At 41.1% G+C, this 136,616-nt stretch overlaps 3 protein-coding genes and 2 long non-coding RNA genes across 15 annotated transcripts; 3 read left to right on the forward strand and 2 right to left on the reverse strand.

Moving 5' to 3' along the window:
• Positions 1-6,451: 6,451 nt before the first annotated feature.
• Positions 6,452-24,621, reverse strand: TRMT1L (tRNA methyltransferase 1L). Its single transcript, XM_031615914.2, has 16 exons — positions 24,345-24,621; positions 22,543-22,695; positions 21,419-21,481; positions 19,396-19,509; positions 18,683-18,747; positions 18,051-18,180; positions 16,178-16,301; positions 15,616-15,695; positions 14,415-14,661; positions 13,248-13,460; positions 11,365-11,555; positions 9,951-10,029; positions 9,048-9,214; positions 8,058-8,117; positions 7,581-7,707; positions 6,452-7,474 (listed from the first exon to the last, which is right to left on the reverse strand). Exons 1-16 carry the CDS (start codon positions 24,460-24,462, stop codon positions 7,159-7,161), a joined length of 2,247 nt encoding a protein of 748 aa, XP_031471774.1. The 5' UTR covers positions 24,463-24,621; the 3' UTR covers positions 6,452-7,158.
• SWT1 (SWT1 RNA endoribonuclease homolog) lies at positions 24,526-63,962 on the forward strand. 7 transcript variants are annotated; one of them, XM_090145881.1, is made up of 18 exons: positions 24,526-24,628; positions 25,533-25,601; positions 28,103-28,161; positions 29,367-30,099; positions 31,092-31,166; positions 31,786-31,915; positions 32,041-32,139; positions 37,365-37,553; positions 38,113-38,206; positions 39,787-39,923; positions 40,744-40,931; positions 42,156-42,294; positions 48,832-48,977; positions 50,897-51,105; positions 52,624-52,746; positions 60,504-60,570; positions 61,446-61,510; positions 63,616-63,962. In XM_090145881.1, exons 2-18 carry the CDS (start codon positions 25,542-25,544, stop codon positions 63,719-63,721), a joined length of 2,619 nt encoding a protein of 872 aa, XP_090002007.1. In that variant the 5' UTR covers positions 24,526-24,628; positions 25,533-25,541; the 3' UTR covers positions 63,722-63,962. The 7 variants fall into 7 exon arrangements, with proteins under 7 accessions (XP_090002007.1, XP_090002008.1, XP_090002006.1 ...); XM_090145882.1 differs by lacking the exon at positions 24,526-24,628 and adding an exon at positions 24,696-24,814; XM_090145880.1 differs by lacking the exon at positions 24,526-24,628 and having other exon boundaries at positions 24,702-25,601.
• Positions 63,963-65,812: 1,850 nt separating this feature from the next.
• On the reverse strand, positions 65,813-81,039 carry IVNS1ABP (influenza virus NS1A binding protein). 3 transcript variants are annotated; one of them, XM_031608488.2, is made up of 15 exons: positions 80,833-81,038; positions 76,826-77,067; positions 75,448-75,570; positions 74,485-74,654; positions 74,332-74,407; positions 73,434-73,607; positions 72,892-73,017; positions 71,415-71,522; positions 69,632-69,758; positions 68,899-69,123; positions 68,660-68,781; positions 68,356-68,482; positions 68,138-68,269; positions 67,644-67,817; positions 65,813-67,237 (listed from the first exon to the last, which is right to left on the reverse strand). In XM_031608488.2, the coding sequence occupies exons 3-15, from the start codon at positions 75,556-75,558 to the stop codon at positions 66,984-66,986; spliced, it is 1,926 nt and encodes a 641-aa protein (XP_031464348.2). In that variant the 5' UTR covers positions 75,559-75,570; positions 76,826-77,067; positions 80,833-81,038; the 3' UTR covers positions 65,813-66,983. The 3 variants fall into 3 exon arrangements, with proteins under 3 accessions (XP_031464348.2, XP_031464349.2, XP_090002013.1); XM_031608489.2 differs by having other exon boundaries at positions 75,448-75,574; XM_090145887.1 differs by lacking the exon at positions 76,826-77,067 and having other exon boundaries at positions 80,833-81,039.
• Positions 81,040-81,133: 94 nt separating this feature from the next.
• Positions 81,134-87,185, forward strand: LOC116238678 (uncharacterized). 2 transcript variants are annotated; one of them, XR_004168977.2, is made up of 4 exons: positions 81,134-81,286; positions 83,780-83,874; positions 85,043-85,156; positions 85,340-87,185. It is a non-coding gene; the product is annotated as an uncharacterized LOC116238678 (long non-coding RNA). The 2 variants fall into 2 exon arrangements; XR_004168976.2 differs by having other exon boundaries at positions 81,134-83,874.
• Positions 87,186-107,094: 19,909 nt separating this feature from the next.
• Positions 107,095-121,432, forward strand: LOC149916718 (uncharacterized). 2 transcript variants are annotated; one of them, XR_016468931.1, is made up of 3 exons: positions 107,095-107,159; positions 108,977-109,056; positions 119,651-121,432. It is a non-coding gene; the product is annotated as an uncharacterized LOC149916718 (long non-coding RNA). The 2 variants fall into 2 exon arrangements; XR_016468932.1 differs by lacking the exon at positions 108,977-109,056 and adding an exon at positions 116,234-116,288 and having other exon boundaries at positions 107,122-107,159.
• The last annotated feature ends 15,184 nt before the right edge of the window (positions 121,433-136,616 follow it).

Here is a 136,616-nt window from a genome sequence, read left to right on the forward strand (position 1 = left end):
TATCAGAACATACAAAAATCGAAGACCTATTTCTAACCAGTTAGAGTTTAACACAGAACAGGACCCTCAGGGATTTATTTCCAGGTTGCAGGCCAAACGTGTTGTTTTTTTTTAGTAGGTTGATAGCATTTCTTGTCATTATGCTACATTTGCCTCGTCTTCTTTCTCACATTTAGAGTATTGTCAATCGAGGCCTTGGTTGAATTATAATGATTATGTTATTAATATAATTAGTGTTTTTATAGTATGGTAGTAGTTTGAGAATAAACAAAAAAGGGGGAATTGTGGGAATACAAGAAAAACTTCTCAGAGTAGCTGCTGTGCAGCAACGTAAACAGCATGAGAACCAAGGACACCTTTAGAAGAAGAAAGAATGTCTGATGGCTCTGGTTGGATAAGTGCCCGCATGAACGGCTAAAGAGTGTTTGTAGAATGCTCTGCTGGCATGGAAGAGTGGGTGGGAAAAAGAAAACTTGTGAAGGAATATACATGATGTGAGCATTTGTAATAAATGATTTGGATCATTAACATCTGAGTCCGTGCATCAGACGCTGCACGCTGTGTCCCCAGCATGTGTTGGGAAGTTAAAGTCCCCCATGAGGACAAGGGCTGGCGATCGCACAGCTGGCACACAGCTCCTGCCAGCTGCTCAAAGAACTCCTCATCTCTCTTCATCCTGGTTCAGCGGTCTGTAACAGACACCCACCAGGATGTCTGCTCTGTCAGCCCTTCCCCTTTACCCATAGGGATTCCACCTCATCATCCCCAGCCACAAGCTCAACCACCCCTCCTTCCTTGCCTATCCTTCCTAAGAGTTTGTAGCCATCCATTGCAGCACTCCAGCATCTGCAATGGTGGCTCGTTCACAGTTAGCCTGCCGCACAATGGCTTCCAACTCTTCTTTTTGTTGCCCATGCTGCGTGCATTGGTGTAGATGCACTTCAGCTGAGCCCCTCGCCTCACCCCTAATCCCATTACTGCTCCCCCAGGCTCATTTCTGACAGGCCTGGTTTTATCCCTTTCCCCCTTCATATTTACTTTAAAGCCATCTCTACAAATCAACTCCTGGGCAAGGATCCATTTCCTTTTTGGGATAGGTGATACCATCAGCAGCCCGCACACCATCGGCAGCCCTCCTGCCAGGTGCCGAGCAGACCGCCATGATCAAAGAACCCAAAATTCCTGTGTTCGCACCAGCCTCTCAGCCATGTGTTTATAAGCTTGGTTTTCCTGCTTCTCTCAGTGTCCTTCCCCGCCCCGCAGGAATACAGGCAAACACTACCTGTATGCCTGCTCCATCAACTAACCTCCCCAGTCCCCTAAAATCATTTTTTACAGTCCTCAGGCTTCTGTCGGTGACCTCATCACTGCTGGCCTGGACTATCAGTGGATAATAATGAGAGGGGTGGATCAGACTAGGCAGTTTTCCAGATATATCCCTGATCCGAGCCCCAGGGAAGCAGCACAGCAGGCAATCTTCAAGCATGGAGCCAGCCGTCTGTCCTCAGACATGCTTGGAGGCAGTCCTCCCTCCTCATCCTCAGTGCCACGAGTGAGTGACATTGCTGCAGTGTGCTGTAACTGCAGGGTATCTCCGTGTGCCACCAGTGCAGTGAGAATGTCCAGTTGCACTCCAGAGGGAAAACCTGCACTGGATCACGAGAGCATCACAAAGGCAGGGATTAAAGCTTTCCATTTTGTGACAGTTCACTTTCACACAGATGCCGTGTTTAAAGCAGGGCTGTCTGGCTCAGGGCTGTAGGTGGGTTTACTAGACTCAAAGTAGCTGACGATTGGGAATATCTTCCATAGCAAGGCTGAAGGTATGCCACTTTAAGCAACATTCAAATGGATATCTTGAAGACAAGTGTAAGGAGTTACTCTGGATAGACTTGCTATCAGTGCAGTAGGTTATGCTCAGCAGCACTCCCCATCAAGGGGCTTATTGCCTGTTTCAGAAGTATGCCATACTTGCTGGTATGCCAGCGGTATGCATTGAAAATAATTTAATGTGTGTCAGAAAAGATCAGCTTTGCTGTAATCCAGATACTTTTCTGGAATTCATAAGACACATAATAGCCAAGTAATTTACTTTTCAGAACATCAAAATATAGTGGCTTTGAGACTTGTAGACAAAAATAAGTGGGAAGGAGAAAACCACGGGGTATTAACTACTCAGAAAAGTAATGTGTGCATAAATGGGAATTGCAGCAGAGTCCACATTACTCAAATAAAGATGAACAAATTAGGCATTCTGTCAAAAAAAAAAAAAAAAAACCCAACAAACGCATGAGGAATTTCAGGATCCGCAGGGAGAGTTGCAGCCTTCTATTGATGGTGATAACCCAGCACAACAGCCAGGCTGACAGGGCACCACAACCTTTCTGGGCTGATGTGTGCTCCCAGAGCCAGGTGTCCCAAGGAGTGACAGAGCTGCCCAGATCTTCAGTTGTAGGGGCCAGAAAATGGAAGGCAAGCCAGGGCATGAGAACAGAGGGACATGTCGCAAATACAGGTGTGCCCAGTTCAAGCAACTAGATGTGTTTGGAGAGGAAATTACCAGGCAGAGAAGTGTCCAGGAATCTGAGAGAAAAACTGATGTCATATCATGATGATGTCATGCAGTGACATGGGCAGAATAGCTCTGCCTCAAGTCCCTGCAAAGAAAAGGTAAGCGAGCTTCCAACCTTGAGGAGACAGATGGCAAGATGGCAGATGGGAACACTCAGGATGACGAGACCAAACCCTGGACTTTGGTTGGAACCAAAGGAGCCTCCCCACAGACCCTGAAATAACCCAACAACAAATAGGAGTCTGGGAACAAAGAGGAGACGGCGTGGGTTGGAGTGCAGACAGAGGAAGGCACACTGAACTGGTCTGACCAACTAACTTCATTAGATCCAGTGTCACCAAAAAAAGGCAAAGGGTGTTAATAATTGGGGACTCCTCGCTCAGAGACACTGAGCACACATTTGCCACCTGGACAATCTCTCCAGATACGTTCACTGTCTGCCAGAGACCTGCATTCATGATAGCAAGAGGAAGCTCCCAGGGCTGATAAAGCCAGAGGATATTAACCATTGCTGCTCTTTCAAGCTGGGTAACATGAGGCTGCAATGAGAACTACAAAATATCAAGAAACTTTATTTCCCTCAGATGGATGTTGAAGGGATTAGGTGTGCAGGTTGTGTTTTCCGTTTTCATCCCAGCTGGAGTCTGGGACCCAGGAAAAAGGAGACGCACAGGTGAGGTGCACGATTGCTATGTGGATGCTGTCGCACTTGGCGTTTCATTATCTTGGATATACCACCAGATGCTGGGTATGTAGATGTAGGATGGGGCACAACTGACAAAGAGGGGCAAGAATATTCTGGACAGAAAGCTGGCTGGGCTGACAACCAGAACTTTAAACTACATTTGATAGAGAAAAAGGATGTACTTCTCAGTGATAGAGAAGGGCCAGGGAACACCATCTATGGAGTATCAGAGGAAAGGCTCTGAACTGTTGTGAAGGAACTATGCTGCTCTGAGAAGGTAACAAGGCTGATTGACAACCCAACTGAAGTGCCTCCACAGCAACACACAGAGTGGGGAATAAACAGGAGGAGCTGGAAGCCATGGTGCAATTAAAAAGCTATAACCTAATTGCTGTCATGGAGATGTGGTAGGATGAAATGCACTAGTGAGACGCTATAACCAAGGGCTATGAATATTTTGGAAGAGATGGGCAGGGAAGGAGGGGTGTGGAACCATGTTAAGGAAACAGCCACAGTCAGGTTAAGAACTGGTGGGTAGAAATGAAGAATCAGACCAATGAAAAACCTCTGGTTATCAGATCTATTACAGACCACCAGCTGAGGGCAGCCTGCAGATCAGACCTTCTTGCTTCAATTACAAGAAGCATCATGCTCACAGGCTCTCATCCTGATAGCAGACTTTAACCACATGGATGCCTGCTTGGAAAGCAACACAAGGGGCTGTAAGCAATCCAGGGGACTAGAATCCATTGAGGATAACTTCCTGGTCCAGGTATTGGGCAGTCCAAGCAGACTGGAAGCATTTCTGGACCTCATGCTCACCAATGCAAAGGAGTTCATTAAAGAGGTTTAAATTGGAGGCAGTTTGAGCCACAGGGATCGTGCTTGCCTGATTTCATGTTCTCAGGAACATGGGCCTAGCAAGGAGAGAAGCTGGGATCCTGATCTTCTGGAGAGCAAATTTCTGACTGTTAAAGGAATTATTGGATGAGATTTCCTGGGAAGCAATCTATAGAGACAAAGGAATGGAGAAGAGCTGGACACCTTTCTGAGAGCACAAGACCTCTCCATCTCTCAGCACAACAAATCAAGCAGGGATGGCAGGGGCCTGGAATGGTGACCTCGTGGTCAAGCTCAGGGATAGAAAGGAACCACAGGCAGGGGAAGCAGGGACATGTGGCCTGGGTAGAATCTAGGGGTGCCATCTGAATGCGCAGATGGGATTAGGAAAGCCAAGTCATAGATGGAATAAAAGTTGGTGAGGGACATGAAAAAATTATGAGATTATACATGTATGCTGGTCAGAAGAGACAGGCAAAGGAAAGCATACCCCTCTGAGATGCACTCTCCTTGACAACGAGAAGGAACTGGCTACAGCAGACACGGACAAGGCTGAGGTACGCAGAAAGTTCTTTGCCTCGGTCTTCACTGGTGGTCAGGCTTCCCATGTTTCTCACGTCCTTAAACATGTAGCTTGGAGCTGAGGGAGCCAAATCCCTCCCACTGGAAAAAACAAGTCCAATGCTGTCTCATAAGAGTGAACATTACAAATCTATGCAGCTAGATAACATATATCCCAGGTCTGGAAGAAACAGTTGATGTGATTGCCAAATCACTCTCCATCACATCTGAAAATTCATGGCTGTCAAGCAAAGTCTCTGGTGATTAGAAAAATGAATCATCACTCTCATTTTTAAGGGAGAAAGGAAAACCAGGTAAGGCTCATCAGCGTGTAGTTAACTCTGTGCCTAGGAAGACTGTGGAACAGAATGCCCCGAGAACTATGATAAGGCATGTGCAAGGCAAGGAGCTGATCTGAGACAGCCAACCAAGGACACGCTGTGCCTGACAAATCTGGCGGCCTTCTGCGATGGAAGAATGTCATCAGTGGACAAAGGATGAGCAACTGATGTCATCTACCCTCTGCAAGGCCTCAGACATGGTACCACATCAAATCCTTGCCTTTAAATCAAAAAGAGACTAAGTGCGGACTATTTGGTAGATAAGGAATGGGTTGGATGATCACATCCAGAAGGTTTTGGTCAATGGCATTATGGACATCAGGACAGGGGGGAGGACATCCTTCAGGACTCCATTCTAGGATCAGTGCTCTTTTATCAATGAACTAGAGAGCAAAGTCAAGTACACCTGCAGCAAGTTTTCAGATGACACCATGCAAAGTGCTTCAGCTGACATGACAAAAGGAAGGGGTGCCATCCAGAGACCTGGATAAGCTCTGAAAAATGGATGTATAAAACCTAATGAGTTTCAGGAAGGCAAAGTGCAAGATGCCGCACCTGGATCAGGACAATCCCAGACATTTATTCAGAGCAGACCTGTGGAGGACTTAGGGGTCCTGGTGGATGAAAAGCTGGACAGTTTGTACTTACAGCCCACAAGGCTGATTGTGTCCTGGGCTGCATCAGGAGTGACCAGCAGGGAGAAAGAAGCAATTGTCCACCTCAAGCCCACCCTTGTGAGACCTCATCTGGAACACTGCACCATAACAAAGATGTGGAGCTGTTGGAACAGGTGCAGAGGACCACTAAGATAATCAGAGAGCTGGAGCACCATTCCCATGAAGAAAAGCTGCAGGAGCTAAGGTCGTTCAGCTTGGAGAAGGGAGATCTGGAGAGATCTTGTGACCTTCCAATCCTTAAAGGGAGAGTAAGGGAGACCGACTTCTTATGCAGGCAAATAAAGACAGAACAGGGAACAGTTCTAACCTAAATCTCCCCTATTTTAGTTTAAATGTTAGGAGGGGATTCTTTACTCAGAGGGTAGAGATGCCTGTCACAGGCCACTGAGAGAAGCTGTGGGATTCCCGATCCCTGGGGGGCACTGAGGCCAGCCTAGATAGAGCCCTGGGCAACTTGATCTGGTAGGTGGCAACCAGCCACTCCAGGGTGCTGGAAACAGACAATCTTTATGGTCCCTTCCAACCCAAGCCATTTTGTGAGTCAAAGAATCCAAGTAAAACAATTTTTTTTTCCAAGTAAAATGATTTTTTTGGGAAAAAAAACAAAAATGAAGGCAAGTTTGTTTGATTGGAATGTTGCCATGTATTTAAAGAAACCCAAAATGACTACCAACAAATAGGATCTCTGCTCAGTCACTGAAGAGATCTTTTAACAGCAAACTGTTCCAGAAGAATTTGTTAATAGTACTTCAGATTGTGATGTCTGGTCACTATACCTTTTTTTTTTTTCTTTTTCTTTTTTTTTTTTTTTTTTTAGTGTACAACCAAACTAAATCTCATAGCAAGCAAACTACCCAGAGTGAGTACAGACAAATCACTAAAGCTTAGTTAGGAACTGAAGTTTATGTCACAGCTCTGTACGGGTTCCTTTCTGCTCTCACTTGTTAGGATTTTGCCCATAGGTAGATCTACAGAAACAAAATTAAAGGCCAAACTACATGAGCAATATGGAGTTACAAGTGCACCAAGTTGCATCTTCTGGCTTCACATCACGTTTTGTCCTGTATTTTATCACCCTAATGTCACTTCCCTTTGAGTTCTAACAGGCCAGGTTTTAGGAACGATCATCTGATTCAAACTACATTTACGTTCAGAAATGCTTCCGACTTTTGGCCCCATCCACTCTCCTGGATTCTGTTCCAGTAGCTTGAATAAGGCTGTACAAAGACTTGGTGCTGGCTACAATGCTCAGTGTGAAAGTGGATGTGTGAAAGAACCAACTGTCTAGAAATTTTCCCACAGGAAAAGCATCTTGACCATACACACTGCTGCGTTCAGTGCTAAGTTTTAGAATTCTAAGATGTCCTCTCCAATTGAAATTGCAGGGTTTTCAAACTGTCAAATTCCAGGTCTGCAAGGAGTACCGGTGTACTTGAAACAGAGTGTAGGTGCAAGTTCTCATCTAAACCCAAAAGGATTGGACTAATCAGCTGCACAGTGAGTAGGGCAGTCTTCTGTGAAGATAGTGGCAGTGTCTCCAGATTTATTCTCTTCCAGAAACTCATCATCTTTTGCCTTGCTGTCTGCAGCAGCTTGAAGCTGGTCTCCCATCTGGACATCTTCTGTCAGATGGAGAGGGCCTTCTGTTTGCCCCCCAGCATACGTAGGAGTACTGTGCTTCATGAGAACAGTCTTGAACTGTGCCAAGGGAGCATTGGTGCGAACGCCCATAGGATCAAAGTGGGTTCTGCTGACTCTGTATCCAGCTTCAGAGAGGTAGTTTAAGAACTTATTTAACCTGAAAAAGCCATATAAGAAGGCATTAACAAGAGCGAGGCTGGTTCAGTACAAATTATATATTAATCGTCAGCACTGTAAGACAGGAATGTAAACGTAAGCCTTACTTGGGCATGTTCATTCCTTTAATACTGTGTCTGTGAATATTGTAGTAAAATGCAGGGTGCTCAGCACTGTTGTCAGTTTTTTGTCGCTTGGTCGCATTTCGCATCATTTCATTATTTTTTCTTTTTCCTGAATCACAAAACAGGCCAGTGAAACCTATGAATATTCACTAAGTCCACAAAAAAAAAAAAAAAAAAAAGCCAGCAGAGCCAAAGATAGTACATACAGAAAGCCACACATCGACCATGCCTTTATGGATGTATTTATACTTAAGTAATTAGCATTGTGCTTTTACCAGGAAATATGACAAATATCACTCTAGATCAAGTAAAATAATTATGCAATGGGAAAATAATTCTTACTCACATATGATTAAATACAGAGAAGATAGCATTCACCTATAGTTTGGCTTCGCCATCACTTCAAGTATAAAATCATACTCTGAAATTGCTGAGGTTGCACAAAAACAATCAACTTACCAGGCACCACATCAGACTCCGCCAGCATATCTGGTGTTTTAATATATACGCCACATTCTTCTAGAATATAATTAAGGGTCAAAATTAAGTCTACTGTACAACAGTGGAATGGCAAAATGCCTGAGTTCATCAGAAAAACCCACCACCACCTCCCAGCCTGAAGATAGAAGTACAGTGAGAGGCATGCATAGCTCATCTGCTTACCAGCTCAGAAATTTAATTTAGAGGAAATACTAAAAATGTAACTTTGCTTAACTGTAAAAGAGCATGTAGGTGCAGAAAGTTGTTCCTTCTGGTGGAATAATGTAGACAGTGAGCATAGAACTTTCGAGTAGTTGCTCGTAGTAACTAGATAAGAAGTAGTGATGTAAGTGCTTACGCACGATAAGAGGGGCGTAGACGAAGGTGTACAAGGCTATATAAACTGTTGTCACGAGTTAATAAACGCCATTTTACCACCCACCACATTGGTGTGCACCGAGGTAGATGGACAGACCGAGATGTCCCTAACGATTGCGAACACCTGTATGAAGCTGAAGCGGGCTTCCGGCTTCATATGGTGACCCCGACGTGATGTTAGGGAAAGGTGGTCTGCTATTCCAGCAGAGAATGCAGAGCAGAACAACCGCAGTCCTCAGTAGTGAGGAGCAGAGTACAAGAGAGAACTGAGAGACGCACCATGTCCAGCTCTCCTTCAGGGAACACACTGAATTTCACAGTGGTCAGCCCACCCATATTATGCTTATCTGTTTCAGGATCTCCCATAGCGGTTACATAGGTACATAGGTATAAATCCAGCACTCTGCCTTCAACAGATCCTACTGTTTTTTACAGCACTACCAAGCCTCACGCTGGACTCAAAACAAAAGTTATTTCCTTGACCTTGTGGCATGTACTCTGCTGTTAGCATAATGTTACCAAAGAGTAATCTCTATCTGAAACCACCACCAAGCCAGCCTCTTCGTGAAGAGGTTGCTGTTTTTTTCTTACCTTGTTTGTTTTCATCAGAAGGATTATGGATAGAAAAATTCTTTGAAGTTGTACACTCAGCTTCACAAACCACTGTCTTCAAAAGTGGCTGGACTTCATCTAAGCCATACTGGACAGCTTCAAACAGCATCCTTCTGAGGAATCCAGTATTAAAGAGAGCTCCTGACCTAAGAAACACAGGAGAAGTGAGAAGACTTTACTAATGAAAGCAAAAGAAGTTCCCTTGAAAAAAAATCACTCACAGTGATTTGCAGTTAAATTACACCAAAGAGCTGCACTGTACTGCTGCCTAACACAACAGTATAGAGTGGCTTGGTTTCCAAGGACAGCAGCATTGTTCTTGCACTACAAACAAAGATCTCAGGACTATTATTCCTACCACTGACTTTCTGTCCTACTTTTATCAGGAAGAAAGCTACTGCTTTTAATGCTCCTTTGAAACCATTAGAACTTAAAGAATTTAGTTTTGTTTCTCATAAGAGGCAATTTAAAAATCATCAAGTAGCGTACTTCCATCAGCATGTTAGGATTTATTATGTACACTCTGTAAGTATCCAGTAATAAACAACTTCACTACATTTAGCAACCACAGAAACACAGAGCCAGGTTCTTTAGTGCAGGACATACTAGAACAGTTGCACTAAATGTGAAGTTTCAAGTGAATTTGTTACTTACTTACTGGTTTGAGTGCTATGAACAAAACAAAAACCTGAACACCTTCCTAAACTAAGAGAACAGAATCAGTTAACTGTTTCCTGAATTACTCCTGACTGCCACGCTTTCCTTTTACAGTGATGGATGATCCAGCAGTCCTGCATTTCTATGATGTGACCAAGTAGTTGACCTCTGGAGGTCCTCCCAGCCCCAGTTACCCTGCAATTCCATGCTGTTCTCTGAACTTACCAGAGAGGACCAAGAACTACCGCTGTCCTCCCAGGCATACTGCCATGACAATCACAAGGCAGCTGCTGATAAGGATTTTCTGCAACAGGAAAACAGGGTTTCAGTGAATTTGGAATAGTCAGTGTTTACTGAGATGATACAGACATGAAGTTGAGTTCACTGAAGTAATTAGAAGGGTAAGCAACAGCACAAGGAGCAACACCACTCTCACTTCTGTCAAACATGCAGCAGTCCTTAAGAAAGTTCAGTGAGTAACGGTTTTGAGCTGTAATCATTGTTAAAATGATGCTGTAAAAACGGCCACCTAACCTGCTCCATTTCTTGGCAGATTTCAAATGATGAGAAAATTACTAATCTTCCTACAAATTACATATGCAGCTGCCCAGGCTAGCAGTAAACATCAACAACAAAAACTTGAACATCTGTCAGTCACATACATAAAATACAGCTCGCCTACAAGATTTCTAGGCTGTAAGTGAGACTGCTTGCAGGTAGAGTATCAAATAAACCATTAATTTATTCATTAAGCTCTCCACCATAACACTGCACTTATCAGTTACTCACTTATGTCTATAAAAACAGGACTGAATCTCTTTAATGAAAAAGTCAGGTGCAAGAGTGTGCAGTGACGTGGAGCAAGGCATTCAAAACACACCACAAGCTGAATAGCAAAATATCCAGGAACCTGCAACTTTGAAATAAATGAGAGATTTTTCTTTTTACATCCATTCCAACTATTACCTGGCTAGTCCACCCTCCAGCTTCAATTTTGTACAGAGACAGCTTGCAACCTCGAGCTCAGCTTTCGACAGAAAGGCTGCCTCCATTTATTCCCAAGTGTTAGATGAACTGCAGGGATGCTGTGAACTTTTCTTACCACACCTACTAAAATTATTTCCATCTGGCATTTACAGATAAGGCCCAAGCAGGCAAAACATACCCTCATCTGAGGGAAAGCGATACTGTTGATTTCATTGTACTTTCAGGTAACTGAACATGACGCTCTGCAGAAAGCAATCTGATACTAAATCCATCAAGCCACCCCTGCATGGAGGGGAGAGAATGGCAGCCAGCTGCCCCACTCCTCAAGCCCCTCACTAGAAGGCTGGACTGAACAGCATATCAGGCATCCCTCAGCAGCTACAGTGAGCCAGAGGGTGTTGTCTAGCAGTAAATCCAAGACATTTACAGCAAAATCCATGAACATAGCCAATCTAAGCAACTACCATAAAACAGACAGCTTGTATCAGAAATAGCTTCTCTGCTTCATACACTGTATACATCTGCACATTGAATAGAAATAATATTTTCTTAAGGAGATGTAAATATAAACAAGACCTTAACAAGCAAAAGAAGAAACAAACCCACAAAGGAAATCATACATTCAAGAAAGTGACAAGAAATACTCACTGACCTTCAACCATATTGCCTTCTTTCTGAAAAATTCTCTCCTCACACCACTGACAGTGGATGAGATATCTTATTTTCTTCGCTGAATCATCTGCAGGAGATGGTCCCCTTAAAACTCTGACGACTACAAGAACAAAGTGTTCTAGGGCTACTGCAAGCAAGACTTCAATGCCTTTGTTACAGCGAGCTGCAGATCTACAGAGGAAAAACAAACACACACCAAATGATTCTGAATGATGCTGTATGTAATAGAGTAACATTTCTACAGACACCCGAAGCTGCTGAAAGACTTCTGAGCTCACCTGCTTTCTAGAAACTGATGCTGAAAGTCTAGGAAAGCAATTGCTTCTTAAAACGCTTAAGTCGCTTCTTAAGTCGCTTCTTAAATGGCTTACTTATATCTTACCCATAACGCTAAGAACGTGACACTCCAGTTTTCATTAACAAATACTGGTCTGTTCTTACATCATCTTTCTATCCCAATACCCACCTACTGCCAGGATAATGTAACAAAGAATCTAAACAAACTAGACGAAAAGCAAGAAAGCTGAGATTTAGAATGACACACATGATAGTAAACTATCAAACGTTAATTAAGGACTGCAGGAAGACAAGGGAGCAGTTCCTGAGCACGTAAGCGCTGAAAAGAAGAAAGTTTTCAGAGAGTTGGAACGCATAAACCAGAGGAGATCAGACTTCATCTTAACAGCTAAAAAGTTCAACCTCATCCCCCTCTCCAAATCTCAGTTCATAATATAGTTTCAAAGTTAATCTGATGCAGTGTAACTGTATCTAAGAACGTTCTGCAACCTACCACAGGAAAGGAGATGAAAAAATTAAAATCTAAATGCGTTCCCATCAGTTTTTTAGCTCTGCCATTCTGAAGAACTCTGCATATATTTTCTCCCCTTTTTCTTCCCAAGCAGTTTGGCCAGTCCTTTTTTTCCTTAATTAGAGACTAGATTTTCAGACTTCATTTGTTTAACAGGCCAAAGTTATTACAAATATCTAGAGCAGGCAGGACCAACCCAGGCTCCAGGCGGAGCAGGTGGCCTGGCCCAGCCCTGTGCCAACACGGAAGCAGCTTAGCAGGGCTCTGGGCGTGCACACAATGCTCAGCAGCATCCAAACCAAGAGCTCAACACAATTCCTCTTCACAAACACAGCACAGGCAAGCACAAAAGTTGTGGATGCTGATGATCCAGACAAGTGCCCGAGGGTGGGCTGGGTCACTCAGCAAGGAAGAACGGCTGCAACGATGGCAGGTCACCATGTGAGCAGTGCTGTGCTGCACATGCCTGCAGGTTGGGAATGCCTGATCTAGATGCAAAGAATTGATTTCAAAAGGTAATAATTACAAATATCTTTTTAAACTCAAGCATGAGATTCCAAAGTGGACATCAGTTTCCCTTAACACTAGTTTCCATTAAAAAAAACCTGTAATTCTTAGCTAGAAGCCACTGAAGTATTTTAGTTAATATTCACAAAGCTGTATGCAGTACTGAAATGGCAACAAAGTTGAGAAAAGAACCAACAAACTCACGTATCTGCAAGCCCAGCTAGCAGTTCACAGTATAACACCCCCCACCAAAACCAAAATCCACCACCCCTTCAACACCCCAAATCCCTACCCTATTTATATACTTTCATCTTTCCTGAGCCTTTAGTTTAAAATTTACTACATAAAGTTTACTAACGTAAAGTACATTAGTTAAGTTTACATAGTAGCATAGATAAAATATGAAGCATAGGTTCTGTATCAAGAAGTCTGGCTTTTAGAGTCCAAGAATCCTGGAAACTCAGCATGCATAACCTACAGCAAGAGTCTGAAATGCTGCATCAAAATAATTTGCTCCCACAGTCTGAGCTGATCTGTTCTAACAATACCTTGCCACAGCAGAAATGACTGTCCTGGCTGCCAGCTCCTTGTAGTACTCTGTTCGCACAATGTTACATCCGTAGTGACGCAGGGCGACATGCTGAGCCTTTGCATACAGAGAACTAATGTCTGTGGATGTCAGCGACACAATTCCAAGATTCCTCACATTTCTGAAGGCAGAATCCAGGTAATTTACAGAAGTTCCAAATGGATCCAAATGTCTAAAAAGAAAGCAAGTTGCACTCTGCATTAACCATTTATCCTTCTTTTTAAAAACAAAAATAAACTCCCTTGAATTACTCCACAACACTGGAAGATTCAGTGCAAAAATTATAAGAGCCAGCACTTGAATGTGCTGGAAAATACACAGCACTAGAAGGCCTGCATCCTGATTCCTTGACTAGCTTAAGTGATAAGAATACTGGCCTTTGTCCTTAAAACAAACAAGCTGCTAAAAACATTTTATATAATTTTTTTTTTTTTTAAGCATGCGCACCAGTTTATATACTAAGTAGTTAACCATCAGCCTAAATACCTGCCTCAGAGCTGGAGGCTGAACAGTACAAAAACATCCAAGCGCTTATTTTGATGTCTGTAGGGTTTTCAATCTCATCTGTAAGCCCACCCTAAAAGGAGCAGCACACCTCCACTGAAAATGAACGTGCTGTAAAATGCATTACAGGAAATCGAGTCATGCAATAAGAACTCAGGCCTGTCCAGCAGCATGGAAATGCATGCATTTGAAGTTATTTAGATGCTCTAAGGAAAAAAACAAGAACAAAAAAATCTGACAAATTTGAGGAGAGAGACTCCTAATCAAGGAATATACTGGACTCAATGATCTCTGGAGGTCCCTTCCAATCTGTGAGATATGAGGTATTGACCACGATTCTGTGACGTGGGATAACTAAAAAAGCATTTTATCACATATGCAATGATATTATACCAAAAATTGTTTGGCTTAAAATGTTCATGCACATTCATATTTCATTCTGGATGTCAAAAGGCTTTAATATTTTTCCATCAATTTCAAAAATATTAAAAATGATTTTTAATTTTCTGTTTTCATGTGTTTTGCGGAAAAATACATCAACTGCATGTTGGTTGCTTCTTTAATTCCAACTTGTATCACAATCAAAACAGAGAACTTATTAAGAGAAGTATCTAATACTTACATAAAATCAAATGATCTCAAATGCATTATAACATTGGCGTCCATTTTTGTCACCTCAATGGTATCAGCATTTTCTTCTCCATCTCCTATACCTTCGTAATTGTCTTCTTTCTTAGTGTTCACTTTCACCTTCATTTTGTTTAAATGGCAGTTTTCCTGAATCATTGTCACAGAATTCTCATTACAATCATTAATTGTAACTTTGACAGAACTTCGGAGATGCTTTGCCCACTGTAATCCCATTATACCTATGGAAAGACAGAAACATAACTCCATGATGGAACAAGGGAGCTAGCTTCTGGTTCACCTAACTTAAAACAAACCAACCCACATCCCTTTAAATGCTTATAACACAACAGCATGCTGCAAGCTTTGGTGTACTCCTGCAGTAATTATCTTGGTGACTTTCTGCACCACTACAGTCACACTGAAGTTTGTGAGAGGATGGAAAGCAGTCTGTCACCTTCTTATACAAGAATTGGGAATTACAGACCAAAGATGAGTGATGGAGTTAAAATCTGTAGTGAAGACGCTTGGCTTGCTCAGTGCTCCAATAAAGCAAAATGCAACCTGCAAATACTCTTGCTGACTTTCAGCCAACTCCAGGATTATCCTGTAGAAACGCAGGACGGCCTGCAGCTCTGAAATCTCACCTGGTTCAGAACAGCAACAAAGTTTACACAAAATGCTGAGGTGGCTACTGTTGTTCTCAACTATAAATTTAGGTTTACAATAGCAGACTGATCATAGTGCAGCAGCTCAGATTTCTTCAGATTTTTGTTCCAGAACAGTAGTGGACTCCAGCAGAAAAACTTTACAGTTAGTTCAAGTTCAGAATTTTTGTTATCAGAGAGGATTTGGTAAAGAAACCTGGATACACTACCACTGTTTAACCAGAGGTTGCTTTTCCAACCACCAAGTCTCAAAAAGACTCAAGATCTTGACTGCACACCTCTGAAGATAGAATTTCATGAACATTAAGACAACTGTTTTCAAGCACACCACTCAACTTCAATTTAGTATTATTTGCAATCTTTTTCAAAGGACCTAATCTAAGCTCTTGAAGATTGTATGGAAGCCAATGATTGTCTGCCTAAGCAAGAAAACGACATACTCAAAAACAACATGACAAGTCTGTTACTACTCATTTCTGCAGTTTCGTACTATCGGATGTTAGCTGAAGATAAAGAGCTTGATTTTACCAGTAGCACCAAATGCATCCAAACATTCTATTGGTTTACGTTCCTCAGCTAGAACAGCCAGAGCACAGAATATCAGTTGCCTGGAAAAACGTAAAAAGCCATTAGAAGGTGATAAAATTTTTTCTTCCTCTTATCTGTTTCCCTTGAGTACCTTCCCAGAACAATTAAAGCAGATCACCTTCTGAACAAAAGGTTTCTGATTTACAATCCTTAACTAACACTGAAAGTTTAATTCCAGTAGTTAGGTTTACTTTTAACCTCCACACATTCAATTTAGTGACTCAGCACAGCAGAAAATTCCTAAGGTAAAATCCCGAGCCATTTTCCAGGTATCTGAAGTAGTTACTCATGGAAAACTTTCCAAGATTAACAGAAATTATCCTACCAGACAAGTTAAAAGCACATCTAAACGGAATTCTTATTCCAGAAACCTTTTTACTCACAAAAGCTATTCCTCCTCCGAATAAAGCACCGACAGAGTATGTTTTTCATAACACATTGATATTTCACACTGCAAAGTCGCCTACCTTCGTTCCTATCTTCCCACTCCCAGTTCTCTCACCTGTTGAGCTTCATTTTGGGATTAAAATAGGAGTCTGTCTTTTGAGGTGTGAAATAGTTGGGAAGAACCTGCACATCTGTGTCTGCCTCTTTCAGCACTTCACAAGATGACTTGGGAGCGGGAGCTGAAAAGAAAGTAATTGCAGAGCAAGGAGAAAGTGAGAACTGAAATTTAGATTAGGACATTTGATACATGATAACTGAATTTTTGCTCCCAGGTAACAAACAGTGCCGTCATCCAGCTGGCACACACGGAAGGAAGGGAGGAAAAAATAATGTATCTTACAGTCTGGAAAGCAGCAGACAAGGTTCAAGCTCTACCATGATTTTCTTGCCATGAAAGAAAGGATTTGTTTCTTACTTCAGTTCTTCTATATCCACCTAGATTTTAGAAAGTAAGCCCAGAGCCTGAGGCTTATCACATTTGTTCTGTATGTTCAAAAAGTATTTGCTAGGTAACCAGAACACTTTTAATACGGTCACGAATGTGAACCATTTAATTCTTGATCCACTCTCTTTTAAAGAGTTTTCAAAAAACTTCATGAAACTGATTAACAATTTCAGTGTTTAAGCTTTGTACAGACTGTGGCAAAACAAGTGTTCTTGATTTGACAGCTGTAACACTGTCACTCCTCTGAACAGTTATTCCCCAGTCTAACAGCAGCAAAATTTACCCAGAGATAACCAGGAAAAATGTGGAAGCTTTCTGCCAGAGACCCCTCTCAGTGCACAGCCTGCCCACCTCACAGTGCTTCAAGCACACAGGCAGCACATCTGAACCACTCTGCCATGCTGCTTCATGTTCACAGCCCTCAGCATTTGCTGGTGCCTCCTAGGCACCAAACATCATCCATGAGCTTCTCATCTACCCAGCAGGAAAACTATCCACATGCATTTTAAATAAAAAGTACATTTTTACTAACTGCTCTGAATGGAATCACAAAGAGATACAATGCAACAGAGAAGCCTGAAGTTTCTCATGTCATGGAAACATGTCCTAGTTCTGCTGCACAGACATAAAAACTGACCCCAGGCATTAAGCTGCTATTCCTAAACTGCAGACTGACAACAAAACTAAGTGTGATCCTCATGTCCTGTTCTTACTAAAACCAGGTAAAATCTATACATCTGCACACAGACAGAATAGACAAACAAAAAGAACAAGTTTCAATAGTGAGCTGTCTGGGCCATAATGAAAAAGTCTTAGTTTTTACACAAAAGCAGAACAATGTACTTTTTGCAAAAAACAAACAAACAAAACTGTGAAAATAAAGGAAATTAAAAACATCTGGTGTTCCAATTATCTAGAATGCTTTCAGTCTCATTTTTACACAAGCTTAGAAAGAAAAAGTCTAATTCTTGAGAAAGTCAGACAAAATTAAAATCCAAAGAACTTGTAACACCACCATCACAACTCTCCAGGACTGAATAACAGCCAGCTTGATTTGTGAACTCCTGCTGATGCCATTTAATAAAAAACAACCACTATACATGTATGCTGTAGCGAGATTTACTGAAGACTGATTTAATAATAAACACAGCCAAGGGGAAGAATGAAATTCTCAGTGCAGGTTTTGTTTTTAATGGACACTAGGTTCTCCATTGTATTGGAAAGGCAGAAACCTACATTTACAGCACTGATCTGTTTGTGAAGAGCATGTTATTCATCTCTATGAACAGAGTAACTGATTAACACAGAGACAAAAATCACAGCATTCCCAGATCTTTCAGGAAAAAAAAACATTCTGAAAAATTAAGAGCAGAATTCTCATTAGTATATCCAAGTAATTCTGTTTATGAATTTTTCTCATGTCTGTCATCATAGATAACTTGCGCTGCAAAGTATCAAATGTTTTTCAGAAGTGAGAACTTACCTGTAATAAATCTTGATTCAGTTTCTCCTTTATTGACATGGCGATTAATATGTCCTATCATATCAGTTCTTCGTGTGATAGTTGCTGAGCAGATGATACAGTGGTAATGTGCTCCCATCTTTGAAAATGTCTGTGACATGAAATGTACTTTCAGAATACATAAATGTGGTTCAAGTAGGACCGCCGCTAAACACATGCTGATGAAGAAGTCATCTGTCTTAACTCTACTACACATAAAACATTGTGAATCTGCAGCCTGGAGACTGCAAATAACCAGACCCACACAGCACACAGTCTTATTGCAGCAACACAGCCCGTCCAGCTGCACGACCCAGCACACGGACAGAGCTGAGAAGCACCCACTGCTCGCTGCCATGACTCTTCATCTCTCCCACAGAGAGCTGCTACTTAGAAGATGTAGGCAGCTGTCCATCAAAATGCCAGAGATGTGACATTCAACTCCCCACAGGGTTCTATCAAGACATTATTCTGAACTGATGCACACTTGGTATAGTGCAATGGAAAGAAGTCATACTTTTCAGACTAAGGACAGACTGTAGCAGTTGCTCAAAATCACCCATCTCCCCCCATTGCATAGGCTAAGAAACATTTCTATGATTCAGCACTTTTACCTGATCTGCAACGAAGTTTGGTTTTGCTATACGACAAGGCAAGTGGCAGATACACATTCTGTATCCTATAAAACAAAAGCACACTACAGTCTGAAAATTGTTTCATTTAATTTAACTTCAGTTTTGCCATACTCTGGATGGTTATTTTATTTCCTGCAAACTCATACATCTTGTTCATTAAAAAACATGATGCTCACTCTTTTTCTTAAAACTCCTTGTAAGGATTCTAATGTATCTGTAAACAGATCACAGAGTTTGGTAGTGTGAAAGATAAGGCTACAAAATACCTATACTGAATCAATACTTGGAGTAGTTACCTGAACCCAAAGAAACGTTATGACGAGGCAAAAAAGACAGCAGGGTGAGGTGGGAGCAATGATGGAAATTGCTCTAATACAACCAAAACATTTATTAAAGTACTTCGCATCAAATAAATGTATTTTATTATCATGACATGCCAAGCACTTTTTTTTTTAAACAAGAAAATGCACAATTTGAACTATTTTGGCATGTAGAAAAATGGAGGGCTATTTTACATTTCTATTTTATATCCCATGGCAAAGTTCACTGTCAAGATATGGTTCTGGTTTAGAGCTGATAAGGTGCATGAAACTTATACTTAAGTCAAGAGGAGCTAAAAAAGACCACAGACGAATGTCCTCCACATCAAAGCTCTCTTTGGCTATTTACTGTTGAAAGATGACTTATTTTACCTTCAAATTCCACAGAAATTTTCCAGTGCAAATTCTGGAGGTGACGATGAAGTTTATGGCCATAGCAGGCTTTAAATTTCTCTTCAGGACACAAGGGACAAGGCTTCTTTTCAGCTGAAAATACCAACAAGGAGTATGAGGAGAGATGTGTAAAACGCAGTTACGATGCCTTTTAAGAGAGATGCACATTAAAGAAAACAGAAAGCAAGTCCTACCAACGGAACTGAAGATTAGTTTCTCAGGGTATGTTCTAATTTAGGGGTAGACAAACTTGCAATATATGGATTGTCTTTGCTTTCTACTTAAAGGAATACAAACAAAAAACATGATTTCTTTCAAGATCATTATCTTCTACAATGTCAGTTCCACATTTTTGACTTTTTTTTTTTTAATTTCAGAACCCTTTGATCGTAATCTAACTTCTGAACAGCGTTGCAGAATGAAGGAATTTTACAGACATCCAGAGGCTTGCAACATTTCAAGAAAAGCCAACCAGTGAGAAAACAAGAACCTGTCTTTCATGCTCCTGAACCTCTGAACATGGCTTTAGGTAAAGCAAGCACCTGGTATCTTTTTAAAGCTGCAAAAATACTGCACGCAGTGCTAATAACAATCTTCAGAAAATCTTGTTTTTAGAACACAAAAGCAAGTGCAAAGTTATCTGGCAATAAAGGTGCTGAAGCAATCCAAGTACATCCTGAGCAAAAGCTCCTGGGACACACAGGCTGTGCACCTGTCTGTGGGAATTACAGATGAGGGCACGCATACAGCTGCCTCTGGGTCTCCCACAACTGAAAATCAAATAACTTCTCAGGTAGATTTTAGCAGAAAGGTTTGTAGCACCACAGTACAGGATGAATACTGGAACTTGCTACACAGTGTGAGTGTTGATATAATAATTCCTTAGTCTCACAAACAACAGAATTCCTCTGATAAGGCGTTCTTACAAGCAGACTACCACACTCCTACAGAATCCCACGCCTCTGAAGCCAGGAGAAGCGGCCAACAGTTCAAATAAAGCATTGCTTCTCCCTAATGATGATCAGGCTCTGCTACTGTCACACATTACTGAATCTCAAACGAGGCAATGACAATAAACACAAGTCAGTTCATTCACAGGAAAAGAATGGTAAATCCATGGTAGAAAGAAAAAACTCACTTGAGAACAGGCAAGGAAATAGAATTGCTTTTGTTGTTTTTTAATCAGCACCATGGATTAACACAGAATTCGGTTTGATAACAGTTAAAACCCATGCACATTGGACCTAAGAAGAATCTATTACCCATCTCTTCATTAAACATAGAAGGACTTAATTTTCTATAAACTTTTTGCTTGGTATATTTGTTGGTCAAGCTAAACAGCTACAGAAGCAGGCTATCATTTCCATCAGTGAACACCCTAGAAGATTACTAAAGTGCAAGAGTTGTATGATGTAGTTTACACACTGATGTTTTTCTTGATCTATAAATAAAAACCAGTTTCAGGTGCAAGGACTGGCACTATTTGTATTGAAGAGAGACATGTGATCTGAGAAAAAACAGGAGTTGCTAGAAGTTGTAATAAAAAATGCTTAACACTCCTAAGCAGTCCTCTACTAGAAAAATGGATCAGAAAAGATGATAAAGTAAGGAAACAACTGAAACAGAAGATTAAATGCTGTAAAGACAATAATTAGCTTCCCTGCTGTTGTGGCTACACTGAGACTAACGAGCATAAGTGAGACTGAGCTGCTGATGTAAGTATGGCTAGAGTAAACATTCTGCTAATCCATTCATGCTACCAATATTAAAAAAATGCAGAAAAAAATGCTCAATAAGGGTATCGATTTACTGAAAGAAGTACAGCATTTGATAAAAAAAAGGAATATTATAAAGTTATTTTGTAATGAATCACATAGTCTCTGAGCAACACAAACAAATGAAGAACAAAACAGATGCAGTGTTTGAAAAATAGCTACTGAGGAAGAATGTAAATACCTGAAACGTGAAGATCTATTCTGGGGTACTGCCAAGGTAAACTCACCTTCATTCAGGTCAGCCAGTTTCTCTAGATCAGCAAGTTGTCTTTGAATGGAAAGATGTTTCTCTAAAATAGAAGAGATACAAAAAGTAAGCATACTCTTAAAAATGCATTTCTACCTCAGTACTATTTTATTACTCAATCCATCATTTCAAGCCTACTACAGGAAAAGGTTAATAACACCAAATAGAGTACTTGTTTTCATCCTTTAGTTTCCAGTAGAAAGAATAACTCGCAAAATTAATCCCCGAACTGGTTCTTTATTAGGATGAAGATATTCTACTTGCTTTTCAATGCTGACACACGTCAGAATTCTCCACTTGAAGTGACCTTTATTTGAAAAACTAAAGCTGAAAAGAACAAGTCCCATACTATTTGTCTTTGACTTTACTACATGCCACTGTTGCTGAACGTGAGCCATACACAAAGCAGTATCATCCTATGAGCAGCCTGGCAAAACTGAAATGCCAGCCAGAGGTGGATAGATTTTAAGTAGTTGTTATTTAATATAAAACCAGGACACATTCAATTCTACCTTTTTTTTTTTTTTCTTAGAATGTTTGAGAACATCTAAAACTACCTTCCCAGTTTTCAAATTATCAATGGAAATAGCGTAGAATTTGTAAGCCCACTAGGATCAGCTTATCCAGCAAGTTCTGTTGGTTGCAACACACAGAACATCTCAGTCTATAAGACCAGTTCTGCAAGGACTTTAAAACTTTTTGATGCTTGTACAACATTAGTCTTTCAGATTTTCTTACATGAAATGAAAAGAGCAACTGACCGATATGCAAAGATATGACAGTGAGTATTAAAGCTAAGGTTAAAATCAACTCCTGCTTCCCCATTTGTGTGGATATTCTCTTGTGCTGCTGTCACATGCACTAATTTTGGAAGCGGCTTCCAGAAATTGTAGAGAGGAGGAAATGGCATTTCACTTGAAAGAAATTTTCAACACTGCAGGAAAACATTTCATACAGGCACATGGGAAAAAGTATCACTACCCACCAGATGCATAGTAACTCAGTTGCACACATTCCACTTGCCTTTCTTATCCAACATTTCTACCTTTTCCTTCTCCCTTGCTCAAACACACTACAGAAATACTCTTATATTTATGAGCAAACCTCTTGGATAATCAGATGAACCATCCAAAATGTTACTATCAGGTTCCTTTATGGATTCATGCTCTCTTCTTTCTTCTTTGGTTTCTACTTCTGATTCACCAACTTTCACAGACAGGTTGTTGCTTTCCACTTTTGTACAGTCAACTTCACCATCTTAGGAAAATCAAATAGAAATTAAAGTAAAAATGTTATTGATATATTGGAATTGTAATGCTATGTTCATTCGCTTTCAGTCATATTTGCTACTGTAAAAGAGAAAAGTTGTAAAATCTGAGTATTGAAGAAGAATATTTGAAAGATTATTGCTCACCCTTGGAAACCAGGGTGAGGACACCATCCCGGACAGAAGAAACCACTCACCCATCTGTACTATCAGATGTTTGAAGCTAACAGGACAACGTTGGCATGTAATTGTCTTGCAAAACGCAATGTGAGCAAGACAAAGCAGGCAAGCAGGAGGTCCAAATACACTTAACTATCATATACAATACTGATAAAAAATAGTTCGAAAACATTAGTTAACTGTGGCCAGTTAAACAACCTGGAAAAAGCAGGCCTAGCAATCGAGGAATTAAACAAAAAGCAGTAAAGTGCTGAGCCTCAGGGTGTAATCTTGACTTCCCATATGAATGGAATGAATGGGTGGGCTGTCACCACAGTAACACCAGTCGAGATTACTATCTTCAGGTTTTAAAACACAGTTTTGACTAAAGGAACAGGTATAAAACCTCCTCCAAAAAAAAGACCTTAGGAGCTGAAAGGAAAAAGTGTGGAGAGCCTGCATATGGAGCAGTACTGGCCCATATCCCTTCACTAAAACGTGCTTAGTCCTAGGAAAGTTCTAGAAGGGAGCGACAAGAAACAAAAAATTAAGGCACAGCCTTCTAGCCACTGAGAACCAACAGGACAGGCTAGATGGCTTCTCATCCCATATGAGACACCTGTAGAGAAAGTGCAGCAGCTCTCTGTCACTCCCAACGTAACCTGGGATGGGTCAAATCGGCTGGAAAAATCACACCAGAAGATTTCTGCATAAGCTAGTGTTACGCTGCAGAGCTCCCTGCCACCACCTTCTTCAAGTCTGCAGGTGCCAAAGCAAAAATGTTATGGGAGAGAAATGGCCAGTGAGCTTTTAAACCTAAGGCCACCAGCTCAAGGAAACGATGAGCTGCCAGCTGTTTTGTGCTGGAAGGCATTTCTGGAGGGTTCATTCAGCCTGTTCATCCTCAACTATTCCCAGTCACCACTAGAGGCAGAACGAGGGTTGGATAAATCTCGTAGTAGTTCCTAAGGTAGTTTTGCTTTTAAAAGCTACAGATTCGTAGCAATATTCCCATCACAAAGAACTAGAAAGAAGAAACTGCAGGAACACCTAACGACGCAGGTCAGGTAAGTTGATCAGAAAAGAAGAAACGCAAGACGGTTGGAGCGGACGCACGTGGGTACGAGCGCGCTCCACACGCGGCTACGAGTGAGCGTGCTCCGCGCGTCCACCCGCGTGAGAACGAGCGCGCTCGCTGCTTCCAGCCAGCTCACCGATAAACGCGCGCGTTACCGATTCCGGGACCGTAAACGCTGCTGGCAGGCCCAAGCCGCCGGCCCGCGGCCGAAATCGAGCTATGTAGCGGGCAGGAGCGCTGGCGCACGGCCCACCCGAGGCCGCGCAGCCCCGGCCCCGCGCGCGCGGACACGCCGCGCCGCAACGGGTCGCAGGCCGCCGGTTCCGCCTCACGGCCGCCGCGGCTCCCCCCCACCTCAGCGCAGCTCCCCTCCCCTCAGCCCGGCGCCTCAACGGCCCTTACTGAGCGCCGCGGCCTCGCCACCTCCCGCGGGGCTCGCCCCGTTCCTCGCCGCCTCCTCCTCGGCCTCCTGCAGCCGCTCCGCGGACAGCCCGGCCTCCGCAGCCTCCCGCGCTGCCATCTTCTGCGCTGAGAACGGGGCGCCGGGACGACCGCCTTACCCACACGCCTTTCTTTCCCCGGCCGGGAGGCGGGGCGCACCGCCTACATTTCCCAGAGCACCGTGGTGGAAGGAGGGGAGAAGGAAGAAGGGCGTTCCGGGTTGGAGCGGCGGGGTGCTGTTGGAGGTCTGCCTCGGAGCGGCTAGTTTCGGCCCGGCGGGTGGGGCTGCTCTGCTCTGCTCTGTCCTGCTCTGCAGAGAAGGGGCGGCGGGCCGTGCCGTGCCGTGCCTGGCGGGCTGCGCTCTGAGGGCCCGGTGCTTCCCTCAAATAAGAACGGGGCTCGTCGTCCTGGAACGGGCTGCGTTCCGGGAGGTGGCGTGTTGAGTTCTCAGGGCCTGAAGTAACCGGGTGACGCAACTCGCAGCGGGCGGAAAGGCTTTGCGGCCCCGCGTGCCGTCCGCGCGGTTTGAGCGGGCGCGGACCGCCATCACCGGCGGCCGGGCCGAGGGGCGCCTGGCGCACGGCGCGTCGTGGTGGGAGGGAGCGAGCGGGCCGGGCCGGGCCGTCTGGGCGCCGCGCATCGCAACGGCCCGAGCCTGGCAGCTGACTGCCTCAGCTTTTCCTTCCGTCCCCTTCTGTTCTTTGCTTATCGCTAGCAAAAAACCGTCCTTTAGTTCTGCGGCAGCACGCCTGGAAGCTGCTTCGGTGCTTCGCATCCGAGAAACGCTCTGTCTTACAACGTGGGATAATGTGTGGAGGTGTTAACTTCAAATAGTTGGAACAGCTGTAGAAGTCCAGGGCCGCGTTGAAGGCACGGCACGGTGTTTGCCTGTGTTAGCTTGCTGTGTCTGCTGTGGTGGCAACTCTCAAGCGGGTGGCAGAGCAAGGAGTGGCCGGCCTTTCTTCTGGGGAGTTCTCGAGTGAGATGTGGATCCCTGGTGCTGCTCAGACAGGCTGTGGCTACGTAATGTGAAGAGGAAACTAAAGAGAATTTGTTTCTCAAGGCAGTTGCGGTATTTTTTTATTACCAGCAGGAAATAAAAATGTGAAGTAATAACAGGGATGCTGTTTCTGTTTCTTTTCTTCATAGGTTTGAAAGATGTCCAAACAAAAACTGAAGAAAATAAACGGAGACAGTTTGAATGGCCAGGATGACAAAGTAGGATTATCTGCATCTTTAATCGCATCCCCACGTGAAAGAAAAGAGAGTGAATTATTTAGCAGTTTTGTGATGGAAGAATGAATCAATGTTAAAATGAAACGCTCTTCACCAAAAGCAGCAGGGAGGGTTGGATGTTCAGATAGCTGCAAGTTCCAGCCGGGTAACTGGTCTCTTTTCATCCAGAGCCCACGGGTAGGATAGGTATAAGAAATTAAGGGATTTTTTTTTTTAATTATACTATATTTGTCTGGTGGGGGCTGTTGAGCATGAAACTTAACAAACCTATTCTCTTTGGTTGTTCTTTATCTTGGACCAATATATATTGATTTTCTGATTATTTACAAATTGCACTTTTCAGCATCTTAAAAAGTGACTTTCAGAAATTTCTTATTAACAGTTGAGATACAAATCAATTACTAAACTTAAATCTAGATTATTAGTACATGATCTATATCTGTATAAAATGCATCAGCTACTGGTCTGATGCTTTCCTGTAGCTTTGTTGCTTTTTTTTTTTTATTGCTCATATATGCTTCTGGAAAGTTGTTTTCTGCAAGTAATACATAGCCAGTAAATCAGTAATTTAATAAGTCCAGTTTGCTAATTTTTTCTGTCCAATTTTGCAAAGTATATATGAAATGAGAGAGCTTTTAATTATCTTAATATGAGTGTTTCAAAAAAATGTTTGCAGGCATTTGTAGATGAATGTGATATGGTGGACTTAATAACCTGAGTTACACACATTAGAAGCTTTTTGCTCATGTAGAAAATACAGCCAAGTGTTCGTACCTCCTCTTCTTCCTCCTGAATTCCTCATTATTATTTACAGAATCACAGAATGGCCAGGCTTGGAAGAGGCAAGAAGGATGATGAATCTCCAACCCCCCTGCCACAGGCAGGGCCACCAACCTTTCCATTTAATACCACACCAGGCTGCCCAGGGCCTCATCCAACCTGGCCTTGAACACCTCCAGGGGTGGACAGGGCATCCACAGCCTCTCTGGGCAGCTGTTCCAGCACCTCACCACTCATAGTAAAGAACTTTCCCCTGACATCCAACCTCAATCTTCCCTGCCTCAACTTCAAACCATTTCCCCTTGTCCTGCTGTTATCTACCCTTTCCAAGAGTTGACTCCCCTCCTGTTTGTAGGCTCCCTTTAGGTACTGAAAGGCTGCAATGAGGTCACCCTGCAGCCTTCTTTTCTCCAGGCTGAACAAGCCCAGCTCCCTCAGCCTGTCTTCGTAGGGGAGGTGCTCCAGACCCCTGATCATCTTTGTGGCCCTCCTCTGAACACTCTCCAACAGTTCCCTGTCTGTCTTGTACTGGGGGCTCCAGACTTGGACACAGTACTCCAGGTGGGGCCTTGCCAGAGCAGAGAGGGACAGTCACCTCCCTGTCCCTGCTGGCCACCCCTCTTCTGATGGAGCCCAGGATCCCATTTGCTTTCCGGTCTCACCCCATAAAAAGGGGACAGCCCAGAGCCCCTTCACCTCTCCCACATGGCAGTGAGCGCCACACCAGGATTTCCCCTTGAGAAGGGACACCTCTCAAAGTGGTGATTACTTAATCCTGGAGATTAAAAAAAAAAAAAATCCTTACCCACAACAAATAGTTGGTGAGTGACTAGTGGCTGGCTTATGGTGTAGTCTCAGCTAAGTAATAAAAAGGATTGATGGTGCATATAATCCTTTACAGATAACTGTTGACTAAGTCTTGGATTGAGGTTGGATCCAGCTGCTCCCATACCCCTCTGGGAAGGAGTCTGGAAGCCAAGGAGTTTGACTCTGAATCTTGTGACTCATAGGAAGGTCTTCCTGATTATTTTCATCTGACTCAATCCTCTGCGCAATAATCAAGCATACCATGCCATTGAACCTTGATAAAGCACTGCCATATTTACTATTGAGCTCTGTTAAGTCACTGTCTCGTGTCAATAAAGCACATTACTATTCCTTCTTATGAGTGAAGGGCACAGAATGATAGAATGGCTTAGGTTGGAGGGAGCCTTAAAAATCATCTAGTTCCAACCCTCTGCCATGGGTGGAGTTGCCAGCTGCTAGATAAGGCTGCCCAGAATCTCATCCAGACTGGCCCTGAATGTCTGCAGGGTTGGAGTACCCACAGCTTCTCTAGGCAGCCTGTACCAGTATACCGCTCATCTGTAGTAGGTGCTGACACCATATGTGCAGATTGTTCATGTACAGTATATTCCAGGGCTGATTCCTAAAGACTACTCAGTGGTTCCCGTACTGGGCAAGCTGAAGGGTGGAAAATTAAAAACAGGAGTTTTGGGAAAAAGGTTATGGGAAAAACTGCATTTAGTAATGCTTCTCCCCTTTGGATCTTGAGGTATGTAACTGCCCTTTTCAAGGTCAGCTTATTCAAAATCACTGTGATTCTAATGTAAAATAATAGCTTGTTCCATCTTGTGAAGAGTTTGTTACAGCAGTTTTCTCTAAAAGCACTTGGGCTTTCTTTCTTTCTTTCTTTCTTTCAGAACTCTGAAGTCACAAGGTTTTATAGTCAAACTGTGGACAGACAGACAGAATTTCAAAGGTAAATTCTCTGGCATTAAATATTACTACCATTGGATTGTTTTGAATACTGAATTTAAGATTTGTTTTCTACTTTTGTTTTCAGTAAATAAAATATGGCAATTTAACTGAAGTGTTGGCGTTGCATTTATGAGTAGGTTTATGGGTGGATTCTGTCTGAACTAGTCGTTTTGAGGTTGTTGAGAAAACAAGATTCAAACAGTTTTAAACTATAAAGTATACCATTGCACTTCAAATAAAGTAGGAATAGTATCCTTCCAACACTACTGTTATAAAAAGCCTTCTTTTTCCTGTCTTGAGCAGTACCTTGTTGGCCTGTACCACATATTTCATGTTGTTAGCAAAATATAGGCTACTTGAGGCAAATAAAGCAACCATTCACCTTAAGCATAGCAAGTGTAAAAAGTATTTGAAAACTAATATAGAGTAAGAATGTTCTTATGAATCCTAAGATGTAAAGCTTTGGATTGTTTCTTAATCATGGCAAAATCTTGTTGCATATTTGTCAGGACATTCAGGTTATCTGTTCTACAGGCATTTCTTAAATGGCCTTTACCACCTCAGCACTTTCATAGTACTGTTATAGGACACGGGAGTAAATGTCAGGGGTATTTTAAACCTAGTGTCTGATAAATTTAATGAATATTTTCTCTGCTTTTATAAGAAATAATTCCTTATTCAGTCTTTATATCATGATTCCTGTAGAACGTTTATATATTTCCCTCAGTTGTTCCTTTTCCAAGTTACTCAGTCTGTTTATTCTGTCCTATTTGAGGGCCGTTAAGTGCTTGGCAATGTGTGACCAAGCCTAACTGCTGCATACTTGATCTTTAGGGTGATACATCTTACATATAATTAAAATGCTGTTAAAATTCATCTCTGTGGTAAGATGGGAATAAACTGTAATAGAACATCTCTAGAGGTAGTAAAATACAGAAAAAGCTTTTTATTATTTCGGTACTTTGAAATGGCTCTACAGCCAAAGATGTAAATAATGATAGCCCTACAGCAAGCTTCATAGAGGACAGATGTTGCAAGTTCATGATTAAATATACATCAAAGTGGTACCCATAAGTACGCAGTTGTAACTGCCTATATCGAAGGCAGTGTTTCCTGTTTTTTTTCTTGTACTGTGTTAACTGAGCTAGATTACATGACTTTTTTTTTTTTTTTTTTTTTTTTTTTTTTTTTGTATAATTTCTGTAGATTCAAAACAGAGAAAGGCAGACACGAGAAGAAACAATATCAAAGTTCTAATACTGGTGCTGATGGAAAATCCCAAGGAGAATCTCCAAATGGAAACAAAACCACAGCTAATTCTTTAATCAAATCTGAAAAGCGAAATAGAATAGTTATACAATTTAAATCCAAAGAAGCTAAACATGGAAAAAATACAGGCACTGCTGATGTAGTGACAACTAGCGGGGAAGATCATAACAAAGGTCCTTTTGACGTTAAAGAAAGAAAAAGACACTGTCATAGCTTTGTGGTTCAGAGAGACAAGGTGGTGAAGAAAAAGAAAGTTGAACTCTGTAAACCAAAGGTAAAAGTTGAACAAACTGTGTTGGGACAACTGAAGTCATCTGCGTATAATTTATATGTACCTCATAAAAAGGCAGACAGATCTAGAAAAACGAGTGAGGATGTCAGAATTCAAAAAAAGCCACCTAGCACATCTATAGAGACTGTGTGTCATGATAGACCTGTCACTAAGAAGTCAAATGTGTTATCTAGGACTTGTGAAGAAAAGTATAAAGAAGAATATAAGGAATTTTCTAAGAAAAATCAACATGCTAACAAGCATACATCACACTGCTCAACTGAAACACTGCAGCAATGGGACTGTTGTAAATGGAAAAAACAGGATGCTGATCGAGTTAGTTGTAATTCAGGGACTGAAAAAGGGGACTTCGAAGCCACAGAATTTTGTTTTAAGCAGGTAATGAGAACTCAGTTATTTCTATGTTATGCAAATGTCTGTTCTAGGCTGGTTTCTGAATGGCAGGTAGTTTGTATGTAAGTAGACTTGCCTTCTTGCAAGGCTCAGGATCCCATGGCCTGCTAGATGGATTTTTCTGGTCAGACTGTCAGTCATGTTAAAATACTTATCTGCTCTACTAAATGCTTTGTCAAACAAGGACTGTGTCTGTATGTAGGCTTTTGTAGCTTTATCTTTCTGCCAGGGGTGTGGGATACTTCAATTCAAGGATAACTCAACAGTGTTTCTTTGAGCTGATGTGGTTGTGTGTAGAAATTGAGCCAATGAAAGCCCCTGCCAAACAGGTGCTTGTTGCCAGCTAAGTGATGCCAGAAAAACTTGCTGGCTGTGATCAGATTCAGTCTTGAGTTCTGATTTGCATTCATCTTTGCATCTCTAATTTACATATCACTTTTATCTTGATTGTCCTTTTTTTTGTTTGTTTGTTGTTTAACATGCCTAGCATTAATTATTAGAGATTTCTTTTTATGTTGTTGTGGTCATTTTGGATATATGCAACATAGTAATTACGTACAGAATCACAGAATTGTTGAGGTTGGGAGGTACCCTGAGATCAGCTTGTCCTGCTCCCTGCTTAAGCAGAGTCATTTAGAGGAGGTTGTCCAAACTGCATCCAGTGCACGCCTGTAAGGACAGCGGTTCCGTACCCCCTCTGGACAACCAGAGTATTTTCTAAAAACAGCTTTTGTAAAAAGACTGTTCTATGTTCTGTTTCTGTTATTATTTGTTTCTTTTGAGTTCTCACTTGCATCTGACTCCTACCAAGTAAGAGAGAATATAAAATTTACCCAAAAGTTAAGTAAATGTACTTATATAATATTAAAGAGCTATATTCTGACTCTTGACAGGAGTTAAAAAACTTGATGCTTTTTTCTCAGTCTTAATTGATATTCTGTGTGTTGGTATGTTGTTGTTTTTAATTCTTCCTGCAGGGCTTTCCATCCCCTCAAAGCAGTGCAATCTTTCCATTGCCTCAAGGTTGTGAATACTTAGAAGGTGACCAAGAGGTTAGTAATGCTTTCACTTAACACTTGTTAGTTGGTGTTAATAATTCGTGGCATTGAGGTTGTGCAGTTAGTAGTTCCATGGCTTTTCCTAGTATTTTGCATTGCTGGTCTAAGATCTGTATGATCTAAATACTTGGAACCTTTTTTTCAAATACTAAACAAACTTGCTGAAGTAGTAATCAGCTTTGAGATAGGAAGATTGCCTTCTTTTTACTCTCTGCAACACCAGGGGCCTTCATGCTTGCTTGCATACTCATATTTCAACCTCTTATGTTCCAGTAGGAGGAGAGACATTTTTTTTGAGAAACATCTGGCAGGTTACTTGCAGACTATTTAGCGAAAAATGGAAGAAAAGTTTCAGATACTAGGCAGAAAGGTTTCTCAGAACAAAGATTTCTTGGCTGCGTTTTGGATGTCTCTTTGTGGACCTCTTATACAGGAGATTAGGCAAAAGATACTCATAGCTTTACACTTTCTGTACCAACTTAATTTTTTTTTTGTCTTTCAGTTTTAGTCAGCTAAACAAAGTAATTAATGCAAAAGTAAATTTTTTGAAACAATTCAAAAGTAATTTCTTACCCATAATTGATTTCAGAAGTGCAAATATTTTTTATTGTAGATGCAGATAGTTGAGGATTTGCATGTTGCTCGTATTGAAAAGAGGATGGCCCAATCTGTAGTACAGACCTGTGGAGAACTGACAAGTATGGAAATAGATCTTCCAGAACAGGATTTAAATATTTCTGCTGGTATGTCATGATCTTGTGTTTTTTGGTGGTACAAGCATCTGGTTATTAAAATCAGTTAATGCCCTGTGTAGAGAGCAGACAACTGATTTTCTAAGAATAATAACTGCTATTATTCTTTTTGCCAGAGACTTCTTCCGGTCTGAACATACTAGTGGTGATTGACACAAATATAATGATTAGTCATCTTGAGTTTGTCAAGTCCCTGAAATCTGAGGATATACCAGGTATGTGAATACATGGTGATCAACAAGAATTTTTGGGAAAAACAGATATAAGAATTTCAGGCTGCATGAAACAAACAGCAACAACAAAAAAAACATCTAAGCTTAAAAAGATAGTAGGTTTCATATGAGCCAGGAGGCTCTCACTTACAATGCTCGTTCTCTGAACTCAAATAGGCTTCTTAAGAAAAGTTCAGTTATTAAGTAAAGCCTACTATGCTTATACCTATGCACTTAAATTCTTGGTAAATATGTCTTCAAAGAATCATAGAGTGACTTGGAAAAAACATTAAAGCCCATCCAGTTCCACTCCCCCTGCTGTGGGCTTGTTGCCATCTACCAGATCAGGCTGCTGAGGGACCCTTCCAACCTCTTGAATGCCTCCAGGTAGGGGGCACCCACAGCTTCTCTGGGCATCCTGTGACAAGCCTCACTGCCCTCTGAGTAAAGAATTTCCCTTTTACATCTAACCTAAATCTCCTCGCACTTAGTTTTAAATCATTCCCCTTTGTCCTGATGCTGTCTGCCCACATAAAAAGTTGATCTCCCTCCTGTAACTCCCCTCAAGTATTGGATGGTCAAGGTTGAGGGGTCATAGAGTCACAGAATGGCCTGGGTTGAAAAGGACCACAATGATCATCTAGTTCCAACTCCCCTGCTATGTGCAGGGTCGCCAACCAGCAGACCAGGCTGCCCAGAGCCACATCCAGTCTGGCCTTGAATGCCTCCAGGGATGGGGCATCCACAGCCTCCTTGGGCAACCTGCTCCAGAGTGTCTGTATGAAAAACTTCCTCCTATCTACTTCCTCCTAATATCTAACCTAAACCTCTCCTGTCTTAGTTTAAAACCATTCCCCCTTGTCCTATCACTATACACCCTCATAAACGGCCATTCCCCCTCCTGTTTATACGCTCCCTTCAAGTACTGGAAGGCCATAATGAGGTCTCCCTGGAGCCTTCTTTTCTCCAAGCTAAACAAGCCCGGTTCCCTCGACCTTTCTTCATAGGAAAGGTGCTTCAGCCCTCTGATCATCTTAGTGCCCTCCTCTGGACCTGCTCCAAGAGCTCCACGTCCTTCCTCTGTTGGGGGCCCCAGGCCTGGACACAGGACTGCAGATGGGGCCTTCACAAGAGCCGAGTAGAGGGGGACAATCACCTCCCTCTCCATACTGGCCACCCCTCTTTAATGCTGCCCAGAACACAGTTGACCTTCCAAGCTGCAAGCACACTGCTGGCTCATGTCCAGTTTCTTGTCCACCAGGACCACCAAGTCCTTCTCCACAGGGCTGCTCTCAAGGAGATATTCCCCCAGTTTGTATAAATTCTCGGGATTGCCCCGACCCAGTGCAGCACCGTGCACTTGGCCTTATTGAACCTCATTAGGTTTTCATTTCTCTAGCCTGTCCAGGTCCCTCTGGATGGCTTCCCTTCCTTCCAACGTATTAACTGCACCACTCAGCTTGGTGTCATCTGTAAATATGCTGAGGGTGCACTCGATGCCATCGTCTGTTATTGATGAAGATGTTGAAGAGCACCGGTCCCAAGACAAACCCCTGAGGGACACCGCTTGTGACCAGTCTGCACCGTCACAGAACCATTGATCACAGCCCTTTGGCTGTGTCCAGCCAGCCAATTCCTAATCCATTGAGCAGTCCATCCTTCAAATCCACACCTCTCCAATTTAGAGAGAAGGATGTGGTGACTGACCATATCAAAGGCCTTGCAGAAGTCCAGGTAGATGACATCCACCGCCATTCCCCATTGACCAGTGCCATCACTCCATCATAGAAGGCCACCAGATTGGTCAGGTATGATCTGCCCTTGGTGCAGCCATGCTGGCTTCTCCAATCACCTCTTTATCTCATATGTGCCTTTAGATAGCTTCTAGGAGGATCTGCTCCATGATCTTCACAGGCATAGAAGTGAGATTCACTGACCTGTAGTTCCCCTGATCTTCCTTCTCCTTTTGTTAAAGATGGGAGTAATGTTTCCCTTTTTCGAGACACCGGGGACTTCACCAGACAGCCATGATTTTTAAATATGATAGAGAGCATCTCAGCAACCACATCAGCCATCTCTCTCAAAACCCTAGGCTGGATATCATCCGGCCCCGTGGACTTATACACATTCAGTTTCATGAGGAGAACTCAGACCGTTACAGTGGGACAGAACCCACACCCTCCCCTAGAGCTCAGGATCCTGGCGGATGTGGGAAGCCTGATCACCCGTGAAGATTGAGGCAAAGCACTCATTGAATACCTCGCTTTTTCTATGTCTGAGGAAGCCAGCTCCCATTAACTTTCATCACAGGGGGAACACTCTCCTTGGCCTGTTTCCTTCTGCCCAGGTACCTGTAGAACCCCTTCTTGTTATCTTTCACATCCCTCGCCAAGTTCAGCTCCACCTGTGCCTTGGCTTTCCTAACTCTATCTCTACACACATGGACAACAGCCCTGTATTCCTCCCAGACTACACAACCCTGCTTCCACTTTCTGTACATTTCCCTCTTTTCTCTCAGTTTAAGCTGCAGGTCCTTGCACAGCCACCGTGGTTGCCTGCCTCCCCTGCTTGATTTCTTCTGTTGAGGATGGAGAGCCGTTGTGCTCTCAGAAGGGTGTCCTTAAAGAGCTGCCAGCTCTGCTCTGTGCCCATGCCCTTAAGGACAGTTTCCCAGGGGATCCCACTCAGCAGTTCCTCGAGCAGCTGGAAGTTTGCTATCCTCACGCACAGGGTCCTAGCTCTGCTTTTTGCCAGGCCTGTATTCTTCAAGATCACAAACTCCACCAAGGCATGGTTGCTGCAGCCCAGGCTGCCTCCAGTCTTAACCTCTCTGATGCTCTCCTCTGCGTTAGTGAGCACCAGGTCCAGTAAGGCTTCACCTTGGTTTGGTCGATCTATTTCCTGGACCAGGAAGTTGTCCTTGACAGACTGCAGGAATCTTCTGGATTGTCTGCCACTCGCTGTGCTGCTATCCCAACATATATCCGGGTGGTTCAAATCCCCCATCAGGACAAGAGTCCATGAGCGTGACACCTTCTGCAGTTGAAGCAAGAGGGTCTTGTCAACAGGCTTCTTCTGATCAGGTGGGCTTGCAGCAGACCCCAACCACTAGATGCCCCTTACTAGATCGATCCTTGATTTTTACCCACAAGCTCTCGACCTGATCATGGCTGTTCGTCAGACACAGCTCTTGGCAATCGATCCACTTCCTAACAGAGAGGGCAACTCTGCCACCCCTCCTACCCTGTCTGTCCCTTCTGAAAAGCCTGTAGTCCTCAATCAGGGTATTCCAATCACGGGATTCATCCTACCATGTTTCTGTGATAGCAATTAGGTCATATTTTCCCAACTGTGCCATGGTTTCTAGCTCCTCCTGTTTATTTCCCATGCTGTGCACAGAGCCTTGTAGCTGTTCTGTAAGGGCACCTGGGAAGATGGGACAGGCTGAGGGGCAGTCTGTTTGTTGCTCCCGACAGAGACGTGTTTGCATCCCTTGCTGTCTTTGAGTTGCCCCTTCCCACCTGGTCCCTGGAGTCTCTTCTCCAGGCTGAACAAGCCCAGCAGCTCCCTAGTCCTATCATAGGAGAGGTACTCCATCCTCCCAAACATCTCTCTGCTCTTCTGGTCTCACACCAACAGCCCTGTGTCTTTCCTGAGCCGGGGGCCCTGGACCTGTATGCAGTACTCCTGTCGGGCCTCTGAAGAGTGGGGTAGGGGGTTTCAATCACTTTATGTTGCCCTCCTGGCCACCCCTCTTTTGATACAGCCCAGGAAATGGTTGTATGATGTAACAATAATTAATGATGATGTAATTCACCATGCGAGCTTCGTGCCTTGCATTCATGTCAAACTTTTTGTCTACCAGAATCCACAAGTCCTCTGCAAGGCTGCTCTCAGTGAATTCTTCTCCCTGTCTGTACACACATCTGGGATTCCTTGGACTTGGACTTATGAAGGTTCACATGAGCTTGTCTGGATCTCTTTAAATGGCATCCTTTTCTTCTGTCTTAGCACTCAGTTCAGTCTGTGAATTTGCTGAGGATGCATTCCATCCCACTTTCAAGGTTATTGATATTCTGAGAGAAACATTGAAACATTTAATCCATTACTAGTGGTCACGATGATTTACTGTTAGCAGAATTAGGATTGTGCTTATTAGTTCTTGTTAGACATATTTGGAAACTGTAAGAATAATTGTGGTGGTTTGATTCATTTAGATAATGAATGCAGGTATTCCAGCCGTGTGGAAAATAATATTAGTAAGAGACCAAGTAATTTCCAAGAGTGTCAGACTGTCTATCTGTCAAGATAGGAACTGTGTTTTGTAAACTGGTTTTGTAAACTGGCTGACTTAAATGCATTGTTTTTAAATTTTGCAATTAAACACTGGACCAATTGTGCAAAATGTTTAGAAGATTGCAGACTACTACCTATTTGCTACAAAGCAGGTGGATGCTAGTGCATATCTTAAAAATTGCATTCTTACTACGTGAATGAGAAGGCAGATAATTAAGTATTTGTGGTAGGTGGACCAAGAAAGCAGTTATGAAATCTCTGAATTACCGTTATTCCATTTATAATATTTATAATGTATTCCATTTATAATGCATTTGTAATAGTTTTGAAGTTGAAGCCATACTTAGATACAAATAAAAGTACAGTCCAGCAGCCATTCTTCCTGTTCCTTGCTTATGAATGTTGGTTGACATTTAGCACAACCCACTGCTCCTTTTATTTACTGATTGGTTTTGCACAGTGACTGCTGTGGGTCCTCCAGTGTTTTTAGCCTGTTCTTTTCAGCTGCTGTTACCTTGCTCTAAAGTATTACAGTGAGTATGTGACAGACATTGTAAGTGTTTTATAATATTGCTACCCACTGCTGTCAGTATACTTTCTTGATTAAATTTTTTTATTCTTTTTGTTTGTCTGGTAGTTTTTGTTTGTTTGTTTGTTTGTTTTTTGTTTTTTACATGTAACCCACGTACTTTTAGTTTGAGGTTTAATGAAAGAGGGAGCTTGGTTGATTTCACTGGTTAGTTTTTAATGCTAGGTATTTCTTGAGCACTAAATATGAAAACTATTAGTTAAAAACAAATAAAACATACAAACAAAAAAACAACAACAAAAAGCATGAGCTTATATAAACAAAGTGTTTGAAATAAAATTTAATTGTGGGACTTCAGTTGGCCTTACAAAATGTCTTTTTTTTGGCCTTTTTTTCGTTGTAGGGGTTGGCAAACTTTCCTTGATTATTCCTTGGGTTGTTTTACAAGAGTTGGACAACTTGAAGAAGGGGAAGATGTTAGTGCATGTTCGACAGAAGGCTGTTCCTGCAGTCCAGTTCATCTGTGCGTGTCTCAAAAATCAGGATCCAAAACTGTGGGGGCAATCCATGCAACTTGCTTCACAAAAAATATGTAAGACATGCAGTCAGTTTGGTTTGAAGTACTTAATCCTAATGTGAACTTCTGCACTAAATTTGTAATTTAATATGGTTTTCACTCTGACTTTGCAGTTTGCTAATTAAAACTTGCTAAGTGTTTACAGGAGTCTTCAGAGCATATCCTATAGCTATAGTATGCAAATGTTCACTGTTTTATCAATTATTTCTCACTTTAAACTGCATCTATTAAGTTGCTATGTGGATAATTACTTAATGAAAATTCATCTTTACTTTTTTTTTTTAATCTACAAGCTAAGGATCTGTTTTATGCTTTTGTTTTTGAGTCCATTGTCATAGAATCTAACATGCTTAGAAGTTCGTGCAGGGCTCACTGGATGTTTTCTGTCTCAGTGGTGGTGTTCTTTGAAAGGAGCAGAACCTGGGAATTCAAAGCTCAGATCTGGCTTTGAGTACATCACTCTGTCCTTGCCTATGGAGTGCTGCATTTAAAAATAGTATCGTGACTGCAATGAAGTATTTCTTCTGCTTAGTTGTTTCTATACATGTCAGCACTGCTTTAACTAAATTTGCAGATGGCCTGAGTGATGAGAACAATGATGATCGTGTTTTACAGTGTTGTCTGCAGTACCAGAGCCTCTTTCCTCAAGCTGTTGTTATACTGTGCACGTGAGTTTCTGGGTGTTTCTCAAGCTCTTAAGAGATTTAAGGTAGTCTTATGCCAGATACAGCATTTTCAAATCATATCTTAAAATGAAGAGCTGCTTCTGGAATAAGCTTCTGAGAAGCACTTGCTCCCTTAGAAGCTGCTGTAGAAGGGTACAGTAAAACATGAAGATTGTAGCTGTAATTGCCTTCAAGAGCACAAGGCCTGAAGTAAAGTTTATTCAATTTTAAAGCTTTTGAAAGATTAACTCAAATTTTCAAAGTCTTACTCAAATTTGTAACAAATATATTGGAATTATGAGATTAAAAAATCTATTTTTATTAATGAGTGAGATCCAGTTAGCTGCCGAGGTGGGTTTGCCTCTGGGTTGGGGAGGGTGATAAACACCATTGCAATTTATCTTAGAAAGAGAGAAGAGGGAGACAGATCCACTTCTGTGCTTCTTCTATGATGGTGAGTTTCTAGAATTGATTTGTGGTTTGGATACAAATGATGTGAAGCTAATTTTTTAAAAGAGTAGTATTCCTAGACCATAAACAGTTTGGTTTGTTTCAGGAAATAAAGTTGATTACCTACATGTCAGTTGGTTTGTGTAAGTTGATGTGTTAGACTGGGCTGTTGCTGAAAACACTGTTTCATAGAATGATAGAATGGTTTGTGTTGGAAGGGACCTTTAAGACCATCTTGTTCCAGCCCCCTGCTATAAACAGGGATGCCTCCCATAGCCCAGGTTGCTCACAGCCCCATCCAGCCTGGCCTTGAATGCCTCCAGGGAGATGGCATCCACAAGCTCTCTGGGCAACCTGTTCCAGTGTCTCACCACCCTCACAGTAAAGACTTTCTTCCTAATATCTAGTCTAAATCTATTTCCAGTTTAAAGGTTTTTCCCCTCATTTTGTTGCTACATGCGCTTGTAAAAAGTCCCTCCCCAGCTTTCCTGCAGGCCCCTTCAGGTACTGGAAGGCCACTATAATGTCCCCTCAGAGCCTTCTCTTCTCTAGACTGAACAGCAGCCCCAGCTCTCTCAACCTTTAGAATTCTCTGAGTAAAGAACAGAAGGTGTTGCTGATGACCTTAAAAGTGCTTTTCATCTGAAAATGCCTTTATCAGTATAAGCAATGGGAATTTGTAAGAGAGTAACAGAGCCGAAGTTTGTAGCAGTTGTGCTAGGGTATATGTGCCTCAAGGTGGTATCTATGAATATAACTCAGCCAGCAGTTTATGGAAAATGGGCCTGTATTATATCAGTGTAATAAGGTATGAGTGTCTTCAAATCATAGCCTTATCTGCATTCTAAGATCATAGCAGCTAAGCATCACTACTGCAGTACTTGTGGTTTTGCTTTTCTTAAAGGAAGCTCAGAGCCTGACAAATACTCTTTCAGAGTAGCTAGTTCAGTTCTTTTTCTGATATTTTTTTTTTCTGAACTGATTCTAACCTTGTAAAAAGGTATACTTTCTTATATACAGAAGATCACAAAATAAGCTTATAGGATTCAAATCTTTCAGTGCTTTATTCATAACTTATTACTTAATACAAAGTATTGTCAGTTTTATGTCAAAAATTAATTCTCTTTTCCTAGAGATGACAAAAATTTATGCAATAAAGCTATTGTGTGTGAGGTCAAGGCACTCTGTAAAGTGGATTTGGTTACTGCTCTACTGAATCTGAATGTAAACAAGCATCTGAACTGCCTGGAACTACAGCAGTCAAAATGTGGTAAGTTTGTTTAACATGTGCATAAACATACACTGGCTTTTGAGACCTACTGATCAGCGTAGGAGAGGGAAAACAGTTATATAGCCTCAATTTTTATAATTTGAATCCTCGGTGTTTGTTTTGGATAGGTTTTCTGTTTTCAAAGGTAAGCAGTTTCCTGAAAGTTTGAGACCTTTATTAAAAAATGTGTCTCTTACAATGTGAGGAAATTCACATGGCATCTTTTCATTTTACAGAAAAACAAAACAAAACACAGCATGAATTACCTTTGTTTACAGTCCTTTAAACTGTGTCCTACGTTAGAGGATTCAAAACCGATGTTTCCAGTTGAAGCAGTTTGGGTCCTATTCTTGCTTAGTTGTAAAGCCTTTATACTGAGCTCATCCTTTTCATTTTCTAGCAATAACTTTACATGCATCCCAACCAGTAGGGCTAGATTCTTAGGTTACTTGTTAATGTTTCAAAAGATGCAAATACAGCTTGCAATGGTAAGCAGTGATCTTCTCATACTTGCTGATAGCTCCACTGCCTGTATTTAATCTGAGGTATTTAAGAAAAAATAAGTGATAACACAAATGAATAATACTCTGGGGAAATTAGATTGTCTTGTTTAGTTGCTCATAAATAAAAATATCCACAGTACAAGTGAGTATAACTAGAAATGCATGAAATCTGATTAAATGTACCTTATCTGCTTTGTACACAGTGTAAAGTGCAGTCTGTCTTTTATTTACAGGAACAAGTCATTTGTATACTATCAACCTATATCAGCTATAGAAGCTGTTGCAATTAGTATCTTTTATTGCTGTTGGCTTTACAGATAGAGAATTCCAGAAAACAAAAGAAAGCGATGCTCATCTTACTTTCCAGAAAACAGAAAGAAGTGATACTCATCTTACTTCTCAATTTCCGAATATAATTCCAGATCTTGAAAAGAATTTAGGAGAAGCTTTGTCTTGTATTTTGGAGACTGAAATGAAAATTGTATTTGGAAACCTATGGATGGAGGTAGTTTCATATGTCGTCTTTCTTGGTATTTCAAGTATTAAGAGATTTAATACTTCAGTGATTTCAGTACCTATGCTAAACTAAACAGCTAAGTCTTCTAATTTATAAAGGTAACAGTCTGCTTAACATGAGTGTTTAATTTTACAATTTCATTTTATGACAAGATGACTCTATTTGACCAGTAATTCCTGCAGTAATAATAATATGGTAATAGAAATTCTGGCTATGTGGCTGTGCAGTGTGAATTTTCCAAACTCTTTGTATTAATTTCATTGCACTTAGACTTTTCTAAGTGTGGTTAAATCACTGAATTGTAAATATATCCTTCAATAAAATATTCCATCACATTTTATATAATTTATATAATATATATAATATTTTATACAACGTTACACTTGTTGAAAGCATTTGTCTCCCATCAGAGTGCTTTTATATACCATGTGAGTATAATTATTTACACATTACTTTGCAGATACAGAATTACAGGGATGTTAACCTCCAAGCACTCGCTTTTTCAAAAGTACTGTTAGTATAAAATAAGTACTCAGGTACAATACATTTTTAAATTACACACTGCTTTGGTACAGACTTCATTTTATAGCTGGTGAGGGTTAGTCAGACGTTTAAATTTATTGTGCATATGCCTCTGTGATCTTAAAAAAATTGTTTGCATGGGATGATTACTGGATGGAGTTTTGATTAGTTGCTAAGTAATTAGGCATTTACAATTAGCTTGACTGATTCCTGTCAACATCTTTCCAAATTCTGGTTTCACTTCATAATAATAAATTACAATTTAATTGTAGTATGCACATAATAGACACAGCTATGAAAAGTGTGCTTATTCTTACTAAAAAAAATTGGAAGGATAATTGTAGATAATCAGAGGCATATTTACTGTTGTTCTGGCTTTTGTACATAGGTAATGCATTAAGAGATTACTCAGGGGTGTTTTGAATATTTGAGAAGAGAAGAATGAGAAATCATGCAAATGTTGGAGGGTTATTATTGTACACTGGATGCTTCTTCATGGACATCTTTGCCTATCCAGTGATATTGCTGAATCAAAATTTTTAAATAGATAACTTTGTTTGGTTTGTTAAATCTGAATATAACTTTATTTTTGAGGAATCATTGGAATTCTGCTTCAGCAAGTACAAATAACATTATTGAAGAACAGAACTGGACATGTCTGTTTGACTTTTGAATTGTGTTGTCTTTCAGATACTATATTTGAAGCCACCATGGACGTTAGCAAACTTACTGCAGTGCTACAAAAAGCACTGGGTGGCTGTTTTTGGTTATGTTGTGCCAAGGAGCTTACTTGCAACTATTGAATTTCTCTATAAACACTTCTGTACAGGTAAGAATCTCTAAGAAATTTAATTTTCAGTTACAGAAGTAGTCTTAGCTGGTGTATGGGAACTGCTGAGTCACGGCCTGAACCTCTGATTGATCACCTGAGGCGAGCAATGAGTCAGCCACGGGAGCACAGGTGAAGGCAGTTCACCTGTGCTGCTGGAAGGGATGGAGTCTGGCTGCACCTCTCCTATACCCATTTAAGAACTGACTACCAGTGGGGAAGATCTCTTCTGGAGATCCACTCTGCTGCAGTTTCATAAGTGAGCCCAGGATATGGGTAAGCATCCTATCTATTCTCTTTTTGGTATTATAACCTGCTTTGCCTAACTCTCTTGTTTATTTCATAATTATAACATCTTAATATTCATTGATTATATACTTGGTGAGCCAGGCAGGCCAAGCATACTAAAATTTACATCGTGTCCTTTCTTTGGAATTTCTGTAAATGGGTCAGAGGGGAGAACGCTACCCCCCCTAGATAAAATGATTCTAGAGCAGATCCCAGGATTTGTGGGATCTCCCTATTATGAAATAGCAGTTATCATTGAAAAACGGGGTCTCCTATGTGTTTTGGGAAACATCTTCCCATATCGCATGGCAGATTGCTTTCAGGGACTTGGCAAAGATATATTGATCATGAAAGAAAGACAATTAGCTGCCTCCACAGTGGCATGGCTACTATTAAATGCTTTAAATCATGCTGTAATGAGGAATAATACTTCAGAGAATGAAAATGAACTTTTGAAAGACTGTATTGAAAAGTTGGAGCAAGAACTTGGCAAATTAACTGGGAAGAAACCAATTCTGCGTCTTCCAATAGTTTGAGTTCATAACATTTCAATAGACAATAACCAGATTCCTGAATCAACAGACTTTGTTGATCAGGAAAATAAAAAAAAACAAAGTAGATCTCAAATCTCTGATTTTGACAGATCCGCTAGAAGTCCGTCCTGTTATAACTCAGAAAACAAAAGAAGTACAGGACAGACTGGCAGAGGGGTGCCGCCTGATCAGTAGCCCCCTGCCCAGATTCACTTGCATGTAACAGCCTGACTGTACATGGCAACAGAGTTGATGGATTTAGTACAGCGATTTAGGCAGGAACCTAGAGAAAGTGTGCCAGCTTGGTTATCAAGACTGTGGGATTCTGGGGCAGAAAGTGTTTTGGTGGACAGCCCGGAAATAGCCAACTTGGCCACCATGACTGTCCTCCTGCTCTCAGGCAGAGGTTATATGCGGGTCATCAATATCTTGATGAAAACCATTCTATAATAGAATGGTTAATGGCGGCCTGCCGTATGGTATGGCCCAATAAATCCGATATACCTCTACATACAGGAATGTGGTCCTCCATGGAGGACCTTCAAAATTATATCCGTGAACTGTGTGTAAGGGAAGCAATTTGTGAAGACACATTTGATGGCCCTGATATGGTCAAATTCTCAGCAGGGATGAGAGACCTAATTCTACAACAAGCTCCCTCCCATCTGTATGGTACTTTGGTCTCTATATTATGTCCCCTGGTGGCCTCAGAAGCAGTAGTCCAGCAGGCTGCCCAGTTAGTGGCTGACCTAGGTGAAACAGAACGCCTGTGGACAAGGCACAATAATTGGACATGAGAAGAAGCCGAGGTCCTGCTGGTGACTAAAACCAAAATGCTGGCTACTCAGGCTCCTCAATCGGGACTCATAAGGGTCTCCCAAAAACAAATGTTTAATGATTTAATTCGGGCTGTGGTCCAGTTTGCTAAGATTGACTGCCGGCCCAACCATATCCTTCTCCAGCTTTGGAGACAACTAAAGGACAACCAAAAATTTCAGACCTACCCTAAGAAACCAAAGGTAAGGGTTATAGAGAGAATACCAACAATGACATGGAACCTAGAAGATTTCATTGTTCCTAATAAGAAAAAAAAAAAGCCACCTCAGGTGTCTTGGGCCAGAATGCCTGAGTCACTGGAAGCAAAAGAATTGGCCATAGCTCAATTCATGGTGTGATGAGGGATGCTAGTCTCCCTAGGGCCTCCAGATGGGACCAGAGAACCTTTGTAGAATTGTCGATTTATTGGTCCAAAAAATATATTCAGTGAGTTATGGCATTAGTGGACACTGGAGCAGAAACATCAATTACCTACGGAGATCCAACCAAATTTGATGGAGACAGAGTGGTGATTGGTAGTTTTGGGGGACAGACTATTCCTGTCACCCAGGCATGGTTGAAATTGGGGATTGGATGTCTCCCACACCGGGAGTATAAGGTGTCTATTGTCCCAGTCCAAGAATAAATCTTGGGCATAGATATTCTATGGGGTCTGGGTCTCCAGACAACTGTGGGAGAGTTCAGACTTCAATAGAGATGTATCAGTATCCGGGGAGTGCAGGCAATATTAAGAGGCCATGCGAAACGTGGGCCTATTTGCCTGCCGAAACTGTGCCGGATTAGTAACGTAAGGCAGTATAGACTCCCGGGTGGGTAAGATGTAATATCGAGAACGGTGCAGGAATTGGAAAAGTGGGCATTATAAGACCTGCACACAGCCCATATAATTCCCCCATATGGCCAGTGCAGAAGTCGGATGGCGTGTGGAGAATGACAGTAGATTACAGGGAATCAAATAAGGTCACGCTGCCTATTCATGCAACTGTACCCAATATTGCCTCCCTAATGGACACATTGAGTAGGGAGATAAAAACCTATAATTGTGTCCTAGATTCAGCAAATGCGTTCTTCAGTATTTCAATTGCTGAGGAATCGCAAGATCAGTTTGTGTTTACATGAGGAGGCAGACAGTGGCCTTCCAGGTCCTGCCACAGGGGTACGTGCATTCACCAACGTATTGTCACAATCTAGTGGTGCGTCACCTGGCTGATTGGAAAGAATCTGATATGTTAACCTGTATCATTATACTGATGATCTCCTGCTGACATCCGACTCACTGGAGGCAGTAGGGCAGGCTGCAGATTCATTAACTGCTTATTTACAACAGGGGGGATGGGCTATAAATCCCCAAAAGGTGCAAGGTCTGGGGCTGTCTGTAAAATTCCTGGGGGTGGTTTGTTCAGGACCAAGTACTACCCAGTGCTGTCATAGATAAGGTTCAGGTGTGCCCAGTCCCTACAGCATCGAAGCAGCTGCAAGAGTTTCTAGGTATATTGGGTTATTGGTGTTTCTTTATATCTCACCTAGTGCAGCTGCTGAGGCCACTGTACAGACTCACATAAAAGGGGCAGCTATGGGACTGGGGGAAAACAGAACAGGATGCTTTTCAACAGGCAAAACTGGCAGTTAAACAAGCCCAGGCATTGGGTATATTTGATCCTAGCCTTCCAGCCGAGTTAGATGTTCATGTTACTCAAGATGGCTTTGGTTGGGGCCTGTGGCAACACCAGAGTTCTGTTCAGACCCCCATTGGTTTTTGGTCTCAGGTCTGGCATGGAGCAGAAGAAAAATACAGTATGATTGAAAAACAATTATTGGCTGCCTATTTGGCATTACGGGAAGTAGAGCCAGTAACTCAAACAGCTGAAGTTATAGTGAAGACCACTCTGCCAATTCAGGGGTGGGTGGAAGATCTGACCCACCTTCCTAAGACAGGGGTGGCCCAAGCACAAACAGTGGCACGATGGGTCGCCTACCTCAGCCAAAGGAGCAGTCTGTCTTCATCATCCTTGAAAGAAGAACTTCAGAAGATCTTAGGCCCAGTGACGTATCACAGTGATGCCCTAAAAGAAACACTAGTTGCTCCACCAGGGAAGAGTCCCGTTCAGGAGGGGAAATATCCTATCCCTGAAGATGCCTGGTACACAGATGGGTCCAGCAAGGGCAACCTGAGCAAGTGGAGAGCAATAGCATAGCATCCTTCGACTGAGACAATCTGGTTTGATGAGGGGGATGGTCAGAGCAGCCAATGGGCAGAACTGTGAGCCGTGTGGATGGTTATAACCAAGGAACCTGGTGATGGTATTCTGAATATCTGTACATATAGTTGGGCTGTGTACCGGGGGCTCACTCTTTGGATTGCACAGTGGGCCACCCAGGAATGGACTATCCATGCCCGACCAATCTGGGGCAAAGACTTGTGGTTAGACACATGGAATACAGTCAAACACAGGGCTGTATGTGTCTACCATGTTTCTGGTCATCAGCCCCTACAGTCACCAGGAAATGATGAAGCCGACATGCTGGCCCGAGTTAGATGGATTGAGAATTCACCACCTGAGAACATTGCCTGTTGGCTGCATCAGAAGCTACAGCATGCAGGACAAAAGACAATGTGGGCAGTTGCTAAAGCATGGGGACTGCCCATACAGCTACCTGACATCGTCCAGGCATGCCAGGATGGCGACGCTTGCTCTAAGATGAGACCGAGATCATTGCCCGAAACAACAGCCCATCTTGCCAGAGGACACAATCCTCTCCAGCGATGGCAGGTCGATTACATTGGGCCCCTTCCTTGGTCTGAGGGGACAAGATATGCCCTGACCTGCGTCGACACTGCAAGTGGGCTACTGCAGGCCTATCCAGTGCCGAAAGCAAAGCAGGCATATACCATCGAGGCACTGACTAAACTGATGTCTGCCTACGGGACACCTCAAGTCATCGAGAGCGACCAAGGGACTCATTTTACTGGTGCAATGATACAGCACTGGGCAGAAGAAAATAACATTGAATGGCAATTCCACCTGCCATATAATCCAATGGGGGCAGGCCTCATTGAATGTTATAATGGTATTCTTCAGGCTGCCCTGAAGACAGACTCCCAGTCCCTGCAGGGGTGGATAGAAAGACTGTATGAAATCTTGCGGGACCTGAATGAAAGACCCTGAGATGGCAGTCCCAGTGCCCTGAGAATGTTGGAGACGACATGGGCCACCCCGCTTAGGCTCCAAATTACGGGCACTGATCATCAGGTAAGACCCCAGACTGGTAATGAAGATAATCTTCTGCTCCCTGCCCCTGAGAAGGTACATGGCCTACTGATATTGTGGTCAACACTCCGATCTTCATGGCTAAAGGGACCCCCATCATGTCCCTATGGCAGATCAGGACACTTCCTCTGGTGCCTGACATAGTTATGCAGCCACAGATATCTGGCCAGAAGGTGTGGTACAGGCAGCTGGGACGTGCCCCAGTACAAGTGGAAGTGTTGACCTAAGATAGAAATACGGCCTGTATCTTGCCCTGGAGAGCAGACCTTCCCTTCCCGTGAGTCTTTGAGCCTTCAGGATCACCGGAAGGAACGAAATGCCATCAAAGCGTTCCAGTGTTACAGTCAGATCATGTGCGACACCTGGTGATGGCCTACATGGGACTGATGGAACATAGGATGGACCTGCACCTGACGACCGCATGCCTCCAGTAACATCATCAAGCACTGGCCCATACAAGAATATCAGTGTTCACCAATCGTCACTTGTCTTGAATTGTACCAACATGTGTCGTGATGGAACTTGTATAAGTGTTCTGATATAGCAGGTCTCTGTATTAGGAAAAGCTTACCCTTTAGTCAACCTGGTCATTAGTTCATGCTGTGAAGGGGTGGAGTGCATGGGAACTGCTGAGCCATGGCCTGAACCTCTGATTGATCACCTGAGGCAAGTAATGAGTCAGTCAGGGGAGCACAGGTGAAGGCAGTTCACCTGTGCTGCAGGAAGGGGTGGAGCCTGGCTGCACCTCTCCTAGACCCATTTAAGAGCTGACTACCAGTGGGGGAGGATCTCTCTTCTGAAGATCCACTCTGCTGCAGTTTCATAAGTGAGCCCAGGATATGGGTAAGCATTCTATCTATTTTCTTTGTATTATTATAACCTGCTTTGCCGAACTCTCTTGTTTATTTCATAATTACATCTTAATGTTCATTGATTATACAGCTGGGCATGTACTCTATATGATTAAATCACAGAATTACAGAGTCCCCAAGGTTAGAAAAGACCCACAAGATCACCCAGTTCAACCATCTAGTAATGTCGAACCAAAATCAGTGTAAAAACATTTTAATGTTTACAGTAATGGTCACTGAAGTCTCTCAACTATTTTTAGGAAGGAAGTAATCTTCCCTTCAGTTCTCTGTGTTTTATGTTGCCAAATAATCTGCACTTGATAAATAATCTGTAGAGGAGTGAAGTGGACTTAATGTGGTAAATGAGGACAGGGTAGCTTGGTGTTTTTTTTTTAAAGTAAAAAATAAAAGAACCCTTCCACTTATTTAGTGTGATCTTTATGAACTGGATTTTAACAGATACAGCTCCTCTGGGATATTGCTGTTACATCTCTATTATGTTAGATATGCCACTTGAGTCTCTTGCCAGGTTGTGGGTAAGTTTGGAGGACTTGGTTAAGATGGAGAAATGTAAGCTCTATGCCCTGTTGTTAATATTTCTCTTGAGGCTTCTTTATCTGAACCATTTTTCAAGGCCTTATATCCACCTTAGTTAATTCAGATATTTGAGTATTAAAATTGCCTCCTGACAATGCAATGCTAACAATGCTTAACATCTAATTATTATGTTTATTTCCCATGTTAATATTTAAATGTCAGGTAAAACACTGGACACCTCAACAGCTGTTGACTTGCTCCAGGAAACCAAGAAATTACTGCATGCTTTCAGTTTGAGGTCTGACTATGATGGAGTGCTGCCCCGGGCTTATGAGAAAGTGAATAAGCTATACCAAATGTGTACTGAGGTGAGAGGTGTTTCAATATTCGTTCACTTAATTGGTTCTTGAAGTTGCTCTGTTTTTGTATTGTAAACCTGGCTTCGATTTTTAAATTATTAACAGAATTTTAAAAAATTATGGCAGAAAACATTGCAATACGTTGGTTGTTTTCTAATAAACCCTCAAATTTAACTTCTATTTTCCTGTAGCGAACATCTATCTCTACATGTATGCTTGGTAGACTTTTTTCTAATATAAATGTATTAGTGTTTGGAATGTAACTGAAAAAACATTACCTTCGGTTGCCTTCAGGAAAAACATCTTGGTTTTATATTGCATTTGTAACTGTTAAAGCTGGTCTTAGGGATTAAAGTTAAGGATTTATTTTTTTATATCGATCCTGTATTATTATTCCTGGCCACATTATTTCATCTTTCTTTGTCTCAGTAGCTATATTCCTGTATTACTACATATGAAGGAGGGACTTCTTTTATACCGTGTGCTTTGTGGTAGTTAGAGAGTGTCATGATACCTTTCGTGCTCTGAGAAGTATGACCTTATGTGCAGTTCGTCTCTGAGTTACCATGGAAGAAATTTCAGTGTCTTGGTTCGTGATGACTGTTAGTTCTGAGCGTAGTGGCATACAAAGGGAGTAGTGATCCTGGGTGACTTGAAATCTTTCTTCATGTGGAAAAAGAGAGTGCGGGTTAGAATATCTGTAAAAAGTTATTTTAACTTCTGGAAAATGCTGGAAGGGAAAGGAAGAAGAGGAAGGTCAAGGAGGGGAAGGACGATCCAGTATCTTGTGCTCATGAGTCTTGGTTCTGTGTTGCACTCCTGAGTTCTACGTGATCCTCCCCCTCTACTCTGTCCTGGTAAGGCCTCATCTGGACTACTGTGTCCAGTTCTGGGCTCCCCATTACAAAAAAGACAGGGATCTCTTGGAAAGAGTCCATCAGAGGGCCACAAAGATGGTGAAGGGCCTGGAGCGTCTCTTCTATGAGGAAAGACTGAGTGAGCTGGGTCTGTTTATCCTTGAGAAGAGAAGACTGAGAGGAGACCTGATCCAGGTCTATCAATATCTAAGGTCTGGGGGGCAGAGTGGCGAGGCCAGACTGTTTTCAGCGGTATGTGGAGACAGGACAAGGGGAAACGGCCGAAAACTGGAGCATAGGAAGTTCCGCACAAATGTGCACAAGAACTTCTTTACGGTGAGGTGACGGAGCGCTGGAACAGGCTGCCCAGGGAGGTGGTGGAGTCTCCTTCTCTGGAGATATTCAAGACCCGCCTGGATGCCTACTTGTGTGACCTGGTGTAGGGAACCTGCTTTGGCAGGGGGGTTGGACTCTATCTCTGGAGGTCCCTTCCAACCCCTACAATTCTGTGATTCTGTGATTGCAGCCGGTCACTATTCTGTGATCGGTGCCACATTGAGAAAGGAGGCTTTCTGTCTGAAAACTTGTTTCCTTCTGTCCTTATCTGATTTTTGACCTCACAAGGAAATGTCATTTCACAGACTTGTTTGTGTCATATCATTTTAACCTGGATACATCTCCTGTGTCAGTTTGCCACTGATGTATGAGTACTTTTGCTATTGCGGAGGAATGTGCCATCACTCATGGGAGGGAGAGCAGTGTTGTCTTTCCATGTGCAAGTAAGAGCATTGTGGTTGATTTTAACTTACCTGTGAGGCTTTGATGTAGGGTTTTAACCTTTGCTTCAGTTTCCTGATCTACAGTTATAGAAGAAAACCTTGGTAAAACGCTGAGAGGTGCATTAGATACAGAGGCTGTCATAAGGATGGTTAAAATTGGAAAAGATATGCCTTGCTTTTTTGAGCGTCACCTTAACAACAGCAAAAGCAACCTGAAGCAATTAGAAGTTTTCAAGTTTCCTTAAGTTAGGAAATTAAATACATTCAATGTTTGCTTCTAAACTTTTATAAGGTGAGGCCAGACAGTGAGCAGAATTTATCTGAAGACAGCATGGTTCTTTCAAAAAGTTCTCCATGTGAAAGAATGGAAGAAACAACACCAAGTCTTCAAAACTGTGAAGAAAAAAGGCTGCCTGCAAGCATGCACGTTGCTCAAGAAGACAGGCACCAGGAAATCTGGTCAGTCCTTGAAGGTGTATGGAATACAATGAATTTGTACAGGTATGGTGTACTACAGAAATGTCTAAGTTAAACGTAACTTTACGTCATTTTCACTCAAAAATACCATAGGAACTACTTGTTTTTGCTCATCTTAGAGAAGAAGCTATTAGTAATTAATTGAGATTAATGAAAGCAGCACACAACTTGTCACACAAAGAAGCGAGGAGCATAAGAACTATTATATAGATGCAGTCACTGATCTGTATAGCTTGCTGTTCTTTTTCCTGGCAGTGTATGAGTAACTTGATAGAACAGTGTTGAAGAGCTTGTAAGATGCACAAATGGGAGACTTCAATGAAAATGTAATCTTTTTCTATAGAAAGAGGCATTCAAGCTCTGTGTTTTCCATTGGTGACTTCCTTCTCAAACCCTGTGGAACTGTACTAGCCTATACAAAAGCACTTTTAAAATTATTTTTAAACCTTAATTGATTGGAAATAGTTTTTAAGTAAATTTTTTCATCTTAAAGGTGAAATATCCAAATGCAGAATCTCAAGCTCAAAATTGCATGTAAGAAAAGTCCCTCCATTAGAAGTCTTGCTGCTGTTTTTGTTATTTTTGAAGAGTCTGCTTGAAAATCATTTTAACACTGTGCTTTTTTTTTTTGCATGTTATTAAAAAAAAAGTGTGAATAAATACTGTGACATTTTTGTAGTCTTAATCTAAAATCTTTTTTGAGATCTGGGCTCTGAGTTCTGTCAAGCACAAAGGAATGTTGTGTTTTTTTTTTTATAATCTGTTAAGAACTCATATAATAAACAGTAACTCTACCCATGCCACTTCTAAACCAATCTTTCAGTATGCTGTGGATCTGCACCAGTGTAATTCTTTTGGGCTTGCACCAATGCAGATTAATCTGACTTGAAGCTCAAGAAGGTGACTTCATGTGCTGTTCAGGCCAAATGAGGATCTGCATCAGAAAACAGTCTCAGTGTAAAACAATTCCTCCTCCAGAGTGGGGATAATTGGTTCTCTGGCTGGAATATTTCTCAGTTTCGTGGTTGCAAATAGACATTGTTTCATGAGAAAATCTATTTCAAAAATACCACTTGAAATGAAAATGGAGCTGAGTTGTTGGATGTCGCTGCCTGTTAAAGACTGTGGTGTGAAGAAAATACAACATTCTGGAATTGTTGGTCATTTCACACTCATCTTACATCAAAAAAATCCTGCTTATCTCCCACCAGTGGAGCTTATTCTTCATGAATGCAATGCAGCTTGTGGTCCCAGTGCAACCACTGAAGGAAAGGTGTCAGTCCTGTTCCACTAAATATGGAAAATGAAAAAGCTTGGACAAGTACATAGAAAGCAATTTTCTTTGCTTCTTCAGCCTAAACATCCTCTTCTGGGGGTTTGCAGAGGCTTCCTAGACTTCTTTAGATGATATGGTTATAGTATTGATTGATGTTTGACCTTGTTTTATTAATAGTCAGAATGCAGTGTATACAAACAACAGTGAATTTAAAGGATTTTTACTTACTGCTTTTCTTTGTTTCATCTTTATTTTTGTAATATTAGGCTTGAAATTTTCCAGAAGTTAGAGTCTAACACAGTAATTGTGAAGTCTTCATTTGAAGAAGCTTTTTCAGGACTGCAGAAACTGTTAGCAGCTGTGAATTATATCCTTGAAGGAATTCGTAGGTGAGCATTTCAGCAAGTCATAAGAACAGCAATCACTGAGTCCTAAAAGTCACTTAACTATTGGTGCCAAATTAGAGGTTACATGTTCATGCTTAGTTTCATAATTTTCAGTAACATCTCAGTATTATATGTATATAGTACAATTTATTGGTAATGAAAAAATAATTAACTCTTGGTAGACCACCAGATTTCTTGCAGTGAATTTTCTCTTTTATGACTTGAAACTTGTTTTGATGTGATGACAAGCCACTGGCAACTGCTTGTAGTGTAACAGTAACTGTGACATGGTTAAATGCTGCATTAGTGGCAAGAGAATCATTTAGAACATTTATTTTTCAAATGTGAGGCCTGCTGGAATTGGGTATATTTCTGATGGTTAAATGGAATTTTGAGATTTCATTGTTACTTAATTCTAGAGTATTCTTAATTATTCTTAATGAGTCAAAACCTGTTCTATTGCAGTGGTAACAAGCTGAACTCTCTGCTTCGGCAGAATAATGTTCCCTCTGTTCCTTCTTCCTCCATTTTTTTTTTTTGTATGTGTGTGCTGAAAAATAAATATGGACTGCAGAAAGATGAAGGTATTTCTTGTGCAGTCTTTACATAGTCCTCATTTCATAGCAGTGAAGTTTAATCAGCAGCAGGAACAGCTACAGAAGAATACTTGAAGTTCTCTTGACTGTGCAGCTCTCTCCATTTCCTGCTCATGTCCTGTAAAGGGTTCTTATAGAAACTGCTTTGTAATTGTGATTGAAGTTACAGATACTGCTGTAAGCATCCTTAACAGAGGTGTTTCTGACACTTTTTCTTTTCTCACTGGAAGCAACTTATCTTCTATATTTTCCCTTGTGGAAGAACTCTAAAATAACAAGGTCTGCCATTATGTCAGAGAAATCTGTTTTTCAGAAAATGTGCCTTTTGATTAGAAAAGTGCTTGAGGCAAACAGGATTCCGGTCCTTTGTTGAAATGAGGAATCTATTTTCTGTTCCACATGATTACACTGAAACTCAGTAACGTTTATGAAATAATTCTGAAATACTCTTTAATTTTTCTTTTCTACTACTAAACTATAATACACTATTATTAGTTCTGTAAATAAAAGTGGTTTTCTTAAAATGTTTCAATTTGAAAAGCTTGCTGTGAGTTTGTCCCCTGAAGTTGCAGTAGGGGGCGTCGTGGGGCAGGAAATTCAGGAGCTATATATACAACGTGTGTCTGTTTTCATACAACGTGTGTCTGTTTTCATACAACGTGTGTCTGTTTTCATCTTAGTGTGAGGTTTTTGAGTAGATTTTCCAGCTAGAGTCAGAAGCTGTGCTTCTAGGTCACTGCAGTTACATATGTAACATACAGAATACATACGTGTTATATATTTATAACAGAGTATCAAAACAGAAAGTTGAAGCTTGTGAAAGCGAGGAGGCTCATTTTACTGGAGTATCTCAGCCTTTCTAAGGCTGAACTTAAAATGTATTTATTTCCCTTTTTTCTTTTTCTTTTTTTTTTTTTTTTGAAATAGTACCTTACAGTAATTGGTGTGATTACAGAAAATGAAGCATCTGGAGAAAAAGTAGTGAAAAAGTTTTAACTAAAGGTTTAGTGACAAATCATGGTAGCTTCTGTTCCTTGCTATCTCAAACAAATAAGAAAGAAACTTGTGGAAAGTTTGGAATGTTAAAAAATAAGTTGTGTTGAAAGTTCAGCGGCATTAGAAGTTCAGGCTTTGTGGTTGTTAAAAACAGTTAGAAAAACACAGTTGCTCTTCTTGACATAAGTGTGTGACTGTGCACTTCCTCATAAGCAAACATATTCTGCAACACTGCTGTGTCTGTCCAGACCTCCCGACCTGAACATGCTTGTGGCAAATACAGATATTATAAAAAAACAGGCTGCTGCTTGGGCGAGTTCTCACCAGTAGCTCTGTGCATCTTACCCTGCCCTCAAGACTTCTGTCATGCAGTACAGACTTTTATCTTTGTTTCTTCCTAGAGTGGTATTGATAGCAGAACAGAAATTACGTGGCAATGTGCCGCATGCCATAGATGTTGGGCAGCATTACAGTAAAGGCAATAACCAGTATGGCTAGTGTCTGTATGTAACCTGCCTGTTGGCAGCAGGGCTCCATGCAAACAGAACATTACTTCATAGCTGTCTCAGACTGTGGGAGCTGATCATGGGAGCTCCTGTTTTATCACTGTCGTCTTGAGATTTACTGCTTAAGAAGTGAGCACAAATGGCTCCTTTCCCCTTTATGTACAGAAGGGCATGGTACACGCTCATGTGCATTACATGGATTCACAACAAAGAAAGATGATTAAATCTCCAAAGCTTGTATGTCTACTTGTGAAGCCATGAAATGTTTCTCAGGTTTGCAGCATTACCAAAAATCAGCACCTCATCCATTGCTCTCAGCGTTTTGGAGATTAGCTGTGTGTTTCTCAGAATGCTTTAAAGCAAATGTACTACGTTATTTATAAAATGCCAAAGGCTGGAAGAGTAGGAAGAAAAGTCTGTTGGCAGTCTTCACTTATTCCAAAGCAATTATATCAGTCCACAAGTCATTTTATGTAACTAAAGTATAAAAATTGTTTTTAATTGCATTGAGTAGTATTTCTGCATCTTTTCAGTAATGGCTTACGCTAGTATTGAGTATTGTGTGTTAGTTGTGTTAGATATTATTTTGAACTAGTTTACAAGGGGCCCATTGTGGGTTCTGATCCTTGAAATATTTTTTGGTTTTCAAGTAGCTCTTTGAGGCAACAGAAGAATTTATGCGATTTGAGGTTTCCAAGTTTGTGCCAAGTTTTTCATCACTTTAAAAGTTCTTTCACTGGTCCTATTGGAAGGTATTTGGGCCCTTCATGTTTGGACGAAGAAAAGTTTAAGTATTTGTCACAGATGATTAGTTCTTCAGAAATTCTGTTTGAAGAAATGCAGAATGCATCACAAGAAATGGCTGCTGGGGTGTAGGTACTGGAAGATAGGGATGTATTGGAGCTGCATCACTTCCCTCCTCTCTACGCATTGAGGATGTGTTTAACTCTTCACCTGTTGAAGTCAAGGTGTGTGCCAGTAGATTGGAAGTGCTTGCAGCCTTTTATGGCTAGTCTTCTGAAATATCATCTTAAGACTTGCTGGTCTTCCCCTTAACATAGTGATTGGAATGCTAGGATCAGACAGCTTCCTTAACCTTTTGAAAGCTTTGTTGGCAGCATTTGTGTGTGTCTGAAGGTGTCTGTGTAAACCAACTGTCACTCGACTGAGCGTAACTCCTGATTTGAGGGTCTGCATGCCTTTATGTGGAACCTTACTGTGTTGTGGTTCCTGACCAAGTTAATCTAGATATGAAGTCCCTTTCAACATCAGAAGTGTGTTTAGTCTCCGGTGAATTTATGTAGTTCTTTCTGGTTGGTTGCTGCTTTTTTTAAGCTGTATGCTAAGAAAAAAAAATACTTTGTTCACATGCCAACTTCAAAATTGCTCACAAAAAATGGCTTACAGCAAATACTGTTAGCTACAGTACTCAGACATTTGTACTAATGCAAGGTATGCAGGTATCTGCTACCTACTGCAGGAAGTAACCTGAATTGTACGAACCTGAATATATGTACAATTTGGAAAGCACTCGTTTATTAATTTCTCATCTAAACATTTTTAATTTTAAAGTATAACTTTATTAGAGATCTTCTCAGAAATGCAGTGAAGTGTTACCGTATCCGATCTTATCTCTGAGTTGGATGTTTTGCAGTTAACTAACTTAAAAACAGTCCTATTGATTTGAAAACAGTTCAGCAGATGCGGAGAAACTGTTTCCTTAGTCTTTCTTAGGGAATTGAGATGTTTTTTTTCTTGATGTGTAGTTAGTAAATTCTTTCTTCCCTGAGACTGCTAAGATATTTAGTTATTTTCATCAGAATATCCCTATGTTAAGAGCTCTACTTTCAGTCTTTCTCCTTATGCCGTCTCTTTCTGTAAGTAAAACAGAGAGAAAGTCCCACTTGAAAAAGTACTGGACTTCCCTAGCACTAGTTGTTTGTTGGTTTTGTTATTATTTATGTGAAACCCAAGACATCCTTGACGAATGAAGAAAAGCTGTTAAATTGCTTGTTGTCCCTTATTGTAGCGGTGTAATGAGGAATTGCTGAGTTACCAAGATTTTAGGTGGCACAGAAGTTTTGTTTTTCCATCTGTTATTCTTTTTTGCCTTTCTTGTCTTCTGACTTCGAAGTTAACCAGAACATTACACGGTTAAGCCAGGCACGTCCCAGAGGTCAATTGCATGCAGTTTAGCCCAGCCCATACAGTGGCTCCCACTGCCTTGCACCATCACGGCAGCAGCTCATCATGTGCGTTTTCCACTGTCTGAACTGGAACCAGGGCATGGGGAGGGTGTAGTGGAGTGCTAACCCAAGTTGTGGCAAACAATTTCATGCATTTTGACATACTAGCTAGAGATGGTCCTGTAAGCAGTGAAAGATATGCAGCCTTGTTTTGATAAAGGAATTTGAGATTTCAAGAGTGCTGAAAAAAATCAATTTTTTAATGTATTTGTAAGTCCATTTTCAGTTGGCATAAAAACATTGCTTTCCAATTTTCAAATGCAATGTATAGAGTAGCAGTCAGATATTCAAATCTGATGGTATCTCTCTGCCAGACTTCTGTGTTTTTACCTGGAAGTGGCTAAGCACCATACAGTCATTCACTCCCTCCTCCTCTTTCCAGTGGGATGGAGGACAGAACTGGAGGAAAAAACAAAACAGAACTCATGGATTGAGATAAAAGTAAAAGAAAAAGGATCATAGTTGTGAATGTATGTAAGGAGCAATGCAGGATCAATTGCTCAGCCCCACATAGCTGAGACAGAAGGGTGTCTGCAACCTCCCCAACCATGTGCTCACCTATTGCTTGGGGCCGTGACCTTGGAATTCCACTGCACCAGAGAAAAATACCCCACACTTCACTATCACGTATGATTCATGTCATCCCTTTTGGTTATTATGTGTGCTTGCAAACAGTTATTGTCAAGGGTGAAATACAGGAGGAGTAAAAGTTCATCAAAAATTTCAGACAAACACCTTGAGAACTTACTGACAATTGCAATACCTTCCATTCAACCAGACTGATGTGTTGGTTTCACAAAAACAATGTCAAATATCCCACATGTTCTATGGGTTTTCTCTTTTTTTATATATTTTTATTAAAACATAAGAATACATTATGTTAGTTGTAAACATTAACTGTCCTGCATATCTTACATGTTGCCCAAGGCAATTCCTCTTCACTCACTGTACCATAGATAAGACAGAAGATTGGATGCCCATATCTAGAAGCTTACTTTTCTGCAGTGAAGTCTCTTAGCCTTGTGACTGAGCCCTGTGTCCATCAGGTGGGCTGCTGCCATCAGACAGCACCATCAGCCAAACAGCACTGGTCTCTGTGCAGCTCAGGGAGGAGGAATGCTGAGAGTGAACATAGGCTGAATTTTGAGAGCGACTGCTGCACGTTCTGCTATAGCTTTGTGTCCGTATACCTTACATCTCATTGTCCATGAGCTCAGTGGCTGTGAGTGAGTGGCTGGCAGGCTGACCTGCTTTCTTTGCCAGATTGTGTTTTTCTTCTTCTCCCTGGGTAAATTTTCTGATCCTTTCCAAATAGGCTTTGCTTTTTTTCCCAGCCAAGTGTGGAATCCTGTCATGAGCTGTTTCCTGTCCATTCTTGATATCATACCTGTGAGTGCATTTGTCCTGCCAGCTGTCTGATGCCAGGAGGGAAACAAACATCCCAGATGGGGTGTGAAGCCTTGTTGCTTTTGAGGTACAAATTGTTAAGTCTGGTTCTCTCCTTCCTTCCCTCTGCTCCAGAAGTAATAGTTAGCTCCCACTTTGTAGCTGGCATCCGTACTGGCATTCAGTATCTCTGTGTAACACGCCCTTTCTGTTACTCGTATTCAGAAATCTTCATAGACCCATACTACGGCTTGATGCCAGGACAAATTGCATTTTCATGGCATTCCAGCCTTGCCAACAGTTGCTCAGAGTAGAGTGTTTGGAGTAATTAGAAGTTGCAGTGTGTGACAGAGGGCCATTCGTAGTTTGGTTTTGCACAGCTGAACTAATAGGAAAGGCAAAGGGTGTCCATGGGTTTCCTTTTGAAGTACTTTTGATGTAATGTTAGGAGAGAAGCAGCAGCAGTGGTTAAATAAGTGCAGAGTAAATGTGTATGAAAACGTTCAGATTTTCAAATGTACGTCTCCTACAAAGTCTCTGCTTTCCATAGAACAGAATGGTGGCTACTGGAGATGGGAGGAATGTGAAGGGATTTTAAAATAGCAGCTGCAGTGTAAAATCCCTGCCCATGTGCTCCTGCAACTTGTAGCCCAAATGCTGCTTAGCTGGAAACAGCAGTAGGAGGATGAATGTTGACCTGTTAAGGATTTGTGGGGGAAGTTAATGTGTAGGCTCTTCTCTCACCAAATTGTTTTCTGAATTTCATGTACTGCAGTATTTCATCCTTAAACAGTTGTCTTTCATTTGAAGATATTGTAGCGCTTTGAGCCAAATCTTAGGTCTCTTCTTATGTGTTATAAACCCAGGAGGAACTATTGTGACTGTCCAAACTATCTCTATATAAAGTCCATTGCAGGATTTAATGTTGTTATTTATTTGCTTTTTAACACATTTTACTTGAGTTTATTCAGAGAACTAGGAATACGGCTGGCTCGTTCATCCAGCTGGGGCCTGGGAACATTCAGTAAATGGAGCCGATGCTATGAGCAGCTTGCTTGTATACTTTGGCACCAAGTACCAAAATAAGCATGCTCTCACCCCCAGCATCCTTACGTGGGATTGGTAGGAGTGGAGAGGGTTGCCTGCTCTGAGCTTGTAGCGTGTGTTCTGTGAAACCCCCACTGGGTCTGCAGCATTCTCATTGATGTCAGGATTTGGGGATTTAAACAGATGCATCATTGGCTTCCTCATAACCACTGAATGTTGCCTGCAGCTCGGGGACCAGGAAAGTAAATAGTTTCCCAAATAATTTTTTTTTAAGTTGAGTAATTTTCTTAATTTATTTACTTAAAATCTAACATAAGGCAGAATTTTATCAGGATTTCTTAACAGATGAAAAGTGTTATGTGATGTTTAGTGTAATACAAGAATGTTGTGGGTTTTTCCCTGTGAATACAAATGAAGTTAGGAAGGAGAAGTATTTCTTTGGGAGAATTGCTTCTCTGTTGGTTCACTTTTGGATCCTTGTGGTAACAGGCATACATCCTTCAGCCTCATGACACAGCATGGAGAGTGAAAGCTAGCAGAGGGCAGCTCTGCCTGCAGCGTGCATGCAAGGACTGGGCTCTGGAGAGGAGCTGTGGGCTGTCCTATGCATTCTGTGCCTGCATAAAGCACTAGTATGTCATGCAGTTTCAAGTCCTTCAGAAAAAACCCTCTGCAGCTGTCATAGTTTCATAGTTTCACTTCTCAGTATTGGGTTGAACAGGTTATTCTTAGAAGCAGAAAAAATGGGATGTAAAATGTAAAAATTGGGTTGTGCATCAAAATATTGGAGAGAATGAGTTACAGTATTAGCTAGAAAAATTGAAAGGGATGAGTGGGAGGAAAAAATCTTCAAAAATTATAGTTTATTTTTTCTTTAAGGAAACTAATTTTTTTTTATGAAGTGTATATCTGATTGCTAATTTTTAATTATTTCATGGATTCATTTGGCACACTTAAAAAAACCAAAACCTTTTCTTTTTCAGAGTTCTGGCCCCAAACAGTAGTTTCCAAGATATTTGGACACTGTATAACTTCCTTATAAGCCATGAGGTATGAAGTTTTCTTTAACATCTTGTCAGGTGCACTTCTATTTCAGTTCATTTTGATTTAAAGTAGTTACAAGGCTAGCTGTCTCAGCAGTTCATTTCCATTAAGCTAGAATTTTGAAGATTAGCTTTTATTCACTTTACTAGATATTAGACCCAAGATGCTTGCTTGGGCAAAACCTACAAAAATTATTAGAATCTGTACCAGTACTTGAGTTGCTTCCATGACTTTTGGATCACTCATTTGTTATGAATGTTTCATAAGAAAAGCCTCGAAGCTGAAGGCAGCAAAACAGCCTGACCTAATAAGCATTTTTAGAAGACAGAGTGTTTGACTATGGAGAATATTGGCTACAGTTGGCAGAAAAATTTAAAAAAAGGGTAAACAGAAATTACCAGCTCTTCTTGAATTTTTCAGTGCTGAAGGATTTTAAGAAGAGGAAACAAGTGTGTGCTTACAATATGATATATGTGTTTTTCCACTGAATACACATATATTTCAGATTTTCAATCCTTTCCCATAGAGGAAATTACTGTTTTTCAGGCCTGCACGTATAGAATGACTGTATTCATGGAATTAAAGTGAGTCAGAACTTATTGTGGTTGCTACAGGATTACAGAGGGAAGGAAGATGTGTGTTTTTGCAGGAATTGTTAGAAAACAGAACTGGAGTGGTATTTGTCAGTCACGTTGTATGCGCTCATAATAGTGATAATTGATTTTATGCTCCATAATGTGACTTTTTTTCTTTTATGTGTAGTCTCAGCTTGAGGGCCTGTTAAGTAATACAGTAACAGTATCTGTTATACTAGCTGCATAATTTAATTGGTGTGCAATACTTGGGAAATTACTGCAGTAATTCTTTGTTCTTTGTTTTAGATAAATAGCAGTATAACATTTACTGCTGAGGAGCTCTATGACTGTGTCTCACAAGAGTTATATCGGTAAGCCACTTATGGATCAATCTGATGGGTTCTGATGCAGCATTTCCTGTACTGTGTGGGCCTGAGTGCAATAAGAGAACTTGTTCTGTTAAGTGAAATAATTGCTTCTGTAGGAAGGGGATAGAGAAGACAAATGGGGAGAATTTCGTAATAGGCTATTAGACCAGAGTGGGTGAGTGCAGGACGTGCTTAGAGGCCAGGCAGCAGCACTGGCATAGAGTTGTCCAGCTGTTTGACATGAGGGGAGGTGTTGGGCCTGCCTTCCTGTACTGGTTTTGCATTGCTGGTTTTGCAGTGGGCAGGACCAGTGTAGTTAGCATCCATTCAAAGGCGGTTAGAATGTGGAAGAGCATTTAAATTAATTTCAGTGTACCTGCAGTACTCTTTGCAACTGAGCTCATAATCACTGTGAAAACTTTGAAGTCCACAGAGGAAGAAAGCCTGTGGCTTTCAAACCCTGTGGCACTGGAAACTGGGCGTGTGTGCAGCTGTGTGCTGCATTGTGGTCATTGTTCGTGAGGCTATAAATTACACTATTGTGTCTTACTCTGTGGTTAGTAATTACTGTGGAAAAAAAATGGAGAAGCCAACTTAAGATTTTGATTACTGTATCTATTTTAGGAGGGCTTTTATGGTTCAGTTGCAAGGAAAACTATGTTCTGTTGCACAGCTGATGGTTGTTAAAGGCCTTAAACACATTAGTCTGAAATAAATGTTGTGCAAATCTTAATTCTTCACTGGAAGAAGAATTAAGTTCTGGAAAGTTTCTGGCTCATAAATTTTTCCTGAGTTTGCGTAGTTGGGGGCTTGTAAGTCCCCATTCAGTGGAGTTCTTAAAATGCCAAAAAATATTTACTTATAATAAACCAAAAGTGGTTATTAAAAGGTGGGTAAATATTTTCCTCAGAATTCCCCTGATGTGCTGTCTGTGGTATAGATAAGATTTAGCTGTAACCTAGCAGGATTTGGATTTGTATGGTCCTGTGTGGAGCCCAGATCTGGACTCTGTGATCCTCGTGTGTCCTTCCGTTTGGGGATGTCCTATGTTTCCGTAACATAGAACAGAACTGCAGGATGGCTGAGGTAGAAGAGGCCTCTGGAGATGACCCAGCCTGACCTCTGTGCTCAGGCAGGTCCCATGAACATGTCACCTGGCGTTGCACTGAAGTAGGCAGCTCGAGGGGTGGCTGCCCAGCCTCCAGGCAGCCTGTGCCAGGGCGCTATGCTCAGGCAGACCTCTGTGTTTCAGTTCTTGTCCGTCGGGCCCGGCTGCACACCTGCCCCTGTGGGCTCCTCCTCCAGCAGTGCTGTGCAGAACCCCCTTGCACTGTGCTTGTGCTGCTGCTCAGGTGTCAGAGTGGCTGACAGCTGCCTCTAAGGGCCTCATCCATTTTCTCCACCCATCAGGCAGGCTGTGGCAAACGCACCCCAGTCGCAGCGTTAGTCTGCCCTGGTATCTATATCTGCAAGCTCCTATTCTGCCAATTGCCCAGCAGAGGCAAAGCTCCACATGCTGCACGTGCGCTCACATAAGGGGCAACTCCACCACCTCATCCTGCTGGCCTGCTTCCTATGTGATCAGGTTTCGGTACATTTTTTGAAACAGCAGCCTAGATAATGGGTGCACTGCGAAGCTGAAGTCAGAGTTCTCGCCTGCCCTGTATCAGTCTGATGCAGTGTACCTGGGATGGACCTGTTTGCCCTGGGGGACAGAAATGTACAGAGCTGACTTGCAGCTCATGCTGCTGTTTCTCATAGGTGTGTATTTTATATGAGCTGAAGACAGTTTTGTGTTGAGAAGAATGAAGTCATGCTTGCTGTGTGCCCTCAAGGCTGTTTCTTTTTAAAGATTTCATTGCAGAATACAGCTGAAAGCACATGATGATTAGCTATCTGTGAAATAAATTTAGTCTTTTGCTTTAAAGATAAAATAACATTGAGATTTCCAGTGATACTAAGTATTTTCTGCTTTTGACAGCATTAGAGTGCAACAGTAGAATTAATTCCTTTGAATTTTAAAGCAGCATACTGAAATATTCCTGTCTATAAAATGAGGTGTCTCATGTCCTAATAACCATCTTTTATAACCGTCTTTTCTTCTCTAGAGGAAGATTAGAGGTGGGCTGTTGCCAACTGGCTGAACTGCATCACAACATCAAGCAGCATCATGCATCTGCACACATGGAAGCAAAGACCAGGGGGTGGCTGTGACACCGCAAGGTCTGTAACCACAGTGCTCACCCTTGATTTTGGTCCAAATGAAGTCAGAAGAGCACTGAGAGGGAATGTTCAAGAAGCCAAAACTGCCTTCTTTTTTTCTCAACGGTGCTGTTTTATAATTGAGTTGAAGGAAAAAAAAGAAAAAAAAAAGATATTTTGACTCTTAACTAGTAGCATTTCCTGTTTCAAGTGAAGATCTCTGGTCTGATAAAAGTTTTGTGATATACCAAGTTGGAAGTTAGAGCTGTTATTAATGATTATGTGGTTATATAGAAAAATCAGTAAGTCTGGGGTTTTTTGCTGATTTTTTTTTTGGAAGTAAAGTGCTGGGGAAAAAAAAAAATATCCACTCTTGAAAGGAGTGGAATGAGCACAGTTGAATGCAAAGCCTTAGAGGCACAATGCTTGCCATTCCCATAGCTAGGAAGGATTTAAACACAAATGCAGTGTGTGAGTCCTGCATACTGCACTATGGTAAGGCTAGAGAGAGAAGGTAAGGAAAGAAGTGGATTGATGCTCGCTGTCATGTAGATGTTTGTCCTGGGCCTTTCTTTAGTGCTTTTGTCAGAATATCCTGAATACATTTTCCATCAAAAAATCTGTTAAAAGCATTGAAACCTGAAGTGTATGTAATTAGGCATGTGAATGATACTTCAAAAAAAAAAAAAAAAAAAAGAAAAAAACCCTTGAAATGTTATCAAATTGAAAGTGGTGCTTTTCCTTTTTTAAAATATCCACTTAATCTTCATACAGTAGAAACTTGCTAGAAAAACTCTTGGTGAATTTCTCATTCTTCTCATCCTCTTTTCTTACAAAAGCACAAGCATCTCTTTCCCTGTGTGTTATACCTGTAGTCTGTCTGCTTCAAAGGTGACAACTCTGTTCAAATCTATTGTTTGTTGCTCTCCAAAACTGCTTTAATTAAGTCAACAAAACTTTCTAAAAGCCATTTCCAATGCTGCTGTGGCCTTTAAAGCTACCTCTTTTATGTATTTGTACAGAGATGAGACAACTGGTAAAGTTCTACAAGTGTTTATTTTGATACTAACTTTTGGATTGTAAAATGTTTATTGTAAAAATTTAATATATTGTTATAATAAATGTCAGTTAATTCTCAAATGACAGCATTGCTTTGATCAACTCTCTTCACTCTGCCTAACTCCTTGGAGTGCAATCTAATGCAGTTCTTCTCTCTGACTGAAGTGAAGCTTGTGGTAGAACGTGGCCTCAAAGTTATTTGTCAGTGCAAAATTCATTTTGGGGGATATTTTCATTGAAACTGTTGTCCCACAGCTGTCTAAGTTGCTTACTTGATAGTTTGTACCATACAAGTAGGAAATTAGAGCAACTTAAGCACACTGTATTTGCCTTGCTTAACTAAGGATGAGAGCTCACACCTCTGATAAACTTTGGAGGAAGACTGATCACGACAACTACTTTGGATTTCTCATACAGACTCTCCTTGTTAGAATGCACTCCTTAGAGCTTGGGATAAGCAATAATTCTCTTCAGTTTTTCTGCTTCACTAAATAGCCTTAGTGTTCTCCTAATGTGTTCTGGGGTGTGAAACAGAAGAACTGTAGCTGAAGCCTAGTAGTAGTTCCTAGTAGTAGCTTGTAGAGATGTGAGTCAAAGCACCATAGGCTTTATTTCCCACAGCTACCTGACTGACTTTGAAACATGTCTAAGTGTGCAAAATTTCTTACAGTGGTTCAGTTGTGGGGCTGATTTCTCATCTCACCTCCTGTTACATCACCTCACTTCCATTTGCACTGAACATAGAGAAGCAGTTTTCTGGAGTTGAGCAAGGCAACAGCTGGATGTAGCAAGGAGCCAGCTGGCAGCTTCTGCAGCTCCCTATGGCAAGAACAGTGGTTCTCCTCAAGCCAGGTGCTAGTGCCATCAGCACTGTGGGAGGTACATGGAGGCCACTCACCCTTCTGGTTCCCTCAGCCCATGGCTCAGTTACAGGTGCTACCTTGTCTGCCTAACACACCAGGCCACCTGAATTTCTGCTTCAGTACTGTAACCTGTCCCTAATTAAAGAACAGAACACAAAGACACCACACTGCAACCCTGTGGTGCAAAGATTTCCCAAAAGGTACCTTTAATGTGTATGCATTATCAGCAAGCCGTAAGTGCTGCTTTTGGCAGCTGGAGTTAGATGTGCAGCAACTACACATTTAGACACATTTAGTCATCCAAGCCAACACATTATCTGTATGAATAGAGGAAGTGAACTAAAACACTAAAACTTATGTTTCTTATGTGTTCTACCAGAGTTTGTTTGTAGACAAGTAATATTAGAAAAATAAGACAGTTACTAATCAGATCAGATGAATACATTTTCATTGCCAACTCAGAAATAGCTTAAAAATCATGAGAAAAACCCCACATTTAAGTTTGTTTCACAAATGTTAGGTCAACCACAGTAGCAAAACTGCTGTACAGAAATCACCCTCCATTTTTGTCAAAGTATTTGGAGCCAAAATACTGGCTTTTTTTCCATACTGGAAAGTCACAGCTACATCATGTTCAGAAACTCCGCTCCCATCTCATCAAAGTTCTGCATGCAAAGTTGCAATACTATAGCAGAGGCAAAAGGTCAGAAGCTCACATACAGGGGTAAATCAGTCATCCCACTCATTCGCTGTGAAGTCCAAGGCTGCCTCCTTGCTTCTATAACTTTATCTGTCATTTTTATTTCAACAGATAAAACACTCTGCTGAGTATATAAAAACCGTTATAAAAAGACAATCATAAAAGATAAGGTAGTGGCAGGCATGTACTTTTTTAATAAAAAAAATCCATTATATCTGTTTAAATAAGGCTTGTTACAGACTGTTTCAGTTACTGAAGAAAAACAAGGCCCGATGAGAAAACTATCCCCCACAGTCCTTGCACTTCCTGCCCCAAGAACACGCTATGAGAAAAAAAAGTTGCTTAATGTGCAAAGTGACAAAAACAAATGTTGGAGGAAGCTCCCGAAATGATCCGCCAATCTAGGTTCTCTTGCAGTATCTTCAAAGTCTTTTTAAAAAACTAAAATAAAGTTTAAAATACACCAGAAACCCCTTCATCTCAATATTCTTTCCAAAACAAATATGTACAGCATATTAATATGCAATATGCAAAAGCTCTGTGTTGCTGTTAGCAACATCTATACCCTCCCCAGCCCTATTCACATGTGTACCTCTACTAAAACACAATTACATCACTAAGCCTGTTAGTTTGAAATGGGATTTTAATTCACTTAAAACTTGTAAATTTTTGTGTAGGGGCTCCATTCGTTTGATTCTGGGTTGTAGACTTCAACTGTGTTCAGGAATTCATTGCCATCAAATCCCCCAACTGCATAAATAGTGTTTGCAACTGTTGTAATCCCAGCGTTGCTTCTTGGAGTGGTCATATTTCCCATCATCTTCCACTCATTTTTAGCAGGGTCATACATCTCCATGCAGCTCACTGCACGAGAGCCATCAAATCCTCCTCCAACAAAAAGTTTTCCTGTGCAAAGGAGACAAAAATGAGAGTTTTAAGCATCCTCTACATTTCCAACCACAGCCTCCCTTTTTCAAGGGAGATCACACCAAAATGAAAGAGGTTTCCTGTCAGAAACCTTCACTTGTTCAAGATCTGAAGTCACAGCACTGATCAGCTGGGTTATCCTGTTCATTAGAGCTGATTTGTCTGAAATAATTTCCAGCGCCTAATTTCAAACAGTCACAGTCTGGAAGCTGCAGTGTGATATCTTGAAAAGAAAGGGCAGAGCTCCTAAAATAAATATTTAAATACTTATTTTTCTTGTTATAGTTTTTAATTGATTAAAGGCATAGCCAGGTTCTTCCTATAATGTTTCCTCAAAGACAAATTCAGGAAGTGAATGAGGTTGCTTAAGCCTGTATGTGCTTACCGTCGTGCACAGCCACTCCAGCTCCCCTCCGAGCCACGTTCATGGGTGCCATCAGGGTCCAGGTGTTGTTCTCAGGATTGTAGCGCTCCACGCTGCTTAGGCAGTTCCACGACTCTGCCCCACCGATGATGTACAGGTGGCCCCCCAGCTCACACACTGCAGACTGATGTCTCCCTGCAAGCAAATGCCAGAAGTTAAATCTCAGCACAGAGGCCCTGCACTAACACCACACCATAACAGAAAACAACCTGTAAATTTCAGCTGCTTTGAATCTATGATCTCCTTCCCCTCCCTCCCCAGGGAGGTGGTTAAGTCACCATCCCTGGAGATGTTTAACAACCATCTGGATGTGGTGCTAAGGGCACGATTTAGCAGAGGGTTGTTAGAGTTAGGGTAGTGTGGTCAGGTCGTGGTTGGACTTGATGATCTTTAAGGTCTTTTCCAACCCGAGCAAGTCCATGATTCTATGATTCTCAGCTGCACGGCAAACTTACGAATATTGAGGGGGGCACAGCTTGTCCAAGATTTTGTTATGGGATCAAACACATCACAGTTCTTAAGTCCCTTTTGGCCATAAGGATCTGAACCACCAACAATGTACAGTTTTCCGTTCAGGGCACACACTCCTATTGATACAGGAAATGACAGTAAGCAAGCTGTTAAATTAAAAAAAGAAAAAACAAAAGCTGTTGATCAGCTGCAGATTGATTACCTGCATTGCAGCGATTGGTTCTCAGTTCTGGAACAGGAGTCCAGTCATCTATTTCTGGCTCGTACATTTCCCCACAGCTCAAGTCATCCGAGTGACCATTTGACCCACCCACAACATACAGCTGCCCCTAAATGGAAAACATGAATTCCCGTTTCACTCACAAGTAGGCAACGATTCAATTCATTATCACCCTACTCATCTTGTAAACACAATAAAACAACTTCTGTTACCATTTTATGACACTTGCAATATTTGTCCCACCTACATTTACATAATTTCAACATTTCACCTCATCTCCACACACCATTAAAACTGCCATTTGGAACCGAGCTCTGGGTGTTCTCATAGGCGCAATGAACGTCCAAGTGTCCTTCTGTGGATCATAGCATTCCACTGTACGCAAACACTCCTCTCTGTTATATCCACCTAACAGAAAAGGCAAAACATTAAATGGTACCAAATCTCCAAAGATCCATTGCTTCAATTGTTTACTGAGCCCCCCAGATCAAGCAAGTTTATTATTATTATTAGTGTTTATTTTACCTGCAGCAATTAGCTTGCCATTAAGCTCAGCTGTGCCCAACCCCGACCGAGCATACTGCATGGGAGACATGGGCTTCTCTATTACATCATTTGGCTGCAGCTCAAAACTCAGACTCTTCAGCAGGCGTGGCGTGCTCATGGGAGAGCTGTGAGGGCTGCTACGGCCGTGCAGGAAGATCACACACAGAACGCTGTCCAGAACTGCCAGACACAGGTACGTGTTGCCTACAGCAAAGAGAACAGAAAGGAAGACCAGACTGCCAGTTAGGTCCTTTTGACCATGCCTTTCTCCTAATTGTAAAGAGTCTTTCATACTATTTTTTATGTTTATTAGTTTCAAGTATAGCCCAGTTACTGAAAAACACTAGTCTTAGGTAACTGAAACAGTGCTAATAACACATACGACAGTAATCTAAAGTAATGGCAGGAGTCACCTCCAATGCACAGCAAATAGCTCGGTTAATTAACCAGACTGCCCATCTCCTCAGGACTTTCTGGGTCAAGTGTACGCACTACGAGATTCCAGATGTCCCTAGATATGTAACCAAAATGCAGGCGATCCCAGTTTGGCCCCAGTTATATTAGAAATGGCCCACACACTACTGGGCAGATTACTCGATTCAAATCATCAGCAAGAAAGAACACTTCACAGATGCTGAATCCCTGCAGAATGGGAGGGAGCAGGTACATAATGCATTCCTTAGACAATCTTCCCGCTTCCTCTGATACTCACTTGAAGTTTTTTCTGAAGCAATGATCTTCCACTCATGCTTAGGACTGTGCACAGTAGCACTTGGAGAAAGACTTCCGGAGGAGCTGCTACTTATCTGCTTGTGATCATTCTCACGTGGTTGCTTCTTCTGCAAAATCAAAAGGCAGCTACAGAAACCTGGCCAGACACTGTATCTCTTTCTACCTTTTCCTCTCTCAGCTAATACAGAACTATTCAAGAGAACACTCCTACTGCGACCTAGGCAGAGCATCATTTACAGCACAGCTTAAAAGAGTATTCTGCTCAGAAACAGTGGCCTAAGCCACCCTACACCTTAGCTCAGTACTCATTTCATCCCTTGCTTGCACCTTTGTACTCCCACTGTGCAACCAGAAATAACTGCTAATTCCTAAACAATATGAATCACCAGCAAGAATTTCAAACCAAAGGGAAAATCCACTTCAATCTGAGACAAGTGACTTACAAACTAAACACCTCACTCGAAAACCCTGCATCTGGAAATTAATTGTATAAAGCTATTTGGAAGATATTAACTATCCTCTTCATTCCATGGAGACAAATTAACTCATTTCTGCTCTGTGTTCAGATTGACTTTCTGGTTTTCAATCCCTTGATACTTCCCACTAATGAGAGATTTCTGCTTCCTTTTCTTCTTCAATAACTTTGTACTGCGATTTACCAAGAAAAGACAAACTTTCCCATTTCAGACTACACTGCACAGTTAGCGGGACTGTTCAGACTTCTTCTAAATTGTGAAAACCAAACACAGAAGTTAAAATTCTTGCTATTCTGTTTAGGAACAAAGATTATAACCTCAGTACCGAAGTTTCTGGTGCCCATGCAGTTCCTTGCAGTCTGATTTCTATAGAAACTGTCATAAGATTTCCAGACCACACCACTCATAACAACCATGCAGTACAGTTTAACAGCTGTATTTGGCTCAGCATGAAAAGCAATTTGCTTGTGGATGGCCTGCTTCTTCTGAATCTTCATTCAATTAAAACTTTGTTCTCTTTTCCTTAAACTGCCTTAACAGCCACAGAAACTGCAACACCTGTAACTCAAATTTTATAATCAGTTTTTCCCAGACTCATTGCCTGTGGGTTTTTCACATTCTCTTGGCCACCCACAGTTTCTAAAAAGCTGGATTCAGTTTCTGAAATAGCAAGTTCTTGTTATAAAAAGGATTTTGTAAAAAGGATTTTTTTTTTCAAAAAGCACAAGACTGGTTTGTACACTCAAAGCATGATCTCTCTCTTGATCAGAAACCATTTCCTGCTGCTTTTTAAAATTTCTCTTGCATGTTATCAGTAGAAATGAACAGCAGACACAGATGCTGGCAGCTCAACGATCAGAACTTTTCTCTGGAATATTTTTCGGTGCTGAGATTTTAACAGATTCACCGCATTCTCATGAACAGGAAAACCGAGTGTCATGCAGACTTTTTTCAGCATCTTGGAGATGATTTCCTAGATATCCCTACTAAGCTGGAACTGATCTGCTACAGCTTCTCTACCTTTTTTTCCTCCTAACAGCCTAAGACCTATTTCAAAGTGAAACCATCAAACCTAAAGCACTCTTTTGCACAGGCTCACTTTGAGTCAGTCTGATGGAAACCTAGCAGAAGAGTCTAAATATTTGCCTCTGTTTTGATCTAGATACACTTTCCTGTCTTGTACTTCACCATTACAGCTACTTCTTCTGCTACGGTACACAAGACTTCAGGCTGCTGTGAACTGTTCCAGTCTATCTGGCGTTACCTCAGTCTGTCTGCAATTTGTACCTGCACAAACTGAATGTGGTCATCATCACTGCCATACACCTCAGCCTGTCCATCTAGCAGATTTCCATCAAGCAGCTTGTGATCAGCTGAGTAGTACAGCGTTTGAACCTGCAAAAACAACAACAGATTACCCATGTGGCTTTCACTTCCGCTGCTACTTCGCTACAGGCAGATTAACAAAAGGCAGTCGCCAGCATACTTCTTGTCATCTCATCTCAATCTAGCAGAATGACAAAACTAAAAGGAAGCAGATGTCATGATGGCAATCATCGAACATTGGATGAAGGTTCCTTACTTTTTCAGCTTGAAAGAAATCTTCTGTTTCCAAGGACTTCTACTGAGTTTTCCAGCACAGAAACATTAGACAAGCGAGAAGTACATTAATTTGCAGATTTAAGATTTACATAAATTCACAATCTCATGCAAGTATTTGTTATCCCCACAAACAAGTTTTCTGCTTTGAAAAATACACATATTTATCTTGACCAAAAAAAGTTAAGAAAAGTCAACAACAGACTCTTAAAAGAAATGGGGATGAGGGAAAACAACACAAATTTAAGCAGAGGAGGAAACTGCTATCCACATCTAAACATCAGATGCAACTGTTTCAGTGAAATGCATCTGAATTTCAATATGATCAAAGCTTAAAAAGAGTTATTCCAAGAGGAAATGTACACTGAGAATATGACAGCATCAACATGTATTTTTGCCTATACAAACGTTTCTCAAGGTCTATTGTGCCTGTAGAACAAACTGGGAAAATTTTGATGTTTCATGGATATTTCTGAAGTTCTTTTTTTTTTTTTCCAGCCAATTAGAAATTTAGATTCCCCATTAATTTTTCCATTAACAACTGCCTGGGCTACATCTTGTATTAGTATTCATGAGCAAAGCCATTTAATAACACAAAACTTTTAAAATAATGTATCCTGTAAATGAGTAAGTAAACACCATTAAATCATCATCATCGTTCTCTGCCCACAGTGGATTTTCTTAGGAGAACTGGGGCAGGACAGCTGCTTCTGTACGTGTCAATACACTTGAGGGTTCTTCTTGATTCTTCAGCCTTGGTATCCTAGTTTTGTTAATAAACCTATGGGGAGATAAATCAATGGGGAGGAACAACCATTAGAAGCTTTTACCTACTTTTTATTTACAAGCAAAACCTGCAAAGGAAAACATCAAGACCTACAGCACGTTTCAGTACCACCTCCCCAGCTCTAAAGCAAGATACGTGCCACTTATTTGATTACTATACAGCACACAGTGAGCAAAAAAGGAAAGCAGAAGACCAGACTGAACAGTTCATTCAGCTCACCTGAATACCCCCCCAGTTTCTCAGCTTAGGGGTACCTACAGTAAAATTTAAATTCTTCAGGGTCATAGTTTAAAAAAATGGAAAAAAAAAAAAAACCAAAAAGGGTTCATCCTTTATAATTTTAAAAAAGTGTTTAGCCCCATTTTCTTAAAGACTAACCTCTTCCATCAGATCTTCCAGGCTGTCTCCATTTTCCCAGATGCTGCGCTGTACCCAGTTGATTACCTTTGTGTACAATTTGCCATTGCTGGGTAGGCCAACATTGTCTTCAAGCATTACTTCAAGCTTTAAATAGAAGAGGAAAGCATTACTGGATGATTTGCTCTACAGGTTTTACCCTGCATATCATACTTTACATTGTGAGAGTAACTCTCACTGTACTGCAGAGCTACAAGACAGCTGGAGCTCTCACACTGTGCAGCAAAAACTCTGAAGTACATTTAAGTACAGCTGCAGTTATCTCTTATATTAAAGAAGGATGACAGCATGTACTCTCCGTAGTTACGCTGCATAGTAGCGTGAATATCAATTCAGGCAGAATGTTCACATTGTTGGTAAAACTCAACATGCTATGGCCTCCTAGCTAGAAGTAGAAAAATTAATAGTAGCTCCTTGGATAACTTTTTGGAAAGCTGATTTGAAAATTCTTTCACATTGCCTGAAATCCCACAATAGAACTATGTCTACAAACTTCAGCTAACCTTTAACCGTGGAAGTTTGAGGAATTCCTCCTGTTCTGAAATCTGCAAGAGATGTTCCTGAATGTAGCCATCAATCTTGCTCAACAAGCGTGAGTCTCCCATGCAGCTTACAAAGTTTCGATAAGAGATGCAGCTCTGAACATCCATCTTGGACAGCAAGTAGTCACCACAGACCTTTCAGAAACAAGGATACATACCAAGACCTCACAAACTAAGATGTAGAAGTTATCCACTCCTACATACAGCAACTCACTTCTGACTGCAGAACAGTGACTGTCTGTTGCTATGCCTCCCATGCTTGCTGCTGTAAATGAAATGTCCCCTTCCATTAAAGCATACATTCATTAAAAAAAAAGTCATATACACACAAAAGTTACTGACATAATATTCTGATCCCATCTTTTTCTACTATTGAAGACTTTTCTATCTATTCAAAACTGCCTATTTGCAATTGAGTGTAGATGCAAATCCCAATTCTCTTGTCAAAATCCCCATTTGCAGCAAGAAAGAGCATTTCTACAGCCAAGCACTAGCAAACTTAACATTCAGCAACACACTTTCTGCAAAACAGAGCCACAGAGCTGCAGGTCTAATTATGCCCCCCAAAACAACCACGCACTTCACTGCCTCCCACAAACCTGAATGTAGCCAGCTACAATTCATACACCATTTTACTTACACAAGCACACAAATAAAAACAGCTTCAGAGAGCCCTTCTGTACAAAGATAACACCCACGGAAGGAACACATGCTGACATCACTCAAACCAATACAAACAGAAGCTCACCCCCCCAAGCACTTTCTCCACAGTCCACTTTTTATCCCATTGCCACCAAAAAGCCTAGCACTGCCTGCCTGAGAAACCACACAGGACACGTGGAACAGCTAGAAACTGTACCTGCTTTACTCTTTCCATCCTCAACTTCTTCGCTGCAGAATATACATCTTTCACCAGTTCTTTATCAGCTTTCAACCTATTGAAAGAAATACGACTTCACTACTTTGATTTTTCAAAATTCAAGTCTGCCCTCTAAATTCTCAGAATACTTACTGAGCAGTATAGGCATAATTCAACAGAACTTCAACAGCATCTGGATTGAGATCATCAAATTTGACATGAGAAATTCCATGAGAATCACTATCACTATTGAAGATTTCAAACAGGTAGGGACTGCAGCACGCTAGCACAGCTCTGTGTGCCAGCATCTCATGCCCACACACCTTTATTTAAAACACAAATAAGAATCATAAGAATTCTTCTATTTCTATTTCATTTATATTATAACAGCATAAAGGCTGACCCAAATGAACAGCACAGTTCAATTACTTTGTACTTTACTTTAGAAGCAATAGTTTTCAGTTTACATCACCTGAGAAGAACACATTAGTGTGGCACATTGCTCCTCTCGAAGTAGTACCGGAACTTTACTTTTTTAACATGGATTTCTGAGGAAAAATTATTGCTGTGGTTTAACTCTCCAGGCCACCCAGCACCACCCAGCAGTTGGCTCACCATCCCCCCGCCAGTGGGAAAGGAGAGAATCAGAAATGGAAAGGAAGAACCTATGGGCTAAGATATAAGCTATTTACCAAGACAGAGGAGAGAAATAACAGCAGTAACATAAATATGCTTACAAAACAAGTGATGCACAAGCAATTGCTCAGTCAAGCACGCCCAGCAGTCCTCACTCTTCCCAACCAACTCCCTTCAGTTTCACAGTTTTTCAGGCAATGCCATGTGGTATAGAAGATCCCCATGGCCAGCTTAGGGCAGCTGTCCTAGTTCCATCCCCTCCCAGCCCCTCACTGGCAGTGCAGGACAAGCTGAAATATCCTTGGCTCTGTGCAGCACTGCTCAGCAACAACTCAACATCAGTGTGTTACCAACACTGCTCTTCTCCAAAAGCCAAAACACAGCATCACAGCTGACACTACATCCCAGCACAAACACATAGCTTTACATGCTATAAAGAATAAAGAAACACAACCACCATTCTGAAGGGAAAAGAGTTACCTGGAGTCGGACGTCACAGAACTGACCGCTCTTACGTAAGGCATTTAGTTTGGCAACAGATGACTCGATGAAATTTTCATCTTCGAACATCAGATATCCATTAGGAATCATTTTGGGGTTGGTCTGGCTGAAAATGGAACGTGTGTCATTTACAGATAAAACATTTTGCTTTACTACAGAAGTGCAGACTGTTTTCAACACTGGAATTGGCCGTAACAGTTTCAAAGCAGCCTCTCCCTCAAAACACAAACAAACTGTAAGAGCTCTACTGCTGCAGGGTGTGCTGACAACAATTCTCTGGACTGACGAGATCAATGATTTTTCAGAGTGAGACGAGCCACAACTTTTTAAAATTAAATACGGTAAATAACCAAAAGGTAGTGCACATCACTTCAGCAGGTAACAGCTCCAAAACTAGATGCTGTGCTAGACCTGTGGATCACAAGAACAGCTTTCTGGCCCTCTGTAAAGACCAAATCTGGTAGCTTCATTGCCACTGCCTGCTCACTGCACGAGGCATTGTATCAGCCAGCTTCACGTTTGCACAGACCTGAAGAGCAGCTACAATGAAAACTAAGAACTGAGAATTTAAATTAACAGGAGAAGCAGAACAGCTACAGAAAAAAACCACATTTCAATTTTTGTTTATATTTTGAGAGTAACTACTTGAGTATTTTAGAGTAGCTGAAAATTATGAAAGAACATCAGCACCAATAAAGCCACCATAAATCTAAGTCACTGTGAAGCCAAAATAACTTCCCAGAGCATCTCACCCATACACAAGGTGCCTCCACAAACACAGGGTCAAAATTGGAAAAAATAACTTCAGAAAACTGACTTTTGAATTTGAAAACTGTTTCATTATAATTTAATTAATTTTCATTTTGTCAAGTACTTTAGGAAAAGTCCACTTTGCAAACAGGAAGCTAATTAAGAATACTAAAACATAAGCCTGAGATGGCATATGAATTTATCTCTCTCGAATCTGCAGGTCTGAGTTGCCAATGTATGCAAAAGAAGGATTTCCTCAACAGTTTCAGAGGAAAGAGTTTGTGGGATGCCATCAGCACCATCAGCAATGACCTGCATTTCCATCTGAAGTTTAAGAGAAGCCACCTCTGACAAAACGTAAGTACTACAAATAGCAAGGCCTACACAAGTAACTGCAGCTTGTATCCATTTGTTTTCACCTCACTTACTACAGCAAGTACTTGACCCAAGCTGACAACAGTCCCAGAAGTGTTTCAGTTTGCATACATTTTCAACTGTCATGCTTTGTTGAACACAAACAAAAATAAAAGTGACATCAAGTTTTTAGAGTCACAGAATTTCAGCAAAACTCTGAGGATCACAAACGCAGCTAACAGTAGTAACTTACCTAGCAAATATATGACCGTAAATTTGCAACTGGGAAATCTTACAATATTTCAGTGGTATCCCTGTGGTTAAACAGAGCACTTCAATATCTTCTAGTAGGAAAGATGTTTATTTAAGTGCAAAAGCAAACTTGTCTTTGCAGCTGCAATATGGATTCCCAAACTACCAGGCTTGAAGATGATGTAATCAAGTCCTTAAAAGCTATAGACATGAATTTCTTCTGCGATAATCATGCATCATAATCTGCAATAAAGGAGAAGTTATCAAGTAAGGACAAATCACAACACAGCTGCGTACTGTCAGGTCAAACTTCAGGTCTCCTGAGAAATTTCCTCAACCCTGCAAAACCCAGATTTCCATTACAAAGGCAAGACAACCTCTAGAATCTATACCCACAGCATGCCTGCCTGCCTAACAGGAGGTGAACTGTATCCTTCTGTGTATCCATAGAGAGAGACAAGCCTAACCTCAGTGCTTTCTGTACCTAGACGTTAGTGCTTGCTTACACAAGCAGACAATCCCTATGAAACACAACAAGAACTATTACATTAAAAAAAAAAAAAAGAGCCACTCCATATGCCTCCTACCTTTTTCTTTTCCCATAACTCATCTACTTGTATCCTTCTCCCAAATGCCTAAAATGGGCTGAAGATGGACTACAGACATGTCTGAAGTGACGGGGAATGTCTCCAGTCCTAGGTACTTCCAAACAAACCATGGAAAAGTAAAGCTGGCCGCTCTTTCTGACAGCCACTTGGCTATCAAGTCTCTTCACTGTCCGAAGACAACCAGTGGAGCTGCCCGGCCTGCATCCTGGGGCAGGCCGCTGGGATGCTGCGTGTGGGTGAGCTTTTCAGGGAGGGGCTTTTCAGGGAGGGGAGGAGAGGAGGAGCAGCAGTGGGGAGGGAGCAGGCAACAAATGCCCACTCTGGAACTTTCCATGATCCTGCTGCTGCCTCAGGAAAATATCAATCTCTTCAACCGCTTGTGTTCCAAAACCATCTTTGCAGCAACAGATTAAACGCGGCGTTTGGAACCACGTCCCCGAAAACAGGCACGGCTCTTTCCATCTCGGAAATACGGCCAAGTCCCCCGCGCTGCCGGCAGCACAGCAGCTGCCACCGCCTGCTCCAGGGGGCGGCCGGGAGCTGCCGCCACTCAGCCTCCGCGCAGCTCGGCAGCGGCTCAGCAGCCAGCCGGGGGCGGCGGGGCCACCAGCAACCCTGCACACGGAAGTTACATCTGGCCTCTGGAAAAGGCAGAAGCACGCAGAGGACAGCTGCTCTGGGGCAGCAGCGGTACCACTGGGAAAGCGCCCCGGCACGGGGCGGGGGCTGCCTGCAGGGCAGCGTGCTTTGCGAGGATAAGCATCTCCACAAGCCCTATTTACCAAATATTATTCAACACCAACTGTTTGGAAGTCAGCACTTCTCTCTTGTTGGCAAAACAGGTACAGCTCAGTTCCTAAAGCAAACAAAACATTTCATTTCCTAAAAACAAAGCCAACAGCCCGGCGTACGCACTTCCCCTTAAGATTCCCCTTATCTGAAACATACTATCGGTAAAAAAAAAAGGCATTTAGGACACAAGCGTTACAATGAATTAGCTTAAAAAGCAGGTACAAGGAGCTCTTAGAAGCTGTGGTTGGTGCAGAATTCCAGCTGCTCAGGACAGTTAGAGCAGAGATCCCTGACCTCCCAACTCCAGACGCTGTGCGGCTGCAGGAGCCCAGCAGGACTGCAGCTGGGGAGGGGGTACCTGGGGTATCAGCTGTACCTAGCTGTACCCAGACCTTGGTCCCCACAGCTGCCAAGGCTCTCAGAGGAGCTCAGCCACTCACTCACCCATCTGAGGTCTCCAGCTACCACAGCAAACGACACATACTGATACCACATCCAGACAAGCGTTCCCCTGCTCGACATTAATTGGAATTGCTGTTAATTACACCAGTACCAAATCTTTGGGAAGATTTCAAGCTGCAGCTATACGAATACCTTCAATGAAATGCCTGCACTGTTAGGTTCCCTATAGCAGGTTGCACAGGAAAGTGTATGGGCAGGTCTTGAATATCTCCAAAGGAGACTCCACCACCCACAGGGCAGCCTGTTCCAGCGCTCTGTCACCCTCACAGGAAATTAGTTCTTTTTATCCTTTGCTGACCATGCTATCCTCTTACATGCATCCTGCATTGCAAATATGATAAAATATTATTAGCTCAGGTAGGTTAAGAGTAAACAGAAGTCAAAATTAACACACTTCACACTGTTAACTGCGCTGAAAACATAGGATTCCCTCATCCAAGGTGTGTTTTTTCATTGTTTTGTTTTTAAATTGTTACATCACTACAGAAGACATTTCAACATTAACATAAAAATCCAACCAACCCAACCCACTAACCCACTGCACTGTGACCACTGTTGAATTTCTGCAAGGCCCTCCAAGGCCAGGACTCTTCACCACACAGCCACCGTGGGAACAGAGCAGTGCGGCACCAGGAGCACGGCCCCCTGCGCACTGCTTGGTGGTGGCTGTGCATGCCTTCTTCCCCCACAGAGCACTCTGGTCTTTGCTACAACCCAATGGGACTTTCACTACTTCAGATGGAAAAAAAAAAAAAAAAAAAGAGTCAAAGCTATTGGTTTTTAACATTTGCCAATTAAGGCACTACCTCTCCAACTTCACGCCAAAACATTATTTTTTCAATTGATGCTTGGTGATAGAATGAGTGACAACTACGACACAGCGAAAGCAGAATGGAACTCAGCACTGTGTCTGGTGTTCCTGAAGACTTCTTGCTCACCATGGCCCCTCTGGCTTTTCACAGCCTCGTTCAGAAGAAACGCGGGTCAGAGCCACAGCACCTGCAGCTCACTGCCCGTGTCAGAATGTAGATTCACGTCTGAGTCTGTATTTGGGTAAAATATTACAGACTAAGATGCATATCGACACCACTGAAGAGACTCAACTTCTTTACATCAGAGATGTAATTTAAGTTAACGCTAGTGTATGTTGTGTCAATTTCCCTTTGCATGTTCGCTGTTTGGTTGTTTTTCATTACAGATTTTGTCTTGTTGGTAACTACAAGCTGTAACTGGAGATATATTTGCTGCAAGTCGACCTAAGCAGCATCCTTGTCGTGGCCCACCACTGGAGAGAAGCACACAGCATCACTGGCAGTGGGGAAGGACAGAAGGAGGAGGTACGTTCTCCCAAGCAGGTACGTGTGTTTGATGTACAGTACAAGGAAACTCAGTACTTGGGCTGTCCTTACCAGCCTAAGGAGCTCCACGCGCGTAAGCGATCGTCGGAAAGGCCTGGAAGCAGCATTTCCTGCAGCAGTGCCCCGCCGCTCCCACGGCTGCGTAACGCCGCGCTCGCAGCCCGCGCCGCTCCCCGCTTCGGGCGCCAGTCCCGAGCCACGGCCAGCCTCCAGCTCGAGAGACAGCTCTGCTAGGCGGTGCCTCCCGCGGCCTCCCGAAACCCGACCTTTCCGTTCCCCCCACGCCTCCCCTCGCGCGGATTCCTCTCTCCCCCAGCTCCCGCTCGCCCTCGCCCCTCGATCACTCGCACGCAACCGGAAATCTTTTCCGTCCGCCCGGAAGAGCCCGGGAACAACGCGTGCGGCCGCAGGCGGCCGGCGGCCCAGCGGCCCCACCGCCTCCCCCCGCGGCCGGGCCGTGCTCCGCGCCCTGCGGCGCCCCTCTCCCGCCCACCAAGTTACGGCCGCCGGCCGCGCTGCCCAGGCGCAGGGGAAGCGCGAGTGGCAGGGCGGTTCGCCCCGCACCGCCTCGGCGCGACCCTCAACTCCGGAACGTGGAAGAGGCGCGGAGAACGGCCGCAGAGAGCCGATCTGGGGGCGACGGCAGGGGAAGGAAGGGGAGAGAAGGGGAGAGAAGGGGAGGGAAGGGAGGCCGCGCCGCCGCCGCGCCCCGCGCCGGAACAAAGGGCCGCGCTCCCGGCCGCCGCCTGCCCGCCGCGCCTCCGCCGCTCGCAGCCCGCCGCCCCTACCTTCTGTCTCTCGGCGCGAACGATGCAGCTCATATTGGCAGCCTCCAGGCTGCGGGGGAAGCCGACGCAGAGAAGCAGCCCCAGTCCGCCGGGAACAGGCTGCGGGGGAGAGCGGGGCTGGACGGCGACGGGCGGGCGACTGGAGGGAGAAGCTTCGTTGCGGGCGCGGCTCAGCCCGCAGCTCGCTCGTAGCCCGTAGCCCGTAGCCCTCCGGCGCGCGGATGGGAGGCGGAGCTCCGCCGCGAAACGAGGCGGGGCGGCGGGCCTGCTGGCGGCAGGGCGGGAAGCCTCCGTACCGGAAACCTGCCCCCAAACCGCGCCGAGTCCGCGCGACCCGGGGGCGGGCGGAGGGCCGATGTCGGTAGCGACGAGCCCAGTCCTCCGCTGGCCTCGGCTTTTAGTTGTGGTGGGGAAAGGTGCGCCTCTTCCTCCAGACAAATCCAGGTTTTCCCGGGTAAATCAGTTTTAAAACGTTGCAATGATAAAAAAGGGGTGTTTGAAGCCCCGTCTGTTTATTGTGTGTTTGCGTGCGAGGTGGCGTGCTGGGTTTCTGATTCATGGCTGGAGCCCTGAGCGCTCCTGCAGTGTCGCCGTAACTGAAACATGCAGGTGGATCTGGGCTGATCCTTGCTTGTTTCCTGATTAAAAGCGCCGTGGTCATCTGGAAGGCGGGTGACTGATTTGGCTTCTTATATCCCTGATGTATTTCCACTCCCTGCTCCTTTCAGTTCTTGAATCACAACCACAACTCAGTGCCTGCCTTCCCGCTCTTTGCTTTCTTTTGTAGTGGAGCATCCTATTAAGGATGTGTTAATCAAAGGCACTTGTGGTAAAGCTGGGAGAGAGAGGGAGGTGAAGACAAGACATAAGTTCTGTGATCAAATAAAGCTGTCCTGGGGATGTTCCTTAGAATCTCAGTATTAGTCAAAATGCTGTTACAGTATTCTCAGGAAACGATTTGTCTTTATAATCACAATTAATTATGTTATTGCTAGTGATGTCAAAGAGCAAGTATGGCATCCTCTTTACAGCACAGAGTTGATAGATGGCTATCTCCCCTTGGTTTCACGGGGATCATTGTGACAAGGGATACGCTTGGGCTTCTGAAGCTGTGGCTAAACTCTGAGCTCAGGCAGTGTCTTCTTGGAACCAGATGCATTTTGGTCACCAAAACTCATTGTCCAAAAGATTGCTTTCTAATTAACATGAAATAAGTTTCACTTTAAACATAAGTTTTAACAAATAAGAAACAAATAAGTTTATATAACCAGACTCCCATGCCAAGATTATAAATTACATCTCATCTAATCTCCATGAAATAAAGTTTTAATAAATAAGAAACAAATAAGTTATTACAGCTAAGATGTGGCTATATGTCCTGTGTAGACTTCTGTAACATGCAAATAAGTTTATTTCAACGTGTTTCCTTTCATATGTTAAATGTTTCCTTCCAAATGATAAATGTTAAACAGTTATCATTCTTCCTACAAAAGAGAGCAGTAGGGTGAGAAACAAACTCTCCTCAGCTGTCACTTTTGTTCGAGAAAACAAAATCCCTATTTCAGAAAGACAAGGTATTACTCTTCCGGTTTTCTAAATTGTTTCTTCTTTTGTATAAAGCTATCCAGTGGTAGAATTAATATAAAACTATCCAGTGGTAGAATTAACGTTGCCGGTGCAAATACATCTTCTGCTTGAACTTTATCTAGGATCCCAAGTAGCTTGGCTGAAAGTGTGTCTAGAAATCATCAACAATTTTACATGAATATCATAATTGTTTAAATGACCAATCCAAGGTGGCAGCTGCCCCATTCCCTTTGCTACTGAACACATTAAAAACTGGTTGAATTAAAACTTGACAGCTAGCAAGTACTGAAGTATGTGAGATCACTATCTAGATGAAGTGCCCGGTTGAGAAAATTTAGATATGATATGAGAGAACGGTGTTTTTTACACCGTTTTACAAGCCAGTTTTCTATCGAGTCTCTGTTCATCCTTCTTAAGTGATGTAAACAACTTTCCTTCTAAATTTCATGAGACACTACAGTGACCTTCTTTGATTAGAGATAGTATTGTGTTGGATGGAAAACCAGACTCCTACACCAAGACTATAAATTACATCTCATCTAATCTCCAAGAAATAAACAGAAGTCTTTTTAATTAAATTGGATTAGGTCCATAGGAAACATACACAGGATTCTGTCAGAGCCACTAGTTAAAGTCTAAAAAAAAAAAAATTTTTTTTCTAACTACCTGTTCTTGAAGGATCTAATCTCAAAATCTCAGCCTTTAGGATGAAGTACTGTGGAAGTTCCAGTCTGAAAATGTAGCTTGCATTCAGAAAATAACTACAATTTTTGAAAAATTATAGCTCTTGCAACTCTTTCAAGACAATTTGCACCATGCGACTGCCAGCACATGCATTCACTACATAGAGATACTGCTTTAATTTATGTTACAGGTTATCTTTACTTGCTTGTGACAGGTTTAACAGTGTTTAGCCAAGAAGTAATACCAATCTGAAAGAATAGATGTGGGTATGTAAACCATGTAATAGCATGCACAAAGCAGTATCTGCCATGCTACTGCTCTCTGGGAAAGCAAATCAAAATTGATTTGTGAATCTTATTCCCCAACAATGGTGATGGATGTGTAAAGGAAGCTTGCTTAAAGTCTGGTCCTTTGAAGTATGTGTGTTCAGAAGACTAGCCAGGAACCATCATTCAAAAAGTCTCCAGTTTATGGCTTTCCTGTAGAACTTGGAATTTTTTTATTGGTTAAAATGAAATGAACTCTTACCTACTTTCTAGTTGTATTGAATTGTGGTTGCTAGATGGTGAAATTTGCAAATATGTTCTACTTGTCCAATATAAAAATGATGAGTCCTTCCATATACTTGCATTGTATGTCTTTCTTGGCTTCACAAGGATAATATTTTCTTTGGCAGAAACATTCTGTTCAGAGTGTTGCACTAGAAGGCTGTAAAACTGTTTGCTTTTAAATTCTTTGTCTTCATGACCGTGACAGCTTCTGGCTGTGAAGGTAAGATCTTTGCACTATTTATTCTTAGTGTTGCTTTTACAAAATATGTTTGTGGACTTTACTGCAACATAGAATAATATCACAGAATGGCCTGGGTTGAGAAGGACCAAGTGATCATCCAGTTCCAACCCCCTGCTATTTGCAGGGTCGCCAACCAGCAGACCAGCCTGGCCTTGAATGCCTGCAGGGATGGGGCATCCACAGCCTCCTTGGGCAACCTGTTCCAGTGCCTCACCACCCTTTGGGTGAAAAACTTCCTCCTAATATCCAACCTAAACCTCCCCTGTCTCAGTTTAAAAACATTGCCCCTTGTCCTGTCACTATCCACCCTCATAAACAGCCGTTCCCCCTCCTGTTTATAAACTCCCTTTAAGCACTGGAAGGCCACAGTGAGGTCTCCCTGGAGCCTTCTCTTCTCCAAGCTAAACAATCAAGCAACGTGTAGATCGCAGTTAGCTTTCCCGTTTCTCTTTTCCCTTTCTTTCCTTTTCCTTTCTTTTCCTTTTAATCCCTTTTCAGGAACTGATTTGTACTAGGAGGCTTTTTTTTTTTTTTCAAGCAAAGCTCTTTTTTTTTTAGTATTTCTGCATACTTGCAGGAAAACCTATTGCCCTTATTTTTTTTATTTTTAAAGTGATGCTAGCTTCTAAAAATAATGTGAATAAAATTGATTTGAAATCTGGACTCTGCATGTCTCCTTCAGAAGGAGAAGGCCAGCATTACTTCTGAGGTTACTTTAACTCTGCTAATATGCTTTAGCCACAATAATGCCAGGAGAGACTTAATTTCAAAATAGCAGAAGAAATACACAGAATGTCCATTATGTCCTGTGAAAGGAAAGTTATTCCGTTTTTAGATCATCCTGACAGGAAGGCAGAAGGTTAATGAGAGAAACTCCTTTCAGGCTTTTTTTTTCACAAGTGGACAGGAACAAGCCAAAGATGAGTGATATTGTTTCTTGATCAATAACAATGAATTAATCTTAAAAACTCATATAATCTGTTCCCTCCATGGGATACAAAGGACACATAACTGTGTCATTGCTGTGTATTATGCTGCATTTTGACAGTGTCTGAATAAATAACATGCATGAACTTAGATCCTCTTTGATTTCATCCATGTGAGTTATGGCTTTTTGTTTAACATTTGTCACATGTTTCCTTTATAGGTAGAATTTGTTTCCAGAAACATTGATGAGTGCTACAACTGGCCTGCACTTAATCTCGGACTTTGATAGGGATCAGTAATGCTTCGGTGGAAACGAACTGTCACTGAACCAAAGGTAGAGCTTAGTTATCAGAGTATGTCTTATTTCTTTTGTGAGTCATGATATTTGTGATTCTGTTCTATTTTATGATTTCAGAACCATATGGAAACAAATTTGGCAGCATAGAAATGCATGAGACAACTATTTTATACTTACGCTCTGCTTTCTTATTTGTTGTGTTTGGTTTTTTTTTCACAGATGAATGGGCTGCTTGAAGAGAACTCTAATTTGCATGAGGTCTGTGCAAGAACTGACAAAAAGTGACTTGCTCAACTCCTGAATCAGACATTTTGTGTGACATCAGCAAGTACAGCATAGGGCTTATGTTGGATGCATAGTACTCCCATTCTAGGCGTGATACAAAATACCTGGCAGGGAGTCCTTATCTCCTCTGTTCTTTGGAGGCAGTAACTACCTGTGTCCTTAGCAGCTCTCTTCTCTCCCTGGAGCCTGAAAGAGGTCAGGACTCATGTTAGAGGATATGAGAGATGCGGATGTGTAAGGAATGCTATAAATCTTGGTGGTATAAAGATTTTATTATATTATTTATTGCAGTAGGAACCTCTTCAGTGGTAGGGCTAAAAGGATAACGGAGGCAACTGAGATCCCTCTGCTTGCATACTTCCTTTGAAAGTTGTGCAAGTGACTATTCCCAGTTTTTGTTTTAATGTAAGTCTGGTAGCTTCCAATTGCATTGGTAATATGAGCAAATCTCTCACAGTTTTAATAGGAGATGTTCATATTTAATGTCTGCAGCATGCGCTGTTTATACATAAGGATATCATCACCATGAAAATTAAAAGACATGAGTAGTTCCACGTTTCTTCTTATGGAGAATTTAAATACAAGTAAACTGGAAAAAAAAGCAGTCTGATTATTAAGATGAAATACTTTGGCCTTCATGTTAAGTTGTTATCATACCTAAGACGAAGAGTTTGCAACATGCTGGTAAAAAAATGTTTCAGGTGCCAAGATAATTATTGATGTTTGATATACATGTCTTGTTCCATCTCCAAAGTTCATCAGCCATCCCTACCAGGCAACATCGAGTTCCAACTCCTACTGTAGCTGAAAGCATGTTTACCTTTCAATTCTGGGAACAAGAATTGTCCTCTTGGGTAATTGTATGAAATAATAGACTTCACACATCTGATCAGTCCTATGTGTTGTTTTTTACTATGTTACTCTAATAATTGCAGCATTATTTATTTATGGTTGCACATTTGTAATAATCTTGCAAGTTTATAATATTAGAAAGATATATATTTAGGAAAAAGAGTGAAAGTTGTTAGTGTTTTTCTATCAGTAGTCTTCATATAGTCAGACGAAATAAAACATACAACCTCTCCTTTTATAACACGCAGACTCCCCAGGGCAGTGGGCACAACCTCGAGCTGCCAGAGCTGTAGGAGCATTTGGATGCTGATCTTGGACATAGGGCTGGTGGTTGAGTGGTGCTGTGTGGAACCAGGAGTTGGACTCAGTGATCCCTGCGGGTCCCTTCCAACTCGGGATGTTCTGCAATTCTAAGAAAAGATAGAGTGTGTAATCAGCCTATATGAATTTTACTGGAAGAAACAAAGCAGATGCTCATTTTATATTTATTCATAGAAATATTTTCAATTTGAATAGCTGGGGCCTGAAGTCCAAAGACAAACTCATAATGTTTTCTTGCTTTTCTCCAAGGAAGTTAACAGATCATCTATTTTTATCGATTATATTTTGTCTCTTATTCATTTCTCTTGTTTTGTCTGTTCATTTATGGTCTGTCTTTTGAATGTTCCTCAGTGATTTTCATTGTCTATTTTTATGTCACTTGGCAAAAACCAAAGTGATAAATTACAGACTCTTTGTTACAGAGAACCATCACCAATATCTTTACTGTTGTGGCACTTTTATGGGATGTCTTGTCTTTTCCTTTCAGTTATGAATGACAGCCTGCATGAGATTTGAAAATGAGATGGGAAAAGGGAAGCATCGTAGCTATTTGTAAAGCTGTAGTTGCAATGTATAGAAGGAAACGTGATTAAAATCTTTAAATGAATGCTTGATCCCTTCCTGTTCTGCGTCATTCTGTTTTTATGAGCTGATCAGGATTATGTCCTGTCATTATTTGGAGTTCTAGTATAGTTACTTTTCTTTAAGTTTTTTCCCACTGTAATTTCTGATCCCATTGCCAAGATTAATGACTCTTGTCTTACAACAGCACAGAGGGATTTATAGACTTGTTTTACAGTTTAAGCAACTGAGGCTCAAAAAGGCTAAACTATGGGTTTTAGTAACAAAGTTCTCCTAGTGATTCTCTTAATGAATTTGACTTCACCAGCCCTGACTCCTCCTTGACTTGGGACTTGCTTAGCTCATCTTTATCCAAAGTCATTTCATCCATTTTCTCTTCACATTTCCAGGCACACTTGTAGGTTTGCTGCCTGAAAACCTTTCATTAATTACCAAGCCTTTCATCACCTCTCAGTTTTGAACTCTCTCTCTGCTTGCTCCCAAGCTCACTGCTCTCCCCCTTACTCAGAATTTAGGTCAGAGAAGCAGTCGGTGAAGTGAGATGTTATTCTTCCACAAACCCACAGGCAGAAGCTTACTATCCTATCTCAAATCACTCGTACGCTATGCATGCAGCTGCTGCCATAGCTAGAGGAATATACTAGGCTGCCCTAAAACTGTCCCTTGTAGATATGGAAAAGATGTCCATAGTTTGTATGGCAGAAGAAAGTCAGCTCTGCAGAGCAATGCTTAGCCTTCTGCCTCCTCTCTGCTGTGGTACTGGCACTGCTGCGTGAGAAGCACTGTGCATTTCAAATACAAGCAACTCCAGTATGCCTCTGTATTATATTCATAATGAGGAAAAGAGGTTATTTACGCGGTTCTAGACCTGCTTCTAACAGAAAACAGGAATATGATAAACATGGGTGCCTTTCTTAGTGTTACCAACCTTGCTGTAGTTCTACAAATCCAGCTGAAGAAACAAATGATTGGGAAGAGCAACCCCATTGTTTTTTATCCCTCTGTCACACAAAGGCAATTATTTGCTGGGACATGCTGTAACAGAGAACATATAAATTACACGGGCTGAGGTACAACTTCTAGGGAGTTTGTTTTTTTTTTCTTTCTATCTGAGTTCTTTTGGTGTTTGCAGGGAATTAACAGCTGGCTGGCATTTCTTGCACTTCTATCACTACAGCTGATGCACCAGGGCGTATGGTGTCAGGACAGTTGTACAGCATGCAGTGAAGCCCACAGAGTCACTAACTTGATATGTGAGAAGATCAGTAGAAGGCAGAGAGAGTGCCATAGCATAAGGAGGCTAGTTGTATTTTTTTGGTTAATAGTGTTGCAAAATAAGTACAAGATAATAGAGGCAGAGGATGAATGCAGAACTGCTATTCACTAAATCCTTCAATGGGAAGGTCCAGGTGTTGAAACTAGTAAGAAGCAGAGTTAAAACTCCAACTAAAGGAAGTACTTTTCTAGAAGGTGCAAACTGAATATCTGACATTTGTATCCACAAGAGGTCCTGGAGATAAATGATATCTGCAAATCTAAAATGGAATTAGACAAATTGATGAATGAATTTGCATTTCCTTTGACCATGTAAGAAGCAGACACTAGGTCTGAGAGCATTCCTTATACCCACTATGTAAGTAGATCTAGCATTGCTAAATATGCATTTCAGATACTTGGATTTGCTTTAGTTTTTAGCAGCACAGTGCTCGAGAGCATCTGAACAGAATACTATAATTAAAAAAAAAAAAAAAATGTTAAGATTTTGGGCAAGAAAATATAGCCAGGCACAAATATAACCATTTGAAATACATGTTGAAGAAAAGTTACTCTTTCATTTTTGGTATCACACAGAATTTGTGCCTAGATGAGTCCGCCAGCATTCTTGCTCTGGTACCCACAATACTTGGGAGGTGTGGAAGTGAGGGGCTTTGAGAGTCCAGAGAAAGATAGCTGCTGTACAAATGCATTCAACTGCTGTTACCATATAATCCTTTTTTATCTCTCAGGAAAATGCCTGCATTTAGACTAGGTGCAACTTGATGTTCTGACATTTTTTATTGACCGCCTTTTATTCTTAAATTCTTGCAGTGTAGCAGTGATAAATTCTGAATGCACACTCCTCCGTGGTGTTCCCCAGTGACCCTGCTGCAAACACACAACTTCTTTTCCTTGGAAATGACAGAAAGTAAGATCTTTGGAGAGACACAGAAGTCTATTTTAAAGAAATAAGACGGGACAGCTTATGTTATTTTTAAAATTTTGGGTCAAATTCCTTTCTGGCTCAGCATATTTGCTACATATTGATTTTGCTAGTTATGTAAGACATAAAAACAGCCCTTTGTCACCAAAAGCAGTGCAGCTGTTCCCAAAACCATGAGTCGTGAGCATGACTTCTCTTTTTATTTTCCCATTGACTTTTAAAAAAATATACTTAAATTAGTTTTGCTTTTCAACAATGAAGAGAAGCAGCAATAAATTCTACCAACAGAAGATTTGGCCAAAACATTAAATTTTCATGGGAAGGTTATGCTGTGAAATTGTTTTAAACTCTGACATTGACACGATGCTATGAAATATGGGAGAAGTAATATGATTGCATACGTGTAAAATTCAGACTGGAGGCACTAAAATTGTTGTCTCTAAGCAATGATGAAACACAGAGACAGACTGGCTGCTGAAGTTGTTTTAGATAACCAGGCAGTCAAGACCTCTGACCAAGCTAGCATCAGAGTGGTTTAAGTGTTTGTTGCTGGAATACCTAAAAGCAAAATAATGTTAGCAGTGGGGGAGGGGAGGAGGAGGGAGTGGAAGAAAGAAAAGAAAAAAAAAGAAGAGAAATTTAGGCTACAGTCCCACTATTGTGGCAATGTATTCATACATAGTTAATGAATTAAAACTATTAAAACTACTAAAGTGGCCTGAATGGATTAATAATGGACAGGGATACTAAGCAAGCTCATTGAAGCATATTGTATAATCATGCCTGCATTAAGGAGACTACCCTGATGGTTAACCCCAGGTTTTCCTTGTCCTCTTCCTACAGTATTTCAAACAGAGGTATGACAGCCTGGTACCAGTACCAATGTTCGCTTTTCAACCCTGTTTTGTTTTCCTCCAGCTTTTGTGCCAGGAGCTGACTGCTACTGCCATGTACCGCCAAATTCATTGCGCTCTTCTGAAGTAACGCCATCCCATTCCCTTCTGTGTCCACAGGATCATGTGGGCTTATTTTGACAGAACTCTGTCCCTAGCCTTTGATGCTCAACCTTCTTCCAGTTGCAAAGGAGCTGCAGTTCCCTGTAGACTTTTGTTTTTATAAAAGTAGAGAGAAAGAGAGTGAGAGCAAAGCTTGTCCAGAAAAATAACCTCGTTCCTTGTCAGCTGTTGTATCTACACTTTAAAACATTCAGATCCCTGTCTTTAATACTAGTGACTGCATGATGTGCCACAAAAATGCAGACGATGTTGGAGGAAAGAGAGCACAGTGATCTGGAGCCAAAGTTATGTGTGCATGCATGGAGTTCTGTACTGACCCAGAGCTGCCTGGCACATGTGTGCAGCCCAGCTTGCTAGCACACTCTCCCCTCATGGGCCACAAAGCTGAGCCAGAACAATGCGTTACAAATGCAAAGAAAGAAAGATGTGTGGTTCACTCTAAGTCAGCTGGCAGCCTGTTCCAGGTCTGAGAGACGAGTTAGTTGCAGACTAGCCCATTTACCAGAAGGTTTAGAAGTAAGGAATTTATGACACTTCTGCTCAATCCAACAACATTTTAAAAAGCCACTGTGGTCCTTAGGTTTCCCAGGTTCCATACAAGCTCTGAATCAGATACTCAACTCACTTCTCAGTAGTGCTGCTGAGAGTTAGCTGAAGCATGCAAGGCAGCAAGGTCGTTAGTACTATAGAACAGTGGCTTTCCAGCAGTTTAGATTGCATTTGCTATAGCCACATCTTGTGCATCTAAAATTAGTCCATATATTTGCACTCATCTTCTCTAAGGTTTTTGGTCTGTTTTATGTGCTGAAAGCACAGCATGAACCTTCCTGGCTGCCATGTTCAAGATCAAAAGTAAAAAATACAGTAAAGAATTAATGAGTGAAATGTGCAGGTGCTATTAGAGCCATGCATCTCACACACTTGCATAAACTTCAACAAGTATGTAACTTTTAGTAAAAATAAATGGCAGCAACGTGGCAATGCAGGAATTGCTGATGCATTGCTGGATAGTTGTCATATACGTTACGAACATTTCCAGTTTGTTTCAAAGGTATTCAGTTTTGTTTGAAGTCTGGCAAGAAGCCTGCAGAAAAAACAAAAAAACTGCTCATGCAAAGCTTTTGTGGTGGATAGTTTGAATGTAAAAATCAGTGGATCTGTTTCATTCCACAACAATTGCAGGCAATCCATTCCATAGGACAGATACTAGATTTTAGGTCAAATTATTCCAACGCACCCAGAATTACCTATAAGACAGACAGCATTTCTTCTTCTCACTCTGGGCACATAAATATTCACATGTACACACCTATGTGAGTTTGGCTGAGAAATAAATTAGTGTGTAGGCGGGAGGTACACATAAGCTGACTTCTTCCCATTCCTTGGCACCATGCTATATAACCACACATTCGAGTTGGTGCAGGATCAGGGCCTGGATCAGCATTTCAAAAGCAGTGCTGCTGCTTAGCAACCATTTTCTGCCTGGATGAAAGCAGAAACCTTGCAAATCGTAAACAAATACACAGGTCTATGCAAAGGCCAAGTAAAATAAAGTGGTGTCCTTTGCCTAACTCAGCTTCTTTTTTTTTTCCCCATGGTAAAATTTTCTATCAAGCAAAAACAGGATAGGGCTTGGAACTCGTGAGGAGGGGTTTCAAAGAAAGAAAAGAAAGAAATATGATGCACTGGGAGTTTTCAGCCACCGTAGACCATAAGAAATTTGGACTTTTATATTCAAAATCTAAAATGGATTTTAAATATTTTTTTTATTTTTCGTTTTCCCTACTGTAGTAATTACAAATATCTGTTCTTTTTCCCCCCAAAAAAACCTCAGTATGGAATGGAGCGGATGTGAAATTGCTTCTGATGCATTTATTTAGTTGTTTTTATTCATATCAGTCAGACCCACTCTGAAATTTCATTAATTCTCAAGTCTTTGAAAAGAAAGCCACTGTCACCAGGCTGCAGAGCTGATGCTCTGCAGTTTGCTCGCTGATAGTAAGGTGCTCACTGGCAAGTTGTTAACAGTCAGATTTACAAAGATCTTTGTATCCCCAGAAATGCAGCTGTCACCTAGACATTTTCAAACAGAAATTTTTCAGCTCAAACTGGAGAGAGCTGCAAGGTAGGTAATCAGGTAATTTCTTCACGTGATTTACAAGTAATGTGAGTCTTTGATCAAGACTGACTACAGGAAAGTGGCCAAGCCCCTTGGTTTGCGATCTGGAAACAGCAAGATGGAGAGTCTGCAGGGAACAGATCTGAAGCATCTTTTCTCAGTGTGATGCCTGCACACCTCAGCCTGGTACAGGCTGACTCCCCATTACGCAGATTGCTGTTCTACCACATTCATTCACCTTCTCAGCTGGCCTGTCATCCCGTGGATACAGAAAATCCCTGATTCACATCTGCTCACCTGTGAACATGCACTGCTGTGTCCTTTTCTGTCTGTTTTGTAAAGTGGAAAAAAAAAACCAGTTTCACTCACAGTACAAATGCTCCCACCTCACATTATACTTCCCAGGCTGGCTGTAGAGTACATCTGTGTGACCTGGTCTCTGTGTATGTGTCTCTCTAATCCTCCCACTGTTTTTCTAACCACAGCACCCAGTCATGGCCCAATACCTGTCTGAGTAAACATAAATTCTGCCCAAATGTTCAACAAGGTAGAAAAGCCCCACTGTTTCCTATATCTCCTCATCAAAAGATGCTGGGGCAAAGAGATAATCCCTGTGTCGCTTCCAGCAGAAAAGGCTGCTGCTTAGCACGTGAAAAATACAGATGCCTGATGGTATTTTCAAAAGCATCTGAAAATTTTCATTTCAAATGCTTCCGAACAACTGATATAAAGGATTTATTGTTAAGGAAAACCAACCTTAGATGCTAAAATTGTGGCCTTACTTTGAAAGTCCAACCAGCAGGGAACATTGTTTTGCAATACATTTCCACTAACAAGAAAGCTATTATTTTATTCCTCAAAAATGCCTCAGTGATTATTTATCTGGTGATTTGATCACAGGTGACCTATAACAATTGGGCCCAGTGTTGCCAGACACCCAAGTATGTCAGTTCCTAAAGCAGGAAAAGCTCAGCAGATTTGGCATTGCACTGGTTAGAGAGGTGACAGCAGAGATCAGAGGGGACTGGACGCACAGATTTTCTTGGTGTTCTCTGATCCTGTTCATTCTCTTGCTGGTCATTTTATCTGATTTATGTCTGCATGGAAGCCAAAGGCAACCAACTTGGTTCCTGCAGCTGCAGCAAAGAAGACAGGAGAATTGCCTGGCAAATGGAAGGAAACAAAATCAGAAATTTTTGCAGGGATGAGACTCGGGAATGGTGACAGCTTTCCCTTAAAACAGAAGAGAATTGAGAACATTTGCAAATTCTTAATTACAGTGCTTTATAACCTATACTAAAAATGAAGTGATACATTCATCAGTATAAAAACTGTTAGTGCAGAATTTCAAACTTTAGTAGGTCTTATTTTGGCCCTGGAGGCTGCTTTTGTACAAACTCATGTTGACACTGTCACCAATCCTTGGAGGGCTCTGTGCAAGGAAATAACATGAAAGCTGCAGGCATTTCTTAAGAAAGCATTCCATGTACTTAATACCATCATTAATAAAGTTAAGCATTACAAAAGTACATTTATGAATTTTTAGTAGTACTTGTAGATTATAACTGGTGTCTTTCAAGGCTGTCTACCAAAGAACAGAGAAAGAAGTCCTATGATGGGAAATAAAGTTTACAGCCCCAGCCCATGTGAGTTAATTGCAGCCAGATAACAAAATTCAATCTCTGTCAGCCTTCCCATGTGTTATTATACTCTCAGCAATTAAGAAACATGTGCATGAAGTCTAATAGCAATTAGCTTGTTCTGCTTAAGCTTGAAACCAGGATTGTAACCTGGATATAAAAGTTAAACTGGGAAAGGACCATGAGTCAGAAACAACCTGAGAATAAACAGACACCTCCTTCACACAAAGTGAATACTTCCTGGGAATCAATATGATAATGAAAAAATGTCAAAAGCCATAAAAACATCACACTAGCAGAGCCTTCACATTCAGAGCTGTGACACTGAGAAATGTTACCCAAACAGCTAAACTCGGGAGAGTGTATGAGGCTGGTCTGCCTCATACATATTGTGTGCTATTCAGTGCAAAAGCTAAAAATTGTGAGAGCTACTTAATCTGATCTTATTTCTATTTCACTTATTTCTATGGGAATTGGACCAGAATATCATAGCATAAACTAAATTAGGTATCACTTCACATTATGTGCATGGTAAATTTTTATGAGATTTCATGCACTGAGGCACTTGAAAGGTGAAGCCAACATAAACATACTTAATAGGTGCAGTTAGAACGTCTCATTTAAAATCCATTAAAATAATTTCACATAAAACAGTCCGGTTCCAAATAACATCCTGAACATTTCAGACAGTTAGCAGTACACAGTCAGATCTCATATGGAACCACAGGAGAAGGAGAAAAAAGGGAAGATAAAAACAAATAGCAAATATTTTAAAGACTGTAGTTCAAGATGTAAGAAACATTAGCTGTTAACAAAATCAATAGGAAGCATCGTCTGTACTGAGCAAGTGTTGTTTTCTGGATGCACTCGTCTGAAAATGACCTATTTTGAAATACGTATTGTTTTTTTTAATGGCAGTGATAACTAATAGAGCAGTGGGGAACTTAGAGAATTCTGGAGCAAGCACACTTATGTGGTACATACCATTCAGCACTTATGCTTAAACAAGGGTATGTAACTATCAGTAGCATTCTGTGGTGAAGAAAGGGAACTGTGATAGGCCAAAGGGCTAGCTTTGAGGACAAACAAGAGTTGTGAACACAGTTTGAGACACAGAAGAAATAGCCCCAGTTTTAGTTGAGCAGAAGCTACCTCATACTGATGAAGTAACATAAACCTGCCTGATCTTTCTACTAAAATAAATTTTCTGCCTTATTATTACAACCTTTTTTTTTCATGCTTAGAACATAGTAGGTTTTGACAAGGTTATGTTACAAAACAGCCTCTGTATATGGAAGAACCAGAGAAAGATGGAGGCTTCTCTACTTTATAAAAACAAAAATGGACGCATGGTTCTGTCTGAAGAAAAAAAGTAGGGAAATAAAATCTCAATATTTGCTACTGTACAATTGGAAGAGTAGCACAGTTAGGATGGTACTTTACAGGTGTTATAGTTGGAAAGATTATTATGGTGAAAAAGAGGAAATATAACTCATATCTGAGGATCTAGGCTCACAGTGGAAACCTCCAAAAAGGAGCAATCTCCAGACAGAGATCCTTCCTCAGGGGCAGTCAGCCCTTCAATGGGATGTAGGAGGAGTGTAGCCAGGCTGCAGCCCTCTGGTCACACAGCTGAATTGCCTTCACCTGTGCTCCTATGGCTGACCCAGACCTTGGCTCAGGGGATCAATCGGAGGTTCAGGCTGTGATTCAGCAGTTCCCATCAGCTTCCCTCCTAGATCTCTATGCTGATGGTGGCAGAGCTAATGCTTTTTAAGGCAAGACATATGGGGTATTTGAATTAAGGTAGCATACAATTAGCTTTGCATCTTTGTAAACTTAAACATTCATAATCTTGTGAGCTTACTTTATTTTTTCTTACAACATAGGGCTACCAGACCAGATTGTTAGGACTGCGTGGTTTAAGAGAGTCATCTTTTTATTGGAAAGTCATGGTAAATAGCTATCCTGTGAATTCCTCTAGTAATTGGTTAAGAACAATGAAGCAAAGCAAAATCAATTTAAAAATGTGTTTAAAAGAAAAACATACTGAATTATAACTGTATAAAGAAGCTGAGAATTGATATTCTAGCATTTAGTGTTAACAATTAGCTTAAGATATTTACCCAGTGATAAAGTTTTCAGAATACTTTCACTCTGTGTATAATTAATTTGTAATGTAAATACTTCCCTTGCATTTGGGAAACAGCAGCTTCTGAAAACTGGCCACCAGTTTAAATCCCAGCCAGAAATCACTGCTGTCAACAAAACTGGCAATTGGTTTGGGCAAGATACTACTAGTTTGACATTTATGCCTACATAGAATGCTAACTTCACTTCTGTAGCTGATGGATTTGGTTCAAATGTGTGAATTAGCATTCTTGAGTTTGTCTGTTTTTGGAGATGTTTGTCAAATAAGAAAATGTTGGAGTGCACTGAAAATTCTTTATTTTCCTAAATAAATTCTTAAAAAGATTTAGAATGAGAGGTACTCCAAGTACATCTGAATTTTCCACAGGGAAAAAAGTCACTAAGTAGTCCGTAGAAGCTATTGTAGTGCTAGTTTTATCAATAGATTTAATCCATGTCTTTTATGTAGAAAAAGAACCATGTTAGCATTCAGTGAGAAAAAGGCTATTTTAGTCTGTTCATGCACTAAGTAGATAAATCAGACTGTTGTCAGCTTTGACAGCAACTTTGAGTTTTCCTGGATATGTCTAAGGGAAGGGTTTTATAACTATCACCATATGGAGGTACAACATGTGATGCAGCCTAAAGCTATTTCCTTTGAAAGCAAAGCTCTAGATTTCTGTAATAAAACCAGGAACATAAAAGCCTCTTATTAAGTTGACAAAACAAAGTATCTGACTTGGTTAAGTTATAGCACATTTCACTAGAATAAATATGCAGTTTTCTGCTACTACCTGCAGCGGGATATAAACTGAGCATTTCAAATTACTGATTTTTTTGGCCAGGGGTCTCTAAAAAGGTCTTCAGGTAGCTCCAGTCCTTTGTGCAAGCTGTTAGTGCAGAGCTGTGTGGCACCTACTTTACTTTTCCAGGTGGAAAATGCCCACCCCAACAGGCACTGAAATTGTGTGACAATTTCAACAATATGCGGAGAGGAAGGACAGAGCTCTGGTAAGCTGTCTAAATCAAAGAAGCTTTCTTGAGTTCCTGACTGTTTTGAGCACAGAAGTATGTGGTACCCTGGAGCTCTTCCAGTTCCCGAGGCACGGGGATTTTTCAGACAAAGAGGGTAAAGATGCACTCCAGTAGAGTGCAGAATTTCTGCTTCCTCTCTACTGGTGTCGTTAAATCAATATGGAAGGACACAATAGGTAGTTTTAATGGAGAAGATATCTACTGCCTCTTATCTTTTCCAGATCTTCCTCTTTTGAGGGACAACTGAGAGAACAGGCTTTGACAGACTTTTGAGTGCACAAGTACCTCAGCTTCTTGTTGTTTCATCTTTATTTCCCCTGCAGGGAAGCAAACTGCTCTGTGAAGTTGTTCTGCTCTCTGTCAGAGACTGCTTGAGTGAGGAGGCAGCAGCACAAGGGGACATCTTATTCATTTTAAGAGCTCTTTTCCTTTCTGTACAACATGGCAGGCATGCTCTTCTGTCCCCATCTTCACAGAAGATGACAAAATGTGTTGGGTAACATAAACCCACTATTACAGGTGAACTCCCTCCCTCTCTATTTTGAATCTTTTTAAACTGTTCATAAAAGCAAATATTAAACCAGACTGTTGGAAAGTATGGTGATCATTACAGGTTACAACAAGACCAAGGATATTAGTTGTTACATGCTCTAGCCAGATCTCTATGTTTGTTTAATATATAATAATACATCTATGCTTACCTTTAATAAAATCTGTAACCATACAGGTATTTAACATGAGCATGTTCACATGCCAGGGCTTAACTTCAGGGAAGAATATGAGTAAAATAATTGTTGAACCTCTCGCCATCCTGTTAACTGTGGGATGCAGGTTTATACAAGGTGTTGCCCTGATATCACTGACATAATTGAGATAATCATTGACATAATGCAAAATAATGCTGCAATGTTAATGAATAGATTTATTTTTTAATTAACAGTCTTTAGGGGATAACAATAATGATTATAACTAGCATTTGCAAGTAAATGAACTATATGTAACCAAAGCAAATCTAAACCTCTGAAGCACAGCAGAGAAAAGTGTTAGAGATTCAATATAAAGACACTGAGCATTACTATAAAAATGTAATCTTCCTAAAGTAGAGTGCTATTTCCATCAGCACCTCAGGGAAATCACAAATGTTAGATCACCATGCATCAGTCAGTAATATGCCATTTAGCATATAAAGCTTTTGCCCAGGCTTTCTGCAGCACGATACAAAACATCTTTGATGGAAGACAAATTCTTGTGATGACCTAAACTATGATTATTTGCTACTGATCAGTCTCTGTTCATTGAAGTACTATGTCTGCATAAGCATTTTCACAGGAGTAACAAGCTGACAGTGATTGACATTATGGGTAATTAAATGAGAGGAAGTAGGTAACTATTATCTGTTGAACAACTTAAGATCTGGAAATGTTATTAAACCATAGATTAGGTACAGCTGTCCCTGCTGTTGATGCCAAGCGAGTCTCATTTTCTGGTCCAACATTCATTTGAATAAAGGGAAAAATGCACTCCTTTTCAGTCAGGTTCATACCAGCACCCACCAGTCCACATGAAAAGACAAGCATTTGATGAGAGACTTGGAGTACAAAGCATGGAAACTGAGGGCAGCAGAAGAGACATCAGTCATCTTGCTCTGTCTGTGTGGTGACTGTGCACTGGCATGCAGTCAACACCTCACTCAGAAATAGAAAGGGAAGACATTATTAATTAAGACTGAGTGGATAGGGTACCCTAACATGTATCTGCTTTATTCTAAAACTCACAGCGGACTGAATATGAATTCCTGCTCTTTAAAAGAATCAAGGGATAAAATCCTGAAAATGTTTCTGTACTATCTTCCATAAGGAATAAGTCCAGCAACTACATTTAGATGTCTGTTATGCGGACAAGCAAGAGGAGAAAGTAGGATGTGAAGAATGGATTCTTTTGGCCCACAGGGGAATAGATCCAGCCCCAAAAGCTTTGGAGCTGGGCTGTTCTATAACCCCATAACATAAAGGATGGATTAAATACCGGGAAAGAAAACAACCTGGAAGACTCATGTGCCATGTTGCCTCCTCCTCCCACCTTCCTCCAAGGATCCGCAGATCTGAGCAAAATGTCTGTGTTTATATACTTAAATCACTCTGTGAATCCATTGCATAGCTGTCTTCATACCAGGAATACATTTTCTTTCTCCAGAGAAAGCTTGTTCTCCACTGCCTGATGCCAGGATAGAGCCCTGCAATGCTGTAGCTCCTGGCCTGGGCCTGCTGAGGTGAGGGGGTGATGGTGGGTGCCTTCATGGTGCTGATAGAGAATATAAAAGAAGCCTTTTCTCATCAGATTGGAAGAATTTGAAAAGGAAATTTGAAAGACAAAGTCGTAAAATGTGAAGCTACTCTATTTCCCTTGAGGTCACAGTCCCCAGTTTCCACACACGGCATACAGAATGGCCTTTCAGTAATGATTGCTCCAGTCCCTTCTAGCTGAGGATATTGCTTTCCTCATCTGTTTCTCTTTAGTGTCTGCATAATGGCGAAGTGCTGTGGTTTGACCCAGCAGGTGGCTAAGCAGCACACAGTCATTCACTGACTCCTATAAACTATTTTCTAAGATAGAGAAAAGGAAAATGAACATATATAACAAGCGATGCACAAGCAATTGCTCACCACCTCCCAGCCAATGCCCAGCTAGTCCCTGAGCAGTGGAATTGAGTGACATGCACTCCCACCCCCTTCAGAATCCCTTCCTCACGATGTCATATGGCATGGAATATCCCTTTGGCCAGTGTAAGTCAGCTGTCCTCATAGCTCACACTGTTCCCTCCCAGCTCCTTGGACTCTTTGCTGCAAGTGGCCTTGGTTCTGTGCAGCACTCCTCAGCAACAGCTGTAAATATTGGTTTGTTATCAGCATTGGTTTTCTCCTAGAACCAAAACACAGCATCATACCAGGCACTCGAAAAAAACAATTCCATCTCAGCTGACACTAAGACAATACTGACCCCTTATTCTATATCATTTATATCGTGTTCAGGTCCCGCAGTTTCTATACGTCCTAATCACCACCTATCTTTTTTCTTTTTTAAATGTATTTATACACATTATTTCCATTGTCTGTGGACCATCCTTTTAAATTATCCATTGTATTCATTTAGTTCATAACTTTAAACTCCATCTCTCCTAACAGTCCTTTAATGGAGGAGGGATGATTCACAGTGCTAGGTTACTGCATGCAGAGGCTAGTTCTGGTTCCATGAGTTTGTTCTTTAACCTTGGTAGTTCTTACTGTAATGCTGTTAACAAGGCATACAAAAACCTTAATAGTGATGACACACAATATTACGTAGCAATTTAACAAACGCAATTTAAATTATTGGCTATTGTCACTCTCCATCAAATTATCTTCAGGTACACAACAAACATCCCCATTCTTCTGCATTGCCTACCACGTGCACCCAGGTCCCTGAGCAAAAGCAATACTGTGAACAGGCTTGCTTTTGCCTAAGGTAGAAATGACCAGACTCTCTTTCCCAGTACAGTAGAATCGCCAGTTACAATCTGAATAAATGTTTGAGCACCAGGTGAGAAGGCATAGCTAACCCAGGGAGCTCAGGTGCAAGCAATGCAGCAGCCTGACCAGAAGGGGTGGAGTCTGGATCCACCCCTCCTCACTCTCATTTAAGTGTTAGCAGCTGAGAGAATAGCATTTCTCTGGATAGAGATTGCACTCCTCATCAGCTATCACCAGTCATTGGAAGGGATGAGATAATTTTCCTTCTTTATTACCTGTTATTGCTCTGTAGTGTCTGTATCCCATTTAAAGGCACTGTCATCTTTTCTTTTGTTATACACCCAGCATGTTCTTTATGCTTACCAACAGGGCTTTGTCCTCTTCCACAGTACATAGGAGGTTTGATTGGGCAGGACCAATTCAAGTGGTAAATCCCCGAGTATTGATTAACCAGGTGGCTTTTGCTAAATGTGTGCCCCAATGTTTGAACATCCCAGCACCTATTGCTCTTGATATGTACCCACTATATCCTCTTTCTTGAGCAGATGCTTATGGCTAGTAGGTGAGACATTGGTTTGTACAGGTGGGAAATAAGACATACCATCTTTGAACTGCTGGAATTCCTGGAACAGTTCTTCCATAGCCAAGACGCAAGCCCATATGGAGGAATAGAATCTATCTTCATGTTGTCAAAGTAGGCTCACCACTTCATCCACCTTTGGTTATTTTTCCAGCTCATTCTAGCCAGGGTGCTGGCATACTGTGGTAGTACATTCTGTACAACTCTCCACCACGTCAGTTGTGCACAAACCTTGTCATCAGGTCTTGGGAGTTGGTATTATTATTCAAGTTAATACTACACATCATTTCTACCACAGCTAGTTCCCTCAAGTACTGGATACCTTTGTCCTGACCAATACCTAGCTAGTCCCCTGAGCAGTGGAAGAGAGCCAAATGAATCCCCACGCCCCTTAAAAACTCCTTTTGCATGTTGTCATATGGTACAGAATATTCCTTTGGCCAATTTCAGTCAGCTGGCCTAGTTATGTTCCCTCTCAGCTTATTGGGCCCTTTGCTGCTTGTGCTATCAACATTGTTTTTCTCCTAGAACCAACATATAGCATCATACCTGACACTCTGAAGAAGACAATTCCATCCCATCTGAAACTAAGTCACAAATCTACTTGGCCCCTTGGTCTGGCTGCAGCACTGTGTTGTCCCTGCTAATCTGCCTTTGTGGCATCCATATTGCGCTCAGCCCCAGCCTCTCTACACCTCAAGGGATGGCCTGGTGGGCACCATTTTGTCAGAAAGCTGACATCTCCTGTACGCTTGTTACCAGTCAGTGCAGGTGCAAACACTTCCCTCAGGGACGGAAGGAGCAAAGAGATTGCTGCATGCCAAAGCAGACAAGGAAAAGCAGTTTTGGGGAAAATCTGCTGTTTGGTTGATCCTGGACAGATCAGAATGCAAAAACTGGCAATGGAGCCAGAATTGGGTTTAACTACTCAATGGGGCTGCAGTGCTAAGCAGTGTCACTGGAACTAGGATTTCTGGTAGTCACTCCATCCAAGAACATCCTCTTGCCAAACTTAGGGTAAATTCATCATCATTGTGCTTTTATTATGTTTAAACTTGAGCCAAACTACAAGTTTTCAGGTTTCTTCAGGTGAGAAGAAACAGTGCTGCAGCTGCCATTTATGTCTCCATTGCTGGGTGTTTCAAAAATTGAAGAGCATAAAGAAACCTTATGTTGTTTTTAATTTTTAGTTGTACACCTTCAATTTTTAGCGGAAAGGGATTGGAAATATAAAGAGAAGCACAGTGTTTGTAATTCATGAGTTTGCATCTCTCAGGCTGACACCAGAGATTTACCACAACTGTGTGAATAATCATTTTGCGTTAGGGAGACCTACATCAGAAACCAACTCCACAGCTAAGCTCTGCTCAGCTTGGACCCTTGAAAACACAGTATGCTCACTAACAAAAGGCTCTTGAAAGAACAAGTGAGATAGCAGAGCCAATTCCTAACTCTAAGCAAACTTTATACTTGTGAGAGAGAAAGAATTTTGGACCTAAAAATTTTCTGCCTTAACATTTTCAGTCTCATCAAGAATTATCTAGACCAAAGCAGCAGGAGGAAGAAACTTTTAGTCAGTCTGGACTAAAAGAGTACAGCACACTTCTCTGTGGTGAAAAAATGGATAATAGAGGCTGTTCTAGCGTAGCAACCCTACTTGTAATTGCATTACCTTTTTATGTTCTATTATCAATATTCAAGAGTATACTTAAAATTAATTCTACTATATATTTATATATATAAATTCAAGAAGCATAACACACTAAGTTTGATTAAAAAGTGTTCGTTTCTTTTCTCTTTGGTAAAACTAGTGAGGGGTGAAAGCCAAGGCGTTCCAGAAGGGAGGGAAAGCAAGCCTGCTGAAATACAGCATAAAATGAACAGGGAATATGTAATGTGTACAAACACGCAGAGCAATAGGAGAGGCCTCTGGAAAACATATGCATCTAGAAATATAAATATAAGCTAAAGCTTAATACTGGAACTTGTTCGTACCAACTGCAGGCTTTTTGGAGTTTCTGTTATAGCATGTTTTCATGTGTTTTGCTTCTGTGCAGCAGCCCTGCATGACATTGCTTCTTGAAGATCAGTGTTTTGGAAAAACTGAAGGAAAATCCCTTTGCTATTTTTTTTTAACCATTGCAGGAAAATAGAATAAATATACACTTGTATTGTAAAAACATTTTGACCGCAGTCCTTAAAGCTCTGATGGAAATAAAGAAAGAAATGAAAACCAAATGAGCCACCACCAACATAAAAAATGGGTGGAAAAGTTAACATTGGAAATGTGAATGATTGTACAGGACCCCAGCCATAACACAGAATGCTTATATTTTCTTTTGAAATTACTCATTCAACATCTGGAAATGTTTATCTTAACACTTCATCCTGCAAACATTTACAGATACTAAGTTCTTACTTGTGAATGATTTTTGGAGGCAAAGTTTAGCATAGAAGAGCTGCATCAGTAGCAAAGATGCTTGTTTTGGTGGCCCTTCCTTTTTCCCCCACAAACATTAGCTTTTGTTGATAAAGAAACAACAAACATTACCATCTCCTACAATGTTTGAAAGCCCACCAGGTGTATTTACTGAAAGAACCTGCTAACCCTGTCTTCCCAAAGGGACAGTGGAAGCTGAAAAAGTGTCTGTCAGTTATTTAGCCGGATTCTGTCCTGTAGTGAAACAGTCCATGGGAAATTGAACGTGTGCTTCATAGTTCCAGAGATGACCCAGATTCCAGGAGCTATTCTTAATGCACACAGAGAGCATATGCAGGTGTATCATCCCAGCAGTACGGTGGGGCATGCAGTCTCTAGTAGGAAAGGAACCAGCTGAGGCTGCTTAAAGATTATAGTTTTAGAAGTTGAAAAGGGAATATATTAAGTCAGGGAAATATAATTTGTAAAGCTAAGACAGCAGATACCACAAAATAGCCTGAGTACATTAAGAAATGACAAACCAAATTTTTACATATGTATTAGCTTCTGCCTCACATATAATGAGTTTAATTGTTGAGTTTTCCTATGACAGGAAAAGCCCCTTCCCAGCCATTGGCATCTCCCCTCTGGTTGTACCTGGTGACATTACCACCACGGCCTGCTGGCTACGAGTAGCCTTGTTGAAATGGAGCACAGCGTTCCTTTGTTCTCTCAGCTTCACACCATGCATTTCTCCACCCTCCCTTTCCAAAAGCCAGGTCAGGGCCAGGAGGGAGAGAAATGCTACCAGATTAGATCAGTGTCAGTGCATTAGCACTTTGTTGATGACAACTGTAAGGATTAATTCAAGCTGGTTAAATCCTTCTTACCTAGGATAGGTACTAGCAAACCATCTGGTGGGAAGAGCACTATGACAGGGCTAAGAGGAAATGCTGTCTGAGTAGACAAAGAAAAAATATACCTCTCCATAGACTTTTGGGAACTGCCATCTCTCAGAGCATCCGGCTACAGCAAGGGACAGATTTGATTGCTGCAATTTAGATAAATATCATACTTCCATCTCAGAAACAAACAAACAAACAAACAAACAACAACAAAAAAAAAACCAACAAACAAAACAAATCACCTGAAGTTATGCTTTTAAATTTAATATAATAATAAACAACTCTTGTATAGAGAGGCTGCTTGAAAAATCACATGTTCTATGAAAATAACATATCCCACAGTCTATTTTGCTGATAATTTTTCTGTGGTCTGTGGTCAGACTATATTATTAAATCCCTTCTCTACTGAAGACATTTTCAAATGATTTTTACAGGTAAATCTCTTTTCTCCTGTGTTGTTCTCAGCAGCTGCTTCCTGCTTTCTTCCTTGGAGAGAGGTGCTGGTCTCCACGCACACTTTGCTTTTCCATGAAGCAAACAAAGGGTGTGCAATCACAAAGACAAAATACAAGTGACCCAAATTTACAGGTGAGTATAGGATCACCTGGGGCTAGTAAAAATGACTTGGCCTACTAAGACAGCCTCATAAACTGCTTTCAGGTTACCTCTCCTGGAATTAAGAGTGTTTGTCTCTAGAGAAGATCAGACAACGTAAATTGGATCAATGGAGAAGTCTCCCCTCTGCGATGTCACTTCATTGATGTTTATACTAAGAATAAGGTCTTGCTTCTGACGGGTTTAAGTTTGCTTCACTTGCCTCACTCATCTATTTGTAAAAGAAGGAAACCAATGGAACCCTGTAAGGATTAAATTTACAGCCTCTGCTTTATGAGGTGTGAGCTGCTACCACTGAATTGTACGTAACGGTAATTTACTTACAGCAACTTACTAGTAGTAACTCAGCATGCAGTCTCACAGGAAGGAAGCTTCCAAAGTGCATTCAGGAAATACATTTTTGATCCTATTTTATCTGTTTATTTTTTCCTTTTTAATTCTAGAATTCCTGTTGTTTGCTTATCAGTCTTGAAATGCAAAAATACTTACAGAGTTTATGTTGTTCTTCCACAGGAAAGTTTTACTGACTTTTCGGTTATTCAGAGCTTGTCTGTTCTTGGAAAAAATCTTCTTCATAGTGCTCTCCAAATATTGCCATCTGAAAGAATTTTTAAATGCAGAATTGCATGTACGCTAATTTAGTGAATGGCTTTGCAAATAGAAGAACTGAACAAAAGAGTTTGATATCCAATAAAAAAACCTTGAATATTAGTCCCCTTTTCTTTTGAATATGGGAATTCTCAGTTTGTAAATGGCAGAGTAAATTTGAACAGTGAAGCTCTAAGATTTGTGAGGCTGTCTTGCATCTGCAATGAACTTGTTCCGCACAGGGCTAGAGGAAATAAATATGCTTTGAATCTATGTTGCTATAACAGGGAACCACAGTTGCAGTCCTGTTTTTGAGCCCAGCCTTGCTGTTTGAATGCTGTTGCTGGGTTCCAAAAATTACATACAGAATACATTGTATCACCACTGTTCAGATGTTTCAAGGACTTTAAAACATTGTATTTGCTCACTAGAGTAGCCTAAAATGAAGATAAATCAGGAGTTTTGGGATGCAGATTTGAAATAAGAGGATGAAGGGAATCAAAGTAACAGCATAGAGTTGTAAGTAAGAGTTGTTTGTCAGTGTCAAGCAAATGCTGATACTGGATGCAACGGGCTCTTTCAATCCATGGCAGTATCTAGCAGAAAGCAATTGTGTGTGCTTGTCAGCTATTTGGCAAAACAGAATCATGCATTTCTGGCCTTTGCCTTATCAAAAATAAGGAATAAGATCTTTCTTAGCAACTTCCATGTGTCATACATGCAAAATGTTTCTTAACATCAACAGGATTATAGCCATCAGAAAAGTGGACGTGTTGGCTCAAACTGAGGATTCATGTGGTCCACTGTCTTGACTCCAACAGTAAACTAATGTGGGTGGCTACCATGGAAAGAGTAAAAATAGGGTAAATATACATGATGCTTTACCTTCTTCCTACATATCTCCTTGTGCTTTCCCATCCCTGGCCATTTTTAGGTAAGGGTGCTCCTGAGTCTGATTTGTCAGTTCTGTAATGACAGCTGCAGCTCTTTCTAAACATTTGTCCTGCTGCCTTGTGATCTTACTGGGTGTATGGGAACTGTTGAGTCATGGCCTGAACCACTGAGCACCTGGAAAAGGGATCAGGTCAGCCCTGGGAGCAGGGGTGAAGGCAATTCAGCTGTGTGATAGGAAGGGGTGGAGCCTGGCTGCACCTCCCTTAGACCTTATTTGAGGCCTGAGTGCCACCCTGGAAGGATGTCTGATTGGAGATCCCTCCCTTGTGAAGTTTTCCCTGATCAGAGATGGGTGAGCACTTTCCTTTTCTCTTTCTATCGTGCTCGTCCTTTCCATTGTGCTCATCACTTTGTAATTGCACCTCCTGTATCACCCTTCCATCACATTGATCTTTCTGATCATTACACTGGGAAAGGCAACAAATTGAAAGGACAGCTTCCATCTGAGGTTTGCTTGAGAAGAACTCTGCAGCCAAAATGTAAGAGGAGGCAGTCCTTTACACAGTTTGTGGTAGGTCTTTACCAAAAGGTGCTGCAGCTGCTGAAAACTGACAGGAGCTTGAAAGACAAATAAGAAGTGCTTTAGAGAGAATCAACAACCTTGGTTTGTTCTAAACCTGGCTCCTACAAGATTCATCTTCTTCCTCACTGTGAGAACTCGTGCATTCAGTGAACAATTGATTCTTAGTTATATCCTTCAGGCTATTCAAGAGCACTTACACCTCCTGGTTACCTTTAAAATCAACCTTTAAGTCAAGTCATTTATGTGCTGTATAGTTTTGACTCAATTGTTCATTATATGGGAGTTATTTTATACATTTGAACATCCTCATTGACCTCTCTTAGGGACCTTTTTCATTTCTTATGTTTTGCATTTGACCAAAGACTCACAGAGCACGTGGTGTGAAAGGATTGTGAATATTTGTGAAGTTTGATTATCCTTTTCAACAACTACCAAGCACCGAGTTGATGATTTTTACGAAATTCTTTGTGTTAAACCTGCTGCGTTCCTTTCCCCACAGGTGAATCTGTGGCTCTAAAAGAGCTATAGTACACTCTTTGTAGAGAGAGAGTTTTAAAATGTATTTGATACTATAGCATGCTTCTGCTGACTTCCCATATCAAACAGTAGGTGTGTTGAACCTATCTCGAGTATGAAAATATCCTTCCAGAGATTCTTCCCAGTACTACCTGTAGTTGACAAAAATAGTCAAATAATAGTTTGCAAGTTACAGAGAAAGATCTAGATATATCTAGATTTACTGTTTGGTCTGAACTACTTCTGGCAGTTGTGTCTTGCTTTTTTTCTTGTATCGTAATTCCTTTATTTCAAACAAATACAATTCCCTGCACTTTTATCATCTATGCAATTACAGATTGTTCTACAAATCTGGGCATACTTTGTTCTTTACCAGCTTGATTCTGTTTCTGTTAAACTCAGTAGCAAAATATCTTGAAGCTGGGGAGGAAAAAAAAAAAAAAAGTAGGGCAAGCTAGCTCAAATCAATTTACTGTCTACAATTTACTGTCTAGAACACTGGAACAGCTGCCCAGAGAGGCTGTGGATGCCCCATCCATCCCTGGAGGTGTTCAAGGTCAGGTTGGATGGGGCCCTGGGCAGCCTGGGCTGGTATTAGATGTAGAGGTTGGTGGCCCTGCCTGTGGCAGGGGGTTGGAGATTCATCACCCTTGAGGTCCCTTCAACCCTGGCCATTCTGTGATTCTTAAACATGTAAATAATCTAATGCTTAGCAAATCTATGAGATCTTCACAGTTTGTTAGCCTCTATTAAAGTATGCCCATGAAAAAGTTCTCAAGAATTTAATAAAGACGAAATACTTGTAACTTCTGTGATGATCAAAGCTCTGAAGTTTAATGGAAAGTGATGTGCTTTTAAATGGGCACATTAATGAAGCCCTCTAGTTTTGCAGTAGATACAGAAGCCTATAGCAGTATCAATCTCTGTTAGGCTGTAAAAATGCAAAGACTTCAAAATGTGTACTGAAGAAAGGAAAATACTCTAAGAATTTATGTAAGCTCTAAAAAGTTCTTACATGATTCAGCTCTTCTATTAGTTGTTGAAGTGTGTTTTTTCTGAAATTTGTGCAGGTGGTGCAGCCAGAAATGCATTCCAAAAACTAAAGATGCACAGTAATGCCATACAGCCTAAATTTGAAAAAAAAGTCTCTGTAAGTAAACTGATACTTTTTAATACTTTATAACCACATTTTTTATTTCTTAGACAAACTTTTTCTACACTTTGCTCAAGTCCAGAGAAGTTGGCTTATACTTAATCCAGCACCCTGTAACATTTTGTGGGACTTCAAAAAAGAGACAGGAAAAACAGGCTGTTTAATGTTGGCTTATGTTCCCATCTGAATAATATACTAAATACTACTACTGTGTATGTATCTGATGTTGTTTCTCCAGCAGCCTTTCCTCTTCCGGAAACAAAAGCAAAATACAAAAGTCCTGTTTGACAGGAAGTATTTTGATGCAGCTGTGGAAATGATGAGATGAATTCTTTACTGACTGGATGTTGTAATTCTGGCCTTATGACTCACAACAAAAGTAAGAGAAGGACACTGGACGTTTTGAAAGACACCAAAACAGTAGTAGATACTTATGTGTAATACCAGCAGGGAAGCCTTCAAAATTTGGAGATGGTCCCTAAAAGGGGGTCAGTGAGAGTAGCTGAAGTCTATAGAGGAGTTATAACTTTGGAACATATTGAACCAAGCAGATGGAACCATAAGGAAAAACTGTTCTGAGGGGAAGGTTGGCAGTGGTAGATAGTGCATGGGAAGTTGCTAGGTGGAGGAATGGCCTTTTTCTGGGAGATTTCAGCAGGGATGAGGGTAGGGATAGATTTATGTTACATTCTGAAAGGTACAGCAGCACAGAAAGGGGAGCAGTAGTGCCAGGCTGGTGGGCCAGGCACAATCCTGACTGAGTTTGAAGGCTGATGGCCTTTTTACCCTACTTTGTTGAGGGAAAATAATAAGGGGTTTAGCAAGCAAAGAATCTCATGCTGCCAGTTGGTCAAGTTTGCATGCAAAGAGCTTGCTCCTTGTCAGCATGGGTGCGGAGTTAACTGACTTTGGTCTGTCAGAGAGTTGTCTGGAAAACTGCTTACACTGCAAGCAAGAAGTTCTTCTAATCTTCCATTGTATTTTGGAATCTTTTCTGTTTCCAAAATTGCCTCGTTTCAAAAATTATTAAGTGGTCACAGATACCAAACACTATACTCCCTTTTTCCCTTCTAATTTTTGCTTTTTTTTTTTTTTTTTTTTTTTTTTTAGCTTTCTATGCAAAAATCAGCACCAGAGACTCAGTGGCACTAATTGGATAGTTTAGTGACCTGAGAATAAAACCAGAAACTAGACTTTTGGTGGGTTTTGCTCCTACTGGCAACCTAAACTTTTATCATATCATCAGCTGAGGTCAAAGTTAAAGTGGTTTGTAGAGCCCCAAACTGAACCAGGGTTTATTTCTGGCACTTCAGCATAGGTAAGTACTAGTTCTTAGTTTTACATTTGTTTTGCACATCTGTAACACATGGTCTGTAATGCTCCATACCCTCTACAGGATTATTGAGTGCACTGTTTATTGGGTATGTTGCACTCTGAAGAGTCAAAACGTTGCCTACCTGTGGGATAGAAGTGATATTCTGAGAACTGGTAAAGATATTGGTTTAAACTTCTAATTCTGATCTTGTGCTCTGCCTAAGATATTTACAGCTCTTCTGTAGTCAGTAGCATTAAAAAACTGAAGTGTGGTATCAGAATCAGGCTCCAGGATTGCTTTCTATATAGTGATTTCTTCATTTGATTTCCAAATTACTATTACTGTCATTTCCTTAAAGTGCAAAGAAATCAGAAACCAGTGTTTTCTGCTTAAAGTATCTCAGTAAGATGACTACAGAAATAAAATTTGCCAACTTCAGTTTAAGACAAAGTTTCTGACAGTGGCTGCAGATGTAGCTGCTAGAAAGAAATACAAGATGTCATGTTTAGCACAACTCAGAGCAGCAGAGGAAAGAAACAGCACTTCCAGCCTGAAGAAAATAATTGGAATAAGAAACTGAATTGTAGCATGAAGACAACTTCATTTCTCAGCTATAAGATACTGTTTATTTTACCAAGTCAAGCAGCAGATTGTTCCTATAGCTATTTCCTTCTAAGATCATTGCAGTGAGGTTAAAGAGAAGTTCAATACACTGTTTATTTTCCATAGTTAAAGTCTGTTTTGCAATGTTTGCTTTAAAACCCTGCATGTAAACAATGGTAGTGTTCCTTGAAAGTCTGCAAAACTGACAGCAGTACTGCCCTTAAATACCTGCAGAGGAAATCTGTCATTTCTTGCTGTATCTTCATGACTGATGGCTGTAGTTCACAACCAATCAATCCCACCATAAGTCAGTGCTGTGAGACTCACTGATGGGTGAATCAGATGGGACAGTAGTAGAAATGCACTTCTGCCAGAAGGGCCAAAGCTTTGGGCAGCATGAGAACGTTATGAAAAGAATGCTTTAAAAATAGGCAATATTCAGCCTCTTCAAAGCACTCCTCAACAAGGCTGTATCTAGGTCCAGATGCAGAACAGCAACGTACTTTCATCTGAGACCTTTTGTATCTTTAACAAATGAAGACAGCATATACATGTCTGCAAAATTTAAATATCATGTTCAGTTGCATTTTGAATTTCTGCTCAGGTTAAAACTTCTGTTACTCTCTACAAGAGCAAAGCCCAGCCTCTACTTCTCACTCCCTGCTGGTGCTGCCTGGCCATGTGCTCACAATAGGTGTAAATTAGTTTGCTCGCATGGTTATATGACTGTTTTAATGATACTTCAGCATGCTTTTAGATCTAAGCATTCTCGTGGTAGACAAAAATGAATTTGTGCTCTCTGGGTACTTGCCATGAAATTTGATTCTATAGAAAACTGGTAGTGAGTTTAGTATATTAATCCATGTTTACATCTGCTATTATGCCTTTTTTAATTGTATTATCTTTGTCTTAAACAAGTATACTCGTTTGTAAACTCAGCATTCATTTAGAGCTTTTTTGTTAGTTGCTTGTTGAGGAAATACCTCTTATGCCATACTGCTTAGAAATGCCATTTTATTGTGAACGGAATCGGTGATGCACTCTTGTTTTGGTAAGCTTATTAATGGATGACAGGGAAAAAATAGGCTTTGCATTTGAAAGTAGGGTGGAAGCTGATAAAAGCTCTTCTCCTGAGACTAATTTCTCAGTGTTTTGGTAATTATTTTTCCCCAGAAGTTTCTTATCCCTGTGCCCAGACTATTAATCAGCTGCTCTCTAGGCTTGGTTTGCTTTCTTAGTGTGTGAAGGCTGGCTCTGTGGTATGCAGCACATGTAGCTAGGGTGTAATTTTCTTGGCACCTCTATTCCCTTTGGAATTTTGGAAAGCTAACAAAGAAAAAAATGCAGCTAAGGCTTCACTATGGTGCTGTATTTGGTCAGTTTATGCAACAGAATTGATAAAAGCTAATTAAGATAGACTTTTTTTGTTCTATCTTGCTTGGGAAGTGCCCCTCTTCTCTTTTTTTTTCCATGTCTGTACTGACAGATGTAGGTCACATTCATCTCTCATCGTCAATGTTTGTCACAGCTATCTATAAACCAATGAAAATGCACTAGTATTTTCTGTCTTTGTTTCCTGGGGCACTGCAGGGCTTGCTGATTGTCGTGCCAGGAAGTGTACTGGGGGACCATACAAAAAGTGTGCCCTGTTCAGTGCATAAATGCTGTTCTGTAGCAGAGTGTAGCATATCTGAAGTTGTAGCTCTTTGGGTTAAAGGAAGAGCTGTGGGTAATCATGAAATAAAAGAACATTCCTGGTCTCTCTGAAAGCACATTTAAAAGGGAATTTTCATTAGTTACTCCCAAATGGAAAGGCAACAAGATAATTTTTAAGTAAATCTGGCTAAAATCTTGGAAAAAAAGAGAGGTTATTTGAAGCAGCAATGTCTGATGCAAAACTACAATAGTCTTATACTTTGGGTACTTAAACCCAAATCATATTTTCAAGTTTAATGAAAGATTTTGGAATTATAGGAGATTCTCTGCACACATATCTACTCTTTCTGCTTTTAATATGAAACACAAGTTAATCATTATTCTGCACTAATAACAACTCTTAACCCTCAGCTTTCCAAATTTTTCAAAGGAGTGATGAATTAAGCCTCATAGGGTAACAGGAGTGTATGATAACATCAACTTTGATTCATTCATTTAAAAATAGCATTTTCAGGACTTTGATTTTAGAGTCTGGAAATTCTGTAACCGTTCTTGAAAACAGGTTCATTTGCCACCCTGCTTGGAAATAAACCAAGTGGGAGCTAGAGAAGTGTAATGAAATGTAAAAATATATAATTATTTTTACATAATTATTAAGAGAAAGCTATGTACTTGCAGACAAATACATTTCTCAAAGGGTAATAGTCAATGTTGCAGTGTCTCAATGGAGATCAGTGATGAGTGGTGTCTCCCAGGAGTCAGTACTGGGACCAGTGTTCTTTAATGTCTTCATCAGTGACACTGACAGTGGGATCATGCCCCAGTGTACCCACCATGGGGCACTGGGGAGTACTGAAGAGTGTGCCTTTTTATAATAAGGGCAGTGAAGCACTGGCACAGATTGCCCAGGGGTAGCAGATGCCCCATCGTTAAAGACATTCAAGCTCAGGCTGGATGGGGCTCTGAGCTGTGGATGTCCCTGTTCATTGCAGGGAAGTTGAACTAGATCACATTTAAAGGTCCCTTCCAAATCAAACAATTCTGGTTCTATGACAAAAGATAAACAGTATGGACCACAGTGTTTTGGAAGGAGACTTTGACTGTTCTTCAATCATGTCCACTAACACAGAAAACTGTTGTTCGCAACCACTTAGGAAACTAGAAATGTTGACATATTTCTGTTTTTTCAGTCTTTCTGCTGCAAATAGAAACACAGTCACTATCATCCACAAATTACTTCCATGTGCTGGGTGGGATTCAGTGTCCGGTTCAGCATCAAACGAGTGCAAACATTTGTGGAGCTGCTGCACAAGACTAAATGTGGGGCTTTCTCACCACCTCCATAAGGTTATTAACAGGAAGCGAGGGGCAGCACAAAAGACAAATACAATACAAAATATCAAAAAGTGCTTGCTGCATCCAGCAGTTGAAAATTGCCAACTGCCTTCTTTCCCAAAACGAATTTCTGAAAATTTGAATGTTCATATTTATCTTTTGTTTGTGATACTGTTTTAAGCATGGATGGAGTGTAAGAATTAAAGAATTGTATCAGTTCCACCTACTGACACCAACTATTCTGAGGGTATTAAAAAAGGCTTGCAGTTTCATTAGAGCGTAACCTTTGTGTAGTAAGATAAGTAGTAAGCAAGCTTGTAGCATACTATAAGTATATAAGGGAGAGGGAAGCAATGACCTGGTTAAAAAAAAATTAATCTTTGCCTGTGTTTCCAAGACAATGCAGACCAGTGAAGTAGTAGCTGCTATGCTTAGAAAGCATGTTCATCATGTTCAAGGAGGAAAATGCTCTAGCAAAATCAAGAGATACGAGTTGCTTTTTATAAAACCAAGTGAAATCACCTATGTAGAGAAAAGTAAGCATAGTGAAACTCAGCACTTGCTGATGTGGATATGTTATTCTGAAGCAAGCCAGATAATTCACCATGTCTACACGTGTGAATTAGTTTGCTTTTAGTACAGAGGAAAGTGTTTTGTATTTACTGTGAACAAGGACTTTGAGGTGATCTTACCAACATATAAAATTTGTTGTTTGAGTATATTCTGAAAAAATTATAATGTCTACAAAAACATTGTTCATCTTCTTACAGGTTTACAGTATTTTAAAATCTGAGTGAAAAAGACGATTTCAAAAATCTTTCTGTTGTAGCTTAATGTTCATCTCAAAATAGGGTCTTGCTTAGGTTACTTATTTAGTGTGCAGATATATAAATATTCACAAATTCTAGTTAGCAAATTGACTTTCATAATGCATAAGAGTGTACTTAGGAAAAGCTGCACTGTTGCTAACAGCAGCTCACTTGCTTCGTTACTGGAAATACCACAACCTGTAACTGTTATCACTTCTGCAGCAGTGCTGCTAGCAGCAGATTACCACTTAAAATCCTACTGGGAAGGTCTTGCTGATCTGGTTTTTAAGTTAAGCACATGGTTTTAGGATTTTTGTTGGTTTGTTGCTGTTGTTTGTTTGTTTTTTCACCTTCCTAGGGTTGTTTTATTTTTGTTGTTGTGTATTTCTAGACAAAGATAAGTTTCTGATCTTTATTCTGTTCCAAAGGTCTGTATCATAAAATAGGTGTATGTAGGATCCAATACCAAAAGTTTTAAGTAGAAGTGAAAAATTTCAAAAGGGGTTCATTATAGAACTTAAGTTGTTCTGTGTTTCTAGACTACTTTCCTTGTTCTCCAGAAGTTTTCTTCAGCAGATAGGGACGTTGGCTCAGATCATAACTTTCTTCAAGTGAAGTTTTTTTATTGCTCTCCTGGATCAATTGTAGTGGGCTATTTTTATTACTTGGTTTATTATAGAAAGATAAGGATAGCTAATAGTGGTTCTACTGGCTTCCTATTGCTTTAAGATTGTGCAACAGAATGCTGGCAATAGCAGCAATGCGTGATTTGGAAGCTCAGAAGGAAAAAAGAGGGAATTTTTCTTGTGTCTAATTGAGTAAGATGCACAAATAAAATAGCATTTATTTATATAGTCTTTTCCTGGACAGTGTAGCTTGTGGTTACTGGTCCCTGAAAAATCAGTTTTCTTTTGATGAAGTATGAATTGGCAAAAAAAAAAAGAGATTTAAATACAAGTCTGAATATCTTTCAGTTTTTACTCAATGCAAAGCTTAGTGTATTTTGAAAAGCCTAAAAGCTCGCTTTCTATTGGAAAGCTTTCAGCTGAAGAACCTTCAGAAGCTCTTTCTGTTATTTATGGTACTTTTTTTTTTTTTCTCTGCTTTGGCAACTGGATAGAACTCAAAGTCACAGAATCACAGAATGTTTTGGGCTGGAAGGGATCTTAAATCCACCCTGTCCCAAACCCCTGCTATGGACAGGAACACCTCCCACCAGTGCTGGTTGCTCAGAGCTACATCCAGCCTGATCTGGAACATCTCCAGGGATGTGTCGTCCACAGTTTCTTAGGGGATATGGTTGGCTTTCCATCTGCTAAGTAGAGGCTTAGAGATACCAGGTTAGTGGAGCTCAACAGTGACTTACTAGAAAGTTGTCCTTGCTCCAGCCTTTCATCTCCTGTTCTATTAGCATTCAACTTTGTCCTCTCAATAACAAATTATTATTCTTCTCAAGGTGACAGCATCCGAATTGCACTTTTACCTGTAAAAGGTTGTACCATCACAACAAGGTAATGTGGAAATGCTAATGGTCATATACAACACATTTCTGTAGATAAAGATAAGATCAGAATCCTGTGCATATGGTCACATTTCAAAAGCATCTGTAATAACAGAAATAGATTTGAAGCAGGAAAAAAAAAGTGAAAGCCTGACTTGGGGTATTCTCTATGCTTGTTTATTTATGATTGAATAGAAATCTCATCTGTAATGGGACTGTAGTATTTGCCAAGTATGCCTGTAAGCTTTTAAAGCACTGGCTTATTGATATAACTAAAAATGGGATTCTAGCTTTCTATGGCTTGTGGAACACATGGCAGAATGTGTTTCATATTTCATAAAGATTCAGTAATCTTTAACGTACTGGTCTTATTGTCTGGGCTGGTAAGAAATATGGCAGAGATGGAAGGGGGGACCTGTAGGGATCAAAGGAGAGACCAGCTGTACAAAGGCCTTCCCGAAAGATCAGAGGGAAGAGGTTACTGGCTGCAGCGAGGTGCTCCATTGATTGAAGCAACTTCCTTGGTAAGCAGAGTGACATTGATTCAAAACAGGTCAGGATTAGTCTAGTTTAAGCAGGGGCTTGAAGGAGATGTCATTCACACAGAAGATGCTATGAGTGTAGTGGGTGCAGTCTTCCCTTTGGCAAACTAACCCCACATTGCAATGATGAGTCCCCTTGGGTAAAACAGCCAGCTCTTCCCATTTCCTTGTACCCCAAAAATATTAGTATTTGCCCTTCTACTAAACTGTCACAACTATATCACCAGCAAAGTTTATAACCACTTGTGGAAATGCAGGCTTCTGACTTCAGAGCCCTTAACTACTAGTTTGACCAACACATACTGAGGAGGCTGTTCTGCAGCAAAGAAATGGAGGCTAGCAGAGGGAATCACAAATCAGATCATAAATTCAGCAGTGATCAGATCACTATTCAGCAGTGCTCTACTCTATGGAGAAGGTAAATATTGTATGAGAGTGTGAGATGAGTGTTATTTCATGAGGTGTATTAAGGTATCTATTCTGCTCAGCATTAGGGATCTGAGTCCAGCAGCAGAAGCTATGTTTCAGGAGAGGCATGGGCTGGTCAGAGTGCGCCGGGAGGAGAGCAGTATGATTGGAGATACAAAGAGTATCATTTTGGGGGAAAGATTGAAACAAACCCATTTCCTTCAGGAAGGAGTGTGGGGGCATAACTGCAAGAAGGAGGCAAAAATTTGTAAACTCTTGAAAGGCAGCTGGTGAAAGAAAGAAAAAAACAGCATGTTCTCTGTGTCTACAGTAGACAAGATAAAAGCAAAGAAGCCCTCTGATTAAATTAGAGGAGAGTTGGGTTGGTTTTTGGAAAGCTCTTCTAGCAGTAACTGTGGCAAAAATAAATATGAAACATGTGAAGTCTTTCTCTAGTAGAGGAATTAAAGAATAAATATGACAAAAAAAAATTTGAAGGAGTTGAATTGACAGATCTCATTCTGTGGGTCAGTGGGTAGATAAGGTAATCTCTTTATGGGGCCTGTCTCTCTTCTTTTTGATGTGCTTTTCAACTTGTCATGCCAACTTTGAGTTCTTATCCCATCTTCCAAAGCATCTTCAATTGCTTTGCAAGTGTTGTAATCACAATTTCTCTATTCTCAACCAAGTTACTGCATTAATATATGAATTCTAGATTCACCCTAAGCCTGATATGGTCGCACTTGCAATTCCCCACCCCAGATCTGTTAAAAATCTCCCATTGATGGCTACATGTGGAGAGGAATTTTTTCAGCATCTTGCACACCCATGGTTCCATAAGCATGTGCTGAGTGATGGCTCACCCTGACAGTGCCCTGTGGAAATGTCCCTTTCTAACTCGAGAAGTTAGAAGTTTTGCCTCTAGACCACTTCCCTCATCCAAGAAGGATGTTGCCTTTGCATAACTTGTTGCCTTGCTTTAATGAGCCTATATTCTTGTTTCATGTTTGTTTGTGCATGACTTTGAAAGGGATTAAAGGTTGGCTGACTGTGCACTGCTGAGATTCTCCTTTCACCTTTAAGACAGTAATATATTTGTTCAATATGCAGCAGGGCAAATCCTGTTTTAGCAGGCTTAGGTAAACAGCCCACATCTCCGTAAGGACACAGCACATACTGTGTTTTACTGGAGAGACCCAATCTAGTGATCTTTGTAAGCTCAGACCTTTGTGGAAAGCACTGCACAGAGCAGTGTGAGGTGAGTCCATGACTGCATGTGTGTTGTAGCCGTACTGTAGTCATATACACTTCTGGGGTAAAGTGACCAAAACTTGTGTTGCTTTCTGTTCTGCTGCAAATATTCAAAAGAGGATATGAGTCATTAAAAGTTTGGGGAGTGGGTCTGACACTTTTAAGAGCGGAGTCTTGATTCAGAATTGTAAACAACGCACATGGAGGGGATGTTGTTTCAGCTCTCCTCCTGACTGTGGGAGGAAGAACTCTGAGGTCTCCGGCCTTGCCCATTTCCCCAGGCAGGTAGCCCACCAGATAGCAGGCTTTCAAATATGTATGGTTGAAATGTGTCTGCCCAGCTTTGTGTGGGCAATACGCAGCCACTGCTTCCTGGAAGCTGGCCAGCACAACCATAAGCCAGGAAAAGCAGAAATGCCTACCTTTGAACTTGTGCGTTCTGTTTCCTGGTAGTTTTATGATTTTAATTATTTTTGTGGCCAGGTTAACATCAGGATATGGGTCATTAAAACAAATATATTTCAGTTGATTAACATATCAACAAAATGTTAGCACAAGGAGTAGGTTAAGTGTGAAGCCAAGGGAACACTCTGTGCAGCCTTGAGAGGGGAAATGGAGATGAACTAACTCTTCCCATAGTAACTACACAAAACTGTGCTGTTTATTATTGTATACAAAGCAAGTGGTAGTAGGTAGCACGGGTCGACTGGCATTGAAGTAGGTCCAATTTTATGTAGTATTCCAGATTTTTGCCATGTTCAGGACACTTTAAAAGTAGCTCATGGGAGGCTGGCTAAAAACACAGAAATGTAGGTTTCTATCCATCTTGCTAGTTAGCTGTATATATATAGCCCTGTATAACCTTCAGTAAACCAAAAAACCTGCTAGTGCACTGGGGAATTATCTCCAGTAAATACAGTAAGACATTTCTGTTGAGTCGGCATTTGAGACAGGAACATTACAACAATGTCCATGTAAAGCTGCACGATAATCTTTGATAGCTGCAGAACAAGCAAGCTTAATTTATTTTGAGGGAGCCTATGTTTGCGTTTTCCCTTGCCTTTGTATAGATCTCTCTGTATTGCTCATGTTAATAACACTTCATTCTGTAATATGTGGGTGCTTTGATTAAACAGTCTGTATGCCTAGCTGCTTCTCCCTTTCCCCCCAGAGCACAACCTCCAAAGGACAGACCAGACAGCTGTTTTCCTGCGAGGTGCATGAGGTGTCCATAGGACCACTTGGTTCTAGCTCTAAGGCTTCCAAAGGGAAATAATACCAAGTGTTGCGGAAAACTCCTCCTCCTGGCCTAGAGATGGTACTGTGCATCCCTGCTGCCTGGCATATCCCTCTGCCTTTCCTTCAGTGCTATGCCCATGGCCATTCCTTGGCTTTCCTACATCTCAAGATGCGGGAACTGAGGAGGGATCTGCTGACAGATCTACCTATGCTGCGTACGCGGGTTGGTTTCCTGCTGTGTCACTGCGCAGCAGATCCCACTCATAATAAAGAGACTGTCTGCTGCCAGATGCCTAAGGAGTTATGCAGCATTGGGTTTGGGAGGATCTCACTGATTTCCCCATGTTTTGGAAAGTGAAGATGACCACAGATAAGCATTTTAACAGAAAGCTGTGGGATGGGAAATCTGTGTGCAGGCATGCCTGAAATACCTCTAAGGGGAAACAGTGACTGGTCTTAGCCTGAATCCAATGAAATGATGTGAGACTCAGCTAAATCTCCTTGCAATAGAGTGATGACTGTCTAAAGGGAGAATGAGCCAGGCTCAGCTAGAAGTTAGTTAGCATGAGTGCTCAAGATGACCTTCAGTATAATCAGCTGTTGTCCAAGTTTCACATGAAACACTTCTATGGCTGACTGATTTTGCTCAGGAGTGACCTGTCAATGTGTAATCTAAGACTGGATTGTACCTTGAATGCTACAGAGGAGGTCACTGAGGCTGAAGTTAATTAAAAATTTACTTTTAGAAAAGGCCCAACACATTATATACATCACATGTACAAGCCAGATAAGGCACAAAAAGAAAACACATGGGACTTTCAGCCCCAGGAAATATACCAGTATTTGTTAGTTTTGTTGTTGATTTCATAAGCAGAAGTGAACAGCTGCAAAATATAAGGCGATATTCTTTTTACTACATAAGTACAAATCTAGAGCCATCTGAGGGTTACAGAGGAAGTTTTTTAATTTGCAAATTGAACCTCTAGCATACTGCTTTTTATCTGTTATGCAAATTATGAGGGAGCCGATTAATGTTAACAGCAACTTCTGAAAGGCATCCTCCAAATATCAGGAGATCAGTTTGTGCCAAGTCCTTTCTAATCCCAAACTGGCTTCTCTCCAAACTGACTTGAGGTGAAGAGGCCCTGCTGGAAGTATGTTTCTTGTAAAAACAGGAGTGAAGTGTTACAAGGCCCACTCTGGCTGCATTCCTTGAGACTGAAAATTAAGTCTGAGGCTGGCAGTTGGACTCCTGAAATGGGACTATTTCATGGCATCTGTGCATCTATTTTCTGCAGAGATACATGAAAATCTCATTGAAAATCCTGCATTTACTTTCAAAGGGAGAAAGAGATGCAGATGTAGATCTGAAATCAGTATCAAAATTACTACTGACTTGAATCATATTTGGAGCTTTACCTTCTTAGGAATTGACTGTCACTTAAGAGCTTGATAATGGGAGGAAGGCCAACACTGAGGCACTTCTGGTCTTAGGGGCAGCTGAGATCTCGCTGACCAGTTGGTAACTCAGAGCCTTTTCCTGTTTTTATGGGTAAAACAGAAAGAGGTGTGTGCAGAAGTTTTAGCTTTTGGCGGTGTTTTTATCCCCAGAGAAAGAGCAAATACTTAGAGATAAGTCAAATTAAATGTTTACGGATTGATTTTAGTGGCCTAAATGAAGCTAGAATTACAAACATATGGCCTTCACTATATTATGAATATAATTAATAAAGGCTTTTTCTCACAGCAATCACTTGTTATAGGGATATTAATGAGTATGCTGCTCCCAGAAGGCAAATATTTTCAGTGTCTGATGCTTTCTTTTAGAACTGTGCTGAACTGAAATTTCTCAAAGGGTTGCTCTGCTGATAAGCCATGCTGTGTTTGGGAACAAATTACTGTTTCATCAGAAGAACAAATCCAGAAAGATAGTTTGGTTCAAAGAAAACTCTACACAATTTTAGCTGAATTTAAATATTATTGGCAGAGGAAGAAAAAATATTGTGATTTGAAACAATGTGTTTGCAGATGAGACCAAGCTGAGTGGTGTGATCAACACAACTAAGGGATGGGATGCCATCCAGAGAGACGCAGACAGGTGTATGGTAACTGTTGAGTCCTGGCCTGAACCACTGATTGATCACCTGGGGAAAGGATAGGGGTCAGCCCTGGGAGCACAGCTGAAGGCAATTCAATATGTGACTGGACGGAGCCTGGCTGCACCTCTCTTAGGCCTCATTGAAGAGCTTACTGACACTGGGGAAGGATCTCTGGTTGGAGATCCCTCCCTTGTGGAGTCTTTCCTGGGACCCTAGGTGTTCAGAGGTGGGTGAGCACATTTACTTTCCCTTTGAAATACCATCCTATCTGTGTTAGTCCCTTTGCTGTTATGCTCCTGTGTTGCCCTCCTACCGTGTTAATTTTTCAGTTGTAACAGTAGGTGTAAGCAGTGTGCCAGGTGAACCACATGAGGTTCAATCAATCCAAGTTTAAGGTCTTGCACCTAGGTTGAGGCAACCCCCACTATCAGTACAAACTGGTGGATGAAGTACTGAGAACAGCCTTGCTGAAAAGCACCTGGGGATACTGGTGGATGGCAGCCAGAACATGAACCATAAATATGCTCAGAAAGCCAACTGTATACTGGGCTTCATCAAAGGCAGCATAGACAGCAGGATGAGGGATGTCCCTCTGCTCTGTGAGACCTCACCTGGAGTACTATGTCCTCAGTATAGGAAAGACGTGGATCTGTTGGAGTGCATCCAGAGAAGGGCCACAGAAATGATCCATGGAATGGGACACCTCACCTATGAGGACAGCTGTGCAGCCTGGTGAAGAGAAAGCTGCAGGGTGATCTGAGAGCAGCCTGTCAGTATCTAAAGGGGAGCTACAGGAAAGAAAGGGACAGACTCTTTAGCAGGGTCTGTGGCAGTAGAACAAGGGGAGATGGTTTCAAACTAAAAGAGGGTAGATTCAGACAGGATATAAAGAAAAAATTTTTTACTTTTACCTCACCACCCATAAAGGTTGGTGAGGCACTGGAACAAGTTGCTCAGAGATGTGATGGATATGTTGTCCCTGAAGACTTTTGAGGCCAGGCTAGACCAGGCTCCAAGTACTTGATGGATGTCCCTGTTCATTGCAGGGGAGTTGGATGAGATGACCTTTAAGAGTACCATCCAAATCAAATGATTCCATGATTCTAAGTGTCACAGATGTCAGGAAGATTCATTGTTCTGCTGTTTTCCTTCCTATAATGAGGCTATTTGCAATTTTCAGAGAAATTCAGGCTTGGAAAGATGGTATTTTTGTAGGGAACCTTTTCATTCTAGGTTGCATTTTCCTAAGCAGAAATAAAAGCAACTCAGAAATAATTTAATGTTTAAAGATTGCATTTTGTTCTCAGTGATTGGGAAATCATTGAGTCTCAATGATTTGCCCTGGTAAGGTCTCTGTTTTGCTGTTGATTATTTACTTTATTGTGGATTGCAGTGTGAATATTTTTGCTTATTTTGTTATCTTGTAACAAGAATGGATGTTTTAAACTTAACATATTGAAAACAAACCAAAACAAATCAACATTTGAGACTTTGACATACAAGGTCCATCAATTCATCTGACAATAAACAAGTGACTTATGGAGCAATGCAATAGGTTGCTTCAAACATTTGGCCAACTGCTCATTTAGCACTGCTGTGCACATAGGTGTCCCTAAATGAACAGTGTACCTGCTGTGCTGTTTCTCAAGTCCCAAGGCTAACACCAAAGGTATTGTTTTAAACCTCTTTGTTGATCATTAACCTGTATCCTGGTGGAGAAGAAGGTACTTTACAACTTGTGCTATTAAATATTTGTCCATATTTACTTTCTGGTGCTTTTTTTTTTATTTTTCATTCACAGATATTGCCACTTGGAGACAAATATGTCTTTTAACACTTAAAAAAAAATCACCAAAAATAAAATCAAACCTTCAGCAGATGAGAAAGTAAACTTAAGAGTACTTCCTCTTGATAACTTTTGCTGTCATATTCTGTGGCGCTAATCAAACTGCTTAAAGGGCTGGGGGACTTCTGGGGTTTACACTTGTATAAGTGTAAGTCACGACTTACCATCTTATTACAAAAATCCACCTCTGGACTACATAGGACAAACAGAAATTGCTCATTTTCTTCCTTCTCTGCACCTCCACCTTTGGCCCAAGAGTTGGGAGAACCTGTTTTCTCCAAAAGAAAAGTTAAATGTGTGCTCCCTAACAAATAGGCACAGCTGGGATACTTTCCTAGAAGGACTCCAGCTCTTACATTCATTCTTTTTTTCTATAATGAAAAGCTGAGAAGTTCCAGGGGAGCATCAATAATCTATGTTCAATAGTGTATACCACGGGATCAAACATACCTTCAGCAAGGTTGTTGATGACACCAAGTGGTGCAGACACTACATTAAGAAGGAAGGGATGCCATCTGAAGGGACCTGGACAGGCTTGAGAAGCAGACTCATGAGAACCTGATGAGGTACAATAAGGCCAAGTGCAAGATGTTAGATATGAGTACAGACTGGGAGAAGAACTCATTGAGCAGCCCTGTAGAAAAGGACTTGGGGTCCCAGTAGATAAAAAGCTGGACATGAGCCAGCAGGCTAATGGTACCCTGGGCTGCACGAAAGTGGGGTGGCCAGAAGGGAGAGGGAAGGGACTGTCCCCCTCTGCCCTGTCCTTGGGGGGCCTCATCCGGACTACTGCGTCCAGGCCTGATGAGCTGAATTCAAGAAGGATGTGGAGCTTTTGGAGCAGGTTCAGAGGAGGGCCACAGCAACACTTTGAGAGCTGGAGTACCCAAAAGAGGGGTGATTTAGGTTAAATGTTAGGAGGAAGTTCTTTACTCAGAGAGTGGTAAGGCCCTAGCACAGGTTGCCCAGAGATCTGTGTATGCCCCATCTCTGGAGGCATTTGAAGTCAGGTTGGGTGGGGCAGCTTGATTTAATGAATGGCAAACCTGTCCATGGCAAGGAAGTTGAAACTAAATGATTTTTAATGTCCCATCAAGCCCAAGAAATTCTATGACTCAAAGATGGTGGTAGTACTGTTTTACTGTTCTCAGAAGCAATGAATCTGAGCCTCAGCAGAGATACTTGTTTTGCAGAAGTTCTGCATCCTGTAACTGCACGAGGGCAAGGCGACTTTTTTCCTCTCTAAATTTAAAGCCTGATATTTTTGGTCCCATGTTCTCTGACACACACACCTTGATTTTAGCTTTAATATCAAACCCTATGACTTTCTGTTCAGTAGTCTGAAAGCTGTAGCTTGTAGGTACGCAAAACTCTGATCTAAAGTCTTATCTGTTTAGGAAGTGACTTTTAAAATGAAAACCAGGATCTCAGCATGAGAGCTTGTTTCCAGTTTTACAGTTAGGGCTCTATTTGTATTTTCTTGAGCTGTCCCAAGGTAAAATCTTTGTATTTGGTTAGGGTTAGCTGTAAGGAGTTCTGCTATCACATTGTGTGGTGTTATTTGGCACAGTACAGAAAAAAATGCTAAATGGTTTATATTGTTGAACATAGATAATTTATGTTCCCTGAAACTTTTCATCTTTTCATTATATGTATGCTGAATACATGTGTAGTTCATTCAAAATGAACAGTACAAAAATCTGGAGTCAGAGTCCTCTTCAGTGTAATACTTCCAGAACAGTGGAATAATCCTGCAGTGCAGTGTCTGCATACCTGTTTAGTCTAAAATGAATGTAAACTGAGATTATTTCCAACTGCACATTTGGGGTTTGTATCTTTGTTACTTTCATCTGAGTTTCTCTGTTGCAAGCTCAAATTGTAGTCAGTGCTAATCTGGAAAGCTGAATTGTTTCTATTCGGAACAATGGATTTTTGTGTGGCCATGGGAATAAGGAGATCAGAGTGTGATTGACCAGTTAAAACATGCTTTTCTTGTTTTCTTCTCTTTGCATCAAGATTAAAACAAAAAAGCCCCCTAAAGGCCATTCTCTGCTGCCTTCTCCGCCTCATCTGTAGCCACGCAAGGTGAAGTCTGGAAGAACCAACAGAGCAGAAGGTCTCTTTTCCACACTTTACAACTAGCTGTGGCAGTACTTCTGCCTGTCCTGAAGGTACACCATTCTTATTCAGAGCTGTTTGCAGTAACTAAAGGGGCACATAACCTACTTTGTAGCCTGTGGAAATATTCCAATTTTGTGTAGACAGAGGTGGTGTCACCATGGTGCCTTCCTTGTGCTCTCACGGCTTTGGGAACCTGTGGTCCTGGCTTTGGGACTCAGTGGTCCTTATGGGTCCCTTCCAACTTGAAGTATTCTATGATTCTATGACTACAATTTTTCTTCTCAAGGGAAACTGCTGTAGAAAAGCTTGCTCTGGCTTTTACTATGGTGTACATTTTCTGTTCAGGGTTGAGTCTTAGCTCAGCTATTAAAGTAAAATGAAGTAACAACTGTTTCTTTTTGGAAACCAACTTATCTTCTAGCAAATCAGTGAATTACTGCTTGTTGCAGGTTGTACAAGAAATAACACGCTCTTGTCTTCTGATGAAATGAAAGTTATGTGATAATAATTTGTTGCTCCACGCAAGCTCTCAGCTCTCTGTGCCATGGGATTCTGGTTCTGTCATCACTTTACACGTTCCACTACTGTTCTTATTGACACTAGTTAATCAACAGGTGTAATCTACTGCCATTGCCTCCTTGTGTTTGAATAATTAATACGTAGGAGCAGAGGTTGGTTTTCTTTGGACTTTGTTAGCAAAAAGCCTTTGAAGTCCCATCTCACTCATAGCAACTGCAGCAAAGGGTGGACTCAGCTGAAAGAACTGATAAGCTGAATGCTATGGTAGGTGACTTCATGTTTGAATGTAGATCGTTATGTGATTTGTTAGTCCTTAGGTTGCTATGTAACAAAAGCTGTTGTCTTTGCCAAGCATTGTGTTGCATGTTGCTGTGCACACCCTGTCCTTCCTATGCATGGACAGCAGGCCAAAGGAGGTGATCCTGCCCCTCTGCAACACACAAGTGAACCCTCACCTGGAGTACTGCGTCCAGATATGGAGTCCTCTGTATAGGAGAGACATGGACCTGCTGGAGCGTGTCCAGAGGAGGGCCACAAAAATGATCCAAGGGATGAAACACCATCCCTATGAGGACAGGTTGAGAGAGCTGGTGCTTTTCAGCCTGGAGAGGAGAAGGCTCCAAGGTGACCTGAGAGCAACCTTTCAATATCTAATGGGGACAGACTTTTCAGCAGCATCTGTTGTGACAGGACAAGGACAAATGGTTTCAAACTAAAACAGGGTAGATTTAGACAGGATATAAGAAGAAAGCTTTTTATGATAAGGGTGATGAGGCACTGGAGCAGGTTGCCTAGAGATGTGGTGGAAGCCCTGTTTTTGGAGACGTTCAAGGCCAGGCTGGTCAGGTTCTGAGCACCTGATCTAGTTGTGGATGTCCCTGTTCACTGCAGGGAGATTTGGGCTAGATGACTTTTAAGTGTACCTTCCAACTCAAATGATTCTATGATTCTATGCTGGGGAAACTTCTGGACCTTCATGGAAACCCTTCACAATGACTTTGCATTAGGAAATAAAATCGACAGCTCTCTTTGTCTTAAAGAGCCCCTTGCTGACTTAGGCTATTAAAAGGGGAAGAAAATATTCAGAGTGGGATTTATAGCTGCTTTCCCCACATTCTTAGCTGTTCTATCAGTTCTTGTCTGTGCGGGCAGTTGTTGTTGCTGCAGTGTCTTTTCCCTTGTCACTTAGGGCTCACCTCTCCCTGTCACAGGGCGTGCTGGGTGTGCCTATTGCCTGCACAGGCTCTGAGAGTCAGAAGTCCATTGTGTTCTCAGTGCAAGGAGCACTTGCCACCTGACGCTTTGCATGCACAGCTAGCCAGCTGCCTGCCAGGTTGCCATCTGGGGAGAGGAGAAGGCACTTGGCCCCTGCACCGTCTCCTGAAGAAGTAATTTGTGCAATGAGAACAGCTCTATTGGGTGCCTCCAGCTGCCCAACACCAGCAGGAGCCAACCTTGGTGCTCTGCTGTGCAAGCAGAGTTCAGGTGAACCCTGGGCCATAACTTTTCTGTTTGATAACAAAGATGTTCATAAATAGCAAACTATTGTTTATGGCTTCCTCAGTTATTTTTCTTGCTGAAGATAAGCAAGAGTTGTTACCTGGATGCATCATCTTGGTTTTTTGTAGAAAAACAATGCAAGTTGAGCAAGGCAAAGCATATATTGTACTGATACACTAAGTTACAGCCCTGACTTTCTTTCTAACCTATTTAGTTAAAATTGTTCAAGTCCAGATTTTTTTTTTTTTTTTAAATCTGACTCAACTACATTGGAATTTGTTTTCACAACCATAATACCTGGATTTATTTGTTAGAACTACAATGACCTTGAACTTCATTTTTAAAAGAGTAACAAAAGTCAATAAGATACCAGCTCTTGATAATCACTGTAAGTCATTAAAAAAAAAAAAAAGGTTAAGTAAGGAAGGTACATAAAAACAGCTAATAATCACTGAAGGACTCCTGTTACCATTTATATTACTACTGGGAGCTAAACAAAGTTAATATAGCCTTTCAGTGTTTTTAAAAAAGAAGCTTTGTGAGGTTTGTTTTTTGGTGGTTTTTTTTGTTTGTTTGTTTGTTTTTTACTTTTTAACTAGGGATGACAAAGATGATCAAAATGAAAAAAAAAATAATTAGCTTTAGTTCAACATGAAGAGAACATCATTGTGTAGTATATTGAACAGCATATGTTGAGGCAAAGGAACAGGACCTGTGTCCATGTAGAAATTAAGAAAAATGTGAAAACGTGATCAGAATTGTTTTCTTTAAAGCTTGTTTTAATATGCATGCCCATTCCTTGCTTCCTTTCCACCCTCCAGATCTAACTGGTTAGCTACCGTACATGCTGGTTGCCTGTGGCTTTGTTCTTGCAATTGGTTGCTTTTCTAATTGTCAAAGGTACCTACAGCACTGCCAGGAGACATTTTGGTCTCCTCTTTTTTCTTTTTTTTTTTTTTTAGAACAAGGCTTCATCTTGAGCAACTCAAAGTAATTAACTCTGAATTTGCATTCCACAGCATGTTTAGTGAGTTACTTCTATCAGGGAGCAGAGCAATCATAAAGAACTCATAACCAAACTTACTTAAATTGTTAGTGATAAATACATTTTGACTAGTAAGCCAGTAGCTAAAACAAGCTTATCAGAAAGCAAAAATGAATCTCTCTGTATATTACTATTTTTAAGAACATCCAAGAAGCATGCAGCAGAGAAGTGTGGTGCAGGATGTTTACGAGGACAGCATAGCTGATTCACATGTACATATGCTGTGCACTCCCTCTTCTGGATGGTTTTGTAGTTTTGTGCTGGTGGAATGTCCCCCTGCTGGGGCTTAGTCTTAAAAATTCTTCAGAGCTGAAATTACTGCTGCACACGTGCTGTTACTTTGCTGTGCGTTAGAAATGGGTGTGGGAGGTCTTACAGCCCAGTCACAAACACGTAGGTCGTTACCACCTGTTTGGAGGGCTTCTCTCTTGAAGGCAATGTGTCCTGACAAGTTCCTCACCCGGCTGTGGTAGGTGCTGTCAGAACCAGTGCTCTGACACGACTTAGGACTGTGAAAGTATGATTTTCATTTTCAGGAAAGTAATTTGCAGTTATGGCATCTAATAGAGGGAAGAGTCTGGCCCTTTCCTACCTCCACCATGGACTTCCAGGCTGATCTGGGTGCGTTGTCCGGTCTCTTTTTTCTTCCTTTTTTTTTTTTTTTTTTTTTTTTTTAATTCCAATATTTCCCTTTCTGTAAAACAAAGCTTGCATTTCTGGTTATCTTGTAATGAAAACATACACAAATTTGAGGTGAACTGATCTATGGCATTATTATGAGCCATAAACATACTTGGTTAGACTGTCAGGTGGAAAAATGAAAACCCACATGAGAAATGTTTATCCACCACTTTCACGTCTTTTGATCTTGACTATTCCCTTTGATGAGGGAGGGGCTGTACAGTATTCTGCATGCAATCTTTGTGCTGCTACCTCAATAAGCAAAAGGCCCTAACTCCTTATGGCTTTCTCCTGGAGCACACTGATAAAGATTGCTTAATTGTTTAGGGGTGGGGAATATCCAAAGCACTTTCTTCTACACTCAGGTGTTTTGTACCCACTGCCCCAGCATTTTTACCTTCTGAGCTCTGAGACCTTGAAATTTTAAGTCGGAAGAAAACGCGGTGTCTTCTGTTCCTTGCTTCCCAGATCCCTTGTGGGGAGTGGATATATTAAGGCTCTTATATCTTACATACTCTTCAAAATAACAAAAATTATTTAGAACTATCTATTTTTAATTATAATTAAGGCATAAAAGCCCTATTTGGGCCCTGGAATTTCTTTGCAAGCATTGTGCTGCTGGCAGAAGAGAATGCATCAATTTGAAGCCAGTGAGATTTGCAGGAATAAAGTAAAGCTTTGCTTTAAGTTTTCAGAAGCTCAGACTATGCCTATGCTTCCAGTATACGTGACAGAATGATCTTACTACACACACATACACACCAAAAAAAAAAAAAAAAAAAAAAAAAATTACACATCCACTCTTTTGTATTTTGGCTGCGGGCAGTTCAGTTCTGTCTGGTTGAGTGCATGTTGTGTGTTCTTCCTTCTGATGCATAAACAACTCCAGGTTAGAAATGAAAGGGATGGGGGTCTAAAATCCCATTTGCCTCTTTTCTCGCTGTGTTTAGACAATGCAGTGTGCACTGCCTAAAGGGGAATTTCTGTGAATCATCAGTTGTTGTTGGCAAACTCAGTCTCCCATTGTTCTGATGTGAAATTCAAAATATTGGTCCATAATGTCTTGAAAACATGCTGAAAAGAATGAGCAGTGCGTCTATCCTATGAACTTGCTTTTAACTGAGGCATGGAGGCATGCTTTTAATGGGAAACGTCTCCATCCCCTGTAGTTGTGTATCTGACCTAGCTGAGTCCATCTGATTTCAATTTTCAATTGCTTGGGGAGGGTTACACTGATGAAATCAAACTGTTACTTACCTGCATGCTTTACCTGGGATAATTGTTTATAATAAGTAGATGAATTGTCCAATATTTTCAACATGATGAGACCTTTTGCTAACAATTAAAACACATGCCTTGGAGGAGCCAGCCACCTCTTTCTCTCAATTTCAGTGATACACTACTGGTATTTGAAATGCTTCCTGCTCTCCAGATGTAACCAACACCTGGAACTGCTGATCTTTAACACACTGATGAGCCATTCTGCGGTCTTTGCAAAGTTCTTCACTCTCAACCTTCTCTGACATACTAGTCTTACAAATGTTCACAGGTGACATGTGTGTCTTCTGTGTTTTGTATTCATGTCCCCAGCAAAGCTGCTTGTCTGCAAGCTTCAAAGTCCCAAATGGACTCATACAGGCATGTAGAGTTTTCTGTCATTTTTTTTTCAGCTGCTTCTGTCAAAGTATTTTATGATGGATGGCTTGCACCCATGATAAATGAAGGACAAGAGTAGCACGTGGTAGCCTTGATGGGTGTGAAATATTTTCCGACAGTGAGCTGTTTCTCTCCACATCTGTGGTTATTTCTTGTTTACGTTGCTGCACGTTAAACAAAACACAGTACATTCATTTTTTTTTTCTCCTTCCCTGAGCTGGATTTAGTGAGTGCAGGGGTAACAAAATAAAAGAGAAGAATAACGACAGCTCCTGTTAGTTTCATGTAGTACGTATGTTACAAATCACACATCATGTCATCACAGCTGCACAGGTAACACAGGTGGACTCCTTTCTCCCTATTTTGTCACCTGAAATCCTATATTTTTTTAAACCTTCTTCCCTTGGGTGATGCACTGCTGCCTTTCTGACCTTTCATAACATCCAGCAATGGAAAAACAAAGCCCTGCGCTAAGGAAGGAGGAGGAAGTTCAGGCTGCCTACGTGTCATTATGGTTTCCTTTGTTTTTTTCCAATTTTGCATTAGTGTAATTTTTTTTTCCAAGTTGCAGAAAGCAGTCTTCTCAGTGATGGCAATAATATTCATGAGATATTCTGGGAACTACTTTTAACTTATTTTTTAGGGATAGAAGGCTATGCTTACCTTTTTCTGAAACCTGGGCTTCTCTAGGAGTTCCTAATATGTATTATAAAATAGAAATAGATGTAAGAAAATTTTATAGAACATAAAATATGATTTTAGGGCTTCAGTGGATAATTTCAGCCCTCAGCAGGTAAAGGCTCATCTCAGTCTGAGTTAGGTGAATAAGTCAATTAGGCTGTGTGGGAGGGTGAGGTGCACTCTTACAAGGACAGTACTTTACTTTTCTATCCAGCATAAGCTTCTGTCCATAGCTCTTTTGTGCCTGTGTTCAAAGGCCTCTTATCTCACAGCTATATCCTGGCACTGTATCTCCAAATGACAAGCGACATACCCCAAATGCTGGTCTCCAGATCTTTCTTTCTTTTTCCTTTTTTTTTTCCAGGGTTCTTCTTTTTGAGAGGGAGACTAAAGGTTTCTTTCTGGACTCTTCAAGCAAAATAAACAAAATATTCACTTCGATCTTCTGACACGCACTGAAGGTACGTTTTTATAACTGTATAAGGACTGAAGCTTGTTTTCTTTAAAAATACTAGTCATGCCCCTTGTGTCAGCAGCACAAATAACTATATAAGTTCATTGCCAGCCAGATGAGTGAGTTGATCTAACTGCAAAACAGCTTGTATACATTTTTTCCTCTGTTAATTATCAAATGGATCTACTGACTTGACCCAGCTCTGAGGTCAGGAATTGGGAAAAGTGAGTGCATGCTTTTCTGTAGCACAGAATTTAAGTTCATTTAATCCATTTTTTAAAATATGCCTCTTCTCAGTCCTAAGGTTCCCTTTTTAAAAGAAAAGGAGGACTTTTTTAAAAGAAAAGGAGGAAATTGTCTGCTTGCAGGGCACAGTCAGATTGCTTAAGACATGTTTATCCCCTACATGGAGGAGAACTTGTGCATTCTGTTGCTGAAAGTTGGTGAGTTTGGGCTGTCAAGTCAATGATAAAGTGAGTCTTTTATCTTTCCGTATGGTTATTTTCCATCTTGCATCTTGAGCAGTGAGGCTGCACTACTTTTGTTCAATGAAAATTGAGATTCTGTGTTGTTCCAAACACTGGGAGCAGGAAAGAGGGAAATTTTCAGTAGCTGGAATGTGTAATAACACAGAGGTGTTGTAACATTGTTTGTAGTGTGTGAGGAGGAAGATACGATGACGCAGAAGAGAGAGACTTGATTTGACTGCAAACAGAAGCAACAGGCTGGGTAAACAGTGTACCCAGCACTTCTGAGCAGCCTTGTCAGAGCGGCAAAAGGCTGCCTCTTAATCTTTTGTGATTGCATGTGCTCCATATAGCACTGCAGGTGTGAAACACCAGGGGATGTACTTGGTTCTTTTTACCTTTCTCAATACTTGTCTTGAGAAATTCGGCACAACTTTCTGATGTTTTGTGAGCCAGAGGCTGAGTAATAATGGGTTAGAGAATGGCTTTGAGCCCCTACTCACTGGCATGACATCGGTGGGGAGGAATGCCAGATGAAGGTCTGAAAAGGTCTCAGAAGAGCTATCACTTCTCACATTGCAATTCACTCTCTGACCTAAAGCTAATCTCCACCCATCTATGAAGTAATTTGCCTCTGAGTTATTTGCTTGGATGTCATTTAAAGTAACTAATGCCTCAGTGATCTATTTCTCTCCTTTTTGTGACCAATATCAAGTTAGGATATTTTCTCAGATAACTCAAAAAGACTTTATTAGCACAGTGCTCAGAGTATATGCTCACAGTAAAGCATTTTAACAGAAACGGAAGGAGTTTACCTAAGAACTGCACAAGGATCACAGAACTCATTTTCTCTTGGGGTTACTATGTACAGTGTTAACAGATGTGTGTGTTTTCTGCCTATTAATCCAATTTTTCATGTTTGTCAGGCTATCATTTTTTAAGATGCAATGAACACATGCTTGGATAGGTGTTTTCGGTGGATCTAGGCATCTTCTAGGTACCTAGTAGGCATATTCAGAAGATCTTTTAATAATAATGCCTATTACTTTGTTTTTGGAGAGCTTAAAACAGTTCACCCTCTTTTGTCTTGTGTTAGCAGAGTGTTCCTCGTGTTGGTTATGTGCTTGTCACGCACTGTGCAATTAGAACATAATATGTCATTGTATAAAAAGTCAATGACCTAGAGCACTACAAAGCATTACTGTACTCCTTGAAATTAATCTGCAGGCTCCAAAGACTATTCCTACAATACTAACTGTCCTCTCTCTATTACCTGTCTATGCTCTGAAACAGGGCCTTTCTTTTATCTTTGAGCTACAAAACGATCTCCCATCGTTTTGAGGTACTGTGTGATTATCATTAGTATAAGTCATGGATGAAAATGAAAGCAGAAGTAAATCTGTAACTCTTAAAGCTGTGCAAAAGCCAAACTTTTATTTTCCCTAATGATAATCCGAAATAAAAGAAATGTTTATATTGGCTCTGAAATGTTTCAGTCCAGTCCCAAACCACTGATGTTCTAAAAATTAAATGGACATTTGCCAACACCTCCTGAGGAATGTGGTAATACCAGCCAGTTTACTTGCATATTCTCAAATAATAAATAAGAAGAGCCAGAAGTCTGGTTGAACCAGAGAACACTTAGTAATGTAAGGAATGCAAGGTTCCAGATGCCGACTTTCCAACTTGCAGTTTGCACGCTCCTATTCCATCATTTCTAAAATACTAAGTGAGTGTGCTAGATCAGTGAGGGCTGTCAGCATTATCTAGTGTGAGAACCCTTCTTTGTTTTCTGGCTCAGAGCTTGCTTCCTGAGGTATTTCTTGTGATAAGACTCTGATTGATTTATTGAGGAGGCAAGCAATGGGTGCTACCATGTGACAATAAACATAACTTTGTGGACATTTGAAAGCACCTTCCTCCAGAGCTGCTTGCCTCTGGAAGAGAGTACTCAGGAGTGTTTACTGGGAGAAGATCTCAGCTGTGACTAAATAGCTCCAGGTTGGTATGGGAAAACTGGGGAATGATACTTCGTGTCCTGTGAAAAAAGGATACAGGTGGGCGTCCCTGCTCCCTCTTATCTGCTGGCAAGGCCCTGAAGATGGGAACAAAGAAGTTTCTGCTGAGATCCCAGAGCCAGGAGCTGCCGCTCCATGGAGAGCTGACTTAACCACTTTGGATTTGAGCTGTCACTCCAAAGACAGCTGACTTGACCACTTTGGACTTATAAATAAGTTTGTACTGTCATTGAAAAGTCATCATCGTCAACAGAACAACAACATCCAACAGCCCACCGCTACTGAAGAGCAATGACTGAAACTACAATCCATGTTGGACCCATGATGGTGACTATCTCCTTCTCGCTTCCTACAAAGTCTCCTTGCTTCTATTTCCTATCTTTTCTTTCGCCCTTCTTCCCTTCCCCATCTCCCTGAACAACTAGGATTTGTAATAAACTGATCAGAACAACATTTGAACCATTGTTTCTTAATCTCACGTTGGGTATATGTGTATCAAAGAACCTCCTCTCCCTCCTATAAATTGGAGTGAGACGCCTAGTTGCTCTAATACCCTCAATGTTAGCTCTTAATAATATTTTTCACGTTTTATTTCAAGTGTTTGAATAGTGAAGAAGAGAGATTTCATTACTTGTTGAATCAGCAAAGCCTTGAAATCTGTTTTGTTTTGTTTTTTACTTAGTTATTTATGCGTAGTGTTGCCTTATCCCCAAACACTTCACTCCTGGATCCTGTAAATTCAACTAAGTGTTATGCAAGACAAAAAAAAAAAAAGTCTTAATATGATTTACAAAAGCCCCTGCTCAGACAGAATCTTCTAGTTTTAGATGTATATTCTCTATATAACTTTGTTATCTTTTCCTCTTGCTTCCATTGCCTTTGTTCTTCTCTTTCTGACCTGACCTAGTATTTTTTTTCTTTCCCTCTGTTCTGAAGGCTGCTGGACAGCAAATGCGCTCTTGTCTAGTAAATGTGTCTGACTTCCATGCACTACAGACCACTTTTCCTGTAAGTCTACATGTTACAGCTAACAATCAGCCATGAACCTTTGTTCTGCCTTAACAGATTTGCTTAAATAGAGGCCCAAGAAATGTTGACTGATGTACTGAGAACTCACTGGAAAGGAATAGAGTTAAAAAGCATTGGAAAAGTGCTCTTTAAAATCTGTTTTCTCTTAATGTGGATGGAAGGAAATTGAGGATGTCTACTGCCTACAGCATGAGGTGACTACCGGTGTGTTGAAGAAGGCACGGAGGACTTTGAATTGGGCTTTCAATTGGATGCCTCCCTGCTGTATGCTGAAGGAAACCAAGGAACAAGAAAAAACGCAGACCTAAGAAGTGTGCAGCTTTTGCCCACCTACAGAATGCCATATCATTGCCAGACAAACTTCAGCCCAAATAAAACTCCTTAACACCAATATAGTATTAAGAAGCAGGCATTACTTTTTATCACAACACTGGATACATGAGGGATATTTCCACCAAACGTGCACGTCAGTGGAAAAAAGGTACGTCATTTATATACATTTGGGTAAACCATGTCTATGTGTTTGGAGAGAGGTCTGCAGTCGTCTTGTGATCATAACCCCACCTCTTCCACTCTCACATGCTTACTTAGTTAAGGATAGGGCTAATCTCCCTTCCAGCAGGCTAGATAGATATGCTAGTTTTCAAAAAGACAAGATTAGCCATTCTGACAACAGTATCACTTCTGTTGTATCTAAATGGTGTAATATAAAAATGTAAAATGCAGTATATGTGGAAAAGTCCTTGATGTTTAATAACTAAATATCTGCTTTCACAAAGTTA

The sequence above is a fragment of the Phasianus colchicus genome, chromosome 9, assembly GCF_987193195.1.
Source record: "Phasianus colchicus chromosome 9, bPhaCol1.hap1.1, whole genome shotgun sequence".
NCBI classification, from domain to species: Eukaryota; Metazoa; Chordata; class Aves; order Galliformes; family Phasianidae; genus Phasianus; species Phasianus colchicus.

Excerpts from the sequence above, each read along its gene's own strand:
- TRMT1L (XM_031615914.2), bottom strand. The coding sequence starts at position 24,462 with ATGGCAGCGCGGGAGGCTGCGGAGGCCGGGCTGTCCGCGGAGCGGCTG. Across the intron at positions 22,696-24,344 it reads TGGCGAGGCCGCGGCGCTCA|ATGGTGAAGTTGACTGTACA; the intron begins GTAAGGGCCGTT and ends GATTTTCCTAAG. Across the intron at positions 16,302-18,050 it reads TGAATCAAGATTTATTACAG|CTCCCGCTCCCAAGTCATCT; the intron begins GTAAGTTCTCAC and ends CTTTCTTTTCAG.
- SWT1 (XM_090145879.1), top strand. The coding sequence starts at position 25,698 with ATGAAACGCTCTTCACCAAAAGCAGCAGGGAGGGTTGGATGTTCAGAT. Across the intron at positions 32,140-37,364 it reads GAAATCTGAGGATATACCAG|GGGTTGGCAAACTTTCCTTG; the intron begins GTATGTGAATAC and ends TTTTCGTTGTAG. Across the intron at positions 61,511-63,615 it reads GTCTCACAAGAGTTATATCG|AGGAAGATTAGAGGTGGGCT; the intron begins GTAAGCCACTTA and ends TTTCTTCTCTAG.
- IVNS1ABP (XM_090145887.1), bottom strand. The coding sequence starts at position 80,865 with ATGAGCTGCATCGTTCGCGCCGAGAGACAGAAG. Across the intron at positions 71,523-72,891 it reads TGGAAGATCTGATGGAAGAG|GTTCAAACGCTGTACTACTC; the intron begins GTTAGTCTTTAA and ends TTGTTTTTGCAG. Across the intron at positions 69,124-69,631 it reads TGCTTCAGAAAAAACTTCAA|GCAACACGTACCTGTGTCTG; the intron begins GTGAGTATCAGA and ends TCTTTGCTGTAG.